Below are 137,922 nucleotides of genomic sequence, written 5' to 3'. Positions count from 1 at the left end.
GACTGACTCCAAATCCGAAGGTAGGTCTACTTCATAAGCCACTTGGCCTACCTTGCGTACAATCTCATAAGGTCCAATGTACCGGGGACTAAGCTTGCCCATTTTGCCAAATCTCATGATGCCCTTTATTGGCGACACCTTCAAGAATACCCAATCCTTCACTTGAAACTCTAAGTCCCTTCGACGCTTATCTGCGTAGGATTTCTGACGACTCTGAGTTGTTAATAATCAATCCTGTATAAGCTTTACCTTTTCTATAGCTTGGTGGACCAAGTCTGGTCCTATCAATTTAGTCTCCCCTACTTCAAACCACCCAATTGGCTATCTGCACTTGCGCCCATACAAAGCCTCATACGGGGCCATTTAGATGCTAGAATGATAACTGTTGTTATAAGCAAATTTAAGCGGTAAATGATCATCCCAACTACCTCCAAAATCTAATACACATACTCGTAGCATATCTTCAAGAGTCTGAATGGTACGCTCGGCTTTTCCATCTGGATGGTACGCTCGGCTTGTCCATCATTCTGTGGATGAAATGTTGTGCTGAGACTCACCTGAGTCCCCAAACCTTCTTGAAAGGATTTCCAGAAATTGGCCGTAAACGGTGTCTCTCTATCGGAAATAATAGATACTGGAACACCATAGAGTCGTACTATTTCTCTGACATAAATCTTTGCATAATCTTCCGCTACATATGTAGTTCTAACCGGTAGGAAATGAGCTGACTTCGTAAGTCTATCCACGATTACCCATATAGAATCATATTTATGCTTAAAACGAGGTAAGCCTGCAATGAAGTCCATATTAATCACTTCCCATTTCCAAGTTGGAATTTTCATAGCTTGCAACAATCCACCGGGCTTTTGATGCTCAATTTTCACTTGTTGACAATTAGGACATTGGGCCATGAATTCCGCTATGTCTTTCTTCATTCCACTCCACCAATATATAGATTTAAGATCATGATACATTTTTTATTGTTCCGGGATGAACAGAATAACGGGAATAATGGGCTTCTCTTACTATTTGGTGGTGTAATCCTGTAACATCAGGAACACACAACCTGCCTCGACATTGGAGAACTCCATCTCCAGAAATCTCAAATGATGACTTCTTTTTTTGAGGAAGTGTATTTCTATAATGAACTAGCATGGGATCCTCGTACTGGCGCTCTTTCAGTATTTCTGTAATGAACTAGCATGGGATCCTCGTACTGGCGCTCTTTCACTTCAACCACTAGTGACGAGACCGCTGAATTCTGAATGACAGCTCCCATATCGCCCGAGTCCATTACCCGGACTCCTAGGCTAGCTAACTGCTGGAGCTCACCAGCTAACTCTCTTTTCTCTGGCTGAACATCACATAAACTTCCCATAGATCTACGGCTAAGAGCATCAGCCACAACGTTCGCCTTCCCGGGATGATATAGGATGTTAACATCATAATCTTTCAACAATTCCAACCATCGTCGTTGTCGTAAATTTAATTTTTTCTACTTGAAAATATACCGAAGGCTCCTGTGATCCATATAGATATCCACATGAACACCATACAAACAATGTCTCCACATCTTCAATGCATGAATCACTGCAGCTAACTCAAGATCATGGGTTGGATATTTTTTCTCATATTTCCGCAACTGTCTTGAAGCATACGCAATCACCTTACCATGGTGCATTAACACACAGCCTAACCCAACGCCTGAAGCATCACAATAGACAACATAGCCTTCGAATCCCTCTGGAAGTGTCAGGATTGGGACAGAAGTTAATTTATTCTTTAACTCTTGAAAGTTACGTTCACAAGCATCCATCCATTAAATTTTACCCAGAACTCGAAATGACCATATCTTGTTCTGAAGGCCATCTTAGGAATATCTTTCTCCCTAAATTTCACCTAATGATACCCGGATCTCAAATCTATTTTTGAAAACCATTTGGCACCCTGCAATTGATCAAATAAATCATCAATCCTTGGGAGCGGATACTTATTCTTGATCGTTACCTTATTCAGTTGCCGATAGTCAATGCACATTCGCAAGGAGCCATCTTTCTATCTCACAAACAACACGGTTGCTCCCCACGGGGATGAACTAGGCCTTATGAAGCCTTTCTCAAGCAAGTCCTTCAATTACTCCTTCAACTCTTTCAATTCTGCGGAAGTCATTTTATAAGGAGGAATAGATATGGTTTTAGTATCTGGTAGCACATCGATAGCAAAATCAATCTCCCGCTCTGGAGGGAGGCTTAGAAGCTCGTCCGGGAATACATCTGGAAACTCGTTCACTACGGGGACACACTAAAGAGTCAGCAATTCGGCTTCTATATCTTGAACCCGGACTAACTGGTAAATACAACCTTTGGCAATCATTTTCCTTGCATTGAGATAGGAAATAAATCTACCTCTCGGGGACGCTGTATTTCCTTTCCATTCCAAAACTGGTTCTCCTGGAAACTGGAAGCGAACTATTTTGGTTCTGCAATAGACATTAGCATAGCAAGAAGCTAACTAATACATGCCCATAATAACATCAAAGTCTACCATTTTCAACTCATGTAAATTAGCCATAGTACGATGATCACAATCACAACTACACAATTTCTATATACTCGGCTAGCTATTACCGGTTCACCAATAGGTGTAGATACTTCGAAAGGTTTGATTGACTCCAATTTGACCCTAAATCGACCAGCAATGTAAGGAGTAACATATGACAATGTGGAGCCTGGATCTATCAATGTATATACATCAAGAGAAGATGCCGATAATATACCTGTAACAACATCAGGGGAGGACTCAAGATCCTGTCGTCAGCCAAAGCATAAATACAGTGTTGAGGACCATTAGAACTGGGAGCTCCTCCTCTACCTCTACTACGGTTGACCGGCGCCTGTGAACCTTGCCCCAGAGGGCTTATAGATGATAAAGACCCGGCTGCTGACCCTGAAAGCTGGACCCTACCCCTACCACCAATCGAGGGGCAGTCACGTATGATATGGCCTGGCAGACCACATGCATAGCAAACATCTGAGCCTAATCGACACTGGACCCAATGTAACTTCCCGCACTGAGAACATCATGGCATGAGCGACTTTGCGAGACCCGAGTCGCCTCTGTAATGAGAACCTGAAGCTCTAAAACTCTGACTCAGCCCGGAGTGAGTAGATCTGTCAAATCTCTGGCCTGTAAACCGTGAAGGCGCACTAGTCATAGAATGGCCTGAATGCCTAGAAAACTGTTGTTTTTTCCCTCCTCTAAACTCACAAGTCAGACCAAAAGATCTAGCCTTCTTGTTATAACCTCTGCCAAGCTCACCCTCACCTCTTTGCGGTTGTTGGTTTTTCTCCAAATTCTGGGCATGGGCTTGAATGCGAGAAATATCCATATTGTCCTAGAGGGACGCAGTCAAGCACTTATCCATTAAATGTGGCCCTAGGCCTCTCACAAATCGGTGCACTCGATCACCCATATCCGCTACCATGGCCGGAGCATACCTAGCCAAATAATTGGAGCAAAGACTATACTCTAAATCACTCATGTTTCCTTGATTCAAGAACTTATCGGCTCTAGCCCGCTGAACCGCAGGGGGAAAGTAATGTCATAGGAAAGCATCAACAAATCCTTGTCATACCGGGGGAGGTGCATTAACTCCCCTAGAAGACAGCCACACCGTATACCAATGAACCGCAACATCTCGCAACCTATACGATGTTAACTCCACCGATTCAGCATTGGAAGCATGCATTAACCGAAATGTCCTCGACATTCCGTCAATAAAGTTTTGAGGTTCCTCATCCGGTTTTGACCCAAAGAACTCCAGAGGGTTGAGGCTAATAAAATCACAGGCTCTTGCACTAACCGCCCTATCACCATGACTCATACCTTGCCATTGGGCCTGAGCGGCAACCAATTGAGTCAACAATCGAATGGTCTCTTTTATATCTTGGCCCGAAACCTCTGGTGGAGGAGCTTGGGGTGCTGGAGTTTGGGATGAAAATCCCTCATGCTCCTCAGAAATAGGTACTGAGTGAGAGGACTGAGATTGAGCTGCATTCTGGACTCACCTTCCTCTATATCCGTTGGCGGCACTCTTTCAGCCCGCTTTTCTGCCACTGTCTTGCCCTTTTGGGCTACTCTAGCTTTCCTCTTTACAGGCATTTCTGAAATACATAGCACACGGTTAAGGAAAGACAAATCCTTATATCATAGCTCTATCGCACGATATATGAAGAAAGGTCATTTATTCCCAAAATGCCCGCAGCCTCCTGTTTATAAGTGTGGCGCGCAACACACCCATAAACAAGAATCTACTGGACACGACTCGTAGACACACCCTAGGACGGAAATGCTCTAATACCACTTTTGTCACGACCCAACCAGAGGGCCATGACGGACACCCGGAGCTAACCCACCGGGCACCTCTCATCGTACATTCACATTCATGTCTAGGTGAGCCACATGGCTTATCAACAAACTCTATGCCTCCATAATACCATTTCCAATGGCTATAACACTTCTTATATCAACATCAACAACTACGCCCATAAACATATACAAAAGCCGACGAGACTAACAAAATAATATACCAAAATATGAGCCGACAAAGCAAAAGACATCTACTATACATGACTATCTACGAGCCTCTAAGAAGAGTATGAAGCATCATCATAAGGACGGGACAGGGCCCTGCCATGCCCATATGTATATACATAAAAGAAGAGTACCAACAAGTGTGGCTCCGAATCAAATGAGCTCCTCTATGCAGTCTCTGAACAAGCAGTCTATGGGTCGAGTCTATCTCCCTGTCCACCTGTGGGCATGACGCAGCGTCCACAAATAAAAGGAAATTAGTACGAATAATGTAATGAGTATGTAAAGCATAATCAATAACATAATTGAAGCATGAAAAATAACATAAGATAGAAAAGTCATGGGATGAACGAGCCATTTATACCTCTAGCGACGTTCATCATATTTACTCACCCTCTCTCTAATGGGAAACTTCCATTTCATACATCTATACATTTACTAGTATCATACCCGACCATAGAGGTTCGGTGTTATACGTACCTGGCCCTACCAAGGCTCAGTGTTACTCGTACCCAACTGCAGTGGTGTGTGTGCGATAGATATCGTACCAGGCCATATAAGTTCGGTGTTCTTAATAGTCATACTTAGATACATATATATACATGCATAGGAGTACATAAGTATCATCAACATCATCATTGTCATCGTCATTTCCATTATATCTTTCCTTCGAAGATCAACTATCATAGGATGGGACCAATAGTGTCATGAGAATATCAAGAACTGTGAGCTTTAATGATTCGAGGAAATGAAGTCATCATGGAAGATGTTATGGAATTCATATGAAAGTATACGACAATGGGAACATGCCTTTAGAAGAAGGATTATCCTTACATACCTCTTTGTCTTCTTAACTATCTAACGTTCACCGCCAAGGCTTGACAAATCTACATTTAAAAAGATTCATACCATGGTTAAGTCTTAAAGACACTATTGAATTCAAACTAGAGCAACTCATGAACTAACAAATATTGGGCAGCATTTCCCCTATTTCATCAACTTCCACCATATCGCAAAACAATTCCCAAACAACCATAATAACATCCACAATATCATAATCAAGTAGTCATATTCCATTAAGTCTCAATAATTCATTCTCACATTCAACTTACATCAACAACTTCACATCCACCATTTGCACAATTTTACACAACACTTCCTTGTCATCATTAATACCCTTCATAGCAAGATTATATCCATAGCATACTCTGAATCATGAGTCAAGTTAGTTTACTACTCAAAAATATCTTAAAATCTACATTTAGGCCTCATCTTCTACTTACTCCTTTCACCCAAGATATTCAACAACTAATCATTCTTGATAACATGGAATAAGCATGAAAACTAACCTTTTATCTCAAAGGAATGATCTTTGGAGCAAGTTATCAAATTGTGTGAAAACCCTAGCTTAAATACCCAAGAAATTCTTGAAGTCTACTAACCCTAGCAAGTCTTCCAATACATGGGTATCTTGATTCTTGCCTCTTGATCTTTGATTTCTCTTGAGTTTGAGTGGAATATATGTATGGAAGGGTTCTATAGCTCTCGAGGGTTTGTGGAGAATGTGGGAAATGAGAAATATGAGCTTGGGTCATATATATATAAAAAGGGAAAATCTGAAAAAAAAAGTGACCCGACTTGGTTATACGGACACTTATACGGTCCGTATAAGTGACTGTGTAATCCCACCAGGGATTGAACCTTTTCTGTAATGTTATACGTACCATTATATGGATCGTATAAAGTTATACGGACCGTATAAGTTGTCGTATAACCCATATTTTCCAAACTCGCTCTCGTTGATTCGTTTGACCTCCAATCCTTGTGGAACCTTCTTGAAACTTATATAACACTTCATTAACCATACAATAGGCCCTATAGAAGTCCCTTAAGACGTTACTAAATAAATATTAGCTCAATTATAGTGAAACCTTTCCAAACATGACTTACACTTCACTTCCTTCAACGAACTTAGTTTCCCTTATTCATATAACTTCAAAATCCTGTGGTACGCACTTAAGGCTATCAAATACTCGCCTTAATGTTATAGGTACTTCATGTTCATCTTAAGCTCGCATTAGTCTATTCACAACGCAACAACTCAAAACTTCTGAGATGTAACCGTTTGTTTCTCACCTAGCAAAAGGAATATGGCTATTCTGATGAAAGGGGCAAAAGAAAGATTTTAAGGTTGATAGTTTGGCTAGCAGCATATGCATGTGTGTGTGGTTCATGAGCCATGTCTGTGTGTAGGAAAACCTTTTCTTTGAGAACTTTCCACCTAGTTACAATAATAGGTAAGTAAAGGATAAAAGAAGGAAGGATGATAGGATCTTTGGTATCTTTGTTACAAATATTTCTTAACTTGTCCTTGTGTGGTCTTCTCTGGACACTGTGGTGTTTTCTTTTGATATTGAGAGATGAATTCTTTCAAAAAAGAGTGGTGCTAAGGCTAAAGTGATGGTGTGGAAGCTTGTTGATTGTCATCTTGTGTGATCTGATCCTGATAGGAAAGAATAATGTGTACTCTTTCCTTTGAACTACAATGTAGTAAAAAACAAAGACTTTTCTATGATCTTGGTTTCAAGTTTGAAGTTGTTAGGGAAAACTAATTTGATTGTCATTTGTTATATGTCCATGGTGTGTCTGTTTTCCAGAATTCATAAGGGAATTTGATAAAAAGACTTTTGGGCTCATTTTGAATCTGTGTGATATAATTAAGTCATCCTAGATCCTCCATGTCCCTTAGTGGAGTCACTAGGGTATAAGAGGGAGGGCATAAAGGAGAGGAAAGAGGTCTTAGGAGAGTGAAGGTGAGCTTGGGCATGAACTGAAGGTAATGACCAGTGGAACCCAGGATCCTTTTGCTGAAAGGGAGATTCAGAAGGAGGAGATGGGGAGCTGATGACCCCACCCTATCCTGCTTCCCCTTTCCTTACCCAGAGATCACATCATTTTCTTTTAGAACTCTTTTTCATGGCCTTGGGACACAAAAGGTACAAGGTGGCTTTGGAACAGCTTAAGTATGTCTAACAGGGAGGGAAAGACACACCTAGAACCAAATAAGCTACTGTTAATACTGGTCAAGTCTGAGTGTTATGTGATTCCCACCTTGCCCTTCTAAAAATCCCTTTTGTCTGAAAGATTTAGTAGGTTTTCCTAAGCTTATTTGTTTGAAATTGGTTGTGTGTAAAGGGAAAATGGGTTTGATGGTTGTGTTATGTGGACCTTATCCCATCTGTGAGAAACTGAGTGTCAAGTGTGTTATGTGATATTTACTTAGCTGTTGGCCATATGCCTTATTCTAACTTGCTTCATCCTTGACTGATGTCTAAGACCTGCCACCTGGTTTATTGGTTTAGGCTTGTCCCTTATGTGATGTTTGGTTTCTTTGTTTGCCAAAACTGTGGTCATGCTATAATTTCATTTCTTGCCTTTCTCTTCCTCCCCTTCTGTGCTTTGGGAAAAGGCCTTGGAGTAGTTTAAAATATGTTGAAGGGATGTTGTTAGGAACCAAGACTGTTGTAAGGCTGTCTGGTTGAAGTGTACCTATGACTTGTCCCTTGAGACCTCCCTCCCTTTAAAAAGTTTTCTTTAAGCTCACTTGTCTATTAATCAAGAGTCCTGCTTTATGTATCAGTTAGTGGTGTGTTCAAGTTAATAAAGAGGAATATGTTTTGAAGGATGCCAATTCTGAATGTGTTATTCTAAAAGTTTTAAACATGGCCATAAGCCTTGGCTATCTGTGAGGCCCTCCTAGGTCACTTTTTCTTTTTTCTGAAAATGTTGTGTTTGTTTTGGACCTGTTTGTGAACAATCTTGAGTTTGACTAGGATGAGATGAATGCTCTCAATTGAACTAGTGTAACCAAGCTTTGTTTCCTCTGGGCAGTGGTTTTGAACCTTAACAGACAAGTAGGACAGGTTGTTTAAACATGGGAATTTAGAATCTCTCCTTTACTTATGAGAAGTCCTAGGCTAGATGATTGTTTGAAAATAGACCAGTTTGCATTTGACCATAAAATCTCCTGAACTTGTTTTGATATACCTGAAGGGTTCCAGTCTTACTCTTTTTGTTTTTCTGTGACTATCTTAACAAGTCCATGATTTTAATTGATCATTATCTGTGTTCTCTCTAAGAGCAGTTGTGTGTATTATCCTTGTCGTCATCCGGTCATTGAAACTGAGTGTGCCCTATTACTGCTATGCTTGCTGATTATTTAGTCTCACTTAGGTGCTGATATTTACCTTGTGTGATATAAATGCCTTCCTTTAGAGTATGGTTTCAGGATATTTTTTGTTTAGGAGTTTACTTGAAACCTGTTACCACCTCCAAGTCCTATACTCTCTTTCCCTCTTGTTTGGAATGCATTGGTTAAGGATAAAATATGGTAGTTCGGGGTCTTCCAGGCCTTCTTGGTGTTAGCCATGCCTGGGGTTCTTAGAAGCCCCTTGGAACTTGTGCGACATCAAGGATATAAGGCAAGGACTCAGTCCCCATGCCATTGCAAAATCCCCAACCAAGGCAAATTCATTTAAGGAGAAATGGGGTAAGTATAGAATAATATGAGTACTTTTCTTGTTTTTATACTATGTATAGTGTTATTATTTTAGTGATAAGTTCAGTGTTTATAAACTAACCGAGTTCCTTTTTCTTTTCCTCCTCCACTTGCATGACCATTCAGGTCAAGTCCAGCCCCCTATTGGGCCTTTGGCCCAATAGGACTTCTATTAAAATTAGGATCGAGTCCGCGAAGAAAATAATAGCGAGGCGCGCAGAAGGCCAAGCCATGGGTGAAAATGGCCCACTAGGAGCTTGGTACGCCCCTAGTCTATCTCTCCTTGTCATTCCCATTATATATATATATGTTTAATTTGATATATTTGTAAAAGTTATATTAAACTCATATTATAGTGGAACCTTATGGTTTGACCTAGCCGTCTTAGGATAACGGTTCTTATGCCGTTTAGATGACTTTAGGTCCCCAAGCGAATTTTCAGAACCACGATCAACTCCGGCGTTTTAAATAAAGTATAAAACTGGATTTCCAAGACTGTTTTACATAAATAAGTACTAATCAGTCTCTTTCAAAACTAAAAATGGCAAATATGGTTTAGTGTTAACAAAATTCAAATTGGTTATTCAAAAGACATTTGACAACTCTTTTCCTTTATTTTTCTGGAAAAAAATGCAAACCCGCTTCATTTTAGTTTGTTTTAAAAGGAGAATTTTATATGAAGGTCTCAAAAAACAGAATTTTGGGCCCAATGCCCATAGATGAATTTGACCCAAAACAGTTTGGTTTTTATGTCACTCGTGTACAATTCCAGAAATGCTAAAAAATTTAGGCAACTCCGAACGTGGTTTTCAAATGAGAGCAAATCAGATTTTGACAAAACTTAACTTACATTTACTTGAAAACTAAAAGCAAGATTCGGTCTTTATTTTATTAAAAGATTTGGGCCAAGAAAAGGCCATAAAATACGAGTATATACAACCAAGATATACTCCTTTGAACATACAAAAACTTTCTTTTATAACATAAAAACCAATCGTAAAACAATGTTCCGGATAAGACTAAACATACCAAAACGGAGTGATACGAGCCAAAGTATGAGTATAACATGAATTTAACACTATAAAAAGATCAAGAATCTCGCCTTTCTCTCCATTTGTGAACAAATAAAATATACTCCTTATATATATAAAAGGAGACTGTTTATACATGGATATTGTAAATCAAAAAAGTACGATACCCCATATATAAGGGGGACATATTCAATTTTTTCAAAAATGATATGTGATTTCCAAAACATGACAGTTTTCTTTAAATGCGGGAATAAACACAAAATAGACAATTTAGGCAAATACTACACAAAATAGACAATTTAGGCAAATACTACACAAAATAGACAATTTAGGCAAATACTCATACTTTGGATTCGAAGGTCAACCGTATAGTACGGATCCTTAATATTGGGGTACCTAACACCTTCCCCAGGGGATCACCAGAACCCTTACCTAGAACTCTGGATTACGAAGGATTTATCACTGTATTTGAATAAACCCTTCAAAACCGGTTTTCCTAATTTCCTAAAAATTAGGTGGCGACTCTTTTCAAAATAAGTCCGAAAGAGCACCAACGAGTTCGTAGTAGTCTTTTATGCCCTAAATCCATGTAAAAAGCGAACCGCGACAATATGTATACAGATGCATGTTTCAAATATTCTCTTATTCTTTATTGTTTATATAGATAAATAAACGAGTTTTGGCTGTTAATAATGGAATATTATCAAAATAATAATTTAAAATTCATTTTCAATTTAATTAGATAATTGTTTTGGAATTTGTTACTATAAAATATACCTCTATGTCTATTAATTATTTTTGCATTATCTGCATTGAAATATATTTATAAAGTTATTATTATATATTATTTTCACTTGTATAAATAGATATTAGAGTGTTTATTATTATTAATAAAATTATTTTTTCTGCTCATTTATTTCTTTCTACAACGTCATTAACTTATATACTCAATTAATATTTCACTTTTCTTTTTTTATAGAAAATTTGTTATATAGATTAAACTAAAATTATCAGATTTTAAAAAGTAAAATAAAAAGACAAAGGTTGATAATGTAAGGGTAAAATAGACATTTCAAAAGGTCAATTAGGATAAAGGGGGGAGAATGTCTATTATTTAAAGTTGAGGAGGGAGTTTGATTTTTAAATTAAAGTTGGGGAGGGTAAATAATTTTCACCCAATCTTTATATGGTCATTTTCTTTTATCTAAATTGTAACTAGCCATAATAGATCATCTCCTCCCTTGTTTGGTATGACCAAAAGTATTTTCTCATAAATGAACAATATTATGATTAATAGTAGGGTTGTACAAAGAAAACCGATAAACCCTATCAAACGATAAATCAAACCGAACCAGAAAAGAAACTCGATTAGCGGTTTGGTATTGAAAAAAAAAATCCGACCATAATAGGTTTGGTTTTATTTGGTTTTAACTAAAAAAAATCAAATCGAGATGAAACCAACCCGATTATATGTATACAACTTTAAATTATTTTATACATATATAATTTATAAATATTTTTATAACTTTATTAAATATGCAACCAATATTGACATTATACAAACTAAAAGACATCCACTTGGAAACGACCCATTCCATGAGCCCGTTTGGATGGGCTTATTTTAAGTGGCTTTTAAGTATAAGCCATAAGTTAGGAATCATAACTTTTGGCTTATTTTGGTCATTTTGACTTCAAAACAAGTTCTTAAAAGCACTTTTTTATCTCATCCAAACACTACAAAATGGCTTAAAAGCGATTTTGACTTAAAAGTACTTAAAATAAGTCAATCCAAACGGGCTCCAATATTTATTTAACCTGATGACATTTATTTGGACAGGTCAAACAATCACTGGAATGCCATACATGAAAAGTGAGCCAGAATAGATGTAAACTGATGAAAACTAGAATCAGAAACCCAAAGCAGCTCAAGGTCATGCTACATAAATTCCTAGTAACATATATAATACTTATTATAATACTAGAATTCTAGGATCAGGTTAATATTTTAACATGTTTGAACTTATATTTTTAGCTCATATTACTTATAGATGTTCAACAAATTAGAAAAGGTTCAAACCAAAACTAAATTTACACCCCTAAGAAGCCTTTTGTTCATGACTACATAGCAAAAACTGGACAGAGGGTAAAAGGGACAAAAAAGCTTATTTTTGACAAGCAAATGCCATTGTAAGATGCTTCACATTTAACAACAAAAACAATCGAAAAAACCGACAAACCTGAAAAATCCGAAATTGAAAAATCCAACTTTTGTTGATTTGTTTTATAGATTTAAAAATTCGACACAATTAGCTTGATTTGGTATTTGAAAAATCGGAACCTCTCCGGTCCATGTACTCCCCTAATTAGTAGTATTAGAGACTGACAATATATTTAAAATGGTTCAATCCCTGTAGTTTATTCTCTTTCAAAGTGAGCTTGACCCTGTAAATTTAAATTCATATCATAACTTGACAATAGAAAGGAAACTAATGATCCTACAAATACGCTGCCTTGTTCACCCAACAACATAGCTAACATAATTGGCAATTTTATAATTAATAATACGGATACTTTCCATAAAATCCCATTGAAACAATTAAATTATACCATAAAATCCCATTGAAACAATTAAATTATAACTAAAGAAGTAACACAAATGCTCTCTTTTAAAAAAATTCGGGGTTGGTACATGGTTGCATAAAATACTTTGAAGGAAAATATTTTTTGTTACTTCTCTTACTTTTGATTGGGGATTGGGGAGTGGGGATGGCGTTTGGAGAGTAAGGCTGAAACTCTTAACTGATGCAGATTAATATTTTATTGGGCAATTTACATAAATAACTACATTTTAATGCTTGCTTTCAATCCGTAGCTATCTTTTTGCTATTTACAATTTTTTGCTACATTTACGCATTTTCGTTGTATTTGATGTATTTCAGTGTATTTGAATACACTGTTCAGTTGTATCCAACCTTATGTGATGTCACGTGTATTTGGTTATATTTGGATACATGCAACCTTAATTTTTCTGAATACACATGTATTCAAAATGATGTATTTAAGTGCATTTAAATACGCGAGGGGGCTGTGTATTTTATTATATTTATATATTGATGTATCCTTTTATTTTGGTTGTATATAGATCATTCAAACAACACATATAGTCAAATACACCTAGTTTTCTCAAAAGTACAAGTTATTCATCAATATAATTTCTCTGAATACATGTGTATTCAAAATGATTGTATTCCGGTTCATTTAAATACACAACGGAGCTGTGTATTTTATTGTATTTATATATTGATGTATCCTTTTGTTTTGGTTGTATTTGGTTGTGTAGAAATCATTCAAACAACACATACAGTCAAATACACCTAGTTTTCCCAAAAATATTATCAGCCAAATACATTAAACTTATATTTACACTCAAAAAATGCCGAAAATACACTCAAATTTTGAGATACAAGAAGGATAAGAACCCATGGATTCCGGTCAAATCTTCGGTCAAATACAAAAAAAATACACTAAAAAAATGACGAATGCACTTAGATCTGATATACAAGAAGGAGAAGAAGCCATGGATTCCAGTCAAATCTTCGGTCAAATACAAAATATACACCCCAAAAATTGACGAATACACTCAAAATACACTCAGATCTGATATACAAGGAGGAGGAGAAGAAGCCATGAATTCCGGTCCAATCTCCAGTCAAATAAAAAAAAATACACTAAAAAAATGATGAATGCACTTAGATCTGAGATCTCATGTTGTTCATGGGCTCCGATTTCTCCGATGTATGTGAATCTCCACGCGTCGTCATCGAGTTTGAACATGAGTCTGAACTGCAAAAAGAACAGCCACTCAACGCCACCAACGGCGGTGCCGCCGTCCTTTCCAATTTTCCATCATTAGCCGCTGCCGCCGCCACCGAAACAAAGATCAAAAAGTGGTTCGCACACGTGGACCAGTTGGAAGCATTAATACTTCCTCAAGTGTTAGGTTTTGGTTTGAGATTGAGATTGTTTAACGGCGTTGTAGGTTGAGAACTCTTTAAGTGATATGGTTTTTCTAATTTTGGAGGAGAGAGACGGGTGAGGGAGAAATACAAGTCATAAACTTAATGTATTTGGTATAGCTATGAATGGTAATTTACAAAATCACTGTAGCTACTAAATATAAATAAATTAAAAGGTAGTTACTATCAATAATTACTTCTTTGAGGTAGTTATGCCTTCTGTTTTATTGTTATATTTTGTTAGTTTGGACTTCTGAATTTTGATTGTTGGTTTGGGCCTTTGTGGGCCTGTAGCATATGCTACACTTATTTTTCATATTTTTTCTGCACGGTTTGTCCTTCAAAGGCGCTGGACTTTAATTATTTCCCCTCAAATTGCTGGTCTTTAATTTTTGCCTTTCGCTTTAAAAAATAATCGAAGGTATCCCGAGGTTATGAGTTTGAATCCCCGCTCAGTTAAATAAAAAAAAATTAGCAAGGTAAGGCTTCACGAAAAGTCTGCCTTATGAGGCAAAATTTGCCTTAAGGCGGAAAAAAAAAAGTCTGTTGGAATTCTACAAAAGTTAGGCCTTTTGCTCGAATAGGACTAATTTTGCAACGAAACTATGCTTTGTGAATTTTTTTTTTACTGAGCCGGGATTCGAACCCAGAACCTCGGGGTATTTTAGGCGAAGGGCAAAAATTAAAGAACACTCCCGAATAGGGCAGTCGTGCAAATTGCTCATATTTTTGTCCGGATTGCCCTTCAAACAGACTGGTATTTAATTTTTGTCCCTGCTATTTATTGAATGGCATTATTCATTAACGACCACAAATTTGAGGGGGAAAATTAAAGACCACCTCGAAATAGGGACATTTGTGTGAATGACCCTATGCTACTGTCTATCCATTTTTTTCTGCACAAATTGCCCTTCAAAGGCGCTGGTCTTAATGTTTGCCCCTCAAATTGTTGGTCTTTAATTTTTGTTATTCTCTTAAAAAGGTGGTCGAAAATATCTGAGGTTTTGAGTTCGAACTTGCGTACTGTAAAAAAAAAAAACAATTTCGCAAGCTATAATGCAAAATTTGCCTTAAAAGTGTGCCTTAAAAGTCTACCTTAAGGTAGAATTTAGTTATGCCTTATAAGGTAGAATTCTGCCTTAAGGTAAAAGGTTTGTCTTGCGAAATTTTGCAAGGCAGAATGTTTTTTTTTTTAACTCTGCTAGAATTCTACAAAAGCAAGACAGAGTTTCGTAGCAAAATTAGGCCTATTCGGACAAAAATTAAAGACCAGCAATTTGAGGGAGAAAAATTAAAGACCACTCCCGAATAAGGGAAATCGTGCAATTGCCCCTGTCTATCTGATGCTTAGATTATTAGGTTGTGTTCTTGTGATGCGCGGACTGTGTTGGACTAAGGCTCTAAAAATTGGGCGATTAAGGGAAAATTACATGATATAACAACTAAGTCAATTAGCTATCCGTTTTAGTAAAGAAAAAAAATTATTAGACAAGATAGCTTGATTTTCAATTTGATTTTTCTTATTATTTAATAATTCTAGTTTATCTTTTAGTTTATTTTCTTATAATAACTTTACGTTGCATCATTATTTTCTTTATAATATTATAGATTTACTAATATATTACCCGCGCGATGCGCGGCATTATTAAAAGAAAAATAATTATAGCAAATTTTAATCTTGCTTGTTGATCACATAAAATATAATTTCTTGTTGTAAATTCTCAAATGTCATCTTGCTTCTTTTCACAATGTATCTAAGAACAACAACACTATGAAATTATCCTGTAGTCATGGTCTCGTGGAATAAATTTTGAACCAAATTCAAATATAATAACCATATGTAGTACATGATACAAACAGTCAGAAGTTGAAATGGATACATTCCATTTAGCGAACGAACCACGTATTATTGAAACACCAATTAAAAAGGTCCCCTTTACAACTTGAAACTACAGCTATTAAAAAAATTAAAAAAACAGCGACCAACTAACAAACTCGCTATCTGTTGCTATTACAATTAACAACCTAGTCCTTTCTATACAGTTAACCCCAACAGTATCTATGTTATCCATCTTCTATCTTTGTATGTCTGTTTCCACTTCATCATGTCAAAAAATCTGTATTTGCACTCCTGTAGCACTTCCTTACTAATTGAAAGTGGATGAGGCACCCGGAGTCATTCCTTGCTATCCAAATATGATATATAATTGCAGCAACCACAACCCAGATGAATGTCTTGCTTATCTTCCTGTTTCCCTCCCTGCCACTCTAGTCCACATTCCCAATAGATCCTGCCTCTTTATATTAATCTGTAGTCTGGCTAGAGCAATAATGAAACAGGCTTGTGAGAATAAACATTCAAAGAACAGGTGCTTCTCTTATTTAAGTAGTAGTACCACATAGCAAGCAGGCACTGTCTTGACTATTTGTTCTTATTTGGACTGGAGAGAAATTGAATTCAAGACATAGTCCATGACAGCCTTCTTCCACATAAGAGCTTCTTCAATTTTCATGCGGCTTTCTGTTGCTGCAAAAGACCGAAATAATAAGATGAACAATAATCACAATAATAAAGAAGCCTCTGTCCAAATAACCAATATATTGGCTTCTTTGTTAAATTTGATAGGAGGATAATCAAAAGAATGTTGCACATCATAAGTGAAATAACGTCAGTGTTATTCATGAATAGGTCCATAATCATGGCGATCGATCAAAGCGAGTAAACTATCTTATTAACAAAATTGCAACACTTTCATTTCCTTCTTTTTTTCCGGATATATAAGTCCTCACAAATTTTACAAGTATGAAAAGAAATCTTTTTATGATCAAAGGTCTTAACAAATTAATTAATTCCATCATTGGATCAAGTAGAATAATTCTCTTTTGAATCAAGGTATAGGTCATTTATGCAATTTCAATAACTTCATTTACATCATACCAACATATAAACCGTATCTAACAACATATATCTACTATGCTTAATCATCTATAGCACAAATGTTATTTTTCTTTAGCACAAAATTGAATATTAGTATAGTTAACAAACCAATAATATATATTCTGTTATGATAAATTTAGAATCGATATCCATCTTTAAATGAATCAAATTTCATTTTTTATGGACTTGGACTCACCAATTTCTCTCCCTCCATCTTGGTCTTAATGAAAGAGTAGGACTGCAACTCCAGAATTTACAATGCAAAGTTCCAAACTGATTTGTGTTAAAATTTTATTGCCTGCAACATATTTATCGTTTAAATTTCCTCATCAAGGTACTTGTAAGTCTGTAATATTACATTATGCTAATATAACTTAACAAAGATGTATATTTGTTGAAGATAATAATTAATAATCCATTATAAGTACATATCTCAACACATTAATTTTCAACTACATATCTCAACACATGTGCCGCCCTTTCAAGGGTGTTCGTGGCTTTCTGAATATGTAAAAGAAAACATATAAGTTAAGGAAATTAATGATATGCATGCATGTCAGCTATTAATAGAAAAGTAAAATTGGAAATCTTGTCAACATGCCACTATGATGTGCATGCATGTCAAATATCAATAGCTTCATGATATTAAAGGCTAAACAAAGAGATATTCGTGATTTCAGTGCAACATGATAAGAAAAATTATTTAACTGACAACACCTGACCATTGTCAAACCCATCAAAAAGCTACCACTCTAAATTGTAAGCAGTTTCAGATTTGAGCACCGTAACCTGTTAGGATATTGATTTAGATGAATACAAAATTTAAAAACAAAATAAAAATCAAATGACTAAAACGACGTTTTAGTTGATTTCCTACCAACAGAGAAAAACTTAGAGAGGCCTTTTAAAATCAAGCAGAAACCAAAAAGCAGATTGAACAAACAACAAACATTCTCGAGCAGTATGAAATACTATACATAATTAGAGCAAAAATGTACTCATTCCAACGTTTACTCAAATGTTAGAATTGCTCCATAAGGCCACTCCAACTGATGAAAACTATTTTTCAGGTGGGGATCTAACTGCATCATTTTCTAAAATAGGATTGGAATTGAAAGGGCTTACTGCCAATCTAACTGTCTCATTTTCTAGCCAAAGATTAGCAAAAATCAGCGATATGAAATACTATACAGAATTAGGGCAAAAATCTACTCATTCCAATGTTTACTCTCGAGCCCTAGCTAACACATGCAACATATAGAACTTGATGAAAATCTGAGAAATTCAAATCCCAAACTTTTATTTTGAGACAGGATTAGAACATGAAAATAATTAAAGGAGGAGGCATCTTCCAAGTCTGAAAAGTACATAAGGTGTAATCGCTTATACTCAATGCTTTCCCTTTCATGTCTTATCTTCTATGTGTGTTGTCAGTCGTCTTAACTGCTCTATTACTCTCAGCTTCTGGATAGTTCTCTAGTTTCTATTATCTCACTGATTCTTGTTTCATATTTTGTCAATTTCGCCGGAGAAAATTACTCCTAATTCAGCCTCAATTTAGTTTTTTTTTTTTTTTATGATAGAAATTGGAAAAGTCCAGTGAGTATCACGAATCTTTGGCTAGAATCCTCCTCTCCTATTTGTTTTGTCTAATTGCTATCGAAGTCTTCTCTTACCCATTTATTAGAGCATGTTTATTGATGCAATAGCATTTTGGTCTGTTGTTGTTTTCTTATATTATGGTCTGCTATTTTCCCCTTGCACATTACATGTTTGATTAATGTTTTGTTTAAGCTATAACAGTGAGTTGAAACAAATATGTGAAGGAAGTTATAATTTCTTTTTGAATTGGCAGTTTTCTTTAAAAATAAATAAATTATGTATTCTTTTCTCTTCTTCTTTTTTATCTTTTTATTTTCTTTTTAAAAATAGGAATTTTCTGAGCATGACACCTGTCATCCTCTCATGCTTTTGCCTCTCCTATTATATATAGATAGATTCTTCAAATTATTGATGTGTGACATTAAATAACGATGAAAAACGATACAACCTTTTCAAACGTCGCATTCATCAAAACAATAGTACAATATTACTCCATAATTACGACATATGACGATACTATGTGTAACAAACATCCAAACAAGTTGGCCGCCACCGGTTAGTAATACAGGGGAGAGTAGCTGAATTGTAGGTGGGATGAATGAAATCCATAAAGGAGATAGGACCCAACAGTTAGTAGCATAAACACGTAAATTGGGCTTTAATTTGGGCCTATTGTAAGTCTTCTATTTAAAGTGTGGAGCCCCCAATACATAAATGGAGTATTTTGTTGGGCAATTCGCAGAATTGTCCTTCTTTTGGGGTGGTCTTTAACTTTTGTCCCTCAAATCGGTGGTCTTTAATTTTTAGACTTCGCCTAAAACTCATGAGTTTTGAGTTCGAATATCTGCTCAGTTAAAAATTTAAAAAAAATTACAAGGCAGAGTTTGAATTTAGTTATGCCCCCTCCGACAGACTTTTAGTTATGCTTGACTAAAAATCTACCGGAGGGGGCACACTTTGCCTTGAGGCATATATTTTATTTTTTTTACTTTTCAAGACAAACTTTTAGTTATGTCTTAAGGAAAAGTTCCGTCTTATGGGACATGCTTTTAGTTATGCCTTAACTAAAAGCGTGCCCCATAATACATAACTAAAAGTATGCCCCATAAGGTGAAACTTTTTCTTAAGGCATAACTAAAAGTCTACTTTATAAGGCAAAGTTTATGCCTTAACTGAAAGTCTATCCCATAAGGCATAACTAAACTATGTCTTAAGGAAAAGTTCTGTCTCATGAGGCAGACTTTTAGTTATGCCGGATCCGGCATACACGCCCCCCAGCCCGACCTTGCGAAATTATTTTTTTATTTTATGCCTAAGCGGGGGTTCGAATACAGAACCTCAGGTATTCGCCCACCTTTTCAAGCGAAGGGCAAAACTTAAAACCACTAATATGAGGGGCAAAATTTAAAGACCACCCCAAAAGAAGGGCAATCCGCGCAAAAAAATGTATTTTGTTGGGAAAAGAACATCAATGCCCACGACACACAAAATAATTACCATTCCATGAACCCCTTACTTTCATATCCCAAAAACTATTTACCCTTTCTACCCATTATAGCTTTTGTAGGTAATTGTCTCTTTTTTCTCTTTTCTTTTTTATTTCTCTACTTATTATATCTTTTTTTCTTCTTTTCTCCTTTTATTTTTTTTCTTTTTCTGTCTGCTTTTGTTCATAATTTTTTTCAAATTATATTATTCTTTATTTTCCTTTTTCACCATAATCTAATTCCATATTTAATTTTAGCTCCTTTCTTTTTATTTTTTTATTTCTTGTTCCTTTTTTATTTCATTTAATTTTTATTTTATTTTTTCTACATAATCTAATTTCATTCACTTGATTTCATTTTTCTTTTATTTCTTTTCTTTTCTCCATAATCTAATTTCATTCACTTTTTTTGCTTTTTTTCTTTTATTTCTTTTTTAATTTCTGGTGATTTTCATTCGCTTTTTTCTCCTGTAATCTTTTTTCATGTTATTTTTTTCCTTTATTTTTTATTTTTTTCATAATCTAATTCTCTACACCTTTTGGCTCCTTTATTTTGTTCTTTTTTTCGTTTTTTTTATATCAATAAAAAAGAGATTTGATATAGTACATTTTTTTTCTATATCTCAAAAACGACTTATTTTAGCATATAGTATACCAAATTAGTGCCAGTTGAAATATATTGTTGCAATATACTATGATCTCATATGATATATATCTATACTGATAGAGTATCTAGATTGCGAATTTCTTTCTTTACGAACATCCTTCAGTCCTCTATAATACCCATATGGTATATGTCATATACTGATAACGTCCAAATCCACTCCTCAAAGAGAAAGTATACACGGTCTTATGCAATATAATTTACCCAACTATGAGTCGGGGTCGATCCCACAGGGAACAATATGCTAGGCGATTTAAATAAGTAAGGAATTATCACTTTCTACGCTAAACCAAACGATAGATAAAATTATAACTAATGCAAAAATATAAACTAATCTAGAAAGCGAATAAAATGATCAATGGTCACAAGCTTGGATACAAGGAACTCTCAAGTAACGATCCAATATATTTTATAATTTTACAACTAAGAGTGGGTTTATGTTAATAGATAATGGTTTCTAAAATCTCATTGAAATTCTTCCAACCAAATCAATGAATTTCACTCTAAGCTTTTCCAAGCCTTAGAGTGTGATATCAAACACAACCAATTGAATCTCAAGTAACTTTCCTATTCCTAGCTCAAGTTATTAGATGAGTTTAATGACCCAAATTCTTGTTAATTAATCTTTCCCAACCTAGATTTCCTCTTCCGAGCTCAATCAAAGTAAAGGGGCGAGTCTTAGGGTTAGTTAATCCCTTAAGAAACATTAAAGAACAAAATTAATTAAATCAACAAAGACCCACTTCAATAGCAATAAAAATCATTCAATACATAAGCAAAATAAGAGTTTCATCCAACACTTTAATCATAGAATATTTCCATAAACAAGATTCAAGTGAAAAAAATAAATACTACACACTTAGATATACAATACAAAGCAAGGAATTGAAGAAATGAATTAAAGGTTTAAGAAATGCTCAACCAAATCTTCAACCCCAAAGTGTGGTGTAGGAACCTAGTCTCCAAAACTTGTATGAAATGGCCAAAGATATGTTTTACAAACCCTAAAAGAGTATTTATAACATTCCAAAAAACGGGAACAAATTGTGGACAAAAATGCCCTGCGTGCAGCACATGCTGCAGCAAGTGCTACTCGCAGGAACAACATGCTGCAGCAAGTGCTACTCGCAGGTGCTGCATGCACAACATGCTACAGCAAGTGCTATTAGCATGTGCTGCCAGAAAGTGCTACTTGTTCTAGTTTTGCTCTATTTTGCTCCGTTTTGCTCTGTTATGCTCTCCGGGCATCTTATCCTACAAAACAACATAAATACACAAAAAGTAACAACAAAAGTGCTTGAAGAGTCACAAAAGCTTAAGGAATTAACATCGAATATCCTGTAATTTCGCGGCACATCAACACTCCCAACTTAAAGTCTTTGCTTGTCCTCAAGTAAATCAAAATCAAAATCTCAATGAGGATCCACTTTAAGCACAAAAATATGACTTGGATTGCTACAAATAATTAGGCTACAAGCATGTGAAACTTCAACCAAAAAACTCCCTCATTTCAAAATACAATTTCAAGAATGCAATGGAGTTTCAAAACAATCAAGCGACAACACTCAAGCCTCAATAAGTGACTCAAAACTACTAGCTTATTAGATATGCTCATTTGACTTAGCTTGGAATTTTTTAACATCACCAATCTATCGTAATCCATATGCCCTCACAAGAAAGAAAGTCTCAAAATCACTATATTCACAACAACAACAACAACACAAGGGACATAAACACAAAGTCACTCACACTCAACAAAGAAATTCTAGTGCTAACAAATATCACACCATAAGCTTGCCCTTATTTTCAATCATCACTAACTCAAGACCATTTGGTTGGAGATCACATAGAGACTTTTTAAGCTTGTAATGTAGGCTTAGGGAAGGGTAGGATAAGTATTTGGGATACAAGTGACTACACCCTCCTTGAACATTACACAATACCTTTTGTCCACTTTCCTCTTCATTTCAAAACATCACTCCTTCCTTTGCATACTAGTTTCCTCAATTATTCCAACTTCTTTTTGTGCAACCATTTTCTTGATTTCTATTTTTTTTTTTTTGGCACAAAAAGTTTGCAACCTTTTTGTATTTTTCAAATTTTCTTCCTTTCTTTTGACTTTTCCACAACACCAACCTTCACCACTTCTCAAGCAACACTAACACCTCCAACTTAGGCTTTTGGCCTCAAATTCACAATTTTATGTTCAAGGAGGGAAATGTTCAAAAGAGAGACTTTTCATCAAAAAGGGTAAAGTCTTGTAATGTGGAAATCAAAGAAAAGGTCATAGGCTCAAATGGGGTTACTAGTGATATTATTTATGCAATGGTAGGCTGGAAAGGCTAAAGAGGCTTTTTCAAAAATCACAAAGATAGCCCAAGGTCATCTCTCCAACCAACATAATCAAACTTAGCATTGAAAGACTAACCGGGCAAGTTCTAGATGACAAAAATAAACACAAGAATTATTCAACAAACACTCACCACACATGGCATATGAACTAGTCAAGATGGATTAATTTTACTTCCTAAGCAAGAACAAATAAAGCAATATCTCATCATCCCAAGTAAAACTCATCTAGTAGGTAAAAAGTCACAAAATGAGCCAAAAAGTTGTCACAAAAATCATTCCTTCTATGCATCTTGCTTCTCTTTTCACTTAAAATTCCACTTTGAGGGGTATGCTCAATTAAACGCTTCACATGCAAGAGACTAACTCTATTAGTACCAAACAAGCCAAGAGTTTCCACAATTTTTTCTCAAAGGATCACCTACACCTAAACTACAAGACTAATTAAAGAAGCTAAGAAAGAAAATAAAATAATAAAAGTGACTAATCCACAACATGCCAACAAAACAAAATCTTCAAAAATTTGAGTGAGTTCTATTTGCAACAACGTCTATCCACAACCACACCAACAGTCACAAAACAAACACGGCAAGGGCACACAATATCCACACATAAGACAAAAGCCCGGCAAGGGCACAAATCAAGTATAACCAAAATATAATGTGCTACCACATGTCACCCCCAACTACAAACATTTCAGTGTCCTCACTGCACATAATCAAAACAAAACATAAAATAGTTTGAGGGCAAATAATTTTTTTTTCTGTCAGTACCTGCGACTCGCAGGCATAACCTGCGGTTCACAGGTGATGTCACCTGATTTTTTTTATTTTTTTTTACTGTCAGCACCTGCGAATCGCATGTGATGTCACCTGAAAACTTTTTTGCAGCAGCAACTACTGGTTTGGGGCTGCTCTGAAAACCTAACCTGCTCAAAACAACTCCAAAAATTCTGAAACTTTGCAGATTAGTCAAAAACCATAAACTAAACTATTCTAAAAAATAAAATTTCAAAAACGATTTAAAAATTTTAAAACGATGGGTTGCCTCCCACCAAGCGGTTAAGTTAACGTCGCGGCACGACGGTTACCTTTACCACTTTTCCCTCCATTTGGAAGATATGAATTTGCGCCCCAACTTTGAATCAAGATTCCGGTGATGCTCGTGAGGCGGTGGTAGGAAAGCAAAGAGGCCAACTCTCGGGTGTTACATTTTGCACTTCTTGGCCCGTAAGTGAGGCATGCCATTTTGTCTTCTTGGCATAGCAAACTTCAAAATAAAAACGCTTTCTTCTTCATCTCCAAAATTCTCCATAGGCTCGGTTAGTTCAACTTCCATGTCATCAACCAAGCACAATGTTGAAAAATGGTTGGAATGTGGTCCAATGCGCTTCAATTTCAAATTCACTTCATTTTTTACATCCTCACCCAAAAATGAACTAGAGTCTTCAAAAACCATTTCATGAACTTTTTTATGTAACTCTAGTATCATTTCTTCAATCTCGGCATCTTGCATTATTTTTGGATTGGTCGGTTGGCAATTCATCATTAGCTCTTGAAAATCAATCTTGACCACTTTTTCATTGGAAACCAACTTAAAACTACTATCCATGACTATTTGATGTCGAGTATTGCATACCTCAACTTTTGCATTCAATTTGGCTTTCAAGTCACGGATAGCAATTTCAAGTTTCTTCAACTCTTGACTTTGCTCAACATGGATTTTTAAAAATTCTTCCATCATCCTCGAAATGCCTTCACGATGATCCCCATAGGCTCTAAGTTGTTGAGCTTGAGTCATAAGCCAATCTTGGCTCACAATTTCCACTTTGTCGAGGCCTTCTTCAAGTTGAGAGTCATTCAAAACTTGTAAAAATCCACCCTTGGAGAAATTCATGTTTTAGCCACTTTCTTGTCTACTTCCAACACCCTCAAGTTGGTGAGCATTATGAGTCTGAACCAATAATTTCATTTGATCCTCCAAGGTGTGAATAGCTTTGTCATTACAATTAATTGCTTGTCTCAAGTCATCAAGTGGTTGCCTCAAGTCCTTAACCGCTAAGTCCTATTTTTCCATTTTTTCAAGGATGGTCTCCAACATGAGCATTATCCTCTCATTTTGAGCATTTGAGGCTTCTTGCACTTCCATATCCCTACGATCATCAAAATCAAAACTAGAATAGTTATAGTAGGGGTTCGGGGAAGGGAAGGACAAATAAGCACAATTATCCCAATGACCATTTTGACCACCACACCTATCACAAATACTCCACTCATAGGTTTGGGATTGTGCGCATAATCTGCCCCCGGGAGAATTCAAACAATTTTGCCATGAGTGTGGTCCTCCACAATAAAGACAAGGGTCATCAAAGTATGAACAACTACTATCTGACCAATTTTCATTATATGATGACATTTTTTTATATAAAAATAAAATAAAACAAAGAAACAACTACACAAATATTCACAAGTTTGGACAAAAGCAAGTAAGCTTAAATCCCAAACTAACCCAAATACGCCAAATTGTTCCCCGGCAACGGCGCCAAAATTGATAACGTCCAAATCCACTCCTCAAAGAGAAAGTGTACACGGTCGTATGCAATATAATTTACCCAACTATGAGTCGGGGTCGATCCCACAGGGAACAATATGCTAGGCGATTTAAACAAGTAAGGAATTATCACTTTCTACGCTAAGCCAAACGATAGATAATATTTTGATTTTGAGAAAATTATAACTAATGCAAAAATATAAACTAATCAAGAAAGCGAATAAAATGATCAATGGCCACAAGTTTGGATACAAGGAACTCTCAAGTAACGATCCAATATATTTTACAATTTTACAACTAAGAGCGGGTTTATGTTAATAGATAATGGTTTCTAAAATCTCATTGAAATTCTTCCAACCAAATCAATGAATTTCACTCTAAGCTTTTCCAAGCCTTAGAGTGTGATATCAAACACAACCAATTGAATCTCAAGTAACTTTCCTATTCCTAGCTCAAGTTATTAGATGAGTTTAATGACCCAAATTCTTGTTAATTAATCTTTCCCAACCTAGATTTCCTCTTCCGAGCTCAATCAAAGTAAAGGGGCGAGTCTTAGGGTTAGTTAATCCCTTAAGAGACATTAAAGGACAAAATTAATTAAATCAACAAAGACCCACTTCAATAGTAATAAAAATCATTCAATACATAAGCAAAACAAGAGTTTCATCCAACACTTTAATCATAGAATATATCCATAAACAAGATTCAAGTGAAGAAAATAAATACTACACACTTAGATATACAATACAAAGCAAGGAATTGAAGAAATGAATTAAAGGTTTAAGAAATGCTCAACCAAATCTTCAACCCCAAAGTGTGGTGTAGGAACCTAGTCTCCAAAACTTGTATGAAATGGCCAAAGATATGTTTTACAAACCTTAAAAGAGTATTTATAACATTCCAAAAACGGGAACAAATTGTGGACAAAAATGCCCTGCGTGCAGCACATGCTGCAGCAAGTGCTGCTAGCATGTGCTGCCAGAAAGTGCTGCTTATTCTATTTTTGCTCTATTTTGCTTCGTTTTGCTCCGTTATGCTCTCTGGGCATCTTATCCTACAAAACAACATGAATACACAAAAAGTAACAACAAAAGTGCTTGAAGAGTCACAAAAGCTTAAGGAATTAGCATCGAATATCCCGTAATTTCGCGGCACATCATATACTAATATGGTACCATAGAGGACTGGAGAGTATGTTTTAAGGAATAAATCCATGATCTAGATACTCTGTTAGTATAGATATATACTATGTAGGTATCGTATATGGCAGATTTATCCATTACTCAGTCCTCTATGATGTTCACATTTTATCATATACTGACAGTGTATCATAGACGATAGATTTATTCTAACATTACTCAGTCATTTATGATGCTCACATGGTACATATTCTATACTGACAGAGTATCACAGATATATGGTTCATTCTTCAAGAAAAATACTCCAATCCTCTATGATACTCATATGGTATATATGATATACAGACAAGGTATCATAGAGAATTGGTCCGTTCTTTGAAGAAAAAACAACTCAATTCTTTATGATAACCATATGGTATGTAACATATACTGACAAGGTATCATAGAGGGATGATTCATTCCTTCAAGAAAAACACAGGGATGATTTATTCCTTCAAGAAAAACACAACTCAATCCTCTATGATACCCACACGGTATATATCGTATACTAACAAGATATCATGAATGACTGACCCCACATGACAAAACATATACCGATAAGATATCATAGAGGACTGATTCAATCATTCAAAAAAGAGCTCAGCCCTCAATGATACCAACTTGGTATATATCATATGCTGACATGGTATCATAGATAACATATTTATTCCAACGTCACTCATTCCTTTGTGAAGCACACATGGTATATATCATATACTGACAGAGTATCATAAAGATCTGGTTCATTCTTCAAGAAAAACATTCTTCAATCCTCTATGATATTCATATGCTATATTCATATACTGACATGGTATCATAGAGAATTGATTCATTCTTTCAAGAAAAATAATTCTCAAGCTTCTATGATACCCACATGGTATATATCATATACTGACAGAGTATCATAGAGATCTGATTCATTCTTCAAGAAAAACACTCTTCAATCCTGTATGATACTCATATGGTATATGATAGGGTATCATATAGGATTGATTCATTTTTATAGGATTGATTCATTCTTTCAAGAAAAATACTCCTCAAGCTTCTATGATACCCACATGGTATATATCATTTACTGACAGGGTATCATAGAGGACTGGTTCATCCCTAGAAAAACACAACTCCATCCTCTATGATACCCACATAGTATATATCATATACTAAGAGGGTATCATAGAAGATTGATTCATTCCTTCAACAACTACCCATTCTTTTATGATACCCACATAGTCATATACGGACAGGGTATCATAGAGGACTGTCAGTTCATTCCTTCAAGAAAAACGTTCAGTCCTCTATGATACCAACCTGATATATATCATATACTGATAGGGCATCATAGACGACATATTCATTCCAACACCACTCAGTCCTATATATATACATACTGAGAGGGTATCATAGAAGATTGTTTCATTCCTTCAAAAACTACTCACTCCTTTATGATACCCACATGGTATATCATATACTGACAGGGTATCACAGAGGACTGTCAGTTCATTCCTTCAAGAAAAACGTTCAGTCCTCTATGATACCAACCTTATATGTATAATATACTGATAGGGCATTATAGATGATATATTCATTCCAACACTACTCAATCCTCTAAATAAATATTGATAGGGTATCATAGAAGATTGATTCATTCCTTCAAAAACTACTCACTCTTTTATGATACCCACATGCTATATCATATACTGATAGGGCATCATAGGTGACATATTTATTCTAACACTACTCAGCCCTCTAAATATATACTGACAGGGTATCATAGAAGATTGATTCATTCCTTCAAAAACTACTCACTCCTTTATGATACCCACATGGTATATCATATACTGACAGGGTATCACAAAGGACTGTTAGTTCATTCCTTCAAGAAAAACGTTCAGTCCTCTATGTTACCAACCTGATATATATCATATACTGAAAGGGCATCATAGATGACATATTCATTCCAACACTACTCAATGTATATATATATATATATATATATATATATATATATATATATATATATATACTGACAGGGTATTATAGACGAATGGTTTTCGTACAAAATATATAACTTTTACTTCAAATATTTCTTTAGTCTCAGTAAGATACATCTATATATTAAGGTGTACAACCTCAGGTTTTCTCGGGTAGTTACATGGTTACATGAAATATGCTCAAGAAAAATATTTTAACCTTATTTTAAAAAAAAATTGCCTTATTAAGTGCTAGTTGACTAGATTTCAATGTATCAAGTTAATAGTAATATGAAAATTTTAATTAATGATAGTTTAGTCAAAATACTTATTTTTTTTAGGAGTTAGTATTTTCTTAAAGGTTGCGCTAAATGTTATTTTCTTCGGTTCAAAAAGAACGTCCACTTAGCCATTTACACACCCCTTAAGAAACTACTAATTTCTAGGCAAAAATAGGTAATTTGACTAAACTATCCTTAATAAATAGGTATTGAGATTTGATCACTTAACACTTAATAAGAACAATTTTGGAAGAATAAAGTTAATGCTTTCTTAATTTGGTAAGTGAACACTTTTTTAAAAAAAAAAGAAAAAAGGGTACGTGAACATTCTTTTAATCCGGAGGGAGTACTTGTGAATATTTAGTTTGAACAGAAGAGAGTATAATCATGCACTAAGAATTCATATACGTATATTTAATTATCAGGCATTTATAACCTATTTGGCCAAACTTCTAAAATCAACTTAGTTCGCCAAAAGTATTTTTAAAAAAAAGTATTTTTGGGGAAAAAAAGTTTATATTTGTCCAATTAATTTAAAAAATACTTTTGAGCAGCAATTAATACTTGACCAACCCTCTAAAAAGTGCTTCTAAGTGTATTTTTCTCAAACGTGCTTTTTAAAAATGTACTTTTGGGCAAAAGCTATTTTTTTAACTTCTAAAAAATTGTTTCTGCTACTCTCCAAAATTATTTATTTTCTCTCAGAAGCTTGGCCAAACAATCACTTTTTAAAATAAGCACTCATTGAAAAAAATAAGTAATTTTGGAAAAAAATAAGCTTGGCCAAACAGACTATAAAAGTGGGTGGAAACTGAAAAGCCATAAATACACGGTGGGTGCAATTCTTCTTAAATGAGTTAAAATTAAACCGTCGTCTAATGTAAAAGCTTACCGGCTATAATCCGAATCATTTCCTTCCCTATAAATACAGACTTTTTGTACTACTCACACCACTCAGTCTCACACATTGTGATAGGTGAAAAGAATAATAAAAAAAAAAAAAACAGAGAGAATATTTATTTTGAACGGAAGAGAGTATAATTAAGCGCTCAGATTCATATACAAATATTTAATTATGAGGCATTTAATGTACCATGGAAACTGAAAAACCGTAAATACACGGTGGGTGAATGTAGAATGAAATTAGAGCTTGTTTGGATTGATTTTTTTTGGGTGCTTTTAAGTTAAAAATAGCTTTTAAATATTTTTATAGTATTTGAATAAAATAAAAAAATATTTTTAAACACTTATTTTTAAGTTAAAATGATAAAAATAAGCCAAAAGCCATAAACTAGAATTTCTAACTTATGATTTTTGGCTTATACTCCCTCCGTTCCATAATAAGTGATTTTTTAGATTTTTTATTTTTTTTCAAAATAAGTGGGCAAAATTCTTTTAAAATTATTCTTATTTAAATAATCAAGATTCATTAATTACTTTTTTTTCTAGACATTTAATTATATAAGCACAATTTGATTAGGGATAAGTTAATAAAATCACTCTTAATTTTCTAGAAATGAATAATTTCTTAAAGAGTGTGCATGAGCTAAAAAACCCACTTAAGAGCTAGATATGATTTAAAATCTCAAGTCATGCTGTTTTAGATAATTTGAAATTTCATCTTATCACCTTGAAAATTGAAACCATGACCAAACCAAACGGGCTCTTAAATGAGTAAAAATCAAACCGTCGTCTAATCTAAAGCTTACCCGTATATTTCCTTCCCTATAAATACAGACCTTTTGTCACAACTCGCACCACTCAGTCTCACACATTGGGGGGTTGGTAGGTGAAAAGAATCAAAACCAAAAAAAAAAAAAAAAAACAGAGGAAAAAAAAATGGCTTCGAAAGCTGTATGTGTAACAGGTGCTTCAGGCTACATTGCTTCATGGTTGGTCAAGTTCTTGCTCCAACGCGGCTACACCGTTAAGGCCACTGTTCGCGATCTCAGTATATCCTCTCTCTCTAAAAAAATAAATTCATTTTCATTTAAAAGAATTTTGAAAAATGGATTCTAAAATTGTCAGATCATTTCCTTCTATGTTCAATTTGTATGATTTTAGTTCTTTTTAGATAAGCTACGGCTAGTTGTTTTTTTTGTTTTTTGTTTTTTGAAGAGTATTAGAAGTTCTAGAACATTCCAACTGTTGATATTCAAATTTTACTTTATTTTGTAGTTTATTGTTGAAACAGTTATTTGAGAATGACTGGTGAAATAATTTTATAATTGTTAATTGTTAATTGTTAATTATTGGATGTTATGAAGGAGACTTACAATCCGATGTGTTTTAGTATTGATGTTAGCGTAATTGTTAATAATTTTATATTTGGATGTTAGCGTAAGATGGTTTGACTATGTCTTAAGTAGACCTCTAAATGTGCTGATCAGAGGTGGATCCAGAATTTAAACTCTATGGGTTCAGTCTTTTAAGGTTCACAATATTGAATTTATTATATTTTAAAGTTATGAGTTCATATCTATTTTTTGTTGCAATTTTAGTACGTAGAAATAGTCTCTTGCAGAAATGCAGAGTAAGGCTGCGTACAACAGACCCTTGCGGTCCAGGCATTCCCCTGACCCTGCGCATAGTGGGAGCGTAGTGCATGCCTTTTTTTTTTCTTGTAAATAAATTTATACTACGCGTTGAAAGTTCTGAGTTTAGATGAACCCGGTACAATAATGTTGGATCCGCCCCTGGGTTTGATCCGTACGATGATTGAAGCTGCTAAAAAGGAGAAGTTGTTTCTATATTAGCAAGGTAGCGGGGAGATTGACGATGATGTCACACATCGTAGCCCGGGTGGATGAAATGGAGGCTCGCTTTCGGAGTGCTATGTGATAAGAAGGTACCACCACAACTTAAGGGCAAGTTCTACAAAGTGGTGGTTAGACCGACTATGTTGTATGGGCCGGAGTGTTGGCCAGTTAAGATCTCTCACGTTCAAAAGATGAAAGTTGCCGAGATGAGAATGTTGAGATGGATGTGTGGCCACACCAGGAGTGACAGGATTAGGAATGAGGATATTCAGGATAAGGTGGGAGTGGCCTCGGTGGAAGACAAGATGCGGGAAGCGAGATTGAGATGGTTTGGGCACGTGAAGAGGAGAGACACAGATGTCTCAGTGCGGAGGTGTGAGAGGTTGGCCATGGATGGTTTCAGGCGAGGTAGGGGTAGGCTGAAGAAGAATTGGGGAGAGGTAATTAGACACGACATGACGCAGTTACAGCTTACCGAGGACATGACCTTAGATAGGAGGGTTTGCAGGACCCAGATTCGGGTAGAAGTCTAGTAGATAGTCTCGTTATCCTTCCTTATTAGTAGTCGCATTATTGCAGTATAATTTCTTGTGCTCTGATTTCTGCTATTATCTGTTATTTCCTGTGCTTTGATTATCCTATTTTATCTGTGTCGGTTTCGTTATTTGCATTTCCATATCGCTTTGAATCTCTTAGACTTATCTGACCTCTTTTTATGCTTTTTATTGAGCCGAGGGTCTTTCGGAAACAGCTGTCCTACCTTGGTAGGAGTAAGGTCTGCGTACACTCTACCCTCCCCAGACCCCACGTTGTGGGATTTCACTGGGTTGTTGTTGTTGTTATAGGGATAGTATGAGATAGAGAGAACCTCTAATTTTAGATGTTACTATTTTCCTTAAAAGGTAGTTCTATCAGTATTGGAATCAAATGGGTCCAAGCAACCATTTAATACATTTGAGAGGCTATTGTGCTTTTCCTCTTCGATAGACTGACTTAAAATCTGTATATCACATGTCTATATAACTTACTTACATCTTGATGCAAGCTGATGGAGCTGTGTAGATTATTTAGATTCTAAGCAGTTGCAGTTTTACTTTGTTTTTCCAGAAGAATTATTTTCAAACTGCGTAAAAAAAAATTTCGTCGTGAACAGCCTCCCTCCCTCCCAAGGTTGGGGTAAGGTCTGCGTGCACTCTACCCTCCGCAGACCCCACCTTGTGGGATTATATTGGGCATGTTGTTGTTGTTTGTTGTAATTTCTTCATAAATACTAAGATGCTTCTGCTCCTCTTGTGTTATCAGGAAAAGGAAGATATCTATTGTGCTTTATTTTTTCTTGAAGGAAGATTTACCATCATATTAACTAAAATTCATCAAAATTAAGTTACATTCATCTAGATATATGGAGGCAAAGAAGACTCTGTATGGCCATAAGAGTCTCATCTTGATATGAGATGTTTGGAATGAACGTTTTGAAACTTCCTATTTGATTTAGAATCTATTGTTACTATAGGGTGACATATAGGCGAAATTATGCTAAGTATTAAGCTCTTCACCTGCAGATGATCCAAAAAAGACTGATCACTTGACATCCCTTGATGGAGCTAAGGAGAGACTCCACTTGTTGAAAGCAAACCTGCTGGAAGAAGGTGCCTTTGATGCTGTGGTTGATGGTTGTGAAGGTGTATTTCATACAGCATCTCCCTTTTACCATGGAGTCAAAGATCCACAGGTTCCTCACTCAGTCTCCTGATAAATATGGTTTTGACTGCTACTTTTGGAAGCTCGCTCTTTGGAATTTCCTAGTTAGTCTTGTTGTATCTTCCCTTTTTATTGGCAAATTTCTGTTCTTTCTGCTATAGGATACTGAGGTAATTCTTCAAATTATTATGGTATTTCCTCTGTCCCAAATTAGGTGGCACGCTTTCCTTTTTAATTTATACCAAAATGAATGCCCCTTTTTATATTTAGAAACGATTTAACTTTAGAATTTTCATTTTCATTTTACCCTTAATGAGATGATCTACAGTCATACAATCTAAGGCTTGTTTTAGACCACGAGTTTAAAAGCTTTTCTTTTCTTTCTTAAACTTTGATCTTAGTCAAACAAAGCCACGTAAATTCAGATGGAGGGAGAAAATATCAGCTAGATGGAGGAGTTATTCCACCAAGTATCGACCATTTTCTCATGACTTCCTATTTTATGCACGAGTCAATCAGTATTTACTTGGCATGTCTTCACATAAAAAATACTGTGGAAGTTGCTCTGGTTTCCTGATAGAATTGTAATTTATATTTCATGGTGTGTGTATCTTTTTATGAGTGGCTGTAGGTCCTGCACAAACTGTTGCTTTATAAATCTTTTCATAGTGTATACTGACACTGAAGGACTTAAAATGTCAATTGGACTTTGGAGTTAAATAGTGATATTAACTGTAGTACTATATTTTAAGATACTGTCATAAAGGATTACTGTTGTGTACCTTTTCTAGTTAAGTGTCATAAAAAAAATCCGCCGTCTTGGTCCTGTTAGTCCTATTCTCTGTTCTAGTTTTTGGTGTTTCCATCTATTGATGTAACGGATTCGCGCTACTGTTAACGTGCAGGCGGAATTGATTGATCCTGCACTGAAGGGGACACTTAATGTTCTTGGATCAGTTGCGAAGACACCATCTGTAAGAAGAGTGGTGTTGACATCATCTGTAGCAGCAATTGCTTTCAATGGCAAGCCGAGAACGCCTGAAGTTGTAGTTGATGAGACATGGTGGTCAGATCCTGACTTTTGCAGAGAATCACAGGTGCTTTACTTGCCTTTTCATTTTCCATCAGTAGATAAGCCCTTGAGCAATATAAAATAGCCACCTGACAACTAGTGTCTTGCTTCTCTGATAAGAGGTTAGGGGTTCGAACCTCATTTTGTTATTATGGGTTTGAAATTTTTTTAGCCTGATTTGAAAAAACTTAAAGAGGTCAAAGAGTTGAACCATTGACCTCATTCTGGTAATAATCTATTAAACAAATAGACCAAAGCTCCTTTTGTGTTGAGTAAAGGGATAATAAAAGCATTCAATGTTTTCGAAAAACAATTATTTCATTTTAAGTGAATTTAGAATGCCAATTTTGAAAAAAAACTACTCTTCCGCGGTTTGCACATTTTGACTGTGCTAGCTAGTTGCTTTTGTTTTTCTCGTCTCTCCCAGCTTGTTCATTTATATACTTCTTCAAATGTTGACAATGCGTACAAAAACACTCCTGTGTACGTCACTATTTTAGCTTTAGACAATGCATACGAGAACACCCCTGTGTATATCGCTGTTTTAGCTTCAGACAATGCGTACGAAAATACTCCAGTGTACGTCACTGTTTTAACGTCGCATATTTTTATTACTCCGTTTGTTCACTTTTACTTGTCCACAATGGACTTTGCAATTCCCTTGAGTAATAATAAATGAAGTGCATATTATACCATACTATCCATGACTAATAGTATTCCAAAAAGTCTTGGGAAGTGATTTCGGGAATGATAGACAGTATTGCTTGAAGAGACTAGAAATTCAGCAACAAAGCCTCGGTATACTGCACAATAAAGAAACCAAGAACATAAAAACATTTTAGGCTGGTACAACTAAAAGCTATGGCGTATGTAGGATATTACTTAAGCGGTGTCGACTTATTATCACAACTTGGCATTTCCGTGGGAGGATGGTAGAGGTACTAAAGTTGTACTTGTCCCAAAATTGATGTTTATTATGCATTATTTTCAAATAGTCAGTTTATAATATACTCCCTCCGTTTCAATTTATGTGAACCTATTTCCTTATTAGTCTGTGCCAAAAAGAATGACCTTTTCTATAATTGGAAACAATTTACCTTTATGAAATGATTTATAGCCACACAAACCATATGTGACTCATTTAACACCACAAGTTTAAAAGTCTTCTCCTCTTTCTTAACCTCTGTGCCCATTGAAACGGAGGGAGAGTGTGTGTGTGTGTGTGTGTGTATATATATATATATATATATATGTAACTATTAATTTTTAAATCAAATATATGTTTTTAGTGTGTATTTTATGAAACGGTGTCGTATGAACCCTTTATTGAAGGGTATCTCTACTAACAGAATGAAATTATGTATACGCTTTAAACATTTTAGGTCCAAATAGACTTTAAATCTCTCTTTTCCATAAGAGAAATGAATAGTGCACAATTCTTCAATTTACACATCTTTGCGCTTGGGGCAAGGACGAAGCCAATGTGGTTCTAGGCGATGCGCGTTTAATATCAATATTGTCAAGGGTGCGCTTGAAGCGCGCTGAATCCCTAAAGCAGACACTAAATTTTTTAAGAGCTTCGCTTTGCTTTATGAGCACTTCATTGTCGTCTTCAAGGCTCTCAGACGTACTTTTCCTTGCCAATGAGTGCAATCTTGGAGATGTGACACTAAACATTTGATGTTTCACTTTATCATTATTTTTTTTTTCAATTTCTTTGTCCATATATTTGTTATTCATGCTTGTGATTATCAATCTTGGACTATACACATATATTTGTAGTTTTTCTCCATTTGTGCCTTTTTTTTATTGAAGTTCACGCTTTATTTGCTTTTTGCGCTTAAAGTCCCAAAGGATCTTAGAGATTTCACAACAAGTAATCTGTGACTAATTTGTATCAAAGAGAATGTTTGTCCGACTCGTAAAAAACAAAAAATCTTCTCCTTGGCTCAAATCCTTTCTCAACTTTGAACTTCATCATTGCTTTGAGAATTGTGATCTCGTCTTTGTCAACACATCTAAAAATGATTTAGCTTTTTCATCATTTTTCTTTATCGGTTGTTCCCCTCCAGACCTATTGGTTTTGGCAACACTTACTCCGAAAACGATGATGTCTCGGTATAAAGCCAACCTTATCCATTCTTTTTATGGAAATATCTTTTCCATCTTATTTATGTGATGTTAGTATAATTTCATCATAGTTTCACCTCTATCTATTTTTCTTTTTCTTGTTAGCAACTCTCTATTGCGACATTTTACTAGAAGGTTGTTCTGTTTTCCTCAACATCTGATCTTCTCCTTCCACAAAATAAGGTGTATCAGACTTTACATTTCAGTCCATTGTTGAAAAATAAAGGACTCACATGAAAAGTCTGATACACCTTGTTTTGCGGAAGGAGAAGACCAAATGCTGAGGAAAGCAGAACAATTCCAAGTAAAATGTGGCAATAGAAAGTTGCTAACAAGAAAAATAAATATAGGTGAAACTATGATGAAATGATAATAGCTTCCGTGAAAAGGACGGAAAAGAAGATGTTTCCATAAGGGAGAAGGTTGATTTATGTCGCGATATCATCCTTGGATGATGATAGAGGTTCATATTTTTAGAATGAAATACTGCCAAAATAGATAGAAGAATTTCAGAGGACCAATCAATAAAGAAAAGGCCGGACCATTTTTAAATCTGTGGGTGAAGGAAGACGAGATCACAATTCTCAAGGAAATTATAAAGTCTAGAGCTGAAAAAAAGGAATTTACTGATGCAAAAAGATTATATTTCATTTTATGAATTGGTCAAGCATATTACGTCTTCTTTTAGGCTTTATATCTGCAAGTAGCAGATAGAATTTGTTGGATGGAAAAATAGGGGTGACCTTAAGAACTATGATAAGTAGCAAATCAGTTGATATAATCCAAGCAAGTAATTGCGGAGCAACTCAAGTTATTTTTTAAATTATGCCAAGCAAATAATGAAGTGTTTAACCTAAAAAAAAGATTTAATCTTTTATCTCTATTTTCATTTTTAATTTAGATCAATTTGCCCTAGTATGCTAATTTGTTACTGTGCTAAGTGAATTAATTATAATCACTTATTGTGCATCTTAAATTTTGTGAGCTTTTAACATCACTAATTTGCATTCTTGCATTACTTATTTCGTTCTTGTCGTAGTAGTTACACTTTCATCTAGATTAGTACTAACTTGTGTTTTAGTATTGATTACTGCCTGGTCGAGTAGTTTATATTTGCTTTACTGGCTTTGGTAGATGATGGTGGACTAGGGTCATGTTCTCGGATAAGGGTGAGGGTTGGAGGGGGTAGGTGGGTTAAGGGAGTCTCTAGTCTACGAGTAGGGTCTTGGAATATTGGGACTCTAACGGGGAAGTCCATCGAACTAGTTAAGATTCTTAAGAAGAGGAGGATCAATATAGCTTGTGTCCAGGAGACTAAATGGGTAGGATCCAGGGCTACAGATGTGGATGAGTATAAGTTATAGTTCTCAGGTAGGTCGAGGGATAGGAATGGGGTAGGCATTTTAGTAGATAATGACTTACGAGAACAGGTGGTAGGGGTTAAGAGAGTCAGCGATAGGTTGATGACGATTAAGCTGGTTGTTGGAGGGTTTATTTTGCACATTATTAGTGCTTACGCGCCGCAAGCGGGCTTGGGCGAGGAGGAGAAAAGACGTTTTTGGGAGGATTTGGACGAGATGATGGGAAGTATACTGTCCACTGGGAAGCTAATCATCGGAGGAGATTTCAATGGGCACATTGGGTCAATTTCAGGGGGATATGACGATATGCATGGAGGTTGTGGTTTCGGGGACAGGAACGGAGGAGGAGTTGCATTGTTGGATTTTGCAAAAGCCTTTGGGCTGATGGTGGCCAATTTGAGTTTCCCGAAGAAGGAGGAGCACTTGCTAACCTTTCGTAGTTCGGTGGCTAAGACGCAGATAGACTTTTTACTCCTTAGGAAGGAAGATAAAGGTCTTTGTAAAGACTGCAAGGTGATCCCGAGTGAGAATCTATCGACCCAGCATAAGCTCTTGGTGATGGATTTGGAAATCAAGATGAGAAAGAGAAAGAAGGTCGTGGATGATAGGCCTAGGATCAAATGGGGGAGTTTGACCATGACGGGTGCCCTGGAGATGGGGGGAGAAGCTGAGATCTATAGGAGCCTGGGAGAGTAGTGGGGAGGCGACCAATATGTGGGATAGGACGGCCAGTTGCATTAGGGAAGTAGCTAGAGGTGCTGGGGGTCTCGAAGGGTAGCCGTGGTCGGCACCGAGGGGACTGGTGGTGGAATGGAGGAGTTCAAGAGAAGGTGGAAGCAACAAAGGTTGCATGTGCGAAGTTGGTAGACAGCAAGGATGATGAAGAGAGGCGAACGAATAGGGAATTGTACAAGATGGCGAGGAAGGAGGCAAAGTTAGCGGTTACGGCGGCAAAGACAGTAGCTTTTGAACGCCTGTATGCCGAACTAGAGGACAAAAGCGGGGATAAGAAGTTGTACAGACTAGCCAAGGCGAGGGAGAGGAAGGCGCGCGACTTGGATCAGGTGAAATGCATCAAGGACGAGGATAGTAGGGTACTAGTGGAGGACGCTCTCATTAGACGGAGATGGCAGTCATACTTCCACAAACAGTTGAACGATGGAGGGGACATAGATATTGTGTTGGGAGATTTGGAGTACTCTGAGAGGTGTCGTGATTTTGGATATTGTAGGAATATAAAGGTTGAAGAAGTTAAGGGTGTTGTTCGTAGGATGAGTAGGGGAAGAGCGACCGGGCCCGATGAGATTCCGGGAGAATTTTGGAAGACTACAGGCAGGGCAGGTTTAGAATGGTTGACTCGACTCTTTAATGTCATCTTTAAGACGACTAAGATGCCCGAAGAATGGCGATGTAGTACAATGATTCCATTGTACAAGAACAAGGGCGATATTCAAAGTTGCAACAACTACAGAGGGATCAAGCTGCTAAGCCACACTATGAAAGTGTGGGAAAGGGTGGTGGAGATGAGGGTGAGGAGAGGCGTGTCTATCTCAGAGAACCAGTTTGGATTCATGCCGGGGCGCTCAACTATAGAAGCTATTCATCTTGTACGGAGACTGGTGGAGCAATATAGGGAGAGGAAGAGGGACTTGCACATGGTATTCATCGACCTAGAAAAGGCATACGACAAAGTGCCGAGAGAGGTTCTATGGAGATGCTTGGAGGCTAGAGGTGTACCTGTGGCGTACATTAGGGCGATCAAGGACATGTATGATGGGACCAAGACCAGGGTAAGGACTTTGGGAGGAGACTCAGAGCACTTCCTAGTGGTGATGGGGCTGCATCAGGGATCAGCTCTTAGCTCATTTTTATTCTCCTTGGCTATCGATGGATTGACGCGGCAAATTCAAGGTGAGGTGCCATGGTGTATGTCATTTGCGGATGACATAGTCCTGATTGATGAGTCTCGCAGCAAGGTTAACGCTAAGCTAGAGGTTTGGAGACAAACTCTGGAGTCTAAAGGGTTCAAGTTGAGTAGGACCAAGACAGAGTACTTGGAGTGCAAGTTCAGTGATATAGTACAGGAGGCTGACGTGGAAGTGAAGCTTGGCACCCAGGTCATACAGAAGAAAGATAGTTTCAAGTATCTTGGGTCTATTATATAAGGAAATGGGGAGATTGATGATGACGTCACACATCATATTGGTGCAGGATGGATGAAATGGAGGCTTGCTTCCGGAGTGTTGTGTGACAAGAAGGTGCCACCGAAACTTAAAGGCAAGTTCTACAAAGTGGTGGTTAGACCAACTATGTTGTATGGGGCGGAGTGTTGGCCAGTCAAGAAATCTCATGTTCAGAAGATGAAAGTGGCAGAAATGAGAATGCTGCGATGGATGTGTGGGCACACTAGGAGTGATAGGATTAGGAATGAAGTCATCCGAGACAAGGTTGGAATAGCCTCAGTGGAAGACAAGATGCGGGAAGCGAGGCTGAGATGGTTTGGGCATGTGATGCGGAGAGATGAAAATGCCCCAGTGCGGAGGTGCGAGAAGTTGGCCAGCGACGGTTTCAGAAGAGGTAGAGGTAGGCCGAAGAAGTATTGGGGGAAGTGATTAGACAGGACATGGCGCATTTCATGCTTATGGAGGACATGACCTTAGATAGGAGGGTATGGAGGACTCATACTAGGGTAGAAGGATAGTAGGTAATCGCGTTTATCCTCCCTTAAAGAGTAGTTATGTTCTATAGTTTCCTGTCTCTTGATTTCTGCAAGTTTCTGCGAGTATCTATTGGTTTATAATGGCTTATTTACTTTCATTGTTTTCATTTTCATAGTTATTTATAGCAGTTATTCTCCTTTTACCATGACTTTCTTGCTTTGTTATTCCTTGCTTTCATATTGTTTTTGATACGCTTGATCATATCTAACCTTTTGTCTTGTCCTCTTTTTTTTTTTTTTCTCTCTCATCTCTTGAGCCGAGGGTCTTTCGGAAACAGCCGCCCTACCTTTCAAGGTGGGGGTTAGGTCTGCGTACACTCTACCCTCCCCAGACCCCACATAGTGGGATTATACTGGGCTTGTTGTTGTTGTTGTATATCTTAAATGTTTCTCCTTCTTGTGCCAAACTAGAGATTTTTTTTTTGAGGTAAAACTAGAGATGTTTTTCTCATATTTTTTTCATTCTCATTTTATCAAACGTTTCCTTGTTGACCTTTTGTTTTACCACTTGGCATATGTATATATTTTTGTGTGTTCTCTAAGCACAGTGTAAATTGGAAATTGTGTACCACTCATTTCTCTCTCCCTCTGTCTCTCTCTCTCTTTTTTTTTTTTTTTTTTTTTAAAAAAAATTGTGGCAAAAGAGAATTTTGCATCTGTTGGGACCTAATATGTTTATATTGTAAAGATGATATTCTTTCCTCGAGTGCCAGAGACACCCTTCAATAAAGGGTGTCATTATCTGCTTTGTTGAAAATGTCCATTAAGTGATATATTTGCCTAAAGAAAATACTTTCGTTGATGGTTGAAAATAGTGTAAGATAAGCATCAATTTGGGACAAGAAATAAAACGTTAGAACCTCTGTGATCCCAAATAAACTCATATACAAGAGAAGTTGTGATGATAGGCCTACATCACTAACGTAAATTTTTTGCATATGCCATTGGACGTAAAGTATTAGCAATAATGTTCTTCAGTTCTGCTTCTTCAACTCTTTCCAATTTGATGCAATCGGTGTGCTAAAGCTGTGAGCTTTTGCCCTTGAGTAAAGTAGTGGAAACGCCAGAAAAGTGCACACCTGTTTCGTAACTAATGGAGAGCTTGGCAGACAAATTGATCGAGCATTTTGCATTTTGTGATAAGTGGAGCTTAAAGTGTTTCCAGCAGTACACAAGAAATAGAGCTTGAGGAAGTAACAAAAGGAAAGAAAGAAGAGAGGAGCAAAGAGAGTATTATACAACAGAAGCGAGATATCTCAGTCACTTTTAGCAAGTTGATGATGTATCCTTGCTAAGCAGGAGGTGTGGCTGAGATACTCATCCCCTTTCCTGTTCAAGCTTATGCTTAGGGGTTTATGAAGGACAGGTTCTAGGCCAAGTTGGTGGTTTAAATATTGAATATGTCTAATCATTCTTTGGCAAAATGGTTGAAATTATCCAATCTCCACATTGAGAAGCTTTTATGGCAGAGGGAACTGATTCCCCACCGTATCTCAAACGCTGGGTTTTGAAATTCAAAACACAGTTGAATTAAGTTCTATCACTTGAATGTTCTTTACTTTAGCAATTAAACCATTTATTTATCGAAGAATTTATGTAAAATGTTTAGTTCACATCTTACAAATTCTTGTCAAAACATTTAAATCAGAATTGTGTAATTCTACTCATTATAATGATCAGACACTACTCTGTGCTCAGTTTAGGTTGTTTCTTTTCCTTATTTTTTATCAAGCTGATCTTTGGTTCTTGGTTATCTTAAACATGTCATCAACTATAGAGGATCATCTGAACTGGTGCTAAATCATTTCTGTTTTGGATTTCACATATTTAAAGTTTAAATCTTTTATTTTCTGGCAAGTATATTTACACACTAATCTTCTAGATGACAATGAGTGCAAGGTAAAATTATCTGTTTGTTCTTGCAGAAACCATAGGCCATAATAGATCTCCTAATACCATTGTATTAGAGTAGTCCATATTGTTTTTATTTTCTTGAGATAACCACATGTTTTTATAGACCACAATGCCTGGAAAATGATGAGGGCCTGACTTTTATGTGTGTGGGGGTGGGGGGGGGGGTGGGTGTGGGGGTGTGGGGGGGGGGGGATTTGTGGAAGATCCTGGTGATAGCTCTCTCTTTTGGTCTTAATAAACCCCCCCACCCCCAAATTGTTAATTCCTTCTATTTGTGGAGCTAATTATGGACTCATCTTTTGTTGGTTTTACCAGCTCTGGTATGTACTTTCGAAGACATTGGCTGAAGATGCTGCGTGGAAGTTTGTGAAAGAGAAAGCTTTCGATATGGTTACAATAAACCCAGCAATGGTTATTGGCAGTTTGTTACAACCAACACTTAATACAAGTTGTGCTGCAATTTTACAATTGCTAAATGGTATGCTTGATTCTAAAGCAAATGGTTTGTCTTAGATCACGTCATCTGAAACTATGTTGTACTTTGACTCATCTTTTATGATTTTTGAAAGAAAGAAAAGGAATAACGATTAGTGACCTAACTGTTTTCCTAAAGTTTCTCTTCAAGAGAATGAATCTGACAAATCAATGTCTATTTCTGTTGATTGTGGTAACTTCAGAAAATTTTAGAAGGTCTACTTTGTACCCTTTTCTCTTGCAGTATCTTTCTTCAATCTTTGATGAGTAAACACTGTTGATTCTGGTAACTTCAGAAAATTTTAGAAGGTCTACTTTGTACCCTTTTCTCTTGCAGTATCTTTCTTCAATCTTGATGAGTAAACAAATACATGCACTAATTCTACAGTGATTTGCAATATGTTTAAAGACCTTTCTTTTTCCATTTGCAATGAATTCAAAGCACATTTTTAAGTGGATCTTATTAATGACTAAACTAATATTTTCTTTTGTTTGTTGGTATTAATAGGTCTACATGATTACTTCAACCTTGTTTCTGCTTGCCACTGTCACCTCTGCTAACTATTGCCCTTTTATTTGGAAATGATCTTTTTACATATTGCTTTTCTAACACAATTTAATTACTAAACCAAAAAAAACTTTTAAAAAATTACATATTGGTCACATTGTACTAGTACCATTTTGATGTGTCTCCATTCTTTCAAACAAGAGAGACTACTTTATGAATTTTACATCCTACTTGCAGTGAGTTTGAGTGTAAGATGTAATTTGATCACCTAGTATATAAGTAGTGGATGTAACTCCCAAAATAATAGTTAAAAAGTTAATATGATTAAGAATTGCTTAGAATGTTAAATTTGAAATGTGAAAAAAGGTTTATAAATTGATACTATTAGAAGTCCACGTAGAAAGTGCATCCTATATATTTGGATTTGAGATTGAAAGGAGTTACTAGTTCAACTTTCCTTTTTATCATTGTGTTTCTTCCTTACTTCCGAGCAAGTTGGTTTTATTTTTTGATTTTGATAACTGAACTTGGTAGTTCTGTTAATTAAGTTTATTTGACATCCTATTCACGTTCCTACAATGTGTTGAAATTCATGGTAAAGTTTCATTTTGCTTTACCGCAGGTTCTGAAACATACCCAAATGCTACACTTGGATGGGTTAATGTGAAAGATGTCGCCCTTGCGCATATTCTAGCATTTGAAAACCCTTCGGCTAATGGTAGATATTTAATGGTTGAGTCAGTTGCCCACTACTCTGAGTTAGTAAAGATATTACGGGAGCTTTACCCTACAATGAAGCTTCCAGAAAAGTAAGTTTCTTCAATGTGTAATATCTTCGATAAGGTTTATCTTCGTGAAATGTGCATCTTTGATTTTGAAGTGCGATGTTTCACAAATTAGCTACAGCATGCTCTGCTGAAAAAATACATAAAGTGGAGCGGTACTAGCTGAATTCATATGGTTTATTTCTTGAAATTGTTTTACTGACTCAAAGTTTTCGATTAAACTCTCCAGGTGTGTTGATGATAAGCGATTTCCGCCAAAGTACCAGGTTAACATAGAAAGAGCCAAAAAATTGGGTGTTGAATTCACTCCCTTGGCCGAAAGCATCAAAGAAACTGCTGAAAGCTTGAAGGAGAAGAAATTTTATTGAGATGCACATTCTTAGTGTTGATGAGTCTGCAAATTTTAGAGAACATGCTTTTGTACGTTATTGTCCACCATCTCTCGGGGAAATTGATATAATAAGACCTTTATTACATGTTGTTTTGTGATCCAGAATTTAATGGTGTAAACGCTTCGTGGAGTTAGTAGAAAAAGCAAAAAGCTTGTATGGATGGTTATCTTTGCCTGTTAAAACTCGTGTTTGGAAGTTATAAGTGATTCTTATAATATTTAGCAACCTACTTTTAAATGTACAGTGTGATATTGGAAAATATCAACATAGATCTTTCTTCGTTCTGCAGTTGCACTCGTAAGTGTTCCGAGTGTGCAAAATTAGCTTTGCCGTGATCTTCAAATGGGGGGCATAAAGTTGATATTTCTTCATTATAAAATGATAAGCTGTGTGTAGCAGCTGGCTGTTATGCATTTTTTGTGGCCATCTGTTTGAACAAGTAGGGACTCGCTAATTTCCCTTCTAGCCCGCGTGCAAAGTTTTAGTTTTTTTGGTACGTTTAATTTATGTCCATGAGTCCTTTCGTCTTCTCGGAGACATATATGCCAGTAAACAAGGTAGGAGGTAGAGAATCTATTTGAGTCTTTAATGGAGTGACACGGACAATGATGATCCAAATAGCCAATTCCAACTTGCTTTGGATTGAGGTATAGTAATTATCGCTTACATGCAACATACACTTATTTTGGGAGAGATCAAGTAGTAAAATGATTTGTTTCAGTCACAGGAACAAGTAAATTTAAGAGTTTGCCACTTATTTCCCCTTTCGATTAAGAACATACGTTGCCCTTATAGCTTGGGAAGGTAAGAAGAAAACTGTAATTTATACAATGAAGCTAATTTAGACAAAATAGCATTTGGTTTCTGTACTTTGAGGAAATGTTCTCTTCTTAATATGCTCTATCACTTCTTTTGCACAACCATCAATGTTGAGTGACATAGACAGTGACGATTCAAATAACCCATCCCTCTTGTAGAGCATGAAGGCTTATGCGAGCTTTTTGCTTGTAAGTTACATTACTTCTTTATCCAAGGCACCCTATCAGTATAAAAATACCAACATAACTACACAAATCTATTGGATTAGAAGACATGCATGTTCATCTTGAGAATACATTCCTTTGGCTTTTAGAAAGGAGAATTAAAGCAAAAAGATACAAACCATACAAGGTGTCCTGCTCATGATACTAAAAGCCACTTAACTTTTACAACAGACAGTAGAAAAAGATGATGGAAGGTACAGATTCCCGACTTTCTAATGTCATCCAAGAATCTTTGACTATTAATATACAGTGGAATGGCAGATGATCACTTGAAAAGACCATTATAAGGAAATGGTGAAAAAGAATTGATTAAACTTATTTGTCACTTCCCTTTTCCTTTGCCCAATCTACAAATATCAAGATATGTCTACAATAAGTCACTTCTGCGCTAGCGGGTGATAGCAATTACCCGGTGAGATTATTTGAGGTGTGCAAGCTGGCCCGAACGCCACTCTTATAAAAAATATTTTCTTTTTATCTAAACTAATTTACTCCTACCGGATAGGAGGAAAGCTAACATAAGTTGTATTGTAAAATGAATCCTCTGCTCCCCAAAGTAGGTCTCTTCCTTTTCCTCATCCCACTTCACGACCTCCCCTTGAACACCTCATCAACTGTCACTCGGCCTCTTGCCCAAGCTTGCCACACAAATAGCTTCTACCAGTGAGAGAAGCATAGGGATCCTTAAACTTCATTGCGACATATTAATATGTTTGGTTTGCTAGTGACAAGTTATTATGGTGAGTCCTCAGTGGACAGAAGTCAGTGAACCACTCGCAAGAGTCCAATGGTACACGAGTGACCTTCTCCAACAGATCATACGAACATATATGTTGGGACTAAGGTTCTACTGGGTAGCTTCCTTGCTAAGTTCTTACTGTCCACGTCCAGTATTTTCCGACCAATTAAAAATTACAGAGGCCAACACAAACAAGTCCTTGGACACAATGATTCTTGAACTACTATTCTTGCAAAATTATTTTCAACCTTAAATATTCATAGTATAAAACATGATCAGGATTCAGCAATGTCAACAAAAATCACAAAACATTTAGAGCAATCGTTCTTACATGAAGATAAGATAATAAACATGTTACTTAGACATGAAGATGAGAGAATAAACATGTCACTTAGACATGAAGAACAACTAACAGATACTTGGATACTGACAAGTACAATTCTAGCCTTGTCTCTCAACTACAAAACCAGTTTCAAACATGAGGTTACAACTGTTAGGTAATGCTGCAATCGATTCAAACGATGGGGGCCAAAGGTTATCAATAAGAAAAGACAACTGAAGCATGCGGAGAGGATCTTGGAAAGCTTAGGATCTCCTGTGCCATTTTAACATAATCCAGAGACACATCACTCCCTAAGAACGAGGCAGCAAGGACAAAATTTTCTAGCACAGTTGCATGCTTGAGCAAATATTTTACCAATGACAGCACAGACTTATTTTCACTTAGTGATCCGTAAAAGTTATCAATCTTGATGGTCTTCAGATGTGGAAATGAGCCGTTAAAATTATGTGTCTCAAACCTCCTGGTCTGTTCATCCTCATTTGTGTACCTTGACAAGGTGTCCTGTAGGAAAGAAATCCGCTATATTAACCAGTTATTCTCCTTAGATGGAAGCAGAAAGCCAAGGAGTTGATAGTGGATACAATAAAAAGGTAAGGAAGTTTTATATTCAAGGAACATCTTAAGTGCTTGGACAATGTTACAAAATGGTACATGCAAACAACAAAAATATGTTTCAAAGCTTCATTGAATCTGATCATTTACCCCCTCGCCTGAAGGTTAGTACAATCCCTTGTTAAGCATCTTTTTAACAACTACAAAAAGTTTACTCAGAAAATCAATTTTGATAGCGACAACATGAAATTTCTGTCAAAGCAACTCAAGCTGAACTATTTTCTTGACAAAAAATTAAATTGAGAGAACAAGAGAGTTCCGACACATCTTACACAAAAATAGAATAATAAGCATGCTGCTGCAGCAGATTTGGCAAAGAGAAACCATCAATTTTCAAGACTAAAAATCAGATTCTGAAATCCAAACAAAGCAACATTCAAATGAAATTTTCAGAATTTGAACTACGCATTCCCTGGAGCAATATCTGTGAACACATCGAGAAATGCTCACCTCGATGGATAAGCACTGCAAAATGGTGCAAACCTCATCTAGGACGGGTAAAACTAAACACAGATGGCAGTTGCAGACAAGGACGATATGGACCAAGTGATATTATTGTGGCACTTTCCATACTAAGACTGAAGCATTTGCACTTTCCTATGGGCTTAAATGGTGTCCTGAACATTGTATTAGAAACATTTGGGTGGAAGACGGCCCTTAACTTATTGTGAATGCTGTCAAGGGAGTTACGAAACCTTTTTGGCACTATGAACCTATTATTGAAGAGATTAAAGAGTTTATTCAAGGTGAAGTAGTCAAGGTGACACACTATCACATAGAAGTGTGTGGTGACTGATTCTTTAGCCAGATACAGTCACCGGTGGATAAAGAGAAGAAAATTTTCAGCTTGCACTATCGCGAGAAGCTAGAGGGAACTTAAGGGTGACAAGTGGAAGCTCAGAATTTGAAAGAAAGCCCAAATATTATCTCTAACAATGCAACACGATGAACTTCCCGATTTGATCCTACAGTCAGTCACATGTTTCTTGTCTCACTTTGTCTCTTTTTTAGTTCTTGTTGAAACAATGTACACCAGAGCAGTCTCCACAAGTTAGAAGCTATTGTTGAAAAGCTAATTAAGTACTTAAGCTAGTTATGTTTCAAATTGCAAATAGAAGTCCTCCTATACAAAATCCCTCTTTCTGCTTACACATTAGATAGGTTTATCTCCTACCCTTTGGTCAAAGATTGAACTTCCTTAATGTCTCTATACTTGAGGATTGAATCGGTTCAAGTCTTACCTTTTTGAACAGGTAAGGCAGTCAAGTCCACAACTTTGTAACATCTTATCATTATCTATAAAATATACTACTACGGTGGTTTCAATTATTAAAAAAACTTTTATGATTGTTTTTTCCGGAAGTACTTAGGATCATAAATATGTTGATGTATATCGTCTCCTTCCTCCACTAATAGTTGTTTGCTATGGATAACATGAAGTAACAAGAATGAAGGTCTAAAAGAAACTTACTCTTGCATTGTGATTGTCCCAACAGTCGATGGCCAATGTCTCAAGATCCGATGAGCTCTGCAAAAAGCTGCAAATTCCAAGGAAGTCTGATTGTTCTAAGGCTATGTTAAGTTCTAAGAATTTCCGGCTTGATAGTGGAAACTGCCACCCTTTCAACTCCAAGATGGATAGGCACTTATAAACAAAACAGAAAAACCAGAATATGTCAAAACAAGGAAATACGACATACTTAATGAATGAAATGCAAATTGTTGAATAATTCATAAAAACAACTTGGACTATACGACTTGCATTTTGCCACATCAAAGTGTTCATGGTTGGTTTGGAAATCCAAAGACAGACTTCTAAACACTTAGAAAAACCCAAATTTTACATGTTGTTCTGTCCACTGCAAAGTCCTTATTCTCACAGTTAATCATCCAAAATTTTGTTCAAAAGGTCTTGTTTCAACTTAGATTGTCCTAAGTAGTGGCACTTTAAATGTTACTAAAGTGATCATTCAATGGCAAATAAAAAGTCCCTAAAGATTTTGGATAGTGAAGAGTATGAATAAACCTCGATGCACCAGCTACCCAATTCAAGATTCTCGACATGGGAAACACCATGAAGAAGTTCCTTCAAATAGCTACATTCCTTCTCCAAGTTGCGTTCTTCATCCTCAAAATCAAAATCTAAACGAAGGATTGCATAAAAAAGTGAAGCCACATTTCTCTGCTCGATACGTATCTCACTGCCCTTTCCCAAAATTTCCAAATGTTGAATATACGGGGCTAATATTTCGAGATTTTCATCGTAGTAGTCTCGTATGGTCAATTCTCTCAGCTTCACAGAGCTGATCTCAAGACGATGTATGCCTGAAACATGTTCTAATTCCAAGCACTCCAAGTTATGGCAACCAGATAATACCTTTTCCATGACACCATCTGTCAATTTCACGTACCCAATTTCAAGAGAAACAAGACTACAATTAACACAAGGGTTCAGTTTGAGATTCTTTAAAACCAAATTTTTCAACATCTTACCCTTGTATGCAAACTGAGGAAACTCATATATTTGGTCATTTATACATAAAAGTCCAAGTGTAAATTCTTCAACTTTAGTACAGGCAAAATGTACCCATAAATCAACATCTTTAGCATAACGCTCCTCATACCTAAGGCCCCACACACTGAATCTCCGGATTTTCTCGAAAGACTTATAGTAATAAAGTTTTCTATGGGTGGAAGATAGGTAATCTAAAGTGACATTTTGTTTTTCACTATCGGGGAAGGTGAAATTGAGTGAAACTGGAACGGACATCCAAAGAAACCGCCATCGTGTAGACAATACGCTCGTTCGAACAACTTGTTTTTTTCCGTCCCACAACTTAGAGAGGATGTGGATTAGGATCGGGTCAGGCAAATCACTGAGTCGGTCTCCTCCCGCCGTGATTTTCTCCTGCATTTCCTTGGAGTACAACCTGAAATTTAAGCTATGAAATGCACAAGTTTCAAAAGTGCAATATTTCTTAAACTTCGCATCCTCAAATAAAATGGGACGGCAATACTCCCTCCATCCCAAAATAAGTGTCAAACTCAAGAATTCAAGACAAAAATTAACGAGTGTTTCTCTAATTGACTTTAGCATTATAGAAGTAGTCATCTTTAATAGTACTCAATTCTCAAAAAACATCTAGTCCACCCATTCTAATTTATGTGATATAGTATGATCAAGTACGGTATTTAAGAAAAAAAAGATTTTTTTTTAAAACTTGAGATCTAAAACAAGTCATAAATATTTGTATGGTTATAAATTATTTTTATAGTGAAAAGTTTTTAGTTAAATCCCTTAATGTATCAATTTTTTTTTTACAGACTAAAAGTAAAGTGTATCACATAAATTTGGACAGTGAAACAGAGAGAGTAATAAATAATGATATTTTAGTAAACTCTACATAATATTTATTAATTTTTACATAGGCTTGATTTTTGCTAAGATGACACTTATTTTGGGACAGAAGAAATTTGCTGTAAAAACAAGCAAGAACCAAAGAGTAAAAAATTAATACCGTTGTTGAAGTATTAAACAGACTTGTTTCAATTGGCCTCCTTTTTGAAATTTGAGTTATGAAATGCAAAATCAATTTCAGCATGACCCTAGGGTTTGTGTTGGCGGGAATGGTGGCTTATGTGGCCATATTGAACCATATGAAATTTTAGCAAACATAAAATGATTTTTTTATTTTTTATTTTGGTTTGATAAAGTCATTGATAAATTAAACAAAAAATAAAGAGCGATTTTAGTATGGACGGGTTTGTTCTCGGGATTTTGTTCCAATTCAATGGTAATTCATGTGATATGTTTTGCTTTTTAGTTTGTTAAAAAAAATGAAACATTTCTATATTTAGCGATAATTTAATTTAAAACTTACTTTGTTATTTTTAATGAAATGAATTAAAGCCACATAAATATCTATAGCTTATTTTAGATCACAAGTTTTAAAAAATTTTATTTATTTTTTAAACTTCATGTCTAATCAAATTATATCACATCAATTGAGTCTCAAATTTAATTGTGAAAACAACAGAGCTCACAACAAAACATATTTTCTTATAAAATTCCATTTTATAGAGTTTAGGGGTATGACCTCTTTAAATTGTGGTCTAATCCTCCTTGGCTTTTGTTATATTCTATTGTGTTTTTATAATAAAAAAATACAATTGTCTTTTAGTCGTTTATTTTTAAAGATTAAATAAATATACTAGATAATAGTACACAATAATATAACTCAATTACAAATATATTATGTATATATTTCATGTATTTTAGAATCAAATATTTATTCACGTCTTTGTTAAATGTTTTTTTTAATAGAGGTCGGAATTGGACAAAGCCATATATCTAGAATTTGAAATTGAGAAATGACAAAATGATCTCTTATGTTATGTTTGAGGGTAGATTCAAAATAGCTTCTTAAGTATGCACCGAATAATTTTTGTCCTTTAAGTTTGCCCAAAATTAATATTTTTAGTTTCCATCAAGTATTTAACAATTAATGTTCGTTCGATGTGACAAAAATTTAGTAGAAAAAATATAACCATAAATACCAAGAAATTCCTATCATATCCTAAATTACTATACTAAAAAGATATTTAGAAAAAAGAAAAACACAAATACACTTTAAAAGTTGCTCTAGACTCTAGAAATTAATACAAAATAACAGAAACTACAAAAATTATACTTCTAAAGTATAAGTTCCCGCTAATTTTCCTTTTTCATAATTTATGTCAAATCTAACAAACAGAGTTCACTAATATTTATTTAACAACCTTAACCCCTTGTTTGGATGGTGGTTTTCCGTGGTTCATTAATGTATGGTTTTCTAGGAAATCATGTTTGTTTCCATTGTTCTTAAAATTATGTGATATGGTGTTGTAAACTCGTAGTTCATTCCATGGTTATATAACCATAAAAAGTCCCAATTTTTGAAACCACGGATTTGGTGGTTTTTTCATGGTTACGTATTTCATTTCTCCATTATACCCTCCATCATCCACCCCACCCTACCCTACCACTCACTCCCACCCCCACCCCTGCCCCACGCTACCACTCACCCCCACCTCCCGCCACTCACCCCAACCCCACCCTACCACCCACCCCAACCACCACCCACTACCCCTCACCACCGCCCAACCCCATCCTACAACAACTCACCCCCACCCTCATCCCACACTACCCACCCCTCCACCACCCCTCACCACCACCCAACCTACCCCCACAACCCCTCACCCCCACCCTACTACCCACTACGCCCACTCTCATCTCACAATCACCCACCTCACGCCACCCACTACCTACTTATTTTTTAAAGTTCCTATTTTATTCTTTACCTGAGTTTTATTAATATATATAAATTATTTCTAATTAAGAGTTAAGGGTATTTTAGTAAACTTATAAGTTATTATATAGTACCATACAGTCAAACCAAACAATACAAATGTTATTAAACCACAATAAACGATACAATCTATCCAAACATTGTATTCATTAATACAGTACAATACAATACAACACCATACTGTACCATACCATACTGTACATTAATGAACCACGGGAAACAACCATCCAAACAGAGGGTAAAAGAACCAAAACTGTTCAGTATATACCTGAAAAAAAAAAAAAACTATTTTGAACATACTCTCAAACATAAGGGACCATTTTTATCATTTGCTCAGTTAAAACTACCAAAAAAGGAAAGAAACAACACGCGTGGCTGGTTTTAAGGATAATCTCTCAAAATTCCCTTTTCCATCAATTCTCTCAATTCTTTATACCAAAAAGTAGTGCACATTTTGTTTTCAGTTCCTGTAAAGGGCATAATAATGGCAGGGAAAACAGTGTGTGTAACAGGAGCATCAGGTTACATTGCTTCATGGCTTGTCAAATTCTTGCTCCATCGTGGTTACACTATTAAGGCCTCCGTTCGTGATCCAAGTTTGTTACTTTCTCTCTCAATCTCTCTATTATTTGAAAATGCATTCCTGGTTTATTTGATGGAGAAATGAATTCTTTTCTTGGTGTTGATTCTTGGATTTGATTTGTGGAAAAAATGGCAGAAAAATGTTCGTTTCTGTGCCATGCAGTGGATATGTTGTGTTTATGATCGTCTTGGCGCAGAGGCGGATCTAAGATTTAAATTTTATGAGTTTAATCTTAAGATTTTTAGCATTGAACCCGTTATATTTTTAAAGTTAGGGGTTCATATCTAATATTTATTGCAACTTTAATAATTTTTTACACATAAATTTAGGCTCCGCGTTGAAAGTTTAGGGTTCAGTTGAACCCCAACCTTGTAGGCTAGATACGCCTCTGGTCTTGGGTTGTTTTTTGGATCCTGGAATATTAGGTTTAAAAGATGGGATTTTTTCATTTTTGGCCCGTCCGCCTGAAATTAATTACGAGCGCTAGACAAAATGATACAAAACCTATATACTGATTATGTATATTCAAAGTATATTTATACTTAATATACAAAACCTGTATATTTGCTGGTTATTATTCTTTTGAGCGGTCCAAAAATGTAATAATCTTTAAAATGTTCATTTGCTTTTGTTATCCGAAGATTGTTTGTTGAATTATGTTAACCATTCCATCTAAAAGCTTAAACTATTATAGAGGGATACACTTATATTTATTATCTTAATTCAGGCCAAACATGTGATTTTATTTTATAATGAGAAAGTTTTTCCTTTACCAACAAGGGTTGTGGTGGGATAGATAGGGTTCCTCCACCCTTAATCAGAGGTCTTGGGTTCAACCCGGGGTATGGAAAAAATTGTTACGGTGCGCTTCCCCCTTAAATGAGCCTTACACCGCACGAAGCTGGATTAGTCGGGGCCCACGGTAGGTACTGGCCACTGCGTTGGGAACCAAAAAAAAAAAAAATTCTTTTCTTTTTAAATGTTGGGTGGAAATTAGACTCGAACATAGCCATATTGAATTGTATGAACTGCCTAATTTGAAACTTTAAGATATTAGAGAGGGGAAGCTTTAAATTATTTTTCTAAGTTCTGCAATATATTGTTGGCTGTTTTGGTTTGATTTCATTAACATTCTTCTGTGCTCCAATGGATTGACAGAAGGCTATAGATATGGATACTAATGAGATAGTTTTTCAATTTCGGAAAAGTAAATGATGTTGTAAATTGAAAAATAAATGACATTGTGACAATGGCAATAAAGACTTTCAATTTGACATACAAGTGATGTTGTGATTGTGGTGGACTGGCTTTGCCATATAAAGCCACTCATGTATTCGTAATGAGAAAATCCACCCGGCTAGGCAGTAAAAGCAGAATCATTTGCTGAAAGTTCTCATTAGTGTAGGAGTTGGTCTGCGAAAACCTGAAAGTTTGAGTAAAAAGTGGTTGATCAATGTGTCTAGATTATTTCATTGCTCTCAGCATCTTCTCCCTTCTTCTCCACGTTAAATCACCTAATATTACTCCTCTAAACCACCTCTATTATGAGCTGCTGACACATTAAACCTCTATGAATGGTACATATGTTTGTGATTCAACGCTTACTGGATCCGGACCTGCTGTTAGACGAAATCCCATCTCATCCATGTCCTTTTTCAGCTCTCCGCTTATTTTAATATTTGAACGACAAAAATTAGATATTTCATTCGTTGCCCGTGTTATTAGGTCATATTTACTGCTTATGTGTTGAATGCATTGTGATACTTCCTGCAGATGATCCCAAGAAAACGCAGCATTTGCTTTCCCTTGGTGGGGCCAAGGAGAGGCTTCACTTGTTCAAAGCAAACCTGTTAGAAGAAGGTTCATTTGACGCTGTGGTTGATGGATGTGAAGGTGTATTCCATACAGCATCTCCTTTTTACTACTCTGTTACAGACCCACAGGTCCTTTCCCCTTCTCGTAAATCTGATTTTGAACTGCTTACCTTCATTCTAGGTAGTGCTGACATTAAAGAAGCCCAAAGTATAATCGTGGTTTATAGAAATCGATAAAAGTATGGCAGGCAGCATCTTTATTAGCTAAATATCAAGTAACTTTAGTTATTACAAACTCAATTTCATTTGCTATTCATCAAAGACAAGTCTTCTGTTTCAGATAACACAAGTGACAAATGAACCTTCTGGTACATTAAAGGATCTAGATGCTATGCTGATTGCAGATGAACCATATCATGTATCCTGTTTCATTGAATGAGATTATTGTATTAGTTGAATTTACACTTACTCTGCTCCTGGTTCTTTTGCCATTTGCCCGGGCCCACTCGTATTTGTTTCTTTCCCTTTCTCAGATTGAAATTTCACTTTCTTTTTCTTCTTCTTCTTCTTCTTTCAAGCTCCTTTTGTAGCTGGGCTGTTTAGTAAATAAATCTATGATCGTTTCAAAAATAGACTATGACAGAAAGCTGTAACAGTTTAGTTTCAAGGAACTCTTTCATTATTGTTATTTCTCCCCGCTTGTAAATTAAGTTACTTGTTACCACCTACTAGAGTGAAATTCTCAAATTATTACATTACCTAATAGAAATAGTGAGCGAAAATTTTGGATTACGTCTGTAAGACAAATTCTCCTTGACAGCCAACTCTCTGCTTTGGATCAATTCATGTCTAGTGGTTATAAAACTATATGGTTATTGTTTGGTTGAGGAGTTGTGACAGTGGCTTGAACATCAATAATCAAATTACACCATACAGCTATTAGAATAATTATTTTCTCCTTTCAATATACTTGATATGTAATTATGAAGCTCAAGAATATTGTAATTTTAATATTGAGCTTGTTTATGGACTTTTACTAGTTGATAGTATAGTTCACATTTGGTAGTTTCACATAAGATCAATCATGCTTTCTAGAAAATAAAATGTGAATAATGTTAATGGTATCTATTTTATGAAACTGACATCCAACTTGCTTTCGATGTGTACTTAAAGTAAATTCACGCTTCAAATCAACTCTATGTCTGCCCATGTTTCAGGCTGAATTACTTGATCCTGCTGTTAAGGGAACACTCAATCTTCTCGGTTCATGTGCCAAAGCACCATCAGTAAAACGAGTGGTTTTAACATCTTCCATAGCTGCAGTTGCTTATAGTGGTGAGCCTCGGACGCCTGAGGTTGTGGTTGATGAGAGCTGGTGGACCAGTCCAGACTACTGCAAAGAAAAACAGGTTTGCCATATATTTTTTTCTTCTTTCCTTGTTAGCACATTCAATGACAAATGCAGGTATTACCCATAGAAATAGTTAGTGTTGAGCTATTCTTCTTGCAAGTCTTACCATTTTTGTGTGTTTTATAATATTTCTGTCCAATGTCTCTCTAGCCAAATCAAAGTGTGCTACAGTTGCATAAATGTTGGAGCTGGGAAGGTGAGGGATATACAAAAAGTTTTAAATAGCAGCCGGAGGTGTTACTAAAAATTTATTACAAAGTATATTCCCTATAAGTGCTATCTAGATTTGTGATGAATTAGATAGCAGCCGGAGGTGTTACCTAAAATTTTATTACAAAGTATATTCACTATAAGTGCTATCTAGATTTGTGATGAATTAGATGCACTTTGCCTAAATATCCTTTTTACCATGGATTGGTACTGGTATGGATGTAAGAAGACCAGGCACATGTCTCTTATTTTAATATCAACAAGAGCTCATTAAATGTGGTTCTTAATAACATAACTAGCTAATCCAGTTTAGAGAATTTCTGAGTGCTTTTAGTCACTGCACTATTTCTTAATATCACAAGTTCCTATTTATGCAGTTATGTCAACTTAAGTTTTTGATAATTTCTTACTTTTAGGTGTTCATCCAATCACTTCTCTGCTTGGTGTAGAATTAGGAAAACACATTTTTTTGGAGATGCGTGTTTTAAAGCTTTCAGTTTCAGTAACTTTTCGAGTGTAATGAATCTTCTGATCTTGGTCACTTATATCATCTGTTTTATATGTGACATGTCATGTCTGGTTAGTACAGACTTTTGATTGATTTGTTATGATTGAAAGCTATGATATTAGTTGCAATGTGTCCTGTAAGTGGCCTTGTTTGTTTGCATGTTTAAATAAAGCACATACATATTTTGGGGATCTCCACTCTTCTCGGCGAGGGAAGGGGAGAGGGGAGAGAATACAAATAATGTTAATCTTGGCAACTGCAGACATTCCACCATTTTGAATCTCTCTCTCCCCCCTTTCTGGCAACTGTAGACTCCCCACCATTTTGACTCCCCCTCCCCCTCTTTTGGGCTTTTTTCATTTTTGGCCCATTGGCCGAAATTAATTACGGGCACAAGCCAAAAATACAAAACCTATACACTCTTGTATATTTTGTGTATATAACATGTATATTTATACTTTGATATGCAAAACCTATATATTTGCTGGCTATTATTCTTTTAAGCGGTCCAATAATGTAATTATCCCTTCTTCTTTTTTCTGATTTCAATTGTTAACATCTCTCTTTTCTCCTGTTTCTTTTTAGCTCTGGTATGTCCTCTCAAAGACATTGGCTGAGGATGCTGCATGGAAGTTTGTCAAGGAGAAAGGCATTGATATGGTTGTAATAAACCCTGCTATGGTTATTGGTCCTTTGTTACAGCCTACACTTAATACCAGTTCTGCTGCAGTCTTGAACTTGGTAAATGGTATGTTTTTTAAACTTAAATTAGTTGCATCTTTACCTCAATCTGGTGAGGTCAAATGGCTAGGAAATGTTTAAATGGAATACCAAGGCCATGTGGAACGCCACGGCTTAGGTTGTGTGTAGTGCCAAGGCCATTTGTAAGCAGAGACAAATCCAGGATTTGAAGTTTATGAGTTCCTACAGTAATCTCAAATTAATTTACAATGATAACTGGGTTCACAAGTAGATCTTAAAAAGATTTAATGAAATTTTTAACATGTATACAGTGGGTTCCAGAGACCCCGTACCTAGAGCTTTGTATTCACCCCTGTTTGTAAGGCCAACTGGCTAAGGCAGAAAATATATGCTGTTATTTTTTTGCTTTATGGTCAACATAAGTAGGCGAATACCGAGGCCATAATCAGCGGTAAGGAGAAGGTCATTTGTGAGGCCAAGGCAAAAAATCTTCGTCTTTCTGGTCAACCTAGTTTGATTTCTCCAAATAATTTAACCAAACTAGATGGATCTTCCTCCTAATATGAATATGACGAGAACATCCACTCTCTTATGGCATATAATAACGGGGTTAAATTTGAGTGTAATTCATCCAAAATATTGGTCCTTTTTGTCTTTTTGTTCTAGTTGGATGTTTTCCTGGTGCTTTGGCCCAAATGCGGAGGATTCGGGGCTGAGGGGCTAGACAACAGGTGGGTGTATGTTAACTACAGTTTATGCAAAAGATGATAGTTGGCTGATGTGCTAATTGAACTAGACGTGAAGTCTCTTGTATTACTCAAACTATATGGGAGAGCAATTAGTTTTTTCTTTTAAGCTAGAAGACTTCTGATTAATTGACCCCTATAAGTTTAAATTCCAATCAAAGGCCAAACTAAACCGAACAATTTGAGGGAGAAGATATAAGTGATGAAAGTGCAATTAATAAGTCAGTAACTTGTGCTTTCTTTTTCCCCTTTTTCTTACTATATCGAAATCTGTTTGTTCATAAGGATGTTATACCATTCTTTTCATCTTTTTGAATGTTCATTTTTCCATGCTATGTAGGTGCTGAGACATACCCAAATGCTTCTTTTGGGTGGGTTAATGTGAAAGATGTTGCAAATGCACATATTCTCGCATTTGAGAACCCTTCAGCTAATGGGAGGTATTTAATGGTTGAGAGAGTTGCCCACTATTCTGATATATTGAAGATATTGCGTGACCTTTATCCTACTATGCAACTTCCAGAAAAGTAAGTCTTCATATAAAAAAATAAGTCATTTTTGCTTGTGATGGAACTTCTATATTGAGCTTTGATCACACAAAATTGCTCTGTGGTTAGATGAATATATTGATAGTATTTTATGTTGAATGTGTAGATTGATTTTTGTTCACTTTATGTGTGTGTGTGAGAGAGAGACAGAGAGAGAGAGCGCACACAAGAGACAGTGGAAGAGCTAGTGTTATCAAGGGTTCTGAATAAAATCTTAAAAATCTACAGTTCGTGAAAGCGATATACTGTCAAATTTAATCATAGTGTGACTTCAATCTACTATGTCGCCTTCATATGATATTTGCTTATCCACTCTCTGTCATTGATAAATTGTATGCTCTAAGATTGTATGCAACTTATATCCGGATGCTTGTAAATCGCTAAGTAACTTGAACCATGCAATGCCGGTGAATTCCCTTTCCTTTCTTGTTTGGACTATCCTTACCAGTGATTCTTGATGAGTCCTGAGCTTTAAAGCAAGCATTTAACCACAAGAAAATTTTATGTATACCCGATACGCAGGGTAACAAAAAGGGGGGAGTTTTTGCTTGGGATTGCGTGAAAGAACATGAAACTATTAGCTATTCATTGAAATTGTTGTAACTGCAATCTTTTCCAAATAACCTGTGTAGGTGTGCTGACGACAACCCGTTGATGCAAAACTATCAAGTATCAAGGGAAAGGGCAAAAAGCTTGGGTGTTGAATTTACTCCCCTTGAAGAAAGCATCAAAGAAACTGTTGAAAGCTTGAAGGAAAAGAAGTTTTTCGGAGGCTTATCTGCTATGTAAAAGGCGTCCCAAAGCTTTTATGGTTGTTGATCTGTGCAAGATTTGAAAAGTATCTCTCTTTGAAAAAGTTAGTGAAACCATGCCCTGAACAATATTGCTTTTTTTTTCTTCTTTTGGTTAATTTTAGGATTGATGCAACAAGTGCTGTATCCCTTAATAAATTTCGACTAGACGTGGTTGAAGTTATTGTGAATTTCTATAGCTGCATAGATTGCTTAGCAAAGGCATGGCTAGGGGTCTTAGCTGTACATGAACCGGGTTGATTCGAATTTTTCAAATACCAAATCAAACCAATTGTGTCGGGTTTGTTAATCTATAAATCAAACCAAACCAACAAAAGTCGAGGTTTTCAACCTCTGATTTTTTCGGGTTTTTCGGGTTTTTCATTTTTTTTTTTTTTTTGTTGGAGAAAACTCTTCGTACAAAACATATACTCTTAACCTTATTTCAAATATTTCTTTGATCCTAGTAAGATACAACTATGTAATTAAGGTGTTTCTTAAGAAAATAACACAAAATGTGAGATGAGTGATGATATTGTAATAAAATATTCAAGAAAAAATTAATGAAATCACATAAAATAAATATTGCTAATTAATAAGCTTTAATGAAAATGATCCATAATCTAAAACTACAAAGTCATGCTAAAATAAATGCGGCTAATAAGAATTAACAAATGAAAAAATAATACTAAGTTATGTATTTTAACTGTCTAAACCAGTACAAAACTAAAGAATAGATATTCAACATTAATATTGTCATTCCTAACATTAGAGTAGAATTTCTTTTGTTTAACATTAGCATTGATTTGGTTTTGGTTTGGACTTTATTTGAGTTACTAACATCTATTGACTATAAAATTTATTGGACCAAGCTTGAAATAATATGTTAAAAGACAATAATTATGAAAAAACTTAGGAAATATTTATATTACATTACAAATAAATATTTTTATGTATAAAATATTTGTAAAATTATATACATCTAATGTCGGGTTGGTTTGGTTCGGTATGACTTTTTTTAGTTAAAACCAAACTAAACCAATTATGGTTGAGTTTTTTTTTTCTCAATACCAAATCAAGTCAAACCAAATCATTAGTCGAGTTTTTATCTCAATTTGATTCGGATTGTCGCTTTGGTACGATTTGTCGGTTTTCTTTGTACACCCCTAGGCATAGCTATTATTGCAAGCATCAACTGATAATCCTTGGTGCCTGTGCCTTGTGAACTGTATTAGCATGGGAAATTAACAGTTACATAAATTTGCACCATTGCCCTTCAAATGGGCTGGTCTTTAATTTTTGTCCTTTAGCAATTAAACATATGCCTAGTGGGGCATAAGTTCCTTAAAAACTGAAGTCATGTCAGTGCATAACTTGTGAAATATTATGATACGAAAATATAAATTTAAGCCCTGTAATTTTGTTTGTTTGTTTGTTATGAGGAGCATAAATTGAAGACCAACACAAAATAAGGGAAAAAGTGCAAATGACCCTTAATATTAGGGAGAAAATTCTTCTGGTGCGGATTAAATCCCAGAATTCAAGAGGTGTTTTCAAGGTTGGAAATGATTATCTCCTGTCTGCTTAATCTACCGGCACATCGTCTAGTTCTACAGCTTCTAAGCCTCTTCGATCAAATAATATTTTATATGTTCCCTCTCTTTAGAAGAAACTAATGCCAGTTCAGCATGTGTGCTGACAATAATTGTTTCACCGAGTTCATTGAATCTGTTTTTTTCTTAAGTACAAGAGGACCAAGCAAGTGTTAACTCCATTGTGAGAATAATAGCTCTCTCTCTATCTTGTTCGCACAACCACCCGTCCCTCATGTCTTGAACTTCAACTAGACAAATTAAGTGAGAATACATTAACCTTGACAATGATTGAACGATAAAAGTTATAACCAAGACATGCCTTACATTTGTTTGGTGCAAACAACAGGTATGAAAGTTTTTTCCGAAGGAGCAGGCCACAAGCACATCAACCGGACAATAAATTAGCCAACAAAGTTTTCAACAGCTCTTGTACAAAGTCATTCAATTAATTTATCTAAAAAATACATATCCTAAGTTCACAACGAGGGTATCTTGACATTCCTAGTTAAAATCCTATATACAAAACATCGCAACAGCAGAAAAATAGTGCAGCTTTTACTTTCTTAGAATTCCTATACACAATTTACCTCTTCTCTAGATTTTTTTCACAAACTAGGAAAATATCTCAAGAATCGACAAATACTCGAGAACTATAGACATCTGCTCTTTTCCTTTTCTTTCTTGCTTTGGTTGTCATTCACATTGGCTGGTGGAAAGAAGATGGATGCAAATATGCCATCATCTCTCAGGTTGCCAGAAATTGCAAGACCTTGAGTCCTACAAATCACCTTTCACATCACTCTAATATTTGAACAATAATAAAAATGTTAAAATCTAATGAGATGCATACCATATCGAGAAAAAACAGTATATTCTCTGCCTGGAATTTTGTCTGTCCAGAATCTTAATGGGTAGAAAGCTTCCATGTTGCACCTCACTTCCTTTAGTATGCCAGAAAGAGCAATTGCATCAAAATACATATCCACACCTAAACCAAGTAGAGGGAGGGGAGTGAGTGTGTGTGTGTGTGTGTGTGGGGGGGGGGGGGGGGGGGGGATGAACCAAAATTACCTTACAGTTGGAGATACTACTATTGGGTGAAAGTGACATTTTGGAATTTCATCTTGCTGTCCAATTGAAATGTCTGACCTCAAGTTGAGGGAGCAATCATGAATCAGTGTGTAAAAAGGTCAAATCCAATATCATGTGAATTTCATGATACAATGTATGAGCCATCCTATATTTTGAGGCAAACCGCATTAATGAAGCAGGAGAATGAGTTCTGGGTTACAGATAGAACATAATTTTAAAAACTCAAATCTTAGATTGCACATACATCATTGATTGTGAATTTGTCTGATAACTTCAGGGACGGCAACAGCCATTCCGACACATAGATGGGCTGCTTTTGATATTTACTATTATCATCTGCAGAACAATGAGAAAGCCAACTTTGTATTCATGATACGAGCAAGAAATGGACTGGCCTAAATGATTTTGAGCCATACCTGAAGGGCGCACAAGCATTCTGTGTGAAACAAAGGGCTGCAACAACCAGAAAAGATTATTAAGGTTAATAAGCCCGTTAAAAGTACACATGTTATTGAAGAAAAACAGTTACTATGTGAATGTGGACACATTCCTTTATATAAAGTCATTCGTCGAAAACCATATCTTTTTGTAGGTTTTCTACTTTTTGGAATACTTCTTGTATACGGGCGTCTCTTTACGCCAATGCTGTTAGCAAAATTGTAACTTTATAAGAAAATGAATGTTGGATTCCCGTCAAAGCCGCGAGAGCATCTATTTATGGAGCATTACTTTCAGAAGCTCCCGAGTCCTGATTTTTAAGGTCTAAATATAAAAGGGAATACTCAGACGTTCTTCTACAAGAGAAATACAAATGTTTTTCCACGTTTTATTTTTTGTAAAAGCATTTGATAAACAAAAATTTTGCCAACATACGAAGTCTCAATGTCCGGCTTCATCCAAAAAGTCACAATACATGAATTATCAAATCAAATTTGCTGCTCCCTGAATCAACAACTACCATCTATTAACATTTCTTTGATATTCAACCAGACAGGTGTTATGAAAATTTGTCACTACTCCTATATGGCTATATTCCTTCCCATTTCCTGTTTCTCATCAATATACTACAGTCCACACTTAGTTACTAGGAGAATTCTGATAAATCTTTGACACTGTTAAAGACTTGGACATTTGAAAGGACAAAAGTATATATTGTTCCTAGATTTCAGGGTTTGGATGCCAAACTTATGTAACAACAGTTGCTCTATAACGTGTTTTATGCAGGGGATAGGTCTACCTACATCATCTATATGCACAAATCTTTGAAAATACATAATGCTAGGGTGCATTGCGTTCATTAGCTTCCGTAATAAAATCTTGTTTACTTCAAATGAATAGTTAATTCAGCATAAATTATTACTAAGACAAGACAACCGTTATGAAGTATTGTTAACTAAATAAAAAGGTTTTTGCAGAACTCATTGGTCGAGAGATGTTCTACTGAAATTTTCATTCTCTAAGAGGAGAAAAGCTGATAACTTTGCTACTAACTTAGACGTATTATAGTTCTTCAACCATGGTATTTCAATTATCACTGTTAGGTTACGAGTAATGAAGGGGATCTATACAGTTATAATCTGAAAACAACAATTAATAGAAAAATCTCTTTAAAAAAAGGTAGTGAAACATGAGTTGCTCAGCAAGCCTGCTGGATGATCAGGAAAATATTTGAAACGAGGTGTAATTTGGATCATGTGAACAGGCCAATCATCACTGGGAAGAGCATCATAGTCGGTTCTATAAGCAGCTACTAGGAGACCTACCTAGAGTCCCATGGAAGTGTTTCAATGTTCATGAATGATGCTAGGCCAAAAGCAAAAGTTCACCATGTGGCTCTCAGTTTTGACCAAAAAACAAAAAGTGCACCATGTGGCCACAAGTTCAACAACGATTACTTACAGCAGACAGCTCACAAGGTGGGGAATTGAAGTGGATACCAAGCGTGTGCTATGCAGGGAGCATGAGGAAACCATTGATCATCTATTTAGGCAGTGTTGAATTTTCCCACAGATTATGGAGTAGGCTGCTAGGATGGATACAGAAGCAGATGCCAGTTGTTACGAATTGGGAGCGATTTATGCAGTATGTCATTGCCAGTTCAAAGGAAAATTCTCAGCCTGCCCAAATCTTTCGGATGGGCAGGCTGAGTTTGTATATGGCTTATGGATTGAAAGAAATTCGCGTCTTCGAGCAAAAATGCAGAAACTGGGAGAATATTGCAAGAGAAATATCAATTGTATGTAACGCTAGGGCCTCCTCCAGAATTCGAACTGCTGTATCTAGACTTGTCTTTCAATTCTGTATTACAGCCACAGTTAGCTGGGACTAATGTTGAGATAACAGTTACCAAAAAAACATGAGTTGCTTGATGCAAAAGATTGTAGTGATCTTTGGAAGTTTTCAATGCTGTAAACTGGAATGTCCTCCATTTTTCTCAGTTTATCTTCATTAATAAATCACTATAACTTAAAAAGAAATAGTTACTTTAGTATAACGCTTGACTTGAACAAGATGCCCAACAAACAATTTTTAAGCTATGAAAAGATATCTATAAACCATCCCCTTAAAATTTCCTTCTCTGATATGGCAAAAGGAGATGCAAGAGAATCCTCTATTATAGAGTGAAGTGGCTGTACTAAAATTTGTCTACAATATTTGAACTCTTGCATTCTTAGGTTATAGTGTTATATGAAATACAATGGATACTTATTCTCGTAACAAACAAAAGAAAGAGCACCAAACAGAAGGGAAAAACAACAAAGAAAAATACATTGGCTATACACAAGACAGGATTTTCATATATATCATGGTTACCTGCCATACTGAAGGCATATACTCCCGATACAGTTGAACATTAGCACTATTTCTAATTGTCCTGGAGTCCAATGTACTTTCAACAGCCAACTGCCCTGTATTCCTGTTTGAGTGGCTGCAAATTAGAGAACGATGAATGTGAGAAGAGAAAACTATTTGTACAGTTCAGTAGCTTAACATCATTAAGAAATGATCTTTGGAACAACTGAACAGTTCATAAACATGGTATACAAAATGGTCCTTGATAACTTTCAAGGCTGGACAAGCTCGTAAACCACTATTGATGATCAAACATATCAATTCCCCCTACATGTTATGTGACTTGTTTAGTTGAAAAATCAGCCAGTCAGAACACCAACTGTCCAAAGCAATTAGCCCAGAATATGGAATTAAACCAGGGCAAATACAGACAGCACATATTGGGCTTTAATTTTTCCACCACATTCTTACACAGGATAAATTTATCCTGTTCATTTGTAACCAGATTTAGACATTTAGTAATATGCAATACAAGATTTATTTTGGACAAAAGAAATGTACCGAATCCAACCTAATAAATCCACGTGTTGTAAATTTTTCCTGTAAACTTGCTGCTTTTGTAGTTAGAACAAGCATCGGATGCACCACAAGAATCTTCTGGATCTCTTGAACAACAGTGTCTGACACACTTTGCAGAGAGAGACTTCTCCTGGTAATAAGCCAAAAGTTAATGCTAAAACATCCAATTTCATCAAAGAAGCAAGAAAAAAGGGCGCAACTAATACAGAAAGAAAAGGAACATACTGCATGTGTATACATGAATAGTACACCAATGAGTTTCTCTCTCCTTTACTTCGCTTTATTTCATAAGGGAAAAGAAATAAGAGAGTTACAATTCCTCTTCCTATCTCCTTACCTTTCCTTTTCCCTCATAAGAACAAAACAAGCGACACATAGGGAGTGCTGGGTGAAAAACATGAACAGATGAGAACAAGCAGAAGGAAACTCATAACCAGTCATATAGTACTAGAAGTATGCACTTGATTTGACAACATGTGAGGTTACCATAACCACAACCAACACCATCCATCTCCACGAGAAAAGAAGAAAAATAAATGACAACCAAACAACTGAGGTTTATTCAAAATGGTGGAGTTAAACAATAGAAACAAGGGAAAAGATAATTGAACTGCAACCATCATTAAAGGAATAGAGTTACACCTCCAAAATACCACATGTATGTGCTCATGAATGCAGAAAAAATGCTCTTAAGAAGCACCGTTCTCAAACTGAAAAGTTTTGAGAGCTATTTATCTTACACGAGCAGCATTATAGCATGACCAAGAGAATAGCTTCATCTGTTGAGATGAATCCAAGAGTACTTTCCCAGCTCATCCAAGGAAAAAAAGATCCATAGAGAGTAGAATGCAAATATCTTAAGCAAGACAATTGCATGTCTGATCACCTACTTACAATGTGTGACCGCCAATGGTATTTTCCAATTAATAAATTGGTAGCAGAAACTGCACTCTTACATAACACCACAAAAATGCTACAAAGTAAGGTGCTTGCGGAAGAATTTGGAGACAAACTAACTTTCAGGGTTCTCCATAACTCAATCTTTTTGGCGTTCATTTTGGACTGCATCTTTCATTTGTTTTATCTCTTCAAATGTAAGAGATTATTGTCGACTCTAACCTGTTAGTGCTCCCTGGTGGCATAGACGGTAAAGCGCGATCCATCCAATAAAAAGCTCCAATACTGGTCATGCCAGAGAAGCAACATATCTTAATAAGCTACAGCAATTAGTTACACCATTAAGGAGTATTAAAAGAAAAATGGGGAAAAACTTAAGGAGACAAAGGGAAGAGGAACATATATGGAATGTCTGAACACAGATCTGATGACCTAACAGATAATCATTAAATGGGTAGTTAATTGTGAAGTACAATCCTAATGTCTGAACAATGATCTGGTGAGTTAACAGAGAACAACCAAATGGATAATTCAATTTCAGTAGTCCTTGCAACCTACATGACAAATCTAGTCGATAAAAGAATCTAGTACGAGTGAAAACAGGACAAGATAATATTCCCCACCCATAGGGCCTGCCAAAGAATCAGACGAGGAACTAATGATAAAAACGGAAATTAACACGTAAACGTTTTCCGATAACAAGGCACGTTTTGATAAATTAGTGGTGTCCTTGGACATTCCCCTGATAAGAAAAAGGTCATTTTAGAGAAGACTATGTTACTGGTAGTTTCTATCAGAGTACCATAGGATTGGCTGTTTTAACATGGCCACATGAAGAAATCGGCGAACTGCCTAAAAGCAAATATAAGTCAAGATTTATGCACTGGTTACCAAAAATCAAGAATCATGCACTACCAGGAATTGTTTGATTTATCTAACCATTTACTTATCCTAAGAGTACTTCTATTCTAGGTTGATCTGAAAATATTTCATGCATAAACAAGGATAAACTTGACCCTTTCTAAGCCCAATAATGGACGTTATCATTGTTTAGATACCTTTCCTACTTTGCCAGAACTGTTTATGCGTTCTTCATTTTATCACAGGGAATTAAAACAGCTTATCAATTCTTGAACATGTTCACATAAATGCTTTGACGTCAATGGTATGCACTTGCTACAGAGGTCAATGTAAGACCCCCAATGCAAATGATAACCCAGTTTCTAGTAATCAACCATTTAAACATCAAGTCTCTCTTTATTATTTGTATGAAATTAAAACACCAAAGTCAACATCAAGAAGAGATCATAAGAAGAAACCTGTCAATCATAAGCAAATAAACACCAGTACCATGAGCCTCTTTATCCTTTTGAAGTTGGAACTGCAAAGTCTACAACAAAACAAGATTGAAAGAATAGGGGGCATACTTGTATATATATTGAGTTCTTTATATTCAAAGATAAAGAAAGTATCTCACAAACTTAGCCAATCAAAAGGAATACTTCATAAAAATCTACAAAATGATAAATAAGAAAAAATTAACAGCATATATTCACAGCGGATAGTGTTGAATTATGTCGAATTATGCGACCAGCTCGTCTAAGAGTTTCAAATGTTGAAAGAATACGCTTTTATTTACTTAATTATATCGCCTCCTCACATGCAGGTCTGCTTCTTTACTATGAGTCAAGCACGTCGACGTTATTTTTTCTAATGCATGGCAGTGAGACTTGAACTCAAGATTCTGTTGACCTCGTCTAACTCTGATAACAAGTTTTTTAAAAACGGACCTTGAACCTTATGCAACTCCAAAAATTAGATCAGGTGGATTTACAAAATCACATAACCAGAATACATTTCATTTTTTTTTAATTTTTTTTGATGAAGTAAGTGAGATTTCATTAAGGCATCCAGTAGATGCAAAGATACAAAAGCGGATCTGTGAGCTCAGTAAGTACAAAAATACAGAGCTAAGAAGCTGACAAAATCCAGGTACTTATCTGAGTTATTTACAGGGGAAAAGTTGACCCAGTTAAAAAGGTTACCCAAACAAGTAGCCTTAATCCTACAAATTGGAGCCGAAACCCTATGTTGCACGGACTCTTCAAAATATCATCGGGTGCGTGTCGGATACTCCAAAAGTAGTATATTTTTGGAGAATCCAACACGGGTGCGGCAACGAAAGTGAAGAGTCCGCACAACTTAGCCAAAACCCCATCGAAAAATCTCCTGCTTCTTTCATTCCAAATGTACCAGAAAATACAGGCTGGGGTCATGATCAAGATTTTCCTGATGGATTTTCTAACTTTCATAGAGCTCCAGCTAGTCTAAGCATCTCTAATATTGAAGGGCATAGACCAGTTTACACCAAAAAGGGCTAGGAACATGTTCCAAAAGTCTGTTGCAAAAGGGCAGTGAAGCATAAAGTGGTTGATGCTTTCTGATGTTGACTGACACATGTAACACCTATTGACCAGTTGGAATCTTCTTCTCATAAGATTGTCTTGAGTGAGGCATGTTCCTTTTAAGGTTTTCCAAGTAAAACATGAGACGTTAGGGAGTAAGTTAGTCTTCCAGACTACATTTCATTTTCTTAACCAATCTGGAACACTCTAACACCTCTCTACCCACTCAAGACTGGACATCTGGAACGTGAATGAAGTAAGATCGAGGCCTAGCATTGAGAAATACAATAAGGACGAGTGCTCTGATACACTGTTAAATGGCGCAACCAACAACTACAAACAATTATGCATTAATCTTAAGCAAGTTAGGATCGACTATGAGCCTGTTTGGATTGGCTTATTTTAGGTTGCTTTTAAACCAAAATAGCTTTTAAGCACTTTTGTAGTGTTTGGGTAAGATAAAAAAGTGCTTTTAAGCACTTGTTTTTAAGCAAAAAAACATAAGTTTTTCTAGCACTAGAAATTCTCTACATTTTATACTAGATCCAAACAAGCTCTATATGACTCACAATATTATAAAAAATTAGTTTTCCTAGCACTAGATATTCTCTACATTTTATACTAGCATATAAATCTCTAACGAGACTAATAAACTTCTAGAAATTTTGGAGTTTAATTAAACGTATTAACATGACTAAATTTAATCACAATTAATTTGTATCACCTTTATAGATCTTTTTTCACATTGCTATTTTTCCCATTGCACCTAATTGTTCGCTAGGTATGCATGGATTCATGGAAATTATAGGTTTATTTAGACTTCATTCATAGACTCAGTCGTAAGCAAGATGGCGCCCTCAAGTTGAGAAAGATAGCAATGTCAAAGAGGATAAGCAGATCTGATGCAACTGGCAGAAATTTGTGCGCATTAAATTTTTAAAATAGGCAGCAGTTCAGTTTTACTAGATTTGATACATGAATAAATTTTCTATGTCAGTAGATTCCTAGCTTTCCTTAATAGCCTTGTAATAAAAGTCTCTATTTAAAGAGATAGAATGAATAAAAGGGGGAGATTTTTATATAAATAAACAAGAGATTTGGGATTCTCACTAACGAGTCCCAAGGTTATAGGCTCCCTTTTAACAAGCTCATATATTTTATTAAAATAGGTAGCTCACTGAATAGAAACAAGGTAAAGGATATGTTAAACGCAGACTATCGGATAAGATTCATAGCGCGCAATAACAACTTTTCCCTCCATCCATTTGACTTTAGGTCCAGCCGTTTCTTTTAACACATCCACTACCTATGCGCCAGTTTATCTGGATGTCGACATAGGACATGAAGAACCCATCTCGGGCGACCTTATCTCATTTTATCCTCTTTGCGTGCTACTTACACTTTTTGCTAGTCGCTAAGAAAAATGAAAAACGACTTCACATTGAGTCTAGGGCTTTCAAGTAAACATGTTTGAGATCTCCCTTCAGGAGTTCAACATATTTTAGCAAGTCTAGAGTTGCACGGCCTGTTTCATTACTACCCTCTTCATTCCTTGATTTCTCTTCTAAGCCCCCAATAAGAGTTGATACCTTCCTAGTAAGTGCTCCAACACGTACCAAGAGATCAAATTATTTGTCGTGATGAATAAATTCCTTTGGCACATTAGTATAAGTAAAAGGAACTTTATCACGACATGAATGTCTTGAGCCCCTAAAGTGCTAGCGGTAGTGACATTTATCATGTGCTTTTGTAGATGAATCAAATATTTCTAAGAATATCTGGTGAGACTTCTAGGAGTTGCTCAATGAAGCGTCCAACTTCTGTTCTCGTTGAAGCTTTCAAATTTGGAAAACATATGTGCCCCACCTCCAGTTCAATTGGAATAATTTTCGAGAATAGATGGCTAGCTTGAAGAGAAGAGAATTTCCATCAATTTGTTCATCTCAAAGAAATTGTCCTCTCTCAGTCATAGGTTGAATTGAATCTGAGGCAAGGCATATTCAACAATCTCAATGCAACCATTCTGAAGAATCTCATATTGAGTCATTAATGGAAAAATCTGTTTAGCACAATACTGGGATTGATGCTGGAGATCCACTCCCCCCCCCCCGGGGGGGGGGGGGGTCCAAACTGCTCCTCAGTCATGGTGGCACTTGAGATAGAATGATGACATGAAATGATACAATCATCGATATTTTCTATGAAGCGAGGAAGGACATAATGCAGGCCGGAGTTAACCCACGTTGCAATCAACATCATAAACAATTGATCAAAGCAGATCTTTAACCTCTCGTCTTTTGGCAGTCATTATATCTTCAAACTGTTCCAAATTGGATTAAGCAAGCCGGAGATAGGTACAAATAAATGCCATCACAAATTTCAGGTTATTAACTCGATCCACGTCAAGAACCTTTTGATTTTCCTCATTCTTTAACTTCTCTATGAAATCTAGAACACCAACAACGTCCTTGCGAAGAGCAAAAAGTAACACCTTCTGAAAGACCAAATGTTATATCACATTTTCATAGCAACATCTCTATCATTCAATAGAAGAGGAGCCTAGGCGTAACTGATAAAGTTGCTGACATGTGACCAGGAGGTCACAGATTAAACAACCTCGAGCAAAAATGTAAGATAAGGCTGTGTATAATAGCCCCTTGTGTGTCCAGCCCTGCCCCGAACCCCGCATATAACAGGAACTTAGTGCACCAGGCTTCCCTTTTTTATTCTACCATTCAATACTTTACTCTATACAGGCAACTAACATATTGAGCTCTTTATGGATTATACCAAAAACGCAATAGTTTAGTAATAGATAAAACCTACTATTAATTGATTAATATAATTGTTTCTATTTGACCCATCTCGGTCTATTGATATTTGTTTAACTTCACTTTTTTAGTCTTTCCATTGCAAAGAGCTCTTTTATTGAATTGCCCCATAAGTGGTCTTTTGGTAGGTGTTATTTTCAGCTCTTTGCAAGGACATTGTTGATGTTCTGGATCTCACATAGGTTAAAAAATAGGAAAATCAAAAGGGTCTTGACGTGGATAAAGTTGAAAAGCTGATATTCTGGCTGGCATTTATTTGTATGTGTCCAACTTTCTTATTCCGATTTGGAGCAGTTTGAAGATATTAAAGATCTACTTCGATCCATTATGTATGATGTTGACTGCAACATGGGGTTTGAGTCCTACCTGCATCATTTCCTTCCTCGTTTCATGGAAAATATCGATGATTGTACCAGCTCATGTCATCATTCTACATCAAGTGCCACCATGATTGAGGAGTAGTTGGACTTCCTCCTCCTAAATCTCCATCATCTATCCGAGTATCGTGTTGAACAGATTTTTCCAGTAATGACTCAATATGAGATTCTTCATACTGGTTGCGTTGAGCATGGAATTGTTTAAAATGCCTTGCCTCAGATTCAACCTATGGCTGAGAGAGTAGGACACTTACTTTGGGATGAACAAATTGATAAAAATTCTCGTCTCTTCAAGCTAGCTCATTTACTCTTGAAGATTTGAAGATTATTCCAATTAAACAGGAGGTGATGCATATATGTTTTACAAATTTGAAAGCTCCAGCGTCAACAGACGTTGGACGCTTCACCGAGCAACTCCTAGAAACCTCTCCAAACATTCTTAGAGAATATCTGAATCATCTACAAGAGCACATGAAAAGTGCCATTACCTCTAGCACTTCAAGGGCTCGAAACATTCATGTCACGATAGAGTTCCTTTTACTTATTCTTACTGATGTGCCAAAGAAATTTATTCATCATAACAAATTATTTGATCTCTTGGCACGTGTTTGAGCACTTACAGAGAGATACCAACTCTTATTTGGGACTTAGAAGAGAAATCAATGAATGGAGAAAGTAGCAATGAAACAAGTCGTGCAACTCTAAACTTGCTAAAAAATATTGAACTCCTTAAGGGAGATCTCAATCATGTTTAATTGAAAGCCCTAGACTCATCACTCATCTACTTCTATAGATTAAACTCATCACTCATCTACTTCTATAGATTAATTGTACTTAAAGAATATTTTATAATACCTTTGGATATAGTTATAGAATATGTACTAACCTTATTAGCATTGGAATTGATCACCACCATATAAAGTGTAGTCTATGACTCTTATATAAGGAGCACTTACTTTACATTGTTAATAATGTCAATGGAAAGCTTCATAAAAAAATATAAAAAAATAATGTCAATGAAAAGTTTCTTCTATTTTTTTACAAATATCTATGCTAATAAGGTAAGTAAAAATTCTTTAGGAAAATATAGAACATCCTAAGATATCATATAATTTTCCCAATTCAAGTATAATAAATCTACACACATATTTTCTTAAAATTTTAATAGCCTCTATCAAACTCAAAGTGGAGAACAACCTTGAGTTTCACTTATTATAAAAGCATATAGAAAGTTGAGGTCATATGCTAAAATAATGCACAATCAATAAAAAGAAAAGCGGTGTTAAAGGACTTTCCTCCGAAAATCACCGGTAACTACATAGTGGAAGAAAGTGTTTTGTGCACTACACACAAAAAAGAAATATATTCGTAATCACTGAAAATAGTTATGGTTGCAAATCTCCAGGACATTAAGCGTGACTTGAATTGGCACATCAATCACAAGAATATTTTCACTTGAGAGGGTGATTTTGACAACTGACAATTCTAGGAATAGAAAGATTACATGTGGCGGTTGGTCTTCATGTGTAAAATCTCAGGAGAAGAGGTTAATCACCTATTCACCTCCTTTTACAATATCGGATAGCATATCGCTTATGGAAAATATTGTTGTCGTTCACAACACACCATATTTATTTCTATAACGTTTTCTACTTTTTGATAAACTTTCATTCTACATGTGTTTTTTTTTTATTAAGCACCGGGTGTCCGGGTCTCTTAGAGCCCCGACTAATCCCGGGGGTGCACAGGCCCTCGGCAAGGAGTTTCCCGCAAGTGCACCACAGTTAATTCAGGTTTTACCCAGTCCGATGGCCCTCAGAAATTGTTTGCACCCAGTGGGTTTCGAACTTGAGACCTTGAAAGGGAGCACCCCAAGGCTCAAGTCAATTGCCACCAAGCCAACCCCTGAGGGTTCATTCTACATGTGTTTTTCGCCCTTTATTAATAAAAAACAATAATCACAAGAATTCAAGGTTTAGAGGAGGGTATCGATCACGTATAAAGTAGTATCTCTAGTCGGAAGAGAGATTAAAGGTACTTGTACAACACTAGAGCAAGTAATGGCGTCTGAACATTTGTTAGAAGGAGCGATGCATGAAGTAGCCAGAGGAGCGATGCCCAAACAATATTCGGAGAGTTTCAGCATGAGTTACTAGAGAAATGAGAGGCGTCGGACATTGAAGGAAAAAAGAAAAGAAGAAAACATAGCTAGGATAGGCGGCACACATTAATCGGGATGGCTTGCCAATAGCACAAGTTATTTGAGTCTTTACCAAGTTAGAAGCTCTAATATCATATTAAGTTAATATATCTTGGGCCTAACCAATCAAAAATACTAGCTCGTGAGATGGGGATAGCTCAAGAACGTAAAAGGAGACAACATCTTTTCCTCAGCTAATATGTGACTTTTAACACCCATTCACACGTGAAGACTTGAATATCTATGAGCCCGTTTGGATTGGCTTATAAGTGGTCAAACCAGCTTATAAGTTGTTTTTTCGTTTTTTAGGTGTTTGGCAAATTAACTTATAAGCTAAAAAAGTGCTTAGAATAAGCCACCTTTTTTAAGCTAAGCCAAACGGGCTCTATAACCAAAAAGCAAAAAATATAATTACATAAACCTCCCCTCAAGTTTGATTATGTATTACTTAGGGAAAATACATTAAAACCCCCCCAACGTATAGCCGGATTAATTATGACGCACCAAACCTTTGCGGGCGACCTATTACCCCCTAGTCTACATTTTTCTGTATTTTTGTAACATTTTAAGCTGACGTGGCAAAAAAAAATATATGGCGAGTGAAACGAGATATTTTAATAAAAAATAATTTTTAAAAAATTATTTATATTAAAAAATAATTTTTAAAAATTTATTTATTGGATAACATAACATGGAGCTCAACATTGCCAAGACTCTTTAATATGCAACTGTTTAACTTAAAAGAAAATAGTTCACAAATGGCCAACAAGCGGAAGGGGTACAAGTTTCTAACTATACCAATATATTTTACCAAGGCAATGTCAACATAGAACCATCTCAACCTCTTTCAATAATTCACTCACTTTACTTACATCTCTACCTTCAAGGAGATTGTAAAAATTGTCTAGAGCGCCGGTTGTAACAATAATTTTAAGAAACAAGATTTAACAAAGCATTAGCAAGGTTGAAGGAACAAAAGCTATCTTCTCACCTGTATACTGATAGGAAAGATGACTTATTAAAAAAGAGAGAAAAGATAGATATAGTATAGAATAGAAGTAACAAATAGATAAAATATGGAAGTTAAAACATTAGAATTCCTAACTCACCTTAAGAGTAGCAAGAAATTCGAAACTATCATAACAGCGGATGTACTGGAACCTTCTCATGCTGTCAGCGAACAATTCTTTGTCATATTCAGCATGTGCATCCTTTGATCCACTAAGAGAATCCTTCACCTTATTTAGCTTATGGCCCACGCCATTGCCTGATCAGACAAAATAAACCAACTACTACTTGCATCAAATGTATGAGGCCATAAACATATTTAATTACTAGCTTTTCTACTGTCATAAACATATGTGTGTATGTATCTTCATTTGTGTGAGGGCAAGCTTCGGCGCAATGCGGCAAAGATACTCCTTTGGAGAGGGTAGGTCATGGGTTCGAGGCATAGACGTAGCCTCTTTGCAGGAAGTGTCAGGAGAAGGTTGCACACTGTATATGACCATTCTTACTCCACGTCGTACTGTCAGGAAGCATCGCATGCAGGCAGTAAGCCCCTATGCTGCTTCATTTGCACCTTTCCCCACTTTGCCTTGAGCTTGTCACTTGAATTACACTTTATAATTTGCACTAAAGACGAGATTTTGGAATTTTTTCTTTTGATAACAAAGAAATCCCTGAGGGCTATGGCGCACAGTTCAAAATTCAGTGGATATCATAATTTGGACCTTTTTCCACCCTTGGACAACACTATTTTCTATTTTCTAGTTTCTCATATGAAGATTTCAAAAAAGGATATTGGTTATTAGTTAAACGCAACCTCTACTATCAAGGGAGCATAGCTCTCAACTCTTATCGACTTTTCAGTGATACCTATGTGATTCATTTATGTTTTTTCCCGTTGATGAGGCAATGAAGTGTCACTAATGTGCACCAAGATGATGCCAAATTATATGGATACAAGTGTTCAGTGTAAAACTCAAAATATATCAACTATCTACAAATAAAAGGATCTTTTATTTAGACCAAAAACATAATTAGAACGCAAAACTGTCAATCTTCCACATGGGTCTGTCAACTCCTTCAAATGTCCTCCTGTTTCTACGTATCATCCACTAGATGCATAACGGTGCCCGTGCCACAGTCCAAACTCCCTTCCTTCCTTATTCTGCTCAACCTCCATGTTTCAAAGGTATCAACAACGGTTAAGGGAGTAACCGTCATATATTAAACATGGAATACACCATACTTAGCTCCACGACATAGCAAAAATGAGGAGCAAATGTTTAGCGTCCTTGATTCCTTTCTTGCACTTAAGATACCAATGCATCATTATAAAACTCTACTCCCAATCCTGTGCTACATATATCGTATCATGCTGTGTAGTCATGGAATTTTGAACTTCTTTTCCAGTAAATATTAACCTATAGAGCTTAGAGTTAAATAGCTAACCTTACACCTCTGACAACTCTGATCCATACAAGTTACTCAAAATTGAAATCTGCGAGCATTCAGAAGATGCTCCAAAAGCAAACAGAAGACGGGCAGCTCAGTTCATGAAACTATTCTGCATTTTCCATTGGGATATGCTTCTTGCATTACAGTATAATGAATTTCGATCATACCAATCATATCCATTTACTTCGGCCAGCTAGTCAATATTGTAGGTTTGTAACATCAAGAATGGCATTTTTAAATAATTACCTAATTCCTTAAACCCAATATCCACTTAAAACGAATTAATTCACATGCCCCACTTATCAGTTCTTTCGTGTTAGAGGGCTTAGACACAACCTTGATTTATCTCCCCCACTTATCAGAACGGCCTTGTGTAAAAATGCAATATTACGATAGACTACTAAAAGTTATAAAGCATATCAACAATATTGCAAAACCAAAACATCATAATGTGCAATCACTATTAAAAACACATGTTAACTCAGCCAAACCTGACAAAATTAAGTAAACTCTCAAGTCTCAATTTAAAAACAGAATGGTTACTGACTTTTATTAACACTCAATTGGCTCATCAATTCAAAACATGAATCGGGTTGATCGGCTTAACACATAAACATTTTATATTCTAAGTGCTATTTCAAAATTGATTCTAAAACCAAATATGTTATGGCAATATTGTTATGGCTATTACTACTTATAGCAGTTTATGTCATTAGAAAACTAGAAAAAATAAGCAGTACAAGGGACCACAAAGTATGCGAGATGTTTGGAATCTTCAATGGTGATGAACTACTAATCAGCAGTCAAAGACTGTCAACAAAAACTTCCAAAGTGACCAAGGGTTCATTGTTACATGCTTCTTCTTCTTCTTCTTCTTCTTCTTCTTTTAATTTTTTAATTTTTATTTATCTGATAAAGAGGGTTCATTGTTACAAGAGTTAACTTTTTGTCTACTTTGTACGCATAGATGACTGGCAACATTTTTGGGAGGCTTAATGTGTGTTTTTATAATATAATGTAAAGAGAACACCAATTTAGCGTAATATCAATAAATATTTTGGTTAATTGAAAAAAGAAAGTCTTGAAACCATATCAACAATAGGATTCCAGGATAACATAAATTGACCGTACATTTCCAGCGATTGACTAAACTATAAAATTAGACCCTCCCAATTCGAAAATACAAAATAAACAAGATCAAGAATAAGTATCTACCATTTGCTCGAATGATCCGCTGCTTCAGTGATCGTGAAAGGCTTAACACATCAAAACGACAATCCAGGTCAACAAACATAACTAATCGCTCCAAGCCTCCATAGTTTACACCCTTCCACTCCTTAGGCAAAATGCAATTAATAGCAGCCTAGCATTGAACCAAAAAGCATCACATTAAGCTTATTATTTAAAAGACATAATATATGTGATACAATCTAGTCGGGATTAATGCATTTCTCTTTTTCTTTTTTATCTACACATACATTTTTTATATTTGTAATGAATCTTTTTAATCAGGTTAGGGACTTGTATGTCCATCGTGTACGGATAAGTGTGATTTTTAAAACTCCTTATTTGCAAGATAAACGATTTCCCCTTTGGCCATGAAGTATTATTTCATTATTTGCAAATACTCGGTTTGTCATGTCATTTTGGGGAACCTCAACTAAAATATTGAACAAGTGGTATGAATGTATATTCATTGTCAAAAAAAAAAAGTGGTATGAATGTATATTTCAAGTGAAGTTTTTCAAATCTTCAAGTTCCATCCACAAATCTTTACCACAACTTTGACTTCCATAAACTTCTCAGAAATTACCATAAATAGCCACCCACCAAAATATTAGGCAGCAAATGTATATTAATATAAATAAAATATACATTTTGATACATAATATTGTATATTTTTGTAAATTTGGCCAATGAATGTAATTATTCTGGCCGACTGGCCAAATGTGTAACTTGCACTAACCTTTTTAGCCTAGTTAATTGATTATTACTGTTAAGTAGAGCTGGCAAAATGGACCCATATTTAGTGATTTTTTAGATGGGTAAAATTTGGACTTCAACCCATTTTCAACCTGCCCAAATTTGACCCAACCCGCCCATTTGCCGCCACTAGTGGTAACAATATCAACTGAAGCGAAAGAAAAACAAAAAAAGTTATAAATAAATAAATATATATATATATATATATATATATATATATATATATATAAGCTAAAAATATATATATATATATACACACACACACATACATCATAGACGATATACACTAAATAATGGATTCGCATAACATGTTAGAAATGAAGGAGTAAAATAGGGTTTAATGTTCCTTGCCTGGATAAGAATGCGAGTTTTGGAAGAAGGAGAAGGACCGACAATTTCAACAACGTTGCCGGCACGAAGAGGAATACGATGAAGAGGTGGCGGTAATGGTAAGAATGGTCGCTCTGATAAAACCCTAGTTAGGAACTGCTTCGCTGTTTCGTCACATTCAATCCATTCTCTTGCCATTTCCACTCGGGTCGGGTTAAAGTCTACACTCAACCAGCTATGAAAAGACCAAGGCTCGCTGCTTGCTATTACCGCCTATTATTATTATTGTTGTCCTGCCACCCTCGCTTGAGCCAAGTTCTATCGGAAACGGCTTGTACCTTCCTCACACACCACCCTGTGGATTATACTGAGTATGTTATTGTTGTTGTTGGTGCCTTATATGTTTAAGGGTAGGTTCAAAGTAGTCCTTTTATGTATGCATTGCTCAGTTTTGATCCTTTTAATTTTGTCAAAAGTTAAACACTTTTGGTCGACAAATATTCGAGAGCTCTGGTGAAAACCGTGAAGAAAAGAGGAAATTATGGGGACTCACATTTAGAAGTACGTACTCTTTTTGTCTCAAAATAAGTGTCGTTTTAACTCTTTTCACGTTTATTAAGAAAACAATAAATATAAGGTATCATTTACTAAGTTGCCTCTATGTATTAGATGTTTTTTGAGAATTAAGCATTATTAAGAAGTAGTTCTTTAATATAAGGGTATAGTTGAAAACAACTAGTATTAATTATCGTCTTGAATTCTTAAAGCGATAATTATTTTGGGCAAATATTTTTTGCTAAAACGACACTTGGTTTGAAGCGGAGGGAGTATAATTTTTATAGTTTCTGATGTGGTCTATTTCTAGATTAGCGCTCACAACTTTTTTAAGTTCTGTTCCTATCAATAGAAATATCTTTTTTCCCTGTAGTTCCGCAACTACTACCGTAGTTGTTGCCAACGGGGATCCCTCATTCCGAAAGACTTTCTTTCATGCCTACACGTCAATTGATCCTTAAATGACTAATCTGTAGCTATGGAAGACGGGTCCTGGAAGTATAATTTTTATAGTTTCTGATGTGGTCTATTTCTAGATTAGCGCTCACAACTTTTTTAAGAAGTTATGTTCCTATCAATAGAAATATCTTTTTTCCTTGTTGTTCCACAACTACTACCGTAGTTGTTGCCAACGGGGATCTCTCATTCCGAAAGACTTTCTTTCATCCCTGCGCGTTAACTGATCCTTAAATGACTAATCTGTAGCTATGGAAGACGGGTCCTGGAAGTATAATTTTTATAGTTTCTGATTTGGTCTATTTCTAGATTCTAGTACATCTTTTTTGAGGTGTAATTTCTGCTATATTTTGTATCTTTCTCGTGTCTAGTGCAGTTCTTTTTTGTTGCATTTTTTAAGATTTGATGAAACTTTCCTAGTGTCTAAGGTTAAATATATATTTTTTCAAAGTTTTCAGCAAATCTAACAGATCAAGTTCATTAAATATTAAAAGGGGACTAAAATTATTAACTTTTGTCGAACTTTAAAAACTAAAATCGTTGGATATATAAATTTAAAGGACTACTTTGAACCTACCTTCAAACATGAGGAACATTTTTTATAATTTTCTTTGTTTAGACGTAATTACTTGGGAAGGATTTTCAAAAGGCAGAATCATCAATCAATATATAATATAAAGCTAGGCATAGACAATCCTATGTGACACCTCTCTATGGCCTCCATTGACATTTATCTTTTTTTGACCTTTTCTCTAATTTTTCTCAATTATTTCATTTTAGAAAGTTATCTCCATAACTCATACCTATTCATTTTACATAAATTATATTCTTAATTAATATTAATAGTATCCATAACCCCCAAACTTTTCATGTTCATAATCCCCAATCATTTAATATACAAGTTTATGACACCTTAAAGTCACACTAATATCTATACAAATAAATTTGTCTTGAGCAATGTTGGTTATCCTCTATTTTTTAAGTGCAACAACCACTACCGATTGTGTGCATTTGTTTGGGTTCTTGATGATATGAATGGAGAAACTCTTTAAAAAGTAATTTTAGTTTATCTCATTGCTTCTTCTTTTTTTCTTCTACGAAAATTTGATTATGTTACGTTGACAACATATATAGTCCTTCTTTCCTTTTTGATTATGTTATGTTGATAATATAGTCCTTCTTATGTTCTTTTGGAGAATTTGATTATGTTATATTGCGTCTCTAAGGCATGGTATTTTCATAATTGAAGCAGAAAAAAGAAGTCCAACATATACGTGCATGCGAGATGCTGCTTAAAAAAGTATGTATATATCCTTCCACAGTCATGTATATCAACTTTTAATAAGCCTAATGATAGAACATGAGAATGTAAAAATTGTTTTTAATTTTTAGAATAAAGTTTAATTCATAGGAAAGTTGTTTATTGATATGTAAAGAGACGGTCTTTAAGTTTTTCATTTTTTTGTTGTAATAGTTAAAATTTAAAAGTCCTCAAGTTTTTCAGACTTTCATAAATTATTACTACTGTCAATTGGGTCTAAACTCTTTGAGCGTACTACTTGAAATATGTAGAAATATTGGGCTAGGATAAAATAATTTAGTAAAGTTGTTTGTTTCTCTCTACTGGAATTGTTGTTTTTCTCTTAACCTTGATTCACCATTTATTTATTTCATCATATTTATAGAGGAATGAACTTTTTGTGTTGGTATTGAATATCTTTTTCTTTGTTCAGAACACGACAAGGGATATATTTTTTCTTGGTTTAAAACATGGCAAGGAATAGTACTAAATCAACAATGGTAAGAGGAATTATTCAAAATAAAAAACGTAATTTTAGGATGTTTCATAAGATTAGTAAAAGATAATAGGAGAATTGATTTCATTACTTATGGAAGGATAACAGTTTATGAAAGGTATAAAAAGAAAAGGAAAGAAGCAAAAGAAAAACATGTAACACGATTTATAACTTCTAATAAAATATTTAAATTATATCTTACATAAGAATTATATATGTCATCTTAAAGAAAATGGTTATATTATGGATCCTCTAAAATGAAAAAAGTATAATATTTGGATGAAAAGAGCAATGGTAAAAGTTCTTATCAATAATTTTTGAGAAATATTAGAGTACGTTTGTTGTTTCACTTTATCGGCATGTGATATTTATATACTTCAAAACGTGGGAGATAGAAGAGGAAGATAACCAATCATAACTAAAATTATTTACTTTTTGTATGTTTATGCAACATATAATTATAAAAAATATATTTTAAAAAATTAATTAAGAGTAAAATTGATTTTTGGCATTTTCCATAAAATTAAGAAGAAAGATAAAGGCCAATTAATTAGATTATTTTAAGGACAGATAACAACAATTACTAAGTTTTGAAGGGACTGAATAAACAAAAGGCCGATTTAACTAGATTACTTTAAGGAGAGATAACAACAATTACTAATTTTTTGATGGGATTGAATAAGCAAAGGTAAAGAAATGAATGGAAAAGAGAGTAGGTAAGGGGGAGTTTAGAAATAATGTTAGGATGAATATATTCATAAATAAAATTATTAATGGAAAGCAGTAGGGAAAAAAGATAAGAATAGAAGAGTAAATAATCTTGAAAAAAAAAGTTTTTTCAAAAAACGTCAAGGTAATAAGAATATGATCAAATCTAAGGAGGGTTATTTATTCGATATTGAATTTGTTGAGCTAAGTTTTTTCCCATTTGATATCAACCTTGAAAAATATAATTAGAACAACAGTAATGTTACAATTGAAGAATAGAGAAAAAAATAAAATTGATTGATGATTTTAATTAAAAATATCTAATAATGATTATTTAGCTATATTTTAATTTTATTATAATGATTCGCGCGACCAAATTCACTAGTACTCCCACAACTTCGCCGCTAAACCATTCCTTGTCCTAATTATCATCCCCTTGACTTTGCTATTTAATGGAGTACAACTTTTACCTGGACATGCTGTATTTTAGACGCATAAAAGTGAAAAAAGAAATGGTAAAATTAGCATTTATGTGGGATAGTTGTCATATAATTAATTACATAGCATAGTTTATTTGTGTTTAGCTTCAAAAATAGATTATATTTTTCCTTCGTTACACTTTATTAAAATATTTGCTCTTATCATCCAACTTTCAGCAAATATTTACCTCTGAACCGTTAATTTTCATGTCCCCACCTTTATTATCCTACATGGATATTATTTCTCCCAATTTAAATCTTATCACAATTAGACCCGCCCCACCATTAAAACCGACCCACATTGCAAAATAAACTCATCCTAAAGATTCCCAAAGACACATACCCCCGTAATCAATTGAAATTACGATAAACGTCTTTGGGTGATCTATTGGTGATGGCACATGCTGGTGGCACCACAATAGATGAAATAGCTTATAGTATGAAGAGTTCTTTCAAACCGCTCATCAATTATCAGAATGTAGGTAGACACAAAAAAGTATTTATTGATTCATTCGTCTCTACTAGTTGTTGTTACACCTCAAAAAATTTCGCGTCGTTTACATTGTGAGTAAATTAACGTAAGCTCGGAGAGTTTATGGAACCGTTACAAGGTTAAGGAATACTTTTAACAAGTGTCAAGCAAGTGTCTAAAGGTTCTGGGATCAAGTGAATTGAAGAAATTAAGATTGTCAAAATTTTGGAAAAACTTGGCAGAATTTTGGACAGGAAATTCTGGTCCAACTTGAGAGATACGAGCTGTCGAAAATCGACGGAACTGTCGTTGTACATCGACGGTTCCGTCAATGTGAGGCGGTGGAGAGCTTTCTGGAATGTTTATATATTGATCTATTACGTTTCAGCACTTCATTTCTCCGTAGTAACAGACCATAATCACCCTTCAACTCTCTCTAACCTCTCCTAGTTCTCCATCATTAATTAAGTTGATTTTAATGTCGTAAAACCCGAGACTGGCTAAGATAAGGTAGTAGCTCGTGTGGGCAGCAAGTTGTTGGCCTTGTAGCTTGGAAGTGGAGTGTTACAATTGGAGTTTCTGGACTAATAATGTATGTTTATCATCCTAATTTAGTTATTGAGTTGTCCTTGAAGGGTTTCAATGCTTTAAAGTGAAAAAAACCATGATAGGAAGATTATAGTTTGAGTTGTCGATGTTGTTAACTTATGGACTGTTTTTTAAGGAAGTTTTAGGATGGATTTGCATTTGTTTATCTTATTGTATCTTGATGTTGTTGTGATGAAATGTTGTTGTTGATGTTTGGGTTTGATTTGGAGATGGATAGAAGTGGATATTATTGGGGAAATGCTGCCCCAATTTTGTTAACTTAGAAACTAGTTTAACATGGGGTTTAAGAATGTCCTTAGCCTAATTTTGGTATGATTCACCTTGTATGTAGATTTGTGAGCTCGGAAGTTAAGCGTTGAGTAGCTAAGTGAGCGACCGGCTATCCCTTTCTTTCTTAAGGCATGATCCTATTGTTATGAACTTTCACAAATGATGTCCATAATGATTCCTCTCATATAAATGATAGAAGCTTACACTCTTGATGTTCTTAAGATGTTATTGATGTTGGTCTTACCTTATGATTATTGTTCCTTCAAGGTGAGATATGCCAATAATGTTAGCTCCATAATGGAAATCGGAGGATTACTAGCCTTACGTCACTCCGATGAATTTAGAAATGTATTCTTAAGGAATGTTTTGTAGGACCTGAATAGTGTGCTAGTAGAATATCCCTAATAAGGTATTTAATGCTAGAAGAGAGGTTTATAATGTATCTCAGGATTTGGTTGAGGTTTAGTTAATCGGGAAGAAGTCCTAATGGCCCAAAAATATGCTTATAAGTCTTATGTGATCATGGAGGCATTAACGAATAAGTGATGACCATGAGAAGTGCTTAGAGATTACTCATAGAGGTCTGATTATCATGTTGATTATATTTACCACTGATCTATACTAGTTGGGCAGATTATGTATCACTATTTACCACCGAGCTATGGTCGGTCGGGCAGATATGTATTTACCATCATGCTACGGCTGGTTGGGCAGTTATTACTGTTGACACCCAATTTTGTCCCTCCTTTCTTCCAAATATTTATTTGCGTTTCTAATATTTTTGATAGCTTAAGAATAGTCATTTATACTTTACCACAATTTAATTAATACCGTCGTTTTTCTCATCATCATTATCATTACCATTATAATTATGATTTGCATTATGATCACTTTTAACATTTTCTACTTACCATCTTATGCACACCTGCATCGCATTTATTTTGTGCAATTAAACAATAGCATCTACTTACTGTTAAACTTAAAAAAATATTATCGCACGGCTATTACGATATCATTTTACTTTTATATTAGGTAATATTTTAGCATGCGTTAATATATAGTTAATTAAAATAGGTCTTTTATTCAAATTTAGAAGCCCAAAACAGTATAAGAAGAAAATATTTTTAGCCCAATGGAGAGCCCCAAATCCGAGCCCAATCAACCCACTAATATTTTCAGATCAGTCCATAATAATCAACCCACCATTCATTAAATCTACCCGAACCGCCCCGGCCCACACCGCTCTTATTCACCACCTAAACCTAAATGAATGGTGCGGCGCCTCTCTCTCTTCTCCCTCTCTCTCTCTCTCTCTCTCTCTCTCTCTCTCTCTCTCTCTCCTCAACTAAAATGGTGAATTTGCAGAACCCTTTTCACTCCCGCAGACCATGCGCGGTCGATTTGGGAAAGGAATTCAATGCGTCGTACCTCTTCTATCAGGGTCAACGTTGAAGAGGTGATTTTCCCTCTTTCTGTTTGTTTTTCGATCTGAAATCCTTAATGGGTTTTGTCCGTTTGTGAGTTCAAATCCTTTCCTTTATCAGTTCATTTTCATTTTGGATAGTACAAAACTTTAATGGATTTTTGTCTCCTTGTTTCTTTTCTGATCAGTGGTTGAAATATCCACAAAAATCCGAACGTTTGGAGTTGGAGTGGAGTATTTTGACCAGGAAATCCCGCCCAAATTTTGAACCCCGACAAACCCTAGTAATTTTCCTATAAATAATCGCTTCTTAAGTCATTTGGAAGTAGTTTTAGCCGCCTGGATTCCCTTTGAAAACACTAATTTTCTTCAGCCCAATATTTCTTGGCATTCATTCAAAAATACTAAATCGTTTTGTTTTCTTTTGCCCCTGCTACTACTCCGAATCTGAGCGCATGCAAGCTCGGAATTCGTAGTGTTCGAGTGTATATCGGAGACCCCGCACCCACTTCGCTGCACCCGAAGAAGGTCCCGTAAATTTCTTGGCTCTTTTAATTCTTTTGTAGCTTTATTTAGTAGTTAGATATTAGTTATGTGACTAGCTTGAATTGATTCTGTGTTTATTATTCTGTCTTAGTTGAATGTGTGATATTATATGATGATAGGTAGTTGTATTAATACTGTTAGTTTCAAGTGGAGTGTATAATGTAGTCAAATCTAGTTTTTGGTTTTGTTGATTAGTCCAGTGTTTAGATCTGACTATGTGTTTAGTTTGTTAATTATATGATTAACATGTCTATTAGTTAATCTTTAATCAAGTATATGTTCACTTACATGTTACTTTAACATTATGTTTAGTCTTTAAATACCTGTGGTTTAAATAGGATTGAGGTACAATCTGTAATAGACATTTATGTATGGTTTATGGTCCTACTTCTTAAATTACCTGGATTTATCCACATGTTTGATTAATTTAGTGATATTAATGAATCAAACTCAACATATATATGTTAGGTGTGTGTGGATTGTGTGTTGTATAAGCTCAGAAATGTGTGAAAGAGCATATTGTTCTTGTTTCTTCCTGGGTACTGTCCATTTGGAATTTGTCTAACTATGTGAATGAGTAGTTTGATGAATATTGTGCCAACCTTGGTATCCTGTTCAGTTGAAACTGCTGAAAATACTTAGATATTTAAATAACATGTTTGATGATTCATTTGATCTGTATGTGACTTAGAGTTGTTATTTGGTAGCACAAAGTCATATCTAAGTATATATGTATCTGGATCTTGGTCAATAGAGTTGGCATTTCAAAATGATGTTTGCTTCAAAGTGTTTAGTTGTCTTTGTATGTCTACATTGTTAAAATTTGATGATAAGCTGCATATAGGTTTGTGTAAGCCTATCTAGACCTAAGACTATGTCCAGTTGAGGTTAAATGACATATAATCTGATTTATAAACTGACCAGGACCTTTGAATACTCCCTCCTTAGTGATTTTGTTCAAAAACTATGAGGCTTCCACCTTTAACTTGCTGTTGGCTCTAGTATTGTCAAATCTCAGAATAGGTTCAAAAGAGTCTAAAGCATTTAAAAGCTCAGTTTTAGCAACTTTAAACCTATACAAGTGACCTGCTGAGTCTTGCGATGATATTTGAAATTTCTTTATTGATGAAACATGCTAGCTGTGTGCTATTTGATCATTTCTTAATAAGTTGGATTTGTTTGTGCTCACCTGAGGACATGGTGTAAATTGGATGAATATTTACTCTTGTAGAATACTTGTCTGGATCTGTATGAAGGGAGGGATTATTGTAGCTTACTAGTATGCCTAAAGGAAATGTCACAGTCCTGTTTTATATGATCAAATGTTGACTGTTTTAGGCCCAAAATTGTTCACGGCTGTTAGCTAGAATACTGTCTGTTTGCACCCCATTCTGCATAACTGCTAAAAAGGATCTAACATGAATAAGGAAACATGTAGAAAGATTATCATTCCCCTTATTTCTGAACTGTCTTATAAAAAATGTAGTAGTGAAAATAAAGGGTCAGATCTGTAAGGCATCTTGTGTTTCTGCCTGTTCAATTTTTATGTCCTTACATTGCAAGTGTATTGTGTTTGATTATGTTTATGTATGTATATGACCAGTATACCTTAGTTAATACATTTATAGGGAGATTAGTTGGTCATTATGGATTAAGCTTGAATCCTCCCCGATGTTAGCCATGCCTGGGATTCATGGAAATCCCTTAGAACTTGTGCAATATCGGGAAGACGGGGGCAAAAACTTTCCAATACTAACCTTCTAAACATCCTTATGAATGTGTATGTACGAAGTATACTCAAATATACATAATGTATACATAAGTCATTTGTTTTTCCTTGAAAATTGAAACTGCTCTATCACATTTGTTTGTCATTCTTAGGCTGGCACTGAATAGATATTCTCATATATGCATGAAATATACAAGATATACGCAGCCTGTATACACTTAGGAGTATATAGGATGGTATACTTTGTATATCCTCCAAAGAAAGCTCATGATTAGGTGCCTGGTGAAAATGTTTGGGCCTACTTTATTTTCTTTTATTGCTATTACATGTTTTGGGCCTGCTATCATCCTTGTTACTGTTGTCATTTAATTGGGCCTGTCCGAATTACCTCTCAACTGTTTGGGCTTGTTTTCTCTTCTCTATAAGTTCTCCTTTTCACTACATAAATAAATATAGGCCCTTTGTGCATGTTGCATACTTAATTCATGCATATTTATACTTAGTAGCGAATGGGTGTAGATGCGTTCTAATCGTAATTTATATTATGTTGGTTGTCGATCATGAAATCGTGTATATTATAGAATCATGTCATCGCTCTAATTCTTTTTCTTTTCTTCTTTTGCATGACATCCGGAATTGCGAGGAGCCTCAAATGAGACTCAATTTCGCCGCTAGATCAAAGCGATTTCAACGCTCCACTTCATGTTTCTAGCTCACTAAGCTTGGCTGAAACAATTCCAGTGATGATCGGGATTAAACCTCTCTATTCGGGTCTCTCGTTCTCCCCTCAGAAAACAACCCGGGCAGAAGCAATATAAAGAGGGGAGAAAACAAGAAATGGCTGCCACATTTAATTTGTTTTGCTTAAATTGTTTATGTTCTTACGTGTGATTATTTAGCTACCGTAGAATATCTAGTTTAGTGGAGCTAATTGGGACGTATTTCGATATAATAATGGAAATGTTTAATTCATTTCACGAAGTACTTTAGTATATCTTTTACAAAAAAAAAAGCGGACGTTATTTCAATATAATAATGGAAATATTTTTAATTCATTTCACGAAATACTTTAGTGCATCTTTAAAAAAACAAAAATATAAGTTTTTAATGTTTCGAAGCCTTCGTTTTTCGCCAAGTGCCTAATTTAAACAAGAAAAAGTCTACTTATAGAGTTATTTTTCAAATTTACACTAGCTATTTATCTATCTTGTCTAGTCATTCAATATATTTTTAAGCCGTTAAAATCAATCGATACCTAGCCATTGAGTTATTTCAAAGGTTTATAAAAACCTTGCATTATCCCACGTTTTCTTTAGTTTAACTTATAACCAAAGTCTTTTCTATAAATTACTATCTTATTTAATTTAAATAGCAGTTTATATTTTCTATTTTGAAATCTTGATAATATTTACAAGCTATTTTCCTAAACATTTAAAACGCTATATTTGTATTTTTCTAGTCTTAATTAAATAACCCAAGTTTGACCCGTTAACCGCGTTTAAGCGGATCTTAAAGGATGTCTTACCCCTTCACTTTAGGATAATTAAGAACCCTTACCTAGAATCACATTAATTAAGCAGACCATTAACGGAGGTTTAGTTTAGCTTTGCCTTAGTTAATACTTAGGTGTCCTAGTTCACCATTAAAATAATTAGGTGGCGACTCCTTAAATTAAACAATTTGGAATCCCCAATATGTTGTACTCCGATTTGACCTGTTTAAAATGGGGTATAACAGCTTGGCGACTCCGCTGGGGAAATTTAGGTTCTTAACCATAACAAACTTAGGTTAATAATTAATTTGTTGAATGTTTTGGTTGTTTTTCTTTATTTTTGCCTTTATTATTGCTTTTATTGTTTCTCTAATGTGTTTTTAAGTGACTTTAATTATTGTTTTATTATTTCCTTATGTGAAATTTTCTATGTAATAATATGTTACTGCTTTCTTTAACTGGCATTTCGTTCATACTTCCTCCACTCTTGGAAAATTCACACAAATTCACACACTTAAAGCGGTTTCGCGGTTCGCGGCCGTGCACTATTAAATCATCCTCTAGTTGGATCGATCTTGTGGATTTAGTCGATCGGCGGTGCAGTCGACAGCCACGGACTTTCCACTCCCAAGTTGTCCACTTGGGAGAGCCTTGTGTCATAGGAAATCAACTCTTAGTCAGCCTAAGATAGAGCTCAACCAAAACCCCTCTTTACGGACATGCATCATGCAAACTTAGGAGGCTTAATACCTAAGGTGTATTAAGTCCATTAGTCAACCTCGTCCAAATGTCCGAGTGGGTGTATGACCCCGAGCGACGGTTATCACGTTATGTGCATTGGTTTGAAGGATAAACATGTGTATTATGTGGACCATGTGCTACTTAAAAGGGTAATGGGTAGAACTAACCATTTGTGAACGCAGGTAGCCATGAGTCAGTACAATACTTACCCAAGGTTTAGCATGGTCTTGAGCATTCCTCCTCAACTAAAGGCATGGTGGATTGATTTGGGGGACTACGGACAGCGGGTGGTACGTGGAGCACTAGGACATTTACCGTCTTTAATGGATATCCAACTATGTAGAGACATCATCGAAGCGGCAACTGTGTTTTGGGATGAGAAGAGAGTCGTGTTTAGATTCGGCAACAATGAAATGACTCCATTGTTAGAGGAAATAGGTGGCTATGTGGAAAATGCAGCTTTATTACATAGGAAGAAAAAATGGCAAAATTGCGGCATGATTATTCCAAAGGAACCTTCACCAAAACAATTTGTTAACAGTTTCGAATTCAGGAAGGGTAAGGACGTAGAATGTTTACAAGGGTCTACGATACCATTTGACTACTTGTATCATAGATTTGGCTATCAACAAAGTTTCACCAATCATCAAGATGAATTTTTCTTGTACGACTCTTGGAAACAAAAACGGTGCTTCGCTTTCACAGTGTGTTTTTTGGAAACTATGGTGTTCCCTAAAGGGACAACAAGAGATATTCACACCCGACTCATTACTGTAACAGAAGCTCTATTTGGTGGCATTGAAGGAAAATACTACACTGTGGTCCCTATGGTCATGGCAGATATCTATCGAGCGTTAGGACGTTGCAAGCACGGGTACAAGAATTTTGAGGGATGAAACTTGATTTTACAAATTTGGCTGATGGAACATCTTCAAAAGGTCGACAAAAGTCTAGCATTTCGAAAGCCGACGGGTGAAAATCACATTCTTGGTCATGTTCCAGGTGCTATTTTGACTAATAGATCATTTGAAAAGCCAAATTGTGTAGAAGGGTGGGTAAGACTTCTTAGCCGTTTGAACGATGATTCAATTCAATGGACGTTCGGCTGGTTCCTATCCGAGGGTTTGGTATTTCGTACGAAGATTGTACCATTTTTAGTTTTGATGGGACTTCGGGGCTTGCAACCTTATGCCACACTGAGAGTTTTAAGACAATCTGGAAGAAAGCAAAACATACCCTTAGTGGCAGACATGGATCATTATCGAGCCGACTACAAAGAGGGAAAAATTCTTTTTGCAAAAGAAGTTATAAGCATGTGGAAATCGAGGGAAACTATGAAAGCAGAGTCAATTGAGCCAAACAGATACCAAGTTGGATGTGATGATAACTATTTGGAATGGCTGACCGCTAACTTGGAAGGATCAATCAAACCCGGCGTCAGCCTGAGGGGACAAATTAAGGATGGAGAAGCAGAAGCACACATCTTACTCCGGCAACTGCGTAAGAAAAATCTTGTCTTTGAAGCCGAGTACCATGCACAACTTGAGGAAAAGGAAAGGGAGACAGAGAAATGGAAGCAGCAGTCACTTAGTTACGAACAAAGCATGCAAGAATTAGATACACTTCTAGCTTAGCAAGGAGAAACTTGCATCAAAGAAGGCATCAAAACGGGAGGGGTTCTGGCTATGTCATACATTATCCAGAATCTCCGGAAGATCGGTCAATCAATCCAAGCAACCAAGAGGCTCAAGAATGACGATGGGCCTTCCTCATGTTAATTAGCTTATGAAAGTCAAGTAGTAGTTGTAATTATTTCCTTTGTACCAGGATTTAAATTTTCAAACATTGTATTTTTTGGGGGTCTTCAATTAATAGCACATTGGGATGACGTATAATTACATGTTTTATCCTTCAGATCCTCGCTAGGCCTACCTCTGGCACAAAGGAGGTCCCTCGCATAATAGGTCGCGCTGTGATTACCCTTTTTGCTATGCGATATATGTTTCTTTCAACATTATTTGTTAATGTTAACGTTATTTTAGCAATCATTCGCACTATACTAACACAGTTTTCTTCATTTTTGAAGGTTTACCTTTATTTTGATTATTTCCCCCGAAAGGTTGATTCGTGTTGACTGCGAACTGGCGGATCACCCATACTTCACAAGATCAAAGGCACGAGCATCCAACAATATGAATGATTTAGGTGCATCTGAATAGACTGGCTTGGGACTTATCACCGTTCCGAGAGACGAACCTGAGGCTTCGGGAGGAGGGAATGATGAACTCATCGCCCAATTGATGCAGCAAATGGCCAACATGCAAAGTGAAATTGAGCGACTGCCAAATCTTACCAACCTGTTCATTACCCTCAACACTCCTCATCATGAACAAAGAATAAGTGCGACAATCCCACCATCCTTTTCGCCTGTTGACTCACCCGCTACTCAGCCCTTTCCCTCAAACCCTCCACTTCACACAATCAATCCAAGCACTACCAATTCGCCACCCGTCCCATAACAAACTAACCTACAATAAACCATCTCACAACAATCTAATCCACAGCAAGCCATCCCACCACCGATTAACTCCCAACAAACCATCCCGCAACAAACTAACCTACAACAAACCATCCCGCAACAAAATGACCCGCAACAAGCCAACCACAACAAGTTAACTTTCAACAAGCCAATCCTATACCTTTCACCACTCCTTATATTCCTCAGCCTTCAGTTGTCCAAACTAGCCCACTTACCCAAAGCTACCAAGAAACCTAATACATACCGTTGGCACAGACCGCTAACCATAACACGCAGTATGTGCCACCGGTATATGTAGCGGAAGATCAACCTTTCACTACCCAATTGCAGGTCGTGCAGCATCCAGAGGCTGATCCTTATGAGTAGATGGAAAGGGAAGCTAGGGTGAAAGCAGACGAGAATGTGGCAAAGGAGATTCGTAGTCTGAAAGAAGCATTTAGAAGCATCCAAACCCACAAGGGATGTGAAGGACTGGAATACGAGGATCTGTGTATTCATCCTGATATTGAGTTGCCTGCTGGATATAAGGTGCTGAAATTTGATATGTTTGATGGAAAAGGAAATCCTCGGGCTCACTTGAGATCATACTGTGACAAGCTTGTTGGAGTAGGGAAAGATCAAACCATTAGGATGAAGCTGTTTATAAGGAGCTTGACAGGAGAAGCACTTGATTGGTACACATGCCAAGACCCGCAGAAATGGCATAGTTGGGGAGAGATGGCGCAAGAATTCATGGATAGGTTCAAGTTTAACACTGAGACTGTCCCAAATAGATTCTATTTGATGAAGTTGGAAAGGAAGTCAACAAAAACTTTCAGAGAATATGTTATGCGTTGGAGAGAAGAAGCCGCAAAGGTCCAGCTCCCAATGGCGGAAAGTGAGATGACGACACTCTTTGTACAATCTCTGAAGGATGCAACATACTATGAAAGGTTGATAAGTGTCATTGGGCAAAAGTTTTATGAAGTTATCAGGATGGGAGACTTCATAGAGGAAGGTGTCAAGACAGGAAGAATCACAAATTTGGCAGCCTTGCAAGCAACAAATAAGGAAATTCAAGCAGATTCAACTAAGAAGAAAAGGGACGGAGTGTCTGCGGTCATGACCATCCAGGAATGTAGACCAAACCAGATGTTAACCTCCAATACCCTTCATCTCAGCCTTCATATTACAGCTAATACACCCAAGCCCCTCATCCTTATTATCAACCTCCACCCACTCCCCATCCTGTTTACCATACCCAGCCAGCATATTACCCACCTCGAGCACCTGCCCACCAAAGCACATCACAATACCAGCTAACCTACTCACCTCAACCCCAACACCAACCACAAAACCGTCCACAAAATGCACCCAGACCTCGCCCAAACTTTGAAAGAAAGTTAATCAAAACTTACACACCGTTAGCCGAACCCTTAGCCCAATTGTATGATAGGTTGAGAACCGCAGGGATACTCCAACCGATTCAAGGAAGAGTTTCTAACCCCCTTCCTGGATGGTATGATGGGACTAAACATTGTGCGTATCACTCAGGAGTTGCTGGACATGATATTGAAAATTGCCTTACTCTCAAAGATAAAATCGAGGCATTAATCAAAGAAGGAGTCATCCAGCTCAAAGGAGCTCCCCCGAATATAAATAATAACCCTCTGCCCAATCATGGTGATGCAAATGTGAACATGATTACCATTGATCAGGAGTGTAACTTGGAAGGGACTATTGTGTTGGCCAAAAGAGAGGAAAAGGTTGAATCGTCAGCCTTTATTGCTCCCATAATCACAGTCCAAATGAGGGCTCCAATTGAAGTGGAAGTGCTCACTCCAAGGCCTAGAATCACAACTTTAGTTGCTCAGGCACCTTCTTTCAACACCAAAGCAGTTCCTTGGAATTATCCATCTAATGAAAGGAACAAAGAAAAGGGAAAATTGGTTGTAGAAACTGTTGCTACTGGATTGACTAGATCTAGGCGGTGTTACGCCCCCGAAGAGATAGCACGAGGAGCATCGAGTAAGGAAAACAGCCAAAAGAGGGCTGTGACCGAGGCTGAATTCGAAGAGTTCTGGAGGAAAATGCCAACTAAGGAATACTATGTGGTCGAACAACTAAAGAAAACACCAGCCCAAATTTCTTTATTGGCATTGTCGATGAATTCTGAAACTCATAGGAATGCTTTAGTGAAGGTACTGAATGAAGCTTATGTTCCAGCTGAGACCTCTAGCGAGAAATTTTCAGCCATGGTTGGAAAAATCTTCGAAGCCCACAAAGTCTCTTTTCATGACGATGAGTTGCCACCTGAAGGTTTGGGGCACAACAAAGCGTTGAACATTACAGTCAAATGCAGGGACAAATTCATTTCTAAGGTGTTGATTGATGGGGGCTCAGCTGTTAACATATGTCCTGTCACTACCCTCCGAGCTTTAGGAATTGATATCGGGAAACTTCGCGACAGTCACGTGAGAGTTAAAGGTTTTGATGGAGCTCAAAGAGGTGCCGTAGGAGAGATTAACTTAGCATTGGAAATCGGACCTGTAGAGTTCACGGTGGAATTTCAAGTGATGGATATATCCGCCAGTTACAACTTGCTGATAGGAAGGCCATGGACCCATATGGCTGGTGCAGTCCCTTCTACCCTGCATCAAAATTTGAAATTTGTCTGGAATCGTCAGGAAATTTTGATCCATGGAGAAGGCAACAATCTGATCTACCCCGAAAACTCAATTCCTGGTATTGAAAGCATAGAAAGGCTAGATGGATCTGTCTTCCATATCAAGGAAACCATGTGTACTACTCAAGATGAAAGGGTAAAATTGCCACGTGCGCTTATGATGGTGGCATGGGAAATGTTGAAGAATGGTTTCAAGCCTGGTCGAGGTCTCGGGGTGAACTTGGATGGAATAGTGGAACCAGTTCAATTACCCGGGCAGAAGGATACTTTTGGTCTTGGATACGAACCCACTCTTGAAGAAATCTCATTGGCTAGTCTCAAAATAAAAGCAATCAAACTAGTAAATCTGTTGATACTGTGAATGTGACACGTAATGAAACAAACGAGCCCATAGTAAATGCCGAACAAGACTTTGAAGAATATGAAGAGGACATGTAACCTAAAGAGTTAACTAAGGATTTTGAACATTTTGAGAATAAGCCAAAACCAAATTTGGATGAAACAGAAACCATAAACTTGGGAGATTCAGAAACCATGAGGGAAACAAGAATTAGCGTCCATTTAACTCTGTCACAAAAGGAAGAATTGATCAACCTTTTGAGACAATATATAGACGTGTTCGCTTGGTCTTATGATGATATGCTGGGTCTAAGCACAGACATTGTCTCGCATAAGTTTCCTATTGATCCATCTTGTCCTCCGGTGAAATAAAAGAAGAGAAACATTAAACCGGATTTGAGTTTAAAAGTCAAGGAAGAAATCTCCAAGCAATTTGATGCAAAGGTCATTCGAGCTGTAAGGTACCCTACTTGGCTAGCCAATATCGTGCCTGTACCAAAGAAGGATGGCAAAGTCAGGGTATGCGTGGATTATCGGGATCTCAACAAGGCTAGCCCGAAAGATGATTTCCCCCTCCTAAATATTCACATACTTATTGATAACTGTGCGAAGCATGAGTTGCAGTCATTCGTTGATTGCTTCGCAGGACATCACCAAATTCTGATGGATGAAGAAGATGCTGAGAAAACGACATTCATCACACCTTGGGGAGTATACTATTATCGAGTGATGCCTTTTGGGCTCAAGAACGTAGGTGCCACCTATATGAGAGCCATGACTACCATTTTTCATGACATGATCCATAAGGAGATTGAAGTCTATGTAGACGATATCATCATCAAGTCACGAAAGAGTTCAGATCACTTGACGGATTTGAAGACGTTCTTTGACAGGTTCAGGCGATACAATTTGAAATTAAACCCCGCAAAGTGTGCATTTGGTGTTCCTGCTGGGAAGATGTTGGGTTTTATTGTGAGTAGGAGGGGCATAGAATTGGATCCTTCGAAGATAAAGGCTATTCAAGACTTGATTGCCCCAAAGAGTCGAAAGGACGTGATGAGCTTCCTCGGTCGTCTCAACTACATTAGTCGGTTCATTGCACAATCGACAGTAATATGTGAGCCAATAATCAAGTTATTGAGGAAGGATGCTGCTACCAAATGGACGGAAGATTGCCAGCGAGCCTTTGAGAGAATCAAAGAGTATTTGTCTAATCCGCCTGTTTTGGTGCCTACAGAAGCCGGAAGACCGTTGTTATTATATTTGTCTGTGTCAGCCAATGCATTCAGATGTGTGTTGGGACAATATGATGAAACGAGAAAGAAGGAGCAAGCGATATACTATTTGAGTAAGAAGTTCACGCCTTATGAAGCCCGATATACTTTGTTGGAACGCACCTGTTGTGCCTTGACTTGGGTTGCACAAAAGTCGAGACATTACCTGTCCGTATATACTACTTATCTCATCTCAAGGATGGATCCACTCAAGTATATATTTCAGAAGCATATGCCTACTGGGAAGTTAGCCAAATGGCAAATTTTTCTAAGTAAGTTTGATATTGTATATGTTACCCAAAAGGCTGTCAAAGGGCAGGCAATATCCGATCTTCTTGCGGAAAATCCCGTAGATGAAGAATACGTGCCCCTTAAGACTTATTTCCTGGATGAAGAAGTGTTGTTTGTCGGAGAAGATATCTTAGAAGAATATCTAGGGTGGAGAATGTTCTTTGCTGGGGCTGCAAACTCCAAAGGAGTCGGCGTTGGAGCAGTTTTAATTTCGAAGTCAGGCCAGCATTATCCAATTTCAGCAAAGCTCAGGTTTTCGTGCACCAACAATATGGCAAAATATGAGGCTTGTATTCTTGGACTTAGAATGGCCGTTGATATGAACATACAAGAATTATTGGTTATAGGTGATTCTGACTTGTTGGTTCATCAAGTACAAGGCGAATGGACCACTAAGAACGTGAAGATACTTCCGTACCTGCATTGTGTGAAAGATTTGTGTAAGAGATTTATCAAGGTGGAATTCAAACATGTCCCAAGGGCTCAAAATGAGCTCGCTGATTCTTTGGCAACCTTGTCCTCTATGATTCAGCACCCGAACAAGAATTACATAGATCCTATCAAGGTGAATGTGCAAGATCAGCAAGCTTATTGTTTCTATGTAGGAGAAGAACCTGATGAAGAACCTTGGTACTATGACATTAAGAAGTATCTCAAGGCATGGGACTACCCAGAAGGAATAACCAGTGTTCAGAAGAGAACACTTCGAAGATTAGCAAACCACTTTTTTCTAAATGGAGAAATCCTGTATAGGAGGACTCCAGATTTAGGATTGTTAAGGTGTGTTGATGCCAAAGAAGCGGTCAAGTTGATTGAAGAAGTACATGGTGGTACATGTGGGCCTCATATGAATGGTTTTACTCTGGCTAAGAAAATTCTACGAGCTGGCTATTTCTGGATGACCATGGAATCAAACTGCATTCGTTTGTGCAAAAGTGTCACCAATGTGAGATTCATGGTGATTTGATTCGAGTCCCACCAAATGAGTTAATTGTGACGAGTTCTCCTTGGCCATTCGCAGCTTGGGGCATGGATGTCATTGGTCCTATCGAGCCTGCCGCGTCAAATGGACACAGGTTCATTTTGGTAGCCATCGACTACTTCACAAAATGGGTAGAGGCATCTTCGCACAAGTCAGTGATGAAGAAGGTGGTGGTAGACTTTGTTCGCAATAACATCATCTGTCGATTCGGAATCCCTGAGTCGATTATAACAGATCATGGAGATAATCTTAATAGTGGTCTGATGCATGATATTTGCGAAACATTTAAGATTACTCACCGCAATTCCACCCCATACAGACCTCAGATGAATGGAGCAGTTGAAGCATCCAACAAAAACATCAAGAGAATATTGTGGAAGATGATTGATAATTACAGACATTGGCACGAAAAATTGCCATTGGCCCTTCTCGGTTATCGCACTACTGTTAGGACTTCAACTGGGGCAACGCCTTACCTTTTGGTCTATGGGACGGAGGCTGTGTTACCTGCAGAGGTAGAGATACCGTCTTTAAGAATTATCTAAGAAGCTGAGTTGAGTGATGCTAAGTGGATACAAAATCGATATGAACAATTGAAGCTCAGTGATGAAAAGAGGTTGAATGCAGTTTGTCATGGACAACTTTATCAGAACAGAATGGCCAAAGCTTTCAATAAGAAGGTAAGACCGAGGCAATTTAAACCAGGGCAATTGGTGTTGAAGCGCGTATTCCCGCACCAAAATGAAGCTAAGGAAAAATTTGCACCTAACTGGCAAGGGCCTTACATGGTTCATCGAGTACTGACTGGAGGAGCACTAATTCTAGCAGAAATGGATGGCAAAGTGTGGCCGAAAGCTATCAATGCAGATGCCATCAAGAGATACTATGTCTAGGAGCTTTTCATTTATTTTATATGTAATATGTTGTAATGTCTTTCTATGTAATGAAGCTACGTTCCCTCGGCGGGATACGTAAGAAACCTATATCGGGTTTGGGCTTTTGAGATAGAAATTTCCAGAAAATTTTCATTTGTTTGTAACATGAACTACGCCTGACCTGATTCCCGTGGTGGATACGTAGGTGGCCTACATAGGATTCGGTCACATTATTAGAAAACCTCAATTTTATTTTGCCTCGTACGTTTTGAACTACGCTTGACCTGATTCCCTTAGTGGGATACGTAGGCAGCCTATATAAGGCTCGGTCTCGTCATGTTTAAAGGTTCGATATCCTCCTATGCCAGAAATTGGGAAAATTTTAAGGGCATCATTGCAAGACGACATCGAGAGACATGAAAGAGTATATGGTCTACAGAGTTATCAGACAAAGGAAAGACTTTGGGGAAAGGACGTTCGCTTTGTTTAACAATGTGTCACAGTTCCAAGTTCAGCAGAAATTATTTATCACTGTATACATATTTTTATGCATACTTCCTTTTTAAATAATGTGATTTTTTTATCCAATAGTTTTATTAATTGGCCAAGACTTAGAAATAGGCGGAGGTTACAAGTCCAGACTAAATTGGAAGCATGAAGCGTCAAGAGCCGGATCTTCAAAGTCAATGCGAATCAACCTCCCCCGAAGCTAACAAATTTTCTTTGAGTGCAGGTTTTCAAATTGCGGAAGCTGAAATATATAATGTTTACAGCCTTGCAAGGACTACGCGTCGAACGGTTTGAGTTTTCTTATAATATTTAGGAGAAATTATGCCTTTCAAATGTCAATAATTCTCGAAATTTATGATAAATTAATGCTTAAGTCTTACAAATGATTTTGCAAATGTATCGACGCACAGATATTTTTTACTACTTTCAAATGCTTCGCATAAATGCTTTCAAATGCACTGCACATGCACTATTGCTTTCAAATGTCCTGCATAAATGCTTTCAAACGCACTGCACATGTATTGCACTATTACTTTCAAATGCCCTGCAAACGCACTGTATAAATGCTTTCGAACGCACCGCACATAAATCGCACTACTGTTTTTAAATGCACTGCACACGTATAGCACTATTGCTTTCAGATGCTATCATGAATGATTTCAAATGCACCGAATATGCATTGCACCACTGCCTTCAAATGCTCTGCATAAATTCTTTCAAGTACACTGCACGCATATTGCAATACTGATTTCAAATGCACCGCACATGCATTGCGTGACTGCCTTCAAAATGTTTTGCACCGCACACGCATTGCATAAATGCTTTCAGATGCTTCGCATAAATGCTTTCAAACGCACACGCACCGCACAAATGCTTTAAAATTCACTACATAAATGCTTTACACCATGGTTTAAATAACCTCATCTTCATATCTGGTTAAGGCCTCATTTTCATTAACCGTCGCCAAAGGCATCATTCTCATAAATCATCGGCCTAAAACCTCATTTGCATTAGCCTCAGCTAAGGCTATTTTACATTGCTTTACTTTCGACATTTATTTTACTGACTATTTTATCTAGTTTAAGTTTCGCAGGAGCTTTAGCGCAACGTGGAACTATTTCTTCGGCAGCGAACTAGGGCAATTTGTTGGGAAGGATAATCAGACTTCCCGACAAGGGTCAAGGGTCTACCTCGAACGCTAGTCTCTAACCCCAAATATTCCGCTTGAATTCCAACACATTCATATTTAAGAATTCTCAAGTTCGATCATAATACCCAGTGTCATCATAATTCGACACTGGGACAATATTTTTAAAGATTCGCACCAATCGGGACATGTTATTCATAGGTGTCACAGTTATCCCAGAACTACATACGGCCTGATTCTCGTGCAGCCCGGGATATGTCGGCAACTCGGAGACCGGAGTTCGGCCACAATCCTGTCAAATTTTCTTTACCCTTATCATCTCCTAAACTCTTTTAGTCGGGACAAAATAGGCTATTAAATCAACGTCTTTGCCTGAAAATTCTTCCATCATTACTGGCCAAAGAGGGACAAGTTGTTGACACCCAATTTTGTCCCGCCTTTCTTCCAAATATTTATTTGCGTTTCTAATGTTTTTGATAGCTTAAGAATAGTCATTTATACTTTACCACAATTTAATTAACACCGTCGTTTTTCTCATTATTATTATTATTATTATTATTATTATTATTATTATTATTATTATTATTATTATTATTATTATTATTACCATTATTATTATGATTTGCATTATGATCACTTTTAACATTTTCTACTTACCATCTTATGCACACCCGCATCGCATTTATTTTGTGCAATTAAAAAATAGCATCTACTTACTGTTAAACTTAAAAAATATTATCGCACGGATATTACGATATCATTTTACTTTTATATTAGGTAATATTTAGCACCCGTTAATATATAGTTAATTAAAATAGGTCTTTTATTTAAATTTAGAAGCCCAAAACAGTATAAGAAGAAAATATTTTTAGCCCAATGGAGAGCCCCAAATTCGAGCCCAATCAACCCACTAATATTTTCAGATCAGTCCATAATAATCAGCCCACCATTCATTAAATCTACCCGAACCGACCCGGCCCACACCACTCTTATTCACCACCTAAACCTAAATGAATGGTGCAGCGCCTCTCTCTTCTCCCTCTCTCGTCTCTCTCTCTCCTCGACTAAAATGGTGAATTCGCAGAACCCTTTTCACTCCCGCAGACCATGCACGGTCGATTTGGGAAAGGAATTCAATGCGTCGTACCTCCTCTATCAGGCTCAACGTTGAAGAGGTGATTTTCCCTCTTTTTGTTTGTTTTTCGATCTGAAATCCTTAATGGGGTTTGTCCGTTTGTGAGTTCAAATCCTTTGCTTTATCAGTTCCTTTTCATTTTGGATAGTACAAAACTTTAATGGATTTTTGTCTCCTTGTTTATTTTCTGATCGGTGGTTGAAATATCCACAAAAATCCGAACGTTTGGAGTTGGAGTGGAGTATTTTGACCAGGAAATCCCGCCCAAATTTTGAACCCCAGCAAACCCTAGTAATTTTCCTATAAATAATCGCTTCTTAAGTCATTTGGAAGTAGTTTTAGCCGCCTGGATTCCCTTTGAAAACACTAATTTTCTTCAGCCCAATATTTCTTGGTATTCATTCAAAAATACTAAATCGTTTTGTTTTCTTTTTCCCCTGCTACTACTCCGAATCTGAGCGCATGCAAGCTCGGAATTCGTAGTGTTCGAGTGTATATCGGAGACCCCGCACCCACTTCGCTGCACCCGAAGAAGGTCCCGTAAATTTCTTGTCTCTTTTAATTCTTTTGTAGCTTTATGTAGTAGTTAGATATTAGTTATGTGACTAGCTTGGATTGATTCTGTGTTTATTATTCTGTCTTAGTTGAATGTGTGATATTATATGATGATAGGTAGTTGTATTAATACTGTTAGTTTCAAGTGAAGTGTATAATGTAGTCAAATCTAGTTTTTGGTTTTGTTGATTAGTCCAGTGTTTAGATCTGACTATGTGTTTAGTTTGTTAATTATATGATTAGCATGTCTATTAGTTAATCGTTAGTCAAGTATATGTTCACTTACATGTTACTTTAAACACTATGTTTAGTCTTTAAATACCTGTGGTTTAAATAGGATTGAGGTACAGTCTGTAATAGTCATTTATGTATGGTTTATGGTCCTGCATCTTAAATTACCTGGATTTATCCACATGTTTGATTAATTTAGTGATATTAATGAATCAAACTCAGCATATATATGTTAGGTGTGTGTGGATTTGTGTGTTGTATAAGCTCAGAAATGTGTGAAAGAGCATATTGTTCCTGTTTCTTCCTGGGAATTGTCCATTTGGAATTTGTCTAAATATGTGAATGAGTAGTTTGATGAATATTGTGCCAACCTTGGTATCCTGTTCAGTTGAAACTGCTGAAAATACTTAGATATTTAAATAACATGTTTGATGATTCATTTGATCTGCATGTGACTCAGAGTTGTTATTTGGTAGCACAAAGTCATATCTAAGTATATATGTATCTGGATCTTGGTCAATAGAGTTGGCCTTTCAAAATGATGTTTGCTTCGAAGTGTTTAGTTGTCTTTGTATGTCTACATTGTTAAAATTTGATGAGAAGCTGCATATAGGTTTGTGTAAGCCTATCTAGACCTAAGACTATGTCCAGTTGAGGTTAAATGACATATAATCTGATTTATCAACTGACCAGGACCTTTGAATACTCCCTCCTTAGTGATTTTGTTCAAAAACTATGAGGCTTCCACCTTTAACTTGCTGTTGGCTCTAGTATTGTCAAATCTCAGAATAGGTTTAAAAGAGTCTAAAGCTTTTAAAAGCTCAGGTTTAGCAACTTTAAACCTATACAAGTGACTTGCTGAGTCTTGCGATGATATTTGAAATTGCTTTATTGATGAAACATGCTAGCTGTGTGCTATTTGATCATTTCTTAATAAGTTGGATGTGTTTGTGCTCTCCTGAGGACATGGTGTAAATTGGATGAATATTTACTCTTGTAGAATACTCACAGTCCTGTTTTATATGATCAAATGCTGACTGTTTTAGGCCCAAAATTGTTCACGGCTGAGATTCATGGAAATCCCTTAGAACTTGTGCAATATCGGGAAGACGGGGGCAAAAGCTTTCCAATACTAACCTTCTAAACATCCTTATGAATGTGTATATACGAAGTATACTCAAATATACATAATGTATACATAAGTCATTTGTTTTGTCTTGAAAACTGAAACTGCTCTATCACATTTGTTTGTCATTCTTAGGCTGGCACTGAATAGATATTCTCATATATGCATGAAATATGCAAGATATATGCAGCCTGTATACACTTAGGTGTATATAGGATGGTATACTTTGTATATCCTCCAAAGAAAGCTCATGATTAGGTGCCTGGTGAAAATGTTTGGGCCTACTTTATTTTCTTTTATTGCTATGACATGTTTTGGGCCTGCTATCATCCTTGTTACTGTTGTCATTTAATTGGGCCTGTCCGAATTACCTCTCAACTGTTTGGGCTTGTTTTCTCTTCTCTATAAGTTCTCCTTTTCACTACATAAATAAATATAGGCCCTTTGTGCATGTTGCATACTTAATTCATGCATATTTATACTTAGTAGCGAATGGGTGTAGATGCGTTCTAATCGTAATTTAAATTATGTTGGTTGTCGATCATGAAATCGTGTATATTATAGAATCATGTCATCGCTCTAATTCTTTTTCTTTTCTTCTTTTACATGACATCCGGAATTGCGAGGAGTCTCAAATAAGACTCAATTTCGCCGCCCGATCAAAATGATTTCAACGCTCCACTTCGTGTTTCTAGCTCACTAAGCTCGGCTGAAACAATTCCAGTGACGATCGGGATTAAACCTCTCTATTCGGGTCTCTCGTTCTCCCCTCGGAAAACAACCGGGTCAGAAGCAATATAAAGAGGGGAGAAAACAAGAAAGGGCTGCCACATTTAATTTGTTTTGCTTAAATTGTTTATGTTCTTAGGTGTGATTACTTAGCTACCGTAGAATATCTAGTTTTGTGGGGCTAATTGGGACGTATTTCGATATAGTAATCTAAATGTTTAATTCATTTCACGAAGTACTTTAGTATATCTTTTACAAAAAAAAAAGCGGACGTTATTTCAATATAATAATGGAAATATTTTTAATTCATTTCACGAAATACTTTAGTGCATCTTGAAAAAAACAAAAATATAAGTTTTCAATGTTTCGAAGCCTTCGTTTTTCGCCAAGTGCCTAATTTAAACAAGAAAAAGTCTACTTATAGAGTTATTTTTCAAATTTACACTAGCTATTTATCTATCTTGTCTGGTCATTCAATATATTTTTAAGCCGTTAAAATCAATCGATACCTAGTCATTGAGTTATTTCAAAGGTTTATAAAAACCTTGCATTATCCCACGTTTTCTTTAGTTTAACTTATAACCAAAGTCTTTTCTATAAATTACTATCTTATTTAATTTAAATAGCAGTCTTATATTTTCTATTTTGAAATCTTGATAATATTTACAAGCTATTTTCCTAAACATTTAAAACGCTATATTTGTATTTTTCTAGTTTTAATTAAATAACCCAAGTTTGACCCGTTAACCGCGTTTAAGCGGATCTTAAAGGATGTCTTACCCCTTCCCTTTAGGATAATTAAGAACCCTTACCTAGAATCACATTAATTAAGCAGACCATTAATGGAGGTTTAGTTTAGCTTTGCCTTAGTTAATACTTAGGTGTCCCAGTTCACCATTAAAATAATTAGGTGGCGACTCCTTAAATTAAACAATTTGGAATCCCCAATATGTTGTACTCCGATTTGACCTGTTTAAAATGGGGTATAAAAATTACCACCGAGCTACGGCCGGTTGGGCAATTACAACTGATCAGTCGGGCAGTTGCGCTCTACCATCGGGCGATAATCAGATGGGCAGTTAGCACCGTGCTACGGCCGGTCGGGCAGTTACCACTGATCAGTTGGGCAGATAGCACCAGGATGATAAGTAAGTCAGGACCACAGTATTGTACATAGATGTAGTTAAATATATGAGAGTATAGAGAGACATGCATACTAGATTCTCATTGGTAAGTCAGAAGTGCCAGGTTGATTCTTATCCTTCTTTTTTTGCAGTATATGTTTATTATGTTACATTTCCGCCTTACATACTCGGTACATTATTCGTACCGACGTTCTTTTGTTTGTGGACCCTGCGTTCATGCCCGCAGGTATAGACAGACGAGCCGAGGACCCTCCACAGTAGGTTGCCTCCAGGTACCAGTTTTGATTGGTGAGCTCCACTTCTTCCTGGAGCGCTGTCGAGTCTGGGATTGTATATATATTTTTGTGTTATGGGTATGTCGGGAGCCCTGTCCCGACTTATATACTTTGGTCATGTTCTTAGAGGCTTTGCAGACAGTTTCCTGCATACAACTTAGTCATGCCTTGTTAGTTGTTATGTCGGCATCGTGGGCCCATTGTACATATACATATGCATGATATGGGACAACTACGTATATATACATCTTAAGAAGAAATATTTACGAAACGTGATGATAGTTTTATATTTACAAAATATAATATTACAAACCCTATACAAAACATGCTTTTTTGAAAAAAAAAATATATATATATTTTAAAGTTTTTAAATTCTTTTTTTAAATATTTTTTCGCTCAAAAATTTATGTATGAAAGTTGTATGAAATGTGTATATCTCGCTCAAGGCTTAAAAAGTTCACTCAAAATTTAGTGTATGAAAATGGTATGAAAAATGTATGAAATGTGTATATCTCGTTCAAGGCTTAAAAAACTCGCTGAAACTTGTGTGTATGAAAACAATATGAAATTTTTATCTCGCTCAAGTATTAAAATTTTTCTCACATTTTCGTGTATAAAATTCATATTAGATTTCTGTAAAATTAATACAACTACAACAACATTGTATACAACTTTGATACAACATTCAAGACTTAAAATAATATTTCAAATTTTTGTATATGAAATGTGTATATCTTGCTCAAGGCTTAAAAAGTTCGCTCAAATTTTATGTATGAAGAACGTATGAAATGTGTATATCTCGATCAAGGCTTAAACATTACGCTCAAAATTTTATGTATGAGAATGATATGAAATGTGTATATCTCGCTCAAGACTTAGAATTTCATTCACATTTTTCGTATATAAAGACTTAGAATTTCATTCACATTTTTCGTATATAAAGTTCATATTAGGTTTCTAAAAAATTAATACAACTACAACAACATTGTAATAACTTTCATACAATATTCAAGGCTTAAAGTTTTCGCTCACAATTTTGTGTATGAAAATTATATTAAAATTTCGCTCACACATACACATTTCATACATTTTACATACACAAAAATTTGAGGTAATGGTTTAATCCTTCGACCAAAAAAAAAAAAAAAACTAAATTAAAAAAAAAATATAAAATATATATTTTTTTAAAAATAATATATTTTCTGGAAAAAAATGAAAAATATATGAAAATCCGTCATGTTTCATAATATATCGTTATGTTTTGTAAATAAGAAAAACTATCTATATATTTTGTAAGAAAGAGTCTTAAGTAGGTGCCCTATGTAATTTTTCCTATATTAAAAGAGACTGGGGGGGGGGGGGGGGGATGGCTTCTTTCTTACAATTGTAACCATTTTTATTGGCAATGTGGCCAAATTGATTTGAATCAATTAATTTGAACATCAAACCATTCTTTAAAAATGTAACCAGTTGAAATAAAATTGAGATGAATTAATTATCCAATTAATTGATCAAGCTTCTTGACTTTGAAGAGGTAATATATTTATATGCAAAAGCAGACTAATTGTAGTAATTAAGCCTTGAATGACTTTAAACTAATAATTTAAAATCCATGCTTAATTAAACACTTACTTTTTGGGATAATATGATTTTCAAATTGACAGATATATTTTATACTCAAGAAAATAATATGTAAATATACACATAATATTATTTAGGATATTTTGCCAAATAAAATGGCAAAATAACAAAAGTAAATTAAGAAAATATTTTTGGCTTTGCAAACGGTTATTTTACTTAATTTAAAATCAAGAAGATCGACTAATTAATTAAACATGTGGAGTGCTAAAATTGGGTGTCAACACCAACATCCCAAGTGAATTCTCCCCACGACACAAAGAGCTAGATCATTATGAATAAATGGAAAGAGCCTGGAGAGCCGAACAGGATAAGCATGAAAAAGATGGAGGAATTACTGGAGAAGTCCAACAGGTCCGCAAGGAAGGCTACGGGTCGAAGGTATGATGACCTGTGCCTGCATCCGGATTTGGACTTACCAGAGGGGTTCAAAATCCGCAAATTTGAGATGTTCAACGGGACATGGAATCCCAAAGCACACCTCCGATCCTATTGGGACCAATTGGTCGGAGTGAAGAAAAATGAACCTCTAATCATGCGACTATTCAGTTGTAGCTTGACCGGAGAAGCCGCTGAATGGTTCGCAACTCAAGATATGAGTCAATGGCACACCTGGGAGGACATGGCAGAATCCTTCACGGAGATATTTCACTTTAATGTCGAAAAGGTACCAGATCGCTATTACCTTGAAAAGGTCAAGCAGATATCAACAGAAAACTACAAGGAGTTTGCCAGCAGATAGAGGGCCGAGGCAGCTCATGTGCAGCCACCAATATGTGAAGGAGAGATAGTCTCTGTGTTCATCTGATCCCAGGAGCTTGATTTCTACGACAAAATGCTGTCCATGGCTAGAAGGCCGTTTGCTGAATTGGTCAAAATGGGAGAGGCCATAGAAGCTGGTCTTAAATCCGGGAAAATAGTTAGTGTCTTTAACAAGGTATCTGGACAAGCTTCTGCAGGAATCTTCCGCAAGAAGAAAGAGGACGTGGAAAACATATCCCACATTCCAAACCCAAGCCCAAAAGAACCACAATCCTCCCACATAACTACACCCATCATAAACTACTCCGCACCTGCCTATAATCCAACACGTGTGTATTACGCACAACTAAGCTTCACCACCATTGTACCATCTTACACGGCCACGCCTAGTGTCCGTGTGTCCGCTCGCACTTACCAAGCACCAACTCAACAAAATTACTGCCCGCTACCAAATAACCCACCACAAGCATATCAACCATCTCAAAATTACCAAAATCAACCACCATACTCAGCATGCTCCACATCCTGCTGTCAAGAAGAGTCTAGTAAGAGAATTCACAACACTCCTCGAGATTAGGGCTAGGCTCTTCAAAAGGCTATTGGCCGCGGGCTTAATTCAGAAGGTTCCCCCCAAGCCAGCGCAGCGGGGGAACAGATTTTACAAGGCTGATTAGACTTGTGCTTACCATTCGGGAGGAAATGGGCACAACACAGAAGACTGCATAAATCTCAAGCACAAACTCTAGGATCTGATCGGCAAAAGGGAAATCATTTTGGAAACCGCGGCTCTTAATGTGAACACAAACCCATTGCCTAACTATGGAAATAATGGAGTCCAGATGATTAAGAGGAATGAGGACTAGGAAGCCTGCAGAGCACTGGTCCTCAAAGCAGTTGAATCCCTAGAACAAACAGTGGCCTCCTCACACTCCAGGAGCGCCCGAATTTCAAGGTTCTGGTCCCAGCGTCAGGAGCCACGAAAGCTATATCGAGGTTGAGAACCTTGATCCCGGCACCCGTGGTAGCACAGACAACACAATAAATTGCTCTCACCCCCAAAAAGCCAATCACCGTACAAGAAACCATGGCTCAAGGCATGACCCACTCGGGGAGGTGTTACACTCCTGAAGAGTTAGCTCAGAATGCCACACGAAAAGAAAACACCCAAAAGAGAGCAATAACTGAAGGAGAAGCTGAAGATTTATGGAGGCGCATGAAACCGAAAGACTACTCCATTATTGAGCATTTAAAGAAAACACCGGGACAAATATCGATGTTGTCATTACTAGCTAGCTCCCCATCACACAGGCAGGCTCTCATGAGAGTGTTAAATGATGCACACATGCCAGCTGGTACGATCAGTGAAGACTTGGCTGGATTGGTAGCCCACATCATCGGGGAACATAAAATATGCTTCTTAAAAGAGGAGTTGCTGGCAGAAGGAACCTATTATAACAGAGCTCTTAACATCATCGTGGAGTGTTATGACAAGGCAATAGGGAGAGTGCTTGTGGACAATGGATCAGGCCTCAATATTTGCCCTGTCACTTGTCACGACCCAAACTGATGAGTCGTGACGAGTGTCTGACCTCTAGTGACCAAACACCCCTATACTCATATCTAAATCTTACTGAACATCAAGGGCCCACAAGTGACTTAAACTGATCTCATAAATAGGTGACATCGAGAACTCTGTACGACCTATATATACATAAACATGTTTAAGAACAGTGCAAGCCAGCTAGGCTGCTACATATACTGTACACAAAAGAATAGAAGCCGACAAGGCTACACCATCTAACTAATACATACAACTGTCTACAGACCTCTACTGGAATAAAAGCTGTAGAAGGATGGGACAGGGCCCCATCATACCCATCTATATATATCTTAAAAGAATGGCATACCAAAGTAGACTGCAGCTCTGGATCAAATGGAGTGCGCTGATCGCAGCTGGATAAAAGTCTTACTAAGCTGGACCACCTGCCTGTCTACCTGTACCTGCGGGCATAAACGCTGACCCCCGAGCAACGGGGAGTCAGTACGGATAATGTACTGAGTATGAAAGGCATAAGAACAACATGTATTTGTAAGAATCACGAATAAGATCTGAACTCATAAGCTGAAATGACTATCTGCATGTACTTGTATGAACTAGTATCTGTATGTATCATCATGAATCTATATAACTGATAATGCCACTGTGGGAGCATAATATGCATGCTCATGTCTATCAATGAAGGTCATACATCTATATATATGTGCGTGTATAACGACTGATATTTGTGCGTGTATAACGCCTGTCAAGCCTCTATGGCATCCCATCATATCATATCAGCCTCTCTGCGGCTATCATCAATATCATCATCACTGTGCACCAGCTGGTCAGGTGGTAATGCATGTATAATGCCTATCTCTCTTTTCATACCCCACATATATCGAATATTCGCATATATAATGCCTTCTAGTCACGGGTCAATGTACATGGATATATATGAATGTAATGCATGAATAAACTGTATACATAGAACTGGATACATAAAACTGGACCCATGAACAGAAGGAATTATTATAAACGGGGTACATGAACATCAAAGACTGAGGTACTCCTAATGCTTCTAAGAGTAGAGTAATATAAAAGCTCGCTTACTTGCTCGTTGGCTCATATCATAGGATCATGCCAAAGGAAAGAAAAGATAGCCTTAACATACCTCGAACTATATCCAATCGTCCAACTTCTAATCCTCGAGCTTGTAAGTCTATAATCAAGATAACGTAGGCCTTAATTAGACTATTTACCTCGCTGAATAATCATTTTGAATACGAATAGAGCTTAACAAATTATGGGAAACATTTCCCTTATAAGCTTAACAATCCTTCAACTTCCTATTCAATCCGACATCAACCACAACAACAATAACAACACTTATATATAAAATTATACTCAAATCTATTCCTAATCATCTCTTAAAATAGCCCTAAATCACTATCTTAACCTTCATCAACTTACCACTTTCATAAATATCCTCTCTTTGCTTAAAACCACTAAAATCCTTGATAAATAACTTAAATACAAGGGTAGAAATCATTTGCATACCTTGAGAGGCCTAAGATTCCAAGGATCAACTTCAACTCCAACTTCCTAAGCTTTCCAACTTGATGAAACCCTAGAAACAACCTTCTTCTAGAAAAGCACGGGTTCACGGGGCTCGGATCTTACCAAATCTCCACTAATAATGATGGAAAATGTTGAAAGAGAAAATACTAGGGTTTCTCTGATTTGGAATGGAGGAAAATGAGAAATAAAGTCGTCCCTCCACTAATAATGATGGAAAATGTTGGAAGAGAAAATACTAGGGTTTCTCTGATTTGGAATGGAGGAAAATGAGAAATAAAGTCGTGGATCATATATTTATACTTGGAAGTTAAAAAGTTACAGCGGTGCGGTTCGAGGAGTGGGTCGATGACCCGTCAACGTGCTCCGTCGACCTGCACCTGCAGATTCAGGGCTGCAGAAGCCCGTCGACGCCGCATTAACGACGGCCCCGTTGATGATGACTGGTGTCTACAGACTTCTCTGGTTTAGTTCAGATCGCGTCGATTCGATTCGTTCAACTTCTAATCCTGTAAATTTCCAGGAACACCTGCTGGTACTTTTATACACGGGGTATGACACTTTCTACCTCCAAACTTGGGCTCACCCGACTAGGAAACCATAGGTTCTCGTACGACGAAAACGAGACGTGTAACATCACTACATTGACACAGCTCGGTTATGACATGAGCAAAATCCGCCAGAGCGGGATGAACGTCAGAGGATTTAATGGATCCTAGAGTGATTCCCTAGGAGAAGTGGACCTACAGATCCAAGTAGGGCCTGCCTTTTTCACAGCAGAATTCCAAGTCATGGCAATCACTGCCAACTACAATTTGCTCTTGGGAAGACCCTGGATACACTCCGCCGGTGCAATCCCATTAACTCTGCACTAAGCCATAAAATTTGAATGGCAGAGATGGGAAATTGTAGCGGTAGCTGAGAAGGATATTTAAAAGTATCCTTACAACATTGTTCCTGTAATCGAGGGGAGTCCTCACTTCTCAAACTTTCATGTAATGAAATACGTTGGGCCACCCATGCGGAGGAAGAGGTCGATAAACCTATGCCAGCAGTCTACAAGATGATTACTTCCACCATGCTGAGAAGTGGTTTTGAAACAGGAAAGGGTCTAGGAAGGGACCTCGAAGGGATAACAGAGCCTGTGCCAATCCTAAAAGAAAATTACCACTTCGGTCTAGGGTATTCTCCCAGTGAAGACGAGCTCACAAAGGCTATCAAGAGAGAACCCAGAACAAGGAACTTACCTCGTCCAATTTCGGGTCTGTACCAGTCATTTCCCAAAAAAATACCAATGCTGAATGAAGAAGAAACTGGTGAGGGTCTCGAGTCACTGTTCCAAGAAGAGGGATGCTACGCGATTATTGAAGAAAGTCAGGAGATGCTCACCATACACAGTCTGAGGCCGGGAGAGCGCCTGAACAATTAGACATCTACCATCCTCTTGGCTCCTCTTTGGAGAGATGGATTTTCCTTAAAACCTTTTGCTAAAAGCGGCGACATCGGCTGACGCCCGAATGAGCGCCTTTTATAATTTACTTTGTGATGTTTAAAAACGGAAATGGTTCGACGTTGTTCCGAACCAGGACCACAGTTGTAATCAATTGCTCTAGAAATAATGAAAACCACGATCTACATAAAGCTGTAACTTTTATTAGATAATAATGATGAAAAATTTCTAATTAACTACGCGTAAAGAACAATAATAAACCTAGATTTACTTTGCCTCGCCTTTTCAGTAGTAGCTATAGTAAAACAACCGAAAATGTCATGACATGTTGTGAAACAAAAGAGGAAAACAACCAACAGGAATACGAGGAGTACGATGAATTGACAATAATGCCAGAGGGGCTGGTAGAAGAGTTGGAAGACCTAGAAGATAAGAAGAAGCTGAATATGGATGGAACTGAGGTGATCAACCTCGGTGACGAGGAGGATGTCAAGGAGACACAAATCAGTGCTCACTTGGGAGCTCCACAGAAAGAAGAGCTCATAGCTTTGTTAAAGGAATATGTGGACTTTTTCGCCTGGTCATACGCTTGATATGCCAAGATTAAACACTGAAATAGTGACCAACATATTACCCATTAAGGAGGTTTTTGCCCCAGTCAAGCAAAAGACGCGAACATTTAAGCCAGACATGAGTATCAGGATAAAGGACGAAGTAGAGAAACAAATCGAGTCTGGAATAGTGGAAGTGACGTCCTACCCCACTTGGGTGGCCAACATTGTGCCAGTACCCAAAAAGGACAAAAAGATTTGAATCTGTGTGAACTACCGAGATCTCAACCGGGCCAGTCCGAAAGACAACTTTCCTCTCCCAAACATCCACATTCTAATAGACAACTGCGCCAAGCATGACCTGCAGTCATTCGTGGATTGTTTCATCGGGTACCATCAAATACTCATGAGCGAAGAAGACGCCAAAAAGACTGCCTTTACCACCCCTTGGGGAGTCTACCACTACAGGGTAATGCTGTTCGGCCTCAAAAACGCCGGCGCCACATACATGAGAGCCATGACTACCTTGTTCCATATTATGATGCATCGAGAGATTGAAGTCTATATGGATGAGGTCATCATAAAATTAGGGGAAAGCTCGGAGCATACTGTACACTTGTGTAAGTACTTTGACAGCCTTCGCAAATTCAATCTAAAGTTGAACCCTGCAAAGTGCGCGTTTGGAGTTTTTGCGGGTAAGTTGCTAGGATTCATAGTCAGCTGTAGGGGTATTGAACTAGACCCTACCAAGATTAAAGCAATTCAGGAGCTACCGGCTCCCAAAACCAAGAAAGAAGTCATGAACTTCTTGGGAAGGTTAAATTACATTAGACGGTTCAAAGCCCAGTCAACTGTGATTATAGAGCCAATTGTTAAGTTGCTCAAGAAGGACGCTCCCACAGATTGGATGGAAGAATGCCAAAAGGCATTTGACAAAATCAAGAGATACATTTCCAATCCTCCCGTCTTGGTGCTGCCCAGGCCAGGGAGTCCTATGTTACTGTATCTGTCGGTATCAGAAAAAGCTTTCGGGTGCATGCTCGCCTAGCATGACGAAGAGGGAAAAAGGAACATGTCATCCATTATATGAGTAAGAAGTTCACTTCCTGCGATGCGCGGTATATGCTCGTAGAGAAAACTTGTTATGCTTTGACCTGGATTGCCCAAAAACTGAGACACTATCTATCGGTGTTTACCACTCACCTCAGATCCAGAATGTATCCGCTGATACATTTTTCGGCAACCAATGCCTGTAGGAAAGTTGGCTAAATGGCAGATGCTACTAAGAGAATTTGACATCGTGTACGTAACATAAAAGGTAATCAAAGGACAAGCCCTAGCGGATCTGCTGGCAGAAAGTCCCATCGATGATGAACTGAAATCCTTGCGAACTTTCTTCCCAGACGAGGAAGTGATGGCTATGGAAGAAGAGGTGGCAGAACCATACTTTGCTTAGAGACTATTCTTCGATGGAGCAGTCAACTACAAATGATCAGGCATTGGGGCGGTGTTGATATCAGAAACAGGCAACACTATCCAATGGCCGCAAAACTCAACTTCAAATGTACCAATAACATGGTGGAATACGAAGCATGTATCCTTAGCCTCAGGATGGCGTTGGACATGAACATACAGGAGTTGTTAATAATCGGGGACTCTGATTTGTTCATAAATCAAGTAAAATGAAATTGGGCAACCAAAAATGATAACATACTCCCATATGTGAATCTAGTACAAAGATTGTGTGGGAGATTCAAGAGTATTAACTTCAGGCATACTCCAAGGGTTTAGAATGAGTTTACAGACACATTGGCTACAATAGTGTCTATGATCTAGCACCTTGAGAGTACCTATATTGATCCATTTGAGATCACACTGAGAGAAGTACAAGCTCACTGCGCCCATGTCCAGGCCGAGCCCTATGGCTAACCATGGTATTCCGACATCAAGGCCTACTTGGAGAAAGAAGAGTATCCCCCAGAGAGTTCAGTAAATCAAAAGAAGACCATCAGTTCTTCTTGAACAAAGAAGTGATGTACAACAGGACCCCTGACCTTGGATTGCTCAGGTGTATGGACGCCGAGGAGGCTACAAAATTGCTAAAAAGGTGCACGCAAGGGCATGCGGACCCCATATGAATGGATTCATCCTTGCTAAGAAAATCTTGAGAACGGGATATTATTGGATGACCATAGAGCACGACTCCTGTAAATTCTTGTAAAAGTGCCATCAATGTCAGATACACGGGGATCTGATCAAATTCCCCCCACATAATTACATGCAATGAGCTCACCCTAGCCTTTCTTGGCATGGGGAATGGACGTCATAGGACTCATCGAGCCTTTGGCCTTCAATGGACATCGCTTCATCTAAGTCACCATAGATTACTTCACTAAATAGGTGGAGGCAACTTCCCACAAATCAGTGACCAAGAAAGTCGTGGCCCACTTAGTAAAAAACAATCTAGTATGTCGTTTCGGTATACCAGAATCCATCATCACAGAAAATGATGCCAATCTGAACAGCCATTTGATGAAAGATATTTGTGAGTAATTCAAAATCACCCATAGAAACTCTACCGCTTAACGACCACAGATGAATGGGGCCGTAGAGGTTGCCAACAAGAACATCAAAAGAATCCTGAGAAAAATGGTCGACAACTACAAGAATTGGCATGAGCAGTTGCCTTATACTTTGGTGGGATACAGAACGACGACCAGAACCTTCATTGGAGCCACCCCATACCTCCTTGTCTATGGTACGGAAGCGATCATACCGGCAGAAGTGGAAATCCCTTCACTCAAGATCATCCAAGAGGCAGAGCTGAAAGATGCAGAATGGGTTAGAAACCGTTATGAGCAGCTGGCCATGATAGAGAAAAGAGAATGGTGGTGGTATGCCACGGATAACTGTACAGAAAAAGGATGTCTCGAGCCTTCCACAAGCGAGTTAGTACCCGAATTTTCCAGATTGGACAACTCGTACTAAAGCGAGTCTTCCCTCACCAAGAGGAATATAAAGGGAAATTCACGCCGAACTGGCAAGGACCATACATGGTCAGGAAAGTACTCTTAGGAGGAGCTGTAGTTCTAGCCGAGATGGACGGACAAGAGTGGCCTAAAGCCATCCATACAGACGCGCTCAAGAGATGCTACGTTTAGGATCCTATTTGCTTTTAATCGCATTATTATTTCCTTATAATCGTACCTTTTGTTTGTAATCGTACTCTGTAATAGAATAGGACAAAACAAATCATCTACGTAATAAACTACGCAATGACCTAACTTCCTAACAGAGGGATACGTAGGCAGTCCATACCGGACCCGGTCGCGTTATTAGTAAAACCAAAATTCAATTATTCTATTTTGAAGTTTGTTTGACCTTAATTCCCGCTGCGACAGGATACAGAGGCTCTTTTGAGCTCGGTCGTTATAAAAGAAAAACCCAGAAACCTTTAGGAAACCACAGAGACAATAAGGCAGGAAGAGTCAACAAGATCAAGCTTGTAAGGGTCAGCACCAGAATCAGATAACATCAACCCTACACTGAGGCAGAATTTTTGAGGGAATCAGAAATAGTTAACAAAGAAAGAGACAAAGTAAAGCAATACACTGGGCAGAAAATTCCTGCATAGCAAGACAAAACAAGGGTCACTCAAAGCAAATCCTGAAACCGGGGCAGAATGTTTGAGAAAGATCTCAAAAATTCTATCAGCTCGAAAGTCAACAATCATATCTCTGGGAAGAATCGGAAAACTTCATTTGAAGAAAACACACGTCATGACACATAAAAAAAGAAACAAACATTTATTTTAAAGGAAAAAAACAACATACATTTTGTAAAGTTTTTACTCTGAATTTTCAAAAAATATAGCATAATTACATCCCCAAAAACATCTCTCGAAATATCGAGCCCAAGAGGTTTTGAAGGAGCATCAAGAGGAGACACCAGACGGGAAGACAACAATGCTAATTGGCTTCTTAGGAAACTCACAATTTTTCTGTGGATGCAGGTTTTTCTTTTACAGGACAGCAGACACACCACTAACTGTCTTACTCACAGCAAAGGCGGAAGGCAAAACTCAGCCCCGTGGAAAGACCAAAAAGGTCACGACAAAAAATGGGTAACAAAGAAATATCAGACCAATAGGGTCACAATTGATGAGCATAAAGATACATATGACCAAAAGGGTCATGACAAGGACGAAAGGGCATATCCGACCGCAAGGGTCAACATCCAATGCAATGGACGAAAGAAAGATTATCCAGCCACAAGGGCCATAATTGTCATCTACATGCCAAGAGGGCCATTCATTTACTTTTCCAAGAGGGCTATTCATATCAAAACTTCCGAAAGGGCCATGCATACAAACTGCCGAGAAGGCCATTCATAGAAACTGCCGAGAGGGCCATTCATAGAAACTGCCGAGAGGGCCATTCATATAAATTGCCGAGAGGGCCATTCATACAAACTTCTGAGAGGGCCATTCATACAAATTGCCAAGAGGGCCATTCATACCAAACTGTCAAGAGTGCCATTCATACAAACTGCCAAGAGGGCCATTCATCTAAAATTCCACAAAAGTATATCTGCATATTGGAAAATCTAGGGAAAAGGCCCATATCTGCCAGAAAGAAGTCAGCTTGCTGAACCCGATCCAGACAAATTGCGGAGCAAACTTGAAACTTTTTCTTACGCAGCCAGTCAAAATAGGGTGCCCATGAGAGTCAAGTTCTCCGGCTAAGATTTGGAAGCCATCCGAACTCAGACTCAGCCACAATTTGTCTTGTTTTTATTTTCTTTTCTGAAGAACCGCAATCGATCGGACACACACCGGGAAATCTGAAAGTATTCCTGCATAAGGGACATATTCTTCTGCAGCTTGTCGAACTACATGTGACCCGATTCCCCGAGACGAGGGATATGTAGGAGAACTTAAGACCAGAGGGTCGATCACGTTCTAATAGTCATCCGGAAGAACTCCAGTAACAACACTGAGGGTCATAGGACTTTCCTTCTGAATTACTTAAAAGTCTTTAGTTGAGTTGAACTACAAGTGACCTGAATTCTCATATAACCTAAGATATGTTGGAAACCCACAGACTAGGGTCCGACCACGTATGTGAAAATTGCATGAAAAGATAAAGGTGAAATGAGCCCGGTCAGTCAATTCGTTGCTCAGGGATGGTCTCGCAATCCCCGAACACCGAAGGGGCAGTTGTTGACACCTAATATTTGACCTCCCATAATTTATCTTAATTACTCAGAGTCCTTGGAAAATTAATAAAATAAGCTATGCACTTTAAAGGGTTTAAATGATTTCTTATAAATTGTTCAGAACACTATTTTGCCCTTTTAAATTAGTGAAAGGTTTTTCATGACATCACAAATCTATTTAAAAATTAACGGACACTTTTATGACATTTATGAGATATTTGTTAGATTTAATCAAAGAAAAAAAGGGCATTTTTTTCTTTAAAATAATAATCATTACTTAATTAATAAATTGTCAAAAAAAAAAATTAAATTAGAAAATACTTTGTTCCCTTTAATTCATGGAGCTTTAGTAATTTAAATAATTAACCAAGTCACCCTTTGATCTTTAATTTTACATAATTGTGTGATTTGTCAAAAAATTATTTATAATTACCTATAAATTTTAATTAGTTAATTTAGTGTTCCTTATTGGAAATTGATGTTTAAATTATTTAATTATTTTTGTTATGACCATAATTAATTTTTTCCAATTCATGGTTTAAGGAAATTGGGGTCATTTTTATAAAATTAGCCCGCTTAATGGCCTTAATTGAAATAACCAGATTCATTGGCTTAAATTAATTAAAATCATTAATGCATTTAATTTTTTAAAGCTGCTAATTAGGCCAAATATGACCATAATTGAAATAACCAGCTAAATTAAAATCAATTAAGGCCAACTCTAGCCATAATTAAAATAATTAGTTGGATCAGAATCAATTTGGGCCATATTCGCAATTTTAAGCCCATTAACATAATTGGCCGATTTTGTTAAAACTATTTTAATAGGATAATTATGTCCTAATTTTGTCTATAATTAAAATATCATTAACTTTAATCTTTTATCTAGTTACTAAACTTATTTTTTTTATATAATATATATACATATACACCGGGTATACATATATATATGTGTCACGACCTATTTTGCCTAAGCCGTGCGGGCACTTACCTTCGCACCTCGGTAAGCTACCCCTCAACCAACAATGTATAAATACATAAAAGAATGAAATTAAGTAACGGAATAAAGAAATACATAAGTCTCACGATATAGATATAGAAGTAATGGGATAGTGCGGAACAATAACAACACCCCAAGGGTCTGGTCTAAATAACACAAGAGCATCTAAAAAAGGAGATAATACAAATCTGGAATACTAATACATAAGTATCTATGTCTCTGAATAAAATAATACACAAAGATAGGAAAGCCTTCAACGCAGCGGACGACCATGCTCACCCTGAAAACTCAAGAGAAAGCTGAAGCGACCATCAGCCACGTGTCACAGAATTGGATCCGACCTGATACTCTGCATTCATAAAAGAATGCAGCAAGTGCAGGTCAGTACAAGACAACAGTACTGGTAGACATCATCGGCCGACTAGGCATAGCTAACACAACTCAGAAAATAAACCAGATAAGCAATTAAACGCACAAGTATAAGACAATGTAATCAATCCAAGTATCCGTCATCGCCTATGTAAAGCATCAAATCTCAAATGTGCCAAGTCAGAATATATCCACTCTAATCCAACGTCACAATACAACACCAAACATCTCAATCAAGTCATAATGTATGAATGCAATGCAATGCTTTGCAAATGCGGTGTGCACGTGTACTCTGGACGGAAATGTCGACGTCTTCGTAACACAACCCAGCGTGACTTGCGAAGTCTAAGTGCCACCCATCTCGGATCTTTGCCCAACAGACAGACGGGATCCCGAATCTTTGCCCACGGGGGGTTTTCACCGTTACCATCCTGGGGGACCCGTGGAGTCCATGCACTAACAATGACTCCGAAACTAACACCGGATATCGGCTATGCAACCACGATTCAGGAATTGATCATCGGACATCAGCCATCTCACGTCACTCAAGTAAAATAGTTTTATCAAATATCAATCAATTTCACTCAATCAACGATTCCGGGATGAACATCGGACATCGGCCATCTCACGTCACTCAAGTAAAATTGAGCCCAGCTCATCAAGCGTTTCATTAAATATCATCAATATCTCAACAGTGTATCATGAAATGAGAGTGCGTGCAATGCATGAATCACATCAATAATCACGATCAATATCACAAGTACCAACTATGGGTACTTTAACAATGTATACGAATCACAAATACCAGTAGTGGGTATGCCAATAATATCACCGAATCACAAATACCAACAATAGGTATGCCAATAATATATTCGAATCACAAATACCAATAGTGGGTATGCCAACAATATCGTAATCAAGGCGATAAACAAAATCCAATATCTATCAACCACTCATGGCATTAAGCTAACACAATAGAAAAATCAAACACAACACAACGGGGTGGCTAGTCCCAACACACAACAGGGCCCAACCTAAGGCAATATCCAACCTAACTTCATACCCGAAGGTTCACGTGCTGTCTCCGACAATATAATCTAAATATGCGCTTCGCTATATGAGGTCTCACCAAGGGTAAGCCATAACCTACCTGGATGGCTGAACCGCAACACCAACAACTCACTCCTTTGCCTTGCCTTTCCGCTGAACCTCAGAACCAAAGTAGTTTAAGCATAATCGAAATCTAGATTAGAAATCATGAAGAATGATACTAGTATTGCTACTATTCAATTTAGGTCAATTCCAACCCTAGAAATTGGGGAAACGGGCCCACAAGGGCAAAATGGGAAATTCGGAAGCAAAATATCAAATTAGGCACTAGGTGATCATAACCCAGCCACTAATTGCTGATTCAACTCAAGGATTAGCCTAATTTCTGATCTCAAGCAAAACCCCCAATCTGGGTATAAACCCTAACTCTTTGATTCCGAAATTCAACACTAGAAATGGAAGATATAAGATTAACAAGCTTAGATTCATAAAATCTAACATAAACATCATCAATTTATCATTACTAATCCTAGAGAAAATGTTCATCAAAACCCTCTTCCAACTTCCATCACTAAGGGATTATTAAAGGGAAGGGGGAAATCTAGGATGATTATGATTAAAGGAAGAGTAAGGAATAAGTAAGATTTACCTCCAAGAATATCTCCAAAATATTTCCAAGAACTGTTCCCTAAATCTCTAATTTTGAAATGGGAAATAATGTAAGTCTAATGGCTTATTTAAATCACACTTAATGAAATAACATTGTCACGACCCAGCTAGGGGCCGTGACGGGTACCCCGGGCTGACCACTGAGCACCGCTTGTTCTACTACTCATCATACTCATTAAGCCTCCCTTTTCGTCAATAATCTCATAATCATAAGAAAATCATTTTCATTAAAGAACATAAATACTTTTATATACATAAGCCCTTTGGCTATCAAAGATAATGTACACATACCTACATATATACAGTAGTGACCTTGTGAGACCATATAACCCACACATACGTATCTACGAGCCTCTACTAGAGTACTAAACATATGGACGGGACAAGACCCCGTCGTGCCCAAAATACTTATACATATATATACACAAAAGTATAAACCCGATTAGCACCTCCAGAATAATGGAGTGCTTCCGCAAATCTGCTGATAGCTCCTAAAGGTCTGCGCCGTCTCCTTGTCTACCTGTGGGCATGAACACAGCGTCCAAAGAAAATGGACGTCAGTACAAATATTGTACTGAGTATGTAAGGCATGAATGAAACAAACATAATAGAGAAATCATAAGTCATGAGGTGAAGGCAAAACCTGCGCGACCTTTAAGGATGAATACATTTCATACATATATCACATATACATAATCGTCGTACATGAACCATCATAGCGTACACATCGTCATGTCATATAATTCATTATCGTAGTGCCGTAGCTTCTCATACACATAAAACATTATCCGTATTCGGCCACGTAAGGATTGACAATATCCGTATTCGGCCACGTGGTGGCTCGACAGTATCCGTATTCGGCCACGTAGTGGCTCGACAATATCACATACATATCTTCCATATTCGGCCACGTAGTGGCTCGACCATATCACATGCATCATACAAGGATCAATATATCTCATCATTATCATTGCTATCACATACATCTTATGAGCTTATCGTAACCTTTCATTAATGCACACATTTAAATTTAAAGACAATCTATGAAAATCACATCATATTCGTAGCATGAATTTCGTATAAATATCGTATGATAGTCTTTATAATCTTTGGGCTTAAGCTCATCTTTTCCATAGCGTATCTCCTACCTTTATCTCACATGAAATACTTTATGAACATAGACTCGTAGTTTCTCGAAACATTGGTCATAGGACATACATTGTGGCTTATGAAGAATCTATAACAATGTCGGGGTGACGTAAGGTCGAGAACCCCCGCTTACATTATGGAGAATTCATAGGTATTCCGCCTCACCTTGAAGGAATTAGTATATAAGGTGAGTGTATACATCAAGCATTACTAATAGATCGTAGTTAATGACTTTAGCTTTGTTTAAACATTATACCATGAACTCTAGAATCTTTAGTCTTAAGCTTATCATCTCTGTTATCGTGCTCGTAACATGTCTCTTATCCTTATCTCACGTGGATATCCATGAACATAGGCTCTTGGTTCCGGAATATAAGGAAGCCATGGAAATGTAGGGAAATAATATCATATCATAAGATTCATGCCTTGGAAAGAAAGGACTGGCCTTACAAACCTTTTCCTTTAGCTATTCTACCGCTTGATCGTTCTTCTTCAATATTCGCGTCTTTACCTTCAAGAGAATTCGCATCAACGTCAATTAATCGACTATAAGAACGCGTGACTATTTCCTAGGGAAAATTGGGCAGCATTTCCTTTGCTTCTCTTGTGGATGAAATGTTTGGATAAGTTCTAGAGGGTTCTTGAAGGTTGTAGATGAAATATGAATGAAAATGAATGAGAAAGTCACTTATAATAATCACAAAATTTGATTTTTAATGAACAGTCATCGGGGTGTACAGTGGTCGTAAACCACAGTTTACGGACAGTATACTGGTTTACGGGCTATATAACGTGGTCGTATTTAAGCATATCAGAAACAGAAAGGTTGGCTGATGATCATGGCAGTTTACGACTCAGTTTACGGGCCGTATTTCAATTTACGGTCCGTATTCTGGATCGTATTTTACCATTTTAACATTTAACAGAAAGTCGAAATTTTGGAATGTCGAAGGACGATGGCACTTTACGGTCCGTAAAGCACTTTACGGGCCGTAAATCACTTTGCGACCACTGGGCTTAAATGAAATTCTGCAACTTTCTTATTTCCAAATATTTATGAATCGTCATTCCCTACTTAGTAAAACATCACACACTCATACCCTTCGTTGGTCTATTCATTGTACGCTCACGGAGAAATTTTCGAGGTATAACAAACATGCCCGTTACCGCTACGACGGTAACAGGACTGTAGCAGCGGCGCCGCAACAGCTCCCCCCAAACCGCCCCAGCAATCTGGGCCAATATACTTTTGCCGCCCCAGCGGACAATCATACCGCCGTAGCGGTGCCGCTGGGATAGCGCTGGTGCCGCCAATGCGGGCACCAAGTACCAGAATCCATCATTTTTTTCTAAGTCCCAATCAAAATCCCGAACCAATCCCGAGGCCATCTGCTCACCAACCACTTACACAGACCCACACAAAAATGCTGCGAATGCATTCGTGGCCTCGGAATTCCCAACTGAGGTCTCATTGACCGAGTCAACCCCCGATGCCTTAATTCCAATTTCCCAACCCAAGTCCCAAAATGCATCCGAGTACATTGGGAACCGTACCAGATATCCACACAAGTCATAAGAAACCATCCGGACCTCTCGAAATCGACAGATTTTTGAAAAAGTTCCGTTTACCCAAAAGCCAACTTCGGGTAAAAATGTGCTAGTGAATGCTCGGAAAAGGCGAGAATGCCGAAAAGACTATAATGACCAAACCGGTCGTTACATCAGATACCAATTGAACCGTTGCTCGTCCTCGAGCGAAGAAAAGAAAGGAAGCAAGGAAATACCTGAATCAGTAAACAACTGAGGATATCGGCTACGCATGTCTGACTCGGTCTCCCAAGTAGCCTTTTCAACAGGATAGTGCTTCCATTGCACCTTCACCGAAGCAATCTCTTTCGATCTCCACTTCTGAACCTGCCTATCCAAGATCTCGATAGGCCTCTCCTCATAAGTCAAATTCTCATCAAGCAATATACAATCCCAACGGACAATGTAGGTATCGTCGGCATGGTACTTTTTCAGTATCGAAACATGAAAACAAAATCGGATGAACTCCCGCCAAGCCTGGCGGCAATGCCAACTCATAAGCTACATCACCGATACAGTCCGCAATCTCAAACGGACCAATATACCTGGGGCTCAACTTGCCCCTCTTACCAAACCTCATAACACCCTTCATGGGTGAAACCTTCAATAGAACCTGGTCACTTATAGCGAACTTCAAATCCCGGACCTTCCGGTCTGCATACATCTTTTGCCGACTCTGAGTTGCCAAAGGCTTGGCCTGAATAACTCTCACTCTATCAAGGGACTCTCTCAATAGATTCGTGCTCCAAGGTCGGGCCTTGAATCTATCAAACCAACCAATCAGAGTTCTACATCTCCTACCATATAAGGCCTCAGAAGGCACCATGCCAATACTAGAATGATAACTGTTATTTTACGCAAACTCTACCAATGGAAAGTGCTGATCCTAATGACCTCCAAAATCAGTAACACACGCTCTCAACATGTCTTCGAGCACCTGAATGGTCCGCTCGGACTAACCATCGGTCTGGGGATGAAAAGCTGTACTAAGATCCAACTAGGTACCCAACTCCTCATGAAACGCCCTCGAGAACCAGGAAGTGAAAATCGTACCCCGATCAAATACAACAGAAATAGGAATCCCATGCAATCTCACAATATCCCGAATGTACATCTAGGCTAACTTCTCCGCGGTATAGGAAACCTGAACTAGAACATAGTGAGCGGACTTAGTCAACCGATCAACTATCACCCAAATAGAATCAAACTTGCCAAGGGTTTTCAGAAGACCGGTGACAAAATCCATGGTAATCCTCTCCCACTTCCACTCAGGAATGGGCATCCTCTGAAGCACCCCACCAGGTCGCTGGTGCTCATACTTTACCTGTTGATAATTTCCATACTTAGCCATAAGATCAACTATATCTCTCTTCATCCAACAACACCAATAGTGCTGTCTCAAGTCACGTTACATCTAAGTCGCCCCCGGATGAATGGAATAGCCAGAGCTATGGGCCTTAGATAAGATCAACTGAATCAGATCACCAATACGAATAGCGCACTCACGTCCTCTAATCCTCAGAATGCCCTTAGAATCAATTACGGCCTCCTTGGCCTCACCTCTCAAAACTATATCTCGAATCTTGCTCAACTGAGCATCCTCCAACTGATGAGTCCTGATCCGATCCAATAAAGACGACCTCACCTCTATACAGGCCAAAATCCTGCCCGGGGCTGAAATATCAAGACAAACAAAACTGTTGGCCAAAGTCTGAACCTCCATGGCCAACGGACGCTCGGAAATAATCAATCGAGCTAAACTCCCCATACTCACTGCCTTGCGACTCAAGGCATGAGCCACCACATTGGCTTTCTCGGGATGATACAGAATAGAGATGTCATAGTCCTTCAGGAGCTCCATCCATCGACGCTGCCTGGAATTATGATCTCTCTGGATAAACACACGTTGAAGACTACGGTGATCGGTGAAAACCTCATAATGAACACCATATAAATAATGCCTCAAAATCTTCAAAGCGAAGACCACAGCCAACAACTCCAAATCATGGGTAGGGTAATTCTTCTCATGAATCTTTAACTGACGGGAAGCATAAGCTATCACTCTACCCTCCTGCATCAACATAGCGCCTAAACCCAGACGGGAGGCATCACGATAGACAGCGAAATCCTTATCCTCCATGGGTAATGCTATGATCGAGGTTGTAGTCAAAAGAAGCTTGAGCTTTTGAAAGCTCTCCTCACAATACTGGAAGGGAGCATCCTTTTAGGTCAATCTGGTCAAGGACGAAGCAATGACAGCAAAACCCTTCACAAAGCGATGGTCTAATAACTGGCCAAACCCATAAAACTATAAATCTCAGTAACAGTAGTGGGCCTCGCCCAACCCCTCACAACCTCAATCTTCTGTGGATCAACCATAATCCCCTCCTTGGACATCACATGGCCCAAGAATGCTATAGAATCTAACCAGAACTCACACTTAGAAAACTTAGCAAACAGGCTATGTTTCATCAACAACCCGAGAACAGTACGGAGATGGCTCTCATGCTCCTTTCTACTCTTGGAATACACCAAGATGTCATCAATGAACACGATCACAAAGGAATCAAGAAATGGTCTAAGATGTCATTCATCAAGGTCATAAATGCAACCGGGGCATTGGTAAGCCCAAAAGACACCACTAGAAACTCATAGTGGCCATATCTAGTCCGAAATGCTGTCTTTGGAATATCCTCCACCCTGATGTTCAACTGATGACAGCCGAAACGCAAATCAATCTTCGAAAACACCAAAGCACCCTGAAGCCGGTCAAACAGATTATCTATACGAGGCATGGGGCAATTGTATCGAATAGTGACCTTGTTAAACTGGCGGTAATTAATACACATCCTCATGGTCCCATCTTTTTTCTTCACAAATAACACGGGAGCATCCCAAGAGGAGACACTCGGTCCAATAAACCCCTTGCTCAACAAATCCTGTAACTGATCCTAAGCTCCCTCAACTCAGCAGGTGCCATCCGATACGGTGGAATGGAAATAGGACGAGTGCCCAGATCCACGTCGATACATAAGTCAATGTCGCGATCGGGTAGCATACCCGGCAGATCCGATAGAAATACCTTCGCGAACTCTAACTGTAGGGATAGACTCAAAGGGTGAAGATGCAACAGTAATATCACGAACATGAGCTAAATAAGCTGAACACCCCTTACTTACTAACTTCTTTGCCTGAAGAAAGGAAATGATCTTCTTCGGAGCAGGGCTAGGTGTACCTCTCCACTCAAGCCTAGGAATGCCCGGCATGGCTAGGGTGACTGTCTTAGCGTGACAGTCCAAGATCACGTGATAGGGAGATAACCAGGACATCCCCAATATAACATTAAAATCCACCATATCTAGGATCATCAAATCTACCTAAGTGTCATAACCCATAAAAGTAACCAAACAAGACTGGTAGACATGATCAACAATCACAGAATCTCCGATCGGAGTAGACACATGAACAGGTATATCAATGCTATCACAAGGAAAATCTAAATGCAGATACATACGAATAGGTGGATCCAGGATCACGCAACACAGTTGCGGACTGACCCGAACATAAATAATACCTGCTGTCGCTGCACCAATTATATCTACCTATGGTCTAGCTACTCTAGCCCCCGTGGCCTCAACTCTCCCTACACAGTCAATAATGGCCTGGAATGAAGTGCCCTCAGCCTTAAGCTGGACACAGAGCAGCTGGAGAGGACCATCCAGCCTACTAATAAACCACCGGATCCTGTCGGTCTCTGTCGGAATCAAGGGATAGGAGTAATGGGCCAGGAAGGAGAAGGATAGTGCATAGGTGGCAACTGACATGCCCTCCTGACGGAGATCGAGAAACTGACCTCGACGCTCATCCCTCCGCGAACGAGGCACATACCTCTCCAGAAACACCCCATATAAATGCTCCAAAGTAAGTGGATGCGCACCCGCTGGTCTGCTAGCAAGGTAGCCTCTCCACCATGCCCTCGTGCTGCCACGAAATAGATGGGTAACATAGGTGACTCCAAGAGTATTAGTAATCCCTGCCATGTGAAGTAGCTCGTGTGTAATCACGATAAACTCGTAGGCATCCTTGCCTGGCGCTCCAGTAAAAATCGGTGGAGCCAACCTCATGTACATCCTCTATACAGACGTGTCGCGAATCCTCACCATATGTGAGGGAAGAGATAAGAGTCAGATACCAATTTGATCTTTGTAGATACCAATTGGACTAAAGTAGCACGAAAGAAAGAAAAGAGAGTGAGATTTCCTAAATGCCCTGTAGCCTCTCGCAGATAAGTACAGAGCTCATCGTATCGATCCACGAGACTCTACTAGACATGCTCTTGTATTAAAGATCGGGTAACCTAGGGCTCTGATACCAACTTATCACGACCTATTTTGCCTAAGCCATGCAGACACTTACCTTCCCACCTCGGTAAGCGAACCATCAACCTAACAATGTATAAATACATAAAAGAATGAAATTAAACAACTGAATAGAACAAATATGTAAGTCTCACGATATCGATATAGAAGTAATAGGATAGTGCAGAATAATAACAACACCCCCGGGGTCTGGTCTGAATAGCACAAGAGCATCTAAAAAGGGAGATAGTACAAATCTGGAATACTAATACATAAGTATCTATGTCTCTGAATAAAATAAGACATAAAGATAGGAAAGTCTTCAAGGCAGCAGACGACTATGCTCACCCTGGAAACTCAAGAGAAAGCTGAAGCGACTATCAACCACGCGTCACGGAAGTGGATCTGACCTGATACTCTGCATTCATAAAAGAATGCTACAAGTGCAGGTCAGTACAAGACAACAATACTAGTAAGCATCATCGACCGACTAGGCATAGCTAACACAACTCAGAAAATAAAGCAAATAAGCAATTAAACCACTAACTATAAGACAATGTAATTAATGAAAGTATCCGTCATCACCTATGTAAAGCATCTAATCCCAAATGTGCCAAGTTTGAATATATCCACTCCAATCTAACGTCACAATACAACACCAAACATCTCAATCAAGTCATAATACGACGCAATGCAATAATGTATGAATGCAATGCAATGCTTTGCAAATGCGGTGTGCACGTGTACTCTGGAAGGAAATGTCGACGTCTTCGTAACACAACCCAGCGTGACTTGCGAAGTCTAAGTGCCACATATCCTGAATCTTTACCGAACAGACAGATGGGACCTCAAATCTTTATCCACGGGGGTTCTCACTAGCACCACCCTGGGGGATCCGCAAAGTCCATGCACTAACAACGATTCCGGAACTAACACCGGATATCGGCCATGCAACAACGATTCTGGAATTGATCATCGGACATCGGCCATCTCACGTCACTCAAGTAAAAGAGTTTTATCAACTATCAATCAATTTCACTCAATTAATGATTCCGGGATGAACACCGAACATCGGCCATCTCACGTCACTCAAGTAAAATGAGCCCAGCTCATCAAGTGTTTCATCAAATATCATCAATATCTCAACAGTGTATCATGAAATGAGAGGGCATGCAATGCATGAATCACATCAATAATCATGATCAATATCACAAGTACCAACTATGGGTACGCCAACAATGTATACAAATCACAAATACCAACAATGAGCATGCCAATAAATCACCGAATCCCAAATACGAACAGTGGGTATGCCAACAGTTTATTCGAATCACAAATACCAACAGCGGGTATGCCAAAAATATCGTAATCAAGGCGATAAACGGAATTCAATATTTATCAACCACTCATGGCATCAAGCCTACACAATAGAACAATCAAACACAACACAATGGGGTGGCTAGTCCCAACACACAACAGGGCCCAACCTAAGGCAATATCCAACCCAATTTGATACTTGAAGGTTCACATGCTGTCCCCGATAATATAATCTAAATATTTGCTTCGCTATATGAAGTCTTACGAAGGGTAAGCCATAACCTACCTGGATGGCCGAACCGCAACACCAACAACTCACTCCTTTGCCTTGCCTTTCCGCTGAACCTCAGAACCAAAGTAGTCTAAGCATAATCGAAATATAGATTAGAAATAATGAAGAATGATACTAGTATTTCTACTATTCAATTTAGGTCAATTCCAACCTTAGAAATTGGGAAAACGGCCCACAAGAGCAAAACGGGAAATTCGGAAGCAAAATATCAAATTAGGAACTATGTGATCATAACCCAGCCAGTAATTGCTGATTCAACTCAAGGATTAGCCTAATTTCTGATCTCAAGCAAAACCCCCAATTTGGGTATAAACCCTAACTCTTTGATCCTAAAATTCAACACTAGAAATGGAAGATATAAGATTAACAAGCTCAGTTTCATTAAAATCTAACATAAACGTCATCAATTTATCATTACTAAGCCTAGAGAAAGTGTTCATCAAAACCCTCTTCCAACATCCATCACTAAGGGATTATTAAAGGGAAGGGGAAATCTAGGATGATTACGATTAAAGAAAGAGTAAGGAATAAGTAAGATTTACCTCCAAGAATATCTCCAAGAACTGTTCCCTAATGCTCTACTTTCGAAATGGGAAATAATGAGGGTCTAAGGGCTTATTTAAATCACACTTAATGAAATAACAGGCTCGTTACCGCTATGACGGTAACAGGACCGCAACAGTGGCGCCGCTCAACAGCGCTCCCCAGACCGCCCCAGCGGTCTGGGCCAATATACTCTTGCTGCCCCAGTGGCCAATCATACCGCCGTAGATGTGCCGCTGGGACGGCCCTGGTGCTACTAATGCTGGCACCAGGTACCAGAATCCCCAATTTTGTTTCTAAGTCCCAATCAAAATCCCGAACCAGTCCCGAGGCCATCTGCTCACCAACCACTTGCACAGACCCACACAAAAATAAGCTATGAACGCGCTCGTGGCCTGGAAATTCCAAACAGAGGCCTTGTTGACCGAGTCAACCCCCGATGCCTTAATTATAATTTCCCAACCCAAGTCCCACAATGCATTCGAGTGCATTGGAAACCGTACTAGATATTCACACAAGTCATAAGCAACCATCCATACCTCTCAAAATTGATGGATTTTTGAAAAAGGTCAGTTTACCCAAAAGCCAACTTCGGGTCAAAATGCGCTAGTCAATGCTCAAAAACGGCGAAAATGCCGAAAAGACTATAACGACCAAACGGGTCGTTACAATATGTATACACGAGGTATATATATACATGTTTACAATGGGTATACATATATATGTATACAAAGGGCCAACCTTTTATATTTTAAAATCTGGACCGAGTCCAACCCAAATGGGCACGACCCGGCCCAGTCTCACGCTTGATAAGGGGAATACCCCCTCCCTTCGCATTTTCTTTCATTCCAAACACCCCTTCCCCCCCTCTCCTTTTTCTCTCTTCCTCTTTCGCGTTAAAACCCCAGCCGCTGCCTGCAAATTCGTTTCTCTTTCATCCTAGAAATGGAAAGATTATAGTGTATGTGTAAGACACGCAGCTTTGCAGCATTATTTTCGTGTAAGAAATTAATGTTGAGTTTGTTTCCACCCAAATCTTGCCCGAATCGGTAATGAAATCTTTTCCTTTTGCTTTTCTTTAAATTTACTTAGTCAAAGTCAATTATTGTGGCTTATTTTTGCTGTATTGTGTTGTACCTTGCTTGATTTCCATTGGTTGATGGCTGAAGGGTTTGGATCGAGCCAAATAAGGCTCAGATCTAGCCGTTCATTTGATTGATAAGTTGTTTAAGTCGTAGATTTATTTTGTAAGTTCATTTTTAGGAAAAAGTGCTTATCTCACATCATTTTTTTAAGGTTGAAACTTTTTCGGGATTCTATAAATAGAACCCCAACCCCCTTTACAAAAATGAGTTTTTGGAGAGGTCAAAAAAGAGAGTTTTAGAAAGTTTGAGTTTTTTGAAAGTTAGAAGTTTGAAAAAAAGAGTTTTCAGAGGTTAGGAAAATTGGGAGAATTAAAAAGAAGGCTAGAAATTTCGAATTTCAAGCCTCTTAAGTATAAAATTTTAAGACTTCAACTAGTTTGAGGTTTTCTAAGTTCTAAAAAATTATTTTCCCTTTTATTTTCAAGTCTGTGTGGTTGAGTGTTGTCTGTGAAGCACAAAGGGCTTCCAAATTCTATTTTGACCAAGGCTGCACTATTAAAAGGTAATATTCTGTCCCTTTTACTTATTTTTATTATGGTTTAGTTGTTAGTTTTATGCGATAGTAGCCTGGTTGGCGATTAGTTAATTTGTTGGATTATTTTAGTCTAACTAAGTAACAACATGCTGCTTAAGTGATGTTTAAGGTTCATTTTCTTGTTTGATGTGGAGATTACTTCCCTTATTTTCCAAATACATGTTTAAAACTAGTAAATAGTTGAGTGATATGGGCTGAATATAAAAGTTTTAGATAATGTTGTTCATGTTGTGCCACAGATATGGATGAGCAGGTTGTTGTTGTGTTCCGTTAGATGATTAAAATTTCCTACTTGGCTGCTTCATACCCTAAACATGACAAGAACATGATTACATGAGTTATAATAAGTAATTTAGTGAACCTTTAAATCAGTATTGATCCTATTTGAACGCAGTAGAATGCTAAAGTGCTGTGATGATTTGTTTTAAATTATTTAAGGCAGTTGCTCTTTCTTGGATGAGACTATGTCAAACTTGACTCTTCAACCTACTTTCATAGGTCTGTGTGCTCTGTCTGTGTTAATTGGGTGGTATGAAATACAATTAGGATAAACCAACAAAGGGTCATGATTAAACTGAGGTAAGGTTTATGGAATCAAGGCATACTTATAGGAGTCTTTGATGTGTTTAAGGCATTAGATGATGTCAAGAAGGGCCTGTTTTGCATCAGAATGGGTTTGAGTCTATATGAATCTGTTTGAATGTGTTTGGATTAGCCTAAAATAATTTTGAATAGTTGTATGCTATATATTAAACGGATAAGGCTAAAAAATGCCCTTAACCTATTGAAAATGGCTCAAAAATGCCCTCCATCCACCTATTAGGTTAAAAATGCCCTTAACGTTTTCTTTAGGTTCAAAACTGCCCTTCAAGTTAATAGAAAAATGACATGGAATTTAACTAAACAAGTGGCCATATTTTATTGGTCCACATAAATTTTTGCCTCAATAAAAAATTCCGACCCGGACAAACACCCAGACCCGTTTATAATACAACCTCTCTCACATGGAGATTAAGCTTTTCCTTCCTCTTCTTTCTTTCTTCCCCCCAAAATAGCATATAAACAATAGCTTTGAATCCAAAAAGCAGCAGTTAAAATGCAAATTTTAAGCCAAAAAACTGCAGCTAAATGCAGAATCCCAACATAAAAAAATAGTTAAATGCAGAATTCTGATACTAAAACAGCAGCTAAATGTAGAATTTTAGCAAAAAGCCAGCAGCTAAACGCATAATACTAACCCAAAACCAGCAGCTTTTAACCCTACAAACAACAACTAAAATGAAAGCTTTCAACCCAAAAAACAGTAGCGAAAATGCAGAATTTTAACCCAAAATACAACTGCTTTAACCTAACAAATAACAGCAAAAATGCATAATAATATAGCAGAAAGTATGCCATTATATAAGGAAAAAATGTCTTCCATTTAAACATCAGTTTACATCATTACCATTTAAATATCAGTTTACATCTTTACATAGCCGATTTCTTCTCTATTTCAAACTATACTAAAAAGGAGTATTGCATTACATAGCTTCATTCTAGCCGATACAAAACCAAAGAAAATAGTCCACGACACTACGAGAGAACTCTTGAATTTTTTCACTTTAGCCTCCAACTTCGACACTTTCAACAAAGTTAATACCCTCAATTTCAATCACTATCTTTCTTAAATTGTTCCTTTCTTGACGAACGATATCCAATGAAATTTTTAAATTGTTGATCACCAATTTCAGTTTAAAAAATAAATAGATTTTTGGGCCAAATAATGCTTACACCTGAGCGAGGACACTTATAGAATTTACATCCAGCATTTACTCGAGTCCTCAATAGCGACAATGCAAAAAACCTTGGTCACGACAAGAAACGGATTTTCAGACATTGAAGAGGAAGAAAGAAAATAACAAATTAAAAATAAAGAATAAATGAAAGAAAAGGGAGAGAAATTGATGTGGAAGAAAGAAGGAAGAGGAACAAAAAGCTTAATCTCCATGTGAGAGAGGTGTAAAAGATATTGGGTTGCATTATAAACGGGTCTGGGTGCTGGTCAGGGTCCCATTTTTTTATTGGGTCAAAAATTTATGTGGACCAATAAAAAATGACCACTTTTTTAGTTAGATTCCATGTCATTTTTCTGTTAGCCTTAAGGGCATTTTTGAACCTAAAGAAAACGTTAAGGGTATTTTTAACCCAATAGGTGGATGAAGGGCATTTTTGAACCATTTCCTATAGGTTAAGGGCATTTTGAGCCTTTTCCGTATATTAAAGGTAGTTTGAAACAACAACACCCTAGAATATGATATAGAAGTCTAAGAAATGAAGTTTTATTGGGATTCAAGTTCATTCATGAGATAACAGGTTCTTAAATGGTTCATCAGAAGCTAATGAAGGTCCATACAGTTGTAGAAATCATTTAAAATGAAGTAGAATACCTAGATGCCACTAGCAGGATTGTGTGTCCTGTTTGTTTCATTTGAATAGAGATCAGCCCTCACATTCTTGTCATCAGACCCTTTCTTTTTATATATAATTCATGCTTCAATCTTCAAAAGAAGTCTAAGAGGATAAAAAGGAATGATTTGAGTCCTGATGTGATCTTAACTACTAAAAATGATTAATCAACTGAAAAAGGGGAGTAGTTTAAGTCTAAAGGCTGGTGCTGAGTCAGAACTTAAGTTTTTAAGTGATTAAATATCCAAACCTTCTCAAAGTGTTAATGTCCAAAAATAATTCAAATGATTTTGCATAGTTGGGATCCTAGGTTGAGTTGATTAAAAGATGTTAACTTAAGTGATCAATAAGGTGTTTAGATGAAATTTAGTTTTAAGGGAAGTATCAAACTAGTCTTGACCATAAGTTCTTGGTGATTTTAATTAGGTATGAGGATAAGGTAAGGGAGTTGGGGTTGTCTTGGGAGAGTAAAAGGTGAGCAGAGGTATGAATTGGAGGTAGTGACCAGTGGGGCCTTGGATCCCTTTTCTACTGAAAGTAAGACTCAGGAGAGGGATGGGGAGGTGATGACTCCTCCCAATCCTATTTTCTCTTTCCGGACCCTGAGGCTTCCTTATCTTCCTAAACCTTATTCTCATGACTGTGGGATTCATTGAGATCTTGTGATTGATCAAGGATAGTTTATTATGCCTTGGGGGGGGGGGGGGGGATTCTTGAGATTTCATGCTATTTAAAACTAAGTTAAAACAAAGGGTAAGAGTCTGTCATATTTTGTCATGCTTAGACGGAATAAAAAACTGCTATTAACTAAGTACTAAGGGGGAAGTTACTCACTAGGGTCTGAATCTATGTTCTCAGAGTTTAACCTGCTTGCTTCTGATGAATATGTTTAAAACTTGTGTAATGCATTTATATGTGGACCTGTTTATGTAATGTACTAACCTTAGTTTGAACTTAGGGAAAAAGCATTTAATTGACCTAAGACTGGTGAGAATCCTTTATTATTAAACCTGAACTGTGGCACCTAGACTTTAGTGGGGTATTGTAGTGTAACTTGGATAAAAGGGGTAAAGTTGTACTCTGTCTAGTAAGGTTTAATTTTATGATTGTTGGTGTGTTTTTAGAATCATGTCATGCTAGGAATTATGGAATGAGATAACTGAATATTGAGTTTGTGTTTTGAAAAGGATGTGTAGTGTTAAGCTGGAATTGGTTTGATGTTGTTATTTGGGGATATGATGAGTATTCTTAAAAGCAGGTTGAACCACTTGGCCTAGGATAGTCTTTTCAAGACACCTCAAAGAGAGGGCAGGGAAAAGCCAAACCTAGCTTGACTCATAGTACCTACCCTCCAAATGGGGGGTGTCATGACCAACCTATGGATCATGGGGAGCATCCCTGTCTTGAGAGTATATTGGCCTTCCTTAAATCTCATCATTTTACCAAAGGTTTGGAGATAAAAAGGTTTGGGAAAATTAGTTTGTTCAAAGGTCTAGAGGTAACGTAGGAATTTAGGAAAAAAAGGAACTGGTTGTTTCAAGAGGGTGATCTTTGCCTCCCTTTAAAGAGAAATGAACTAGTTTAAAGCTGTTGACAATAAGTTCCCCTGTTAGGAGTTTAAAAAGTCTAAGTCTATAAAAAGTTGTTTTTGAACTTTAT

General features: G+C 37.0%; 4 protein-coding genes across 14 annotated transcripts; 2 read left to right on the top strand and 2 right to left on the bottom strand.

The window, feature by feature from the left end:
- Window positions 1-30,974: 30,974 nt before the first annotated feature.
- LOC132626361 (cinnamoyl-CoA reductase CAD2-like) lies at window positions 30,975-45,268 on the top strand. The gene is made up of 6 exons (XM_060341213.1): window positions 30,975-31,167; window positions 33,538-33,707; window positions 34,582-34,773; window positions 43,188-43,350; window positions 44,477-44,663; window positions 44,869-45,268. Exons 1-6 carry the CDS (start codon window positions 31,056-31,058, stop codon window positions 45,005-45,007), a joined length of 963 nt encoding a protein of 320 aa, XP_060197196.1. The 5' UTR covers window positions 30,975-31,055; the 3' UTR covers window positions 45,008-45,268.
- Window positions 45,269-47,037: 1,769 nt separating this feature from the next.
- Window positions 47,038-51,525, bottom strand: LOC132626358 (F-box protein At5g03100-like). 3 transcript variants are annotated; one of them, XM_060341211.1, is made up of 4 exons: window positions 51,287-51,525; window positions 49,795-50,710; window positions 49,240-49,413; window positions 47,038-47,657 (listed from the first exon to the last, which is right to left on the bottom strand). In XM_060341211.1, exons 2-4 carry the CDS (start codon window positions 50,680-50,682, stop codon window positions 47,352-47,354), a joined length of 1,368 nt encoding a protein of 455 aa, XP_060197194.1. In that variant the 5' UTR covers window positions 50,683-50,710; window positions 51,287-51,525; the 3' UTR covers window positions 47,038-47,351. The 3 variants fall into 3 exon arrangements, with proteins under 3 accessions (XP_060197194.1, XP_060197193.1, XP_060197192.1); XM_060341210.1 differs by having other exon boundaries at window positions 49,795-50,698; XM_060341209.1 differs by lacking the exon at window positions 51,287-51,525 and having other exon boundaries at window positions 49,795-50,902.
- Window positions 51,526-53,460: 1,935 nt separating this feature from the next.
- LOC132626359 (phenylacetaldehyde reductase-like) lies at window positions 53,461-60,634 on the top strand. The gene is made up of 6 exons (XM_060341212.1): window positions 53,461-53,712; window positions 55,473-55,642; window positions 56,731-56,922; window positions 58,228-58,390; window positions 59,431-59,617; window positions 60,271-60,634. Exons 1-6 carry the CDS (start codon window positions 53,601-53,603, stop codon window positions 60,425-60,427), a joined length of 981 nt encoding a protein of 326 aa, XP_060197195.1. The 5' UTR covers window positions 53,461-53,600; the 3' UTR covers window positions 60,428-60,634.
- A 1,769-nt stretch (window positions 60,635-62,403) lies between these two features.
- On the bottom strand, window positions 62,404-80,308 carry LOC132626357 (DNA repair protein XRCC2 homolog). Of its 9 annotated transcripts, XM_060341204.1 has the most exons (13): window positions 79,996-80,296; window positions 78,877-79,024; window positions 76,308-76,465; window positions 68,705-68,775; window positions 67,608-67,670; window positions 66,481-66,618; window positions 65,931-66,045; window positions 63,533-63,569; window positions 63,361-63,452; window positions 63,189-63,261; window positions 63,096-63,108; window positions 62,875-62,965; window positions 62,404-62,801 (listed from the first exon to the last, which is right to left on the bottom strand). In XM_060341204.1, the coding sequence occupies exons 1-10, from the start codon at window positions 80,170-80,172 to the stop codon at window positions 63,238-63,240; spliced, it is 1,023 nt and encodes a 340-aa protein (XP_060197187.1). In that variant the 5' UTR covers window positions 80,173-80,296; the 3' UTR covers window positions 62,404-62,801; window positions 62,875-62,965; window positions 63,096-63,108; window positions 63,189-63,237. The 9 variants fall into 9 exon arrangements, with proteins under 9 accessions (XP_060197187.1, XP_060197184.1, XP_060197182.1 ...); XM_060341201.1 differs by having other exon boundaries at window positions 62,404-62,812; window positions 63,096-63,261; window positions 79,996-80,293; XM_060341199.1 differs by having other exon boundaries at window positions 63,096-63,261; window positions 79,996-80,293.
- Between the last annotated feature and the right edge of the window lie 57,614 nt (window positions 80,309-137,922).

Source organism: Lycium barbarum, chromosome 2, assembly GCF_019175385.1.
Source record: "Lycium barbarum isolate Lr01 chromosome 2, ASM1917538v2, whole genome shotgun sequence".
NCBI classification, from domain to species: Eukaryota; Viridiplantae; Streptophyta; class Magnoliopsida; order Solanales; family Solanaceae; genus Lycium; species Lycium barbarum.
The sequence above is the reverse complement of the archived record's forward strand: the minus strand, read 5'-3'. Positions and strand labels throughout refer to the sequence as shown.

Bases quoted from the DNA above. Each gene is read 5' to 3' on its own strand.
- LOC132626361 (XM_060341213.1), top strand. From the start codon at position 31,056: ATGGCTTCGAAAGCTGTATGTGTAACAGGTGCTTCAGGCTACATTGCT. The intron at 31,168-33,537 runs GTATATCCTCTC...CTTCACCTGCAG, and splicing joins GGCCACTGTTCGCGATCTCA to ATGATCCAAAAAAGACTGAT. The intron at 34,774-43,187 runs GTGCTTTACTTG...TGGTTTTACCAG, and splicing joins ACTTTTGCAGAGAATCACAG to CTCTGGTATGTACTTTCGAA.
- LOC132626358 (XM_060341209.1), bottom strand. From the start codon at position 50,880: ATGACTACTTCTATAATGCTAAAGTCAATTAGAGAAACACTCGTTAAT. The intron at 49,414-49,794 runs GTTTATTCATAC...TTTGTTTATAAG, and splicing joins TGGGTAGCTGGTGCATCGAG to TGCCTATCCATCTTGGAGTT. The intron at 47,658-49,239 runs GTAAGTTTCTTT...TCTTTCCTACAG, and splicing joins GGGACAATCACAATGCAAGA to GACACCTTGTCAAGGTACAC.
- LOC132626359 (XM_060341212.1), top strand. From the start codon at position 53,601: ATGGCAGGGAAAACAGTGTGTGTAACAGGAGCATCAGGTTACATTGCT. The intron at 58,391-59,430 runs GTATGTTTTTTA...CATGCTATGTAG, and splicing joins AGTCTTGAACTTGGTAAATG to GTGCTGAGACATACCCAAAT. The intron at 59,618-60,270 runs GTAAGTCTTCAT...TAACCTGTGTAG, and splicing joins ACTATGCAACTTCCAGAAAA to GTGTGCTGACGACAACCCGT.
- LOC132626357 (XM_060341204.1), bottom strand. From the start codon at position 80,172: ATGGCAAGAGAATGGATTGAATGTGACGAAACAGCGAAGCAGTTCCTA. The intron at 67,671-68,704 runs GTTTCTTCTTAT...TGGCATGACCAG, and splicing joins TATTTGCTTATGATTGACAG to TATTGGAGCTTTTTATTGGA. The intron at 66,046-66,480 runs GTTGGATTCGGT...TCTAATTTGCAG, and splicing joins ACAACACGTGGATTTATTAG to CCACTCAAACAGGAATACAG.